This window comes from Anolis carolinensis, chromosome 3 (genome assembly GCF_035594765.1).
Source record: "Anolis carolinensis isolate JA03-04 chromosome 3, rAnoCar3.1.pri, whole genome shotgun sequence".
In the NCBI taxonomy this organism is placed as follows: Eukaryota; Metazoa; Chordata; class Lepidosauria; order Squamata; family Dactyloidae; genus Anolis; species Anolis carolinensis.
The window spans coordinates 159,826,783-159,970,961 of record NC_085843.1 but is presented as its reverse complement, the minus strand read 5'-3'; the positions used below and the strand labels follow the sequence as shown (position 1 = coordinate 159,970,961).

The following is a 144,179-nucleotide window of genomic DNA, read 5'->3' as shown; positions in this document are numbered from 1 at the left end:
CCACAGGCTTATAAGTGGGCTCTATTTTTCTTTTATTCATACATACAACCACCCACATAGAGTTTTAGACATATGACCTAATCACACGGGACTTTTTCCCTGTTTGAAGACGCTGCCAAGATGTGGCCAGGACAGAGCCCATCAGAACCTATCACATGATGAACGGCTCTGTTCCAGCTCTGTCTCAGTAGTATGTTCAGATGTTGCCCTGAATACATGGTTGCCTACCCGTGTTCTCATTCAAGAAGCCCCAGGCTGTGGCGCAGGCTGGTGAGTAGCCTGCTGCAATAAATCACTCTGACCATGAGGTCATGAGTTCGAGGCCAGCCCGTGGCGGGGTGAGCACGCGTCAATTAAAAAATTAAAAAATAGCCCCTGCTCGTTGCTGACCTAGCAACCCGAAAGATAGTTGCATCTATCAAGTAGGAAATAAGGTACCACTTATAAAGTGGGGAGGCAAATTTAACTAATTTACGACGTTGGAATGAGGAAGTGCCGTCAGAGTGGATGATGAAGCAGCTGCTCCCCCCTGTGGCCAGAATCGAACATCCCCTCAGGAGAAGGTTAAATTGCCTCTGCGTCTGTCTGTCTCTGTCTTGGTTCTATGTGTATATGGGCATTGAATGTTTGCCCTATATGTATATAATGTGATCCGCCCTGGGTCCCCTTCGGGGTGAGAAGGGCGGAATATAAATACTGCAAATAAATAAATAAATAAATAAATAAATAAGGGGGCAATGTGGGGCACTGCCCGATGGTTTCTCCTGTGGCCCCCCAACTTATGAACCTCTGTCTGATGAGGTTCATAGCTGCTACTCCTTGAAAAGGACTGCAGACTAACTCAACCATAGAAATCAGCCATAGCAGAGCACTTGATGAACCAAACTGGACACAGTATATTATTTCAGAACACAGAAATGCTTGACCACTCCAACAACTATCATGTCAGACTACACAGAGAAGCCATTGAAATCCACAAGCATGTGGACAACTTCAACAGAAAGGAGGAAACCATGAAAATGAACAAAACCTGGCTACCAGTATTTAAAAAACTAAAAAATCAGAACAGTAAATAAGAAGCAACACTCTGAAAACAGAGGAGTTCCAGACATGAATCAACCAGGGGCAGCTAACGACTCTGAACAAAGGATGCCTCCAGGCAGGAAGAAGCCAGGAGATGAAGCTATTCAATGCTAATTGAGGTGATTAACTACAACATTCACACTGGCCTCCAACTGACAAGGAACACTGGACTTTCCATAGATATATATAAACCTTCCTTGCTTAGTTTCTCCATATACCTCACAACCTCTGAGAATGCCTGCCATAGATGTGGGCGAAAAGTCAGGAAAGAATACTTGGAACATGGCCATACAGCCCGGAAAACATACAACAACCCAATTCTATTTTATTTTTAGTGACCTCTTCACACATACCTTTTTTTTCAGCGGCTTGACTGTATTCTTGGTCTTTAGCCACAGAGACCAATGGCTCCCATCATACTCCAGATAACTACTTCGGGGACGACTTCATGGCTGAAGTGCCATGTTTAGTCACTTGAGAGTAAAAATAGACTTGGATATGTATCTCATGAAGCCTGTGAGTTGGAAGAAATATCACAGAAGAAAGGAAAAAGCTGAAATGGTTAAACTGTTGCAGATATGCAGAATGTGAAAAAGCTTTTATTATGTTGATGCTGTGCTGACCAAAGCTGAGCGGAGATTATATAAAAGGCTGGACTGAACTATCAACTCTTTCATGAAAGAGTTGATAGAGTCTAATCATTTGCATCTTATTTTATTGACATATTTCAGGAAAAGAAGTCTGTTATGACCGACTGGGCTGCTTTACAGATGACATACCATGGGCTGGTACTACAGAACGGCCCATTTCAAAATTGCCCTGGTCACCAGAGAGAATAAACACTCGCTTCCTTCTCTACACTAAAAAGAACCCTGATAACTTCCAGGTAAGATTTGCTTCTACCTGAATATTGCAAATTTCTCCACATTCAGAACATCAGGGGAAATGTGCTCATGTCGGAAAAGAAATATGTGTATGTGAACATGAACATTCATGAGGCACTGATTAATAAAATAGAGTATTTTCATATTCTTAGGTGGGTAGAGAGAAATAATGCTGTTTCTTTTTAAAACTTTTCACAGGAAATCACTGCAATCGATCCAAAGACTATTGGTTACTCAAATTTTGATGCTAACAAGACAACTCGCTTTATTACCCATGGATTTGTAGATCAGGGTGAAGAAAACTGGCTTTCGGACATGTGCAGGGTAGGATATAACGTCATATTCAAGAAATAGTTTTGAAATCAGTTCATATCCATTATCATGTTATTTTTAAAAAAAATTGTAATTAAATTGTCATACGTATATAACATCTGTGAAGTGATTTTCTTCTTGAGGGATGCAGCAGGCAGTTGTGAAAGAATTTGCTAATCTTTACTTGGACCATTTACAAAAAAAAGTATTTGCAAAATATTTCATTACAGTAGAGTCTCACTAATCCAAGCCTCGCTAATCCAAGCCTCTGGATTATCCAAGCCATTTTTGTAGTCAATGTTTTCAATATATCATGATACTTTGGTGCTAAATTCATAAATACAGTAATTACAACATAACATTACTGTGTATTGAACTACTTTTTCTGTCAAATTTGTTGTATAACATGATGTTTTGGTGCTTAATTTGTAAAATCATAACCTAATTTGATGTTTAATAGGCTTTTCCTTAATGCCTCCTTATTATCCAAGATATTTGCTTATCCAAGCTTCTGCCGGCCCATTTAGCTTGGATAAGTGAGACTCTACTGTATCTCTTACTGGTTTAATGATTCCTTCCCCACAAAGACATCTATCATTCCATGGCCAATGGGTATGCTCTTCCCACTGGGATGGTTTAGAAGGGGAGTCCCTTAAGTGTTCAATGTAGAACTTGTTTTCCACCAGTTAAAAAATAAATAAATGTAGGGCTTTGGGGCTTTGAGGTCACAGGTGATCACAGGAAAACAGTTGAAGATTAATGTGTTGTTGAAGGCTTTCATTGCCGGGATCACAGGGTTGTTGTATGTTTTCCAGGCTTTATGGCGATGTTCTACAAGTATTCTCTCCTGACATTTCGCCCACATCTATGGCAGGCATCTTCAGAGGTTGTGCCTGCCATAGATGTGGGCGAAACGTTAGGAGAGAATACTTCTAGAACAGGGGTCCCCAAACCTTTTAAATAGGGGGCCAGTTCATGATCCTTCGGACCATTGGAGGGTCAGACTATAGTTGGCCAGGAAGTAATAATAATAATAATAATAATAATAATAATAATAATGATTCATTGGAACTTATGCCTCAAGTACCACCTCCCAGCAGTAAAGAACCAGTGGGATCACAAACCTGCAAAAGTATTGGAAAATGAGCACGCAAAGATACTGTGGGACTTCCGAATCCAGACTGACAAAGTTCTGGAACACAACACACCAGACATCACAGTTGTGGAAAAGAAAAAGGTTTGGATCATTGATGTCACCATCCCAGGTGACAGTCGCATTGCCGAAAAACAACAGGAAAAACTCAGCCGCTATCAGGACCTCAAGATTGAACTTCAAAGACTCTGGCAGAAACCAGTGCAAGTGGTCCTGGTGGTGATGGGCACATTGGGTGCCGTGCCAAAAGATCTCAGCCGGCATTTGGAAACAATAGACATTGACAAGATCACGATCTGCCAACTGCAAAAGGCCACCCTACTGGGATCTGGGCGCATCATCTGAATAATACATCACACAGTCCTAAATGCTTGGGAAGTGTTCGACTTTTGATTTTGTGATACGAAATCCAGCATGTCTATCTTGTTTGCTGTGTCATACAATAATAATAATAATAATAATAATAATAATAATAATAATAATAATAATAATAATAGGGTTGAAAGAGACCCTTTGGGCCATTGACTCCAATTCCCTTTCTGCCTTTGGGCACCAAAAGCACAAGCAAAGCACCCCTGACAGATGGCCTCTCAGCCTCAATGTTAATAATAATAATAATAATAATAATAATAATAATAATAATAATAATAAAAAGAGGGTTGGAAGAGACCCCTTGGGTCATTTAGCCTATATAAGGTTTGGTGCTCATCCTCAAAGACAGTTAAGATATAGCACATATGCAATGAATGCATGAAACGTGTCCTGGTGGAAAGGTATGAAGACAACATTTCTGCACACAATTATCTTTCAGTCAACAAAACGAATATGTTCCTGTGCATTAATCTTTTAGCAGAATGTTTGGCATTAGAGGCAGAAATTGCATGGAATGAATAGGGATAGGTTCCTACAGCATAAAAAAGAAGAGCAATTCAACATGTATCAGAAAACCTTTTACTCAGAGCTAATGATAGGCCCAAATGAAATGAAACAACTTTGTCTGGTAAGACTTGCAAAAATATTTTCAGTGTTCTAGAAACCACTTAAAAGTTTCTTCAAAAGTGCATATAGGGATATTTCATTTCCTTCCACCAGCTTTTGATTTTTTTGTTGTATTTTCATTTTGATGGCCAAACTTGTAGGTGTGTGTTTTTAGAAATGCTATGGGTAGGTGGTGTTTTTAGAAATGCTATGAAGCCCCCGATAGTGCAGAGGGTTAAACCACTGAGCTGCTGAATTTGCTGACTGAAAGGTCGGCAGTTCAAATCCGGGGAGCAAAGTGAGCTCTCGCTGTTAGCCCCAGCTTCTGCCAACTTAGCAGTTCGAAAACATGCAAGTGTGAGTAGATCAATAGGTACCACTCCGGCGGGAAGGTAATGGCACTCCATGCAGTCATGCAGGCCACATGACCTTGGAGGTGTCTACAGACAACGCCGGCACTTCTGCTTAGAAATGGAGATGAGCACCAACCCCCAGAGTTGGATACAACTAGATTTAATGTCAGGGGAAAACCTTTACCTTACAGATAGCTGATAAGATAGATTTATCTCTGGTCTGCCTTTCTCTCTGTTTTGTCATTCATACATGCTCAGCAAGGGATCACCTTGCTTGTTATAAGCAGCTACACACAGATCAGCAAGAATAGAATCCCATTCTTTTACAGCACAAACTTTACTCCATCATTTATTTATTTTATTATTTTATTTATTTACAGTATTTGTATTCCGCTCTTCTCACCCTGAAGGGGACTCAGGGTGGATCACAATACACATATACATGGCAAACATTCAATGCCATTAGACATACGACATACAGACACAGACACAGAGGCAATTTAACATTTTCCAGCTTTTGGATTCATGAGGGTTTGCTCAATTTCGGCCACATGGGGAGCTGCCACTTCATTGTCCAGTTGTGACACCGAGTCCTTGATGGAGAACTTCCCCGTTCTTCCTCACACTGCTAGAAGTTTTTATGGTGCCGTAAATTAGTTAAATTAGCCTCCCCGCATAAAGCGGTAACTACATTTTCTACTTGACAGATGCAACTGTCTTTCGAGCTGCTTAGGTCAACAATGAGCTAGGCTATTAATGGTCAGGAGCTCAATCCAACCTGAGCTGGCAGAGATATTTATTGCAGAGATACTGCTGAAATCCACCTCCAAAATCCACAGCCAGCTGCAACAAATCACTCTGACCAAGAGGTCATGAGTTTGAGGCCAGCCCGTGCCTGTGTTTGTCTCTGTCTCTCAGATCCTGGATCATTTTTCCCCCATTTACTGCAGCCATAGCTTACTCATAGCTAATAGCACAGCTGGGCTGTGGTGCAGGCTGTTGAGCAACCAGCTGCAGCCAGCTGCAACAAATCACTCTGACCAAGAGGTCATGAGTTCGAGGCCAGCTCGGAGCCGCGCGGTTGTCTTGTCTTTGTTCTATGTTAAGGCATTGAATGTTTGCCTTATATGTGTAATGTGAGCCGCCCTGAGTCCCTTTCGGGGTGAGAAGGGCGGAATATAAATGCTGTAAATAAATAAATATGTTATGGCATTGAATGTTTGCCTTATATGTGTGCAATGTGTTCCGCTCTGAGTCCCCTTCAGGGTGAGAAGGGCATAATATAAATACTGTAAATAAATATAAATAAATAAATACATAAAATTCTGTATTTCTCCAGTCCATCTTCACCATTCTCCCAATGCTGATACTGCAAAAAATGTTTAGGTAGACAGAGAACAAAAAGGGAAATGGGATCTGGATGAGTGTAAAAAGAATTTCTAGAAAGGACGTGCTTTGTCTGAGACTTTGTCAACTGGTGTATAACCAAAGAGATGGAAACTTCAACACATATAGACAGTTCAGGAATTGTGGTGACAGGAACTTTTATCTCACGTCTGTTTTCATTCTCTTTGCATCAGAGAATGTTTCAGGTGGAAGACGTGAACTGCATCTGCATTGACTGGAGCAAAGGTTCTCGGTGTCCCTACACCCAAGCAGCAAACAATATCCGTGTGGTCGGAGCAGAAGTGGCTTATTTTATAAATGTCCTTGTGGTAAGGGAGGATCCAGTCATTACATCACAGTTACTGTAAGTCTATCAGTTACTGGAAAGCTTCCAGGATAACAAAAGGTTACTAATTTGACAAAGTCTCCAAAAAACCCCCTAAAAATATTAATCTCCCCTCTCCCCAAGTACCATTTGATATGGGAAATGCTGACAGAGCAACTTTGGTGTCAGAAATAGTTAGTAGGGATGACATTTGTTGGAGAAAAAAAAAGCCATATATCTGTAGCTGAATCATTACTGAACATTAAGTTTAGCCAAAAGTTAATCTTCAGCTTTAATCAGCACAGTCTTGAAATCCATATTTTAGATTCTAGATTTCAGGTATTAATTTGCTATACAGGTATGGATATGCAAGAATAAGGCAAATAAATTGAGGGCTAAGGAAGTATATTTACAGATATTTAACATAGAAAAGACAAGAGTGTTTTGACATTAGGGTAAATTATAAAAATGTCTTCATGGGAATAATATTTCAAAAGAACATTATTTTAAATACTCAATTTTATACCATGTTGTGTTAGGAGAAAGGAAAATAACACTTTTTGACTGATAATGTAAATTAGGACCTTGGTGTCTGCTGGGGTTTGATTTCATAACCACCTGTGGATATCGAAGTTTATGGATGTTTGTTCCATGATATAAAATGGAAAAAAAAATCAAGATTTGCTTTTTAAAAACAAATGTTTTCAAGCAGGAAGCAGCCAGGCTTTAAATCTGCAAGGCCATTAAATGCTAATCAAGCTGGCCAATTGCAATATTCACACTTGTCCCAAACAGACAAGAGTTCTTTCTCCCAACCTGGACTTTCCACAGATATATAAACCCCACTTGCCTAGTTTCCAACAGACCTCATAACCTCTGAGGATGCCTGCCATAGATGTGTGCAAAACGTAAGGAGAGAATGCTTCTGGAACATAGCCATACAGCCTGGAAAACTCACAGCAACCCAATGTTTTCAAGTCAGGCATGGTTGAATTTGTGGGTGCATAATCTGTTGATACAGAAGGCCAACTGCAACTTAAATCGCTATTATAGTTTAGTGCCAGTAAAGAATTTGAGAAGTAACCAGATGTTCCAAGAATCCTCATGGATACTTCATACCATAGATAATACCGAGCTCTATTTTTTCAAATACTTGTTCTAGAAGCATACCATAGAACTACATTGAAGGACCTAGAAAGGTCCAAAAATACTTCCAGAGAGGGATTTCCTTTGAAGCGTGAATAAGTGAAAGCATGAATATTGAATAAGGGGTTATGCTGGATAGACACTTGGTGTTTGTCTAGGCTTGAGATCTTTTTGAAAGTCTAGATTCACACTCACCTGTAGGATGCAGGAAGCATCACAATAGGTTCTGAGTTTACACTCTTCCAAAGCACAACACAATATAGTTAACATTGAAGGAGAGTTTACAAATAACATTGAAGGGAAAGAAAACTGTCCAAAGCAATTAACCTGAACGTAAGTAATCATTCTGCTGGTCTTATGAAACAATAAAAACATTCCACCCATGCCCCGTCATATACAATTTGGCCATGATGGCATTAGTTGCAAGCTAAATAAACAGTAAAGCAGATGCTTAGCTGCCAATGTATATGTTGCTTTATTTACAATTGCTCTTCCTATCAGGCAGATTATGGATACTCTCCATCCAAGGTTCATTTCATTGGTCACAGCCTTGGGGCACATGCAGCTGCCGAAATGGGGCAAAGGATACCAGGAATCAAAAGAATAACTGGTAGGTGAATATAATGGAACACAACTTTGATATTATAATAATAATAAAATAAACTTTATTTTTATATCTCAGCCCATCTCCCCGAAGGGACTCGGGGCGGCTCACAACAGGGACAAGCCCGAAACAACAAGACAACATATTTGACAAAAACTTAAAACATTCCAACAATACACAAAATAAAATAATGGACAATACATTAAAATCCAAGCAGATAAAATCAGAGTAATTAAAAGCCCTGCTGCAATTGAATTTTATCTAGTATGCTCTATTGATAAATATTTGTTTTGCTCAAAGTAAAAGTGGAATGAAGATAAAAATTGTGAATACATTTTTGTGTGAGAAGTTGTGTGGTTTCAGGGCTGTATGGCCATGTTCTAGCAGCATTTTCTCCTGACGTTTCACCTGCAGATCCTCTGAAGATACTAGCCACAGATGCAGGTGAAATGTCAGGAGAAAATGCTGCTTGAACACAGCCATACAGCTCGGAAACCACACAACACTCCAGTGATTCTGGCTGTGAAAGCCTTTGAAAATACATTGCAATCTATTTGTTAATATCAAGTAGAATAAGCCCACTAAATCAACACATCATAAATGTGTTGTCGAAGGCTTTCATGGCCGGGATCACAGGGTTGTTGTATGTCTTTCGGGCTGTGTGGCCATGTTCCAGAAGTATTCTCTCCTGACATTTTGCCTACATCTATGGCCATGCCACACAGCCTCTGAGGATGCCTGCCATAGATGTGGGTGAAACGTCAGGAGAGAATACTTCTGGAACATGGCCACACAGCCCGAAAGACATACAACAACCCACATCATAAATGTTTACTTGCCAATTTTCCATTTGATTCCATCAATCTGCTCCAACTGGGGCTAATAGTTATGTATTATTTATTTTATTTACAGCACTTATATTCCGCCCTTCTCACCCCAAAGGGGACTCAGGGAGGATCACAGAAGAAATACACCACAAACATACATGCTATTAGACATACAGGACAAACAAACAAAAAATAGAGGTATATGTCGGCATTTTTCCAACTTCGGCATCCTGGAGGTTGTGCTCGATTCTGGCCACAGGGGGGTGCTGTTGCTCCTCTATGACTACGAGTCCTTGATCACAGACTTTTCCTCCTGTTCTTTGATTGCTGGCATTTTTAATGGTGCCTAATTTATCTACTCACAGCTCACAGCTGTTTTCCAACTGCTTAGGTGGACAGTGAGCTGAGCTGAAGGTTGGGTGCTCACCCCAACCCAGGCTTCGAACTGCTAACCTTTCGGTTGGTAGAGATCTATTGCTGCTGGTGATTAGCCAGCTGTGCAAAAGCCCAGCCCTTATAAGGCACTCTAGATATAAAACACTCTATATCCAAGGCTCTACACTGTAGAATTAATGTAGTTTGATACTATTTTAATGGCAGTGGCTCCATGCTGTAGAATAATGGGAGTTGTAGTTTGGTGAAGCACCAGCACCTTTTTGTAAATTTTTAACTCCTGGGATTCCATAGCATTAAGCCAAGGCAGTTGAAGTGGTATCAAACTACATTACGCCTAAAGTGTAGACACACCCCTAGTCATTTACAGTATGGTCTTCGCGAACCCAGCAATGTAACTCAGAGTGCAGCTATATTGCAGAATTAATGCAGTTTGAGACCAGTGTAATGACCATGGTTGAATTCTATGGAATCATGGGAGGTGTCGTTTTACATCTTTAGCCTTCTCTGAAAAAGAAAACTGGACTCTCACCAAACTACTAACTCTGAGATCCCATAGTATTGAGATATGGCAGTTAACATGATTTCAAACCAAATTAATTCCACAGTGAAGAGATTCAGCTTATTGAATTTTTAAGAATGAGGCAGATTTGGCCATTTTTTGCCAGGGATAAACATATAAATTATGAACAGTCCACCTTATACTCTGGCACCATCATTGGTAGGAGCCGCCGTGGCACAATGGGTTAAACCTTTGCGCTGTCTGAACTGCTGACCTGAAGGTTGGGTTGTTGACCTGAAGGTTGGCGGTTCGAATCCACGAGACAGGATGAGCTCCCATCTGTCAGCTCTAGTTTGCAGAAAACTGAGAGAAGCCTCCCAGCAGGATGGTAACACATCCGGGTGTCCCCTGGGAAATGTCTCTGTAGATAACCAATTCTCTCACACCAAAAGTGAATTGCAGTATGTTCTCAAGTCACTTCTGCCATGATAAAAAAGTGATAATAATAGCTTATGATCCTGTTGAATAGAAAGAATTATTTATGTAACACATAATCATCGAAACGGAAAAGGAATTCTTTAAGCAAGACAATTTGCTTGAAAAGCCCAAATAGAAACACTATAGCATGAATGCTACTAGTTAGTTTTGATTGCAGTAGACCCATTGCCTCAACAGTGAGTCAACACTTATGTAAGGCTTGTTGATTCAATGAGTTTATTCTAGTTGGGAATAATAATGAGTCAGGTCTACACATTTCTATAGGTTTAATGTTTGGTTGTGAGATTTACTTTCATGTGATAAAGAATGTTTGAATGGGGTTTCTTGTGGTTTTAGGCCATGGCTCTATTAACAACATTTCATTGGCACCCATGTACCTGGTTTCCATTAGCTGGCTTGCACCCTTGTGTAGCCTCCTCCATATCTTTTCTTCTCCACACAACATTAATAGCAAATCTTTCCCCTTGCACAGATGGCACAGTTCACATATAGGAAGTCAACACAGCATTGGAGTGGTGGAAAATTTCTTATCTCTGTGTACTCTTTTAATGTCCTTGCATTGGAAACTCTCATCTGGATGGCCTGTTATGGGATTTCATATACTATCTGCTAGAGGCTGAGGGCCAGTTAGCATTTGTTTGCTTCTTTTTCCTCTGGATTTGATATCTTTTATTTGTTAACACAAAAACCAAAGGTCACTGACAAATCAATACATTCCATTTTTTTCTAGTGGAATAATGGATATTTTCCCCCAAGATTTGATCTGTCCTGGCCTTAAAAATAAATGCAATGTGGTTGCAGTACCATCATGTCAAATATGCAAAAGCATACCACTGTCTATAACCAATGGTTTACTGTTTTCTGATTCCATCCTGGCTTTGCTTCCTAGGGCCATTCCACACAGTCATAGAATATCAAGGCAGATAATCCACAATATCTGCTCTGAACTGGATTATCCGAATCCACGTCACCATATAATTCAGTTCAATGTGGATTTTATACAGCTGTGTGGAAGTTGCCCTAGTGAGGCAGAAATAAATAGCATACCAATAAATAGTCTGCTTGACAATCATTCCTTAAGTTTCAGCTTTTGCTTATGGAGCCAGGGAAAGACTGAAGGAAGTAACAAGTAAATATTATGGGAAGGTGTTTGGGAGGAGGAGAAGATTTGCATAAGTAGCAGAGAATGGGTCTCTCAGAATCACTTGAGTTATGTGTGGTCATATCATCATGCAGGGGCCCCTGGTGGTGGCGGCACAGTGTGTTATAGCACTGAGCTGCTGAACTTGCAGACCGAAAGGTCCCAGGTTCAAATCCTGGGAGCGGAATGAGCACCTGCTGTTAGCTCCAGCTCCTGCCAAATTAGCAGTTCGAAAACATGCAAATGTGGGTAGATCAATAGGTACCGCTCCGGTGGGAAGGTAACGGCGCTCCAGGCAGTCATGCCGGCCACATGACCTTGGAGGTATCTACGGAGCTCTTCGGCTTAGAAATGGAGATGAGCACCAACCCCCAGAGTCGGTCACGACTGGACTTAACGTCAAGGGAAAACCTTTACCTTACCTATAATTATGCACTGGTGGTCTCAATATTTCTGATATGATTCCTTTCCATGTACCTTGATAAAAATCTTCTAGTAGTTACTCCGGCATAGTAGCAAGTTATTGTACGGGCATGAGTTATGTGCACAAGGAGGCAATAAATATTTTCCTGTGCAAAATCCTTTTGTTATGTCCATACAATGCAATTTGGAGTGGGTTGGGGCACTGTGTACCCTCTGACAATTGCTGTGCAGCCAGTGGGTAAGGCTCAGCTTTATCCTCTCAGACCTCCAACAAGTATGTTGGGTGCCCAAAAGGTCAAAAGCTGTTCCTTCCCTCAGTGGTGCAACACAAGCTAATCTTTTCTTACTGGTTTCACAGATATGGTTCCTGGGCTCTGGCCCTAAGTTGAGATTGGTTGTTATGGTGCAGCATTGTATTGTCCAACAAGTAAAAGAACATTGTGCAAGGAGGTTCTCGCACCTCTTTACCCAATGTCTTTGAAATAACTTATTCTGCCATGAATAGAGATAGTAAAGGTAAAGGTTTTTCCTTGACATGAAGTCTAGTCGTGTCCGACTCTGGGAGTTGGTGCTCATATCCATTTCTAAGCCAAAGAGCCGTTGTCTGTAGACACCTCCAAGGTCATGTGGCTGGCATGACTGCATGGAGTGCTTTTACCTTCCCGCCCGAGTGGTACCTATTGATCTACTCACATTTGCAAGTTTTCAAACTGCTAGGTTGGCAGAAGCTGGGCCTAACAGCGGGAGCTCACCCTGCTTCCCGGATTTGAACCTCCAACCTTTCAGTCAGCAAGTTCAGCAGCTCAGCGGTTTAACTCACTGCTCCTTTGAATAGAGATACTGGCATACATTTTGCACTTCCATGTCAGTCCTATACACTCCATCAGCACATCAGTAGTAGCGTGACCAGAAATTGCATGTTTTGTCAAGACTATATTACTATTAGTAAAAATTGTTAGCGTGTATTTTTTCATTAGCTTCTCCTTTCACATACCCATTTTTTTAAAAAGTGTGCCTTTACAGGAATAGACCCAGCTCAACCTTATTTCGAAGGCACACCAGTTGAGATCAGACTGGATAAAAGCGATGCTGAATTTGTTGATGTCATTCATACAGATTCCGCTCCTACCATCCCGTATTTGGGTAAGTTGACTATAGTACATAACATGGAATAATAAACATGAGATCTTTCAAATTCAATCCATGCTTATCCAGTCCAAATATTCCAGGCTTTGGAATGAGAGCAGCTGTGGGACACCTTGATTTTTATCCAAATGGAGGAGAACAAATGCCAGGATGCAAGAAGAATGCATTGTCACAAATAGTGGACATTGATGGGATCTGGGAAGGTACGTGTCACAAAGACTTCTGCTAAGAATGAAAAGAGTATTGATATGGAGTACACAGAGTTGTAACAAAGATGTACATGATTCAGGCCAGTCACTACTAAAACTCTTTATTTGGAGAAGTTCTCCTGAAAACAACAGTACAGGCAGTCCCTGACTTACACATAACTCATAGTTAAGAATGGGGGGCGAGACAATAGGAAGTGAGAGAAATCTACCCCTAGGAAGGGAAATTCACTCCTGAAAGAGTTATCATGGGGAAAAGGGTGTTTCCAATGAAGCTTTCTCATCAATCCTTGTTTCCACAATGAGCCAATTTTTTCAAAATCTAATTATCACAAGAATGGAAAGTGAGGTGAAGTTTTCTGAACAGGGGCACAGAAAGCAAAACAAATGCCACAGGGGTGTTAACCTTCCCTATGTGATCTAAAGTCTATATATATCTATATATATAAAAGGAGAATGGCATCGCTCCACCGGGCAAAACAACAAAACTAAAGGCCCCCCAACCTAGAAAATTGACAACACAACCCCTCATCCACGTCTCTACGTTCTTACAAACAAACTACACATCCCTAACCCAAAAACCGGAATGCACCCCTTTGTGACCTACCTTGATTGACACTAAACAGCCTTGCACCTTCAAAGCCAGACTGCCTCCTAGGCCACAGCAAAAAAACAAAAACAAACAAACAAACAAAAACACTTCATTGTGAATTTTAAACCATTGTGTAGAAGGGGCCTCATATAATCCTGTTCTAGAAAAATCATATAACATTATCAATATAATGTATAATAATTACTGTGCTCTAATAACAATACACAACAATATACACGACCTTCTGGCAAACAAACTAGTAAAATGTGGGCTAGACAAAACTACGGTTAGGTGGATCTGTAATTGGCTAAGCGAACGAACCCAAAGGGTGCTCACCAATACGTCGTCTTCATCATGGAAAGAAGTGACAAGTGGAGTGCCGCAGGGCTCCGTCCTGGGCCCGGTTCTGTTCAACATCTTTATTAACGACTTAGACGAAGGGTTAGAAGGCACGATCATCAAGTTTGCAGACGACACAAAACTGGGAGGGATAGCTAACACTCCAGAAGACAGGAGCAGAATTCAAAACGATCTTGACAGACTAGAGAGATGGGCCAAAACTAACAAAATGAAGTTCAACAGGGACAAATGCAAGATACTTCACTTTGGCAGAAAAAATGGAAATCAAAGATACAGAATGGGGGACGCCTGGCTTGACAGCAGTGTGTGCGAAAAAGACCTTGGAGTTGTCGTGGACAACAAGTTAAACATGAGCCAACAATGTGATGCGGCTGCTAAAAAAGGCAACGGGATTCTGGCCTGCATCAATAGGGGAATAGCGTCTAGATCCAGGGAAGTTATGCTCCCCCTCTATTCTGCCTTGGTCAGACCACACCTGGAATACTGTGTCCAATTTTGGGCACCACAGTTGAAGGGAGATGTTGACAAGCTGGAAAGCGTCCAGAGGAGGGCGACTAAAATGATTAAGGGTCTGGAGAACAAGCCCTATGAGGAGCGGCTTAAAGAGCTGGGCATGTTTAGCCTGCAGAAGAGAAGGCTGAGAGGAGACATGATAGCCATGTACAAATACGTGAGGGGAAGTCATAGGGAGGAGGGAGCAAGCTTGTTTTCTGCTGCCCTGCAGACTAGGACACGGAAAAATGGCTTCAAACTACAGGAAAGGAGATTCCACCTGAACATCAGGAAGAACTTCCTCACTGTGAGAGCTGTTCGACAGTGGAACTCTCTCCCCGGGGCCGTGGTGGAGGCTCCTTCCTTGGAGGCTTTTAAGCAGAGGCTGGATGGCCATCTGTCGGGGGTGCTTTGAATGCGATTTCCTGCTTCTTAGCAGGGGGTTGGACTAGATGGCCCATGTGATCTCTTCCAACTCTACTATTCTATGATTCTATGATTCTATGATTCTAATCTCCAAAATCACAACACTAAATAAACAACAACACTCAGAACACAGGGGAATTCCACACAGGAAACAACCAGGCCCAGCTAACACCTCCCAACAAAGGATTCCCTCATGCAGGAAGCAGCCAAGCTTGGAAGCTACAAGACCATTCAATGCTAAACAACTTAAATAATCACACCCAGCTAACACGTCCCAGTAAAGGATTCTTCCAAGTACTAACCAGACAGACCTTGAAGCTGCAGGCATATTCAATGCTAATCAAGGAGATCCATGGCAACACCTGCCTCAACCAGACAACAGTTCTTTCTACCACAATGCACGTTATTCCACACATATATCAACCCCTTTGTGGCCCACCTTGATTAACACTGAACAGCCTTGCAGCTTCAAAGCCAGACTTTGGGAACCACGAGGCTACTCCATCTCATTCAACCTGGCCTAGCAAGGATACCCTATGTAGAAAACGGCCAGGCTTTGAAGCAGCGAGGCTGTTCACTGTAATTCCAATTGGCCACAGCAACGCGTGGCAGGGCACAGCTAGTATATATATATATAGGATGTGTGATCCATTAAAATGGTTCTAAAGTCATTAAAAACTGGGGGGGGGGGACTGGAGCTTCGTTTCTAAAGTGTTTCTAAAGTATTCTTAGTGAAAATTTCATTACTATAATGAGAGTAATGAAATTCTGTTACCATTTTGTTACGGTAATTGCGCACACATATAATTTCTATAATTGGGGAAAATTCAGGGGCTCCCATCTCCCTCATTTTTAAAGCTAATGGGGTGAAACTTGCTACAATGGTAGAACACAGTTATCACTGTTAGCCCATCAAATTTCAGAACTTTTCACATGTCCATGGATTTTTGGCAAATTTTTAGTTTTAGGGAGGGACAGACCTCTCTCTCTCTGCTATCGTGATTGTTGCTTACTGATGCTGTTGCAGTCTGGGAAATGTGGTTTAGGGCAGGGCCTTTTGAATTCTTTGGCATAGTGATCCTCCATTCTCAAACTACATTTCCCAGAGTTTTGTGCTGTTCCCAAAATGCACTGCTCCCCCTTTTGCCCACTCCTAATGTCGAGACTCCATTAATTTCATAGAGAAATGGCAAGGTACTAAAGGCAGCTTTTCGCTTTGCTTCCTTGGCTTGCATTGAATATGAAACTGACTTTGGGGGCCTTCCAAGATTTACAAAACTAAAACTAAAATGTATGGGGTATATTTTAATTCTAAAATATTTGATTTGGGCCACGCAAATGCTTCAGATATGCCTTCCGACTTTCAAAACTTCGGATTTTCTTATGATTTCCGACTCTTCCCATTTTTTTGCACATGCCTAATATATATATGACTGGAGTTATACTTAAGAAATGTCCCTGTTCTGACTTACATACAAATTCAACTTCAGAACAAGCCTATCTTGTTCCTAACTTGAGGACTGTCTGTACTTACTTCCATGCTCTCTCTTTCAAGTGCTGATATGCGCCTAATTTTTTTAAAGAGCCAGAAATAATTTCATGGAGTATCTTCAACCATAAGCACAACATCTAATGTGGTTCATATAGCATTTATAAACCCGGGGTGACCAGCTGTGGAAGTCTAGGGGACACAGTAGTCTTTCTGGAGATCTGTTCTCTCACACACACATTTTTTCCCCCCCAAACACCATGTTTATGGGCTTCCCTGGCTCCCTAGGAGGCATTTTGAGATATTTTAGGATGAGAAAGACAATTGGCTGAAACTTGAAAGAAATATTGTATCAGAGCCAACAATATTGAGCCCAATGGACCAATGCTAATAGTCCATATAGGGCGGGTTCTCATGTTCTTATGTATGTTATTAGTTCAGAAACAAAGAGTAAGTATAAATGTGTGCCTTTGCTTTGAAGAAGAGATTTTTTAATGGAATGTATAACAATTTTAATTGATATAACAGCTATTTTTTCTCTGCAGGAACCCGTGACTTTGTGGCCTGCAACCATCTGAGGGGTTACAAGTACTATTCAGACAGCATTCTCTATCCAGATGGGTTTTTAGGTTACCCCTGTGCTGCATACAATCTATTTGAAACAGTACGTTATTTGTTTGTGCTGATAATAAAATTTCATTATATTTTCTTAATAAACAAACAGTTGAATGTAATCTTCCAGATAGCTGGTGTTATATGCATGTGAGAAAGAAATACTGTGAACCAGTCCATGAAAATAGCCCTCATGTTCAGATAATTTCTTTCCTTATTTATCCTATCACTGTATGCACCATTTAATAGGTGATTTGCTCATTTGCAGCAACTGCAGATTAAACTGAAGTTACAGCTGAAATAGCAAACCATGGTCTGTACTTGTTGTCCAAACCATCATTGCACACATGGTTTGTACCTGCTCACCAACCCAGAATTGGACATATGATTGGGAAAAATTCCAATTGTGGTTTGGATGGAAGTACAACTTAATGTTAGCCATTTACGATATGACTGTAAATTATTGTTCCTACAAACCAGACTGTAATTATGAAACAGACTATAGGAGAGGAAAAATAAACATGTGAATGTGAAGCTCTATTATGTCATGGCAAGCCATAGGAACCATCCACTAAGAAAAAAAAGGGAAGTATACATTTGAACAAACAGAAACTGGAAACTTGTGGCTAGGATTATTGAGATAGCAGCTTGATGCTAGGCAGATCCAGTGAGAACTGAAGACAGATTTTGGAGAATTCTGTTCTGAAAAGTGACTGTCTACTAGTTCACACTTAAAAGTTCTAAGATGATCTGCCATGATAGCTTTCCAGGACAAGGTAAAAGACATGTATAATGTAGTTTTCATCACCCTGATGAAATTAATTTCATCACACAAGACAGACAAATCACAATTAAAGCAGGATAACAACATAATTTAGCACATGGGTTGTTTGTTTTCTGCCATTCACCCAGTGGGAGACTATTGGAAGGTGTTTCATTTACAAGAAGATGTCATTAACAGATTATTTGTGTCTGTAAATGAAACGCTTTTCAAGCTGTTCCTATCAAGGGAGCAATAACATTGTGTCATAAGTCCTGGCAAAAGATTCCGCTGTCCTTCTGTAATTGTGATTCCCCTGCTTCATGAGATAAACTCCGTAATGTCTTCTGAAGTAACTGGGAACATTATTTTCCGAATGCTGTTGAGTGAATAAGTGAATTCCAGTCCAAAAATATCACTTTTCATAGCTCTGAACCACTGTTTGAACATGTAAAATATTCACATAATGTAGATTATTAGATGGGGTTATATTGAATCCAAGGGACACAAAATCACTCCATGAAAGCTAGGAGCATTGTATGATCCTGGTTTAGATAGCAAAGGCTCTATGATGATGGTATATTTTTACTGTCAAAAAAATTGTTGATGACTCTACGGCTTTCAAAGGAAAGAGATTCTCAACTGATCATCATTTTCTAAGCATGGTGACATGTGGTCTTGAACATGTGGTCCAGACTGGTCCTGAACAAAGAAAATATCATTGGTCTAGGTTAGGGAAGGGAGAATAAGGAGCTATTTCATGTTATTATGTACTTTAGCTTTTTCTTACTGCAATAAGGACCTCTTCATACGTGCCGCCAGAATCGTCATGGATAGTGGCAATTCTGGCAGTGCCCATCCAGGGGTATGAGGAATCCATCGCCCCATGCCCCGCATCGTTCAACTCACCCACTTCCCCATCCTACAGTGAGAAGTGTCCACCGCCTAGCTTTCCTTCATTGATTCAAGGCAATATGGAAAGCCTCCCATGTTTCTGCCATGGCAGCATGCACTGATTCAAATTCTCCATTATGACGGAATCCCACCAAAAGTTGCAGTGCACCGTGGGATGGGAGCCAGCATGCTCCATTGTAAAGGAGAAGGTGAACTGGCACATAGCGGCAATTTTCCCCTGACTGATGAGGTTGTATGATAGAAATTCCTGCAATAATCAGAAGAGTTTTTTCTCTGTTTGCTTTCATCAGAGCTGCTTCCCCTGTCCTGCACGTGGATGCCCTAAAATGGGCCACTATGCTGATCAATATAAAGACCAAATTAGCTCCACTTCTGGATTTACAAAGCTTTATTTGAATACTGGAGATGCAAAGATTTTTGCCCGTAAGTCTCCCTGTGTATGTTTTCACTTCTGTAGTAGAGTTTCTCATTTGACCTGCTTCTTATCTTAGTCTATGAAATGTGTTGCTTAAGATAAATATTAATGATGAAATTACAAACTAGTTTTCTGTATCATTATTAACTTTTGTCAATATAAAAGTTTTTAAAAAAATATTATTGCTAGTATAATCAATCAGGAAGAATATATTGTGTTTACTGAAATGCCATTTGCAGAACAATTAGAATTTGTATATTTAGGGTGGTGGTGCAGTGTGTTAAAGTGTTGAGCTGCTGAACTTGCAGACCGAAAGGTCCCAGGTTCAAATCCCGGGAGCGGAATGAGCACCTGCTGTTAGCCCCAGCTCCTGCCAACCTAACAGTTCAAAAACATGCAAATGTGAGTAGATCAATAGGTACCGCTCCGGCGGGAAGGTACGGCGCTCCATGCAGTCATGCCGGCCACATGACCTTGGAGATGTCTACGGACAACGCCGGCTCTTCGGCTTAGAAATGGAGATGAGCACCAACCCCCAGAGTCGGTCACAACTGGACTTAACGTCAGGGGGAAACCTTTACCTTAAACCTAGATATGATAGAATAATGATAGGATATTTATCAATATAAGATGGCTGGATATTTTATTAGGCTGCCTCGAGGCATTAACTGAAATTAATTCAGCCATCCAGATTGAGTAGAAATCATTCAGCACAGATCTTGGTCACTCTATGTAACCACAAAAAATGGGTTGTAATCTTGCACTCACTTGACTGGAAGAATTAACCACTGAATGAAATTTAATGTATTTTTGTGAAAACATATATAGGACCAAAAGGTCCCAAGTTCAAATCCCAGGAGTGGAGTGAGCGCCCGCCGTTAGCTCCAGCTTCTGCCAACCTAGCAGTTAGAAAACATGCCAATGTGGGTAGATCAATAGGTACTGCTCTGGTGGGAAGGTAACAGCACTCCATGCAGTCATGCTGGCCACATGACCTTGGAGGTGTCTACGGACAACGCCTGCTCTTCGGCTTAGAAATGGAGATGAGCACCAACCCCCAGTCAGACATGACTGGACTTAACGTCAGGGGAAACCTTTACCTTTACGATATAGGACTGCACATTTAATAAGGGTTTAATATTGACCAGACATAGTGTAGGATTCATGCAGTGTAGAAGATTTTGGAAGACTGGGATTCTGGACCTTATTATCAAACAACAAAACCCTTAAAATAGATATTAATCTAGGGTTTTTCTATTGCCAATGTAAATAATGTTATATTACAAAGATAAGACATATTTTCTTAATATCAGACACGAGAAGGTTGGATGATACTGGATACATGCCATCTTTGGAGCCTCAAGGGATCAAACATATATATCTTTTTCACTAAAAGCAAACTCTTCCTATTTGTGTTGTACAGGATGGAGATATAAATTGTCAGTCACGCTGTCCGGAAAGAGCAGTGTCCGTGGATATGTAAATATTGCTCTGTATGGAACGGGTGGGAATACAAAGCAACACCAAATTTTCCAGTACGTTCAGTGTTCTTTGGGAAATTATAAATGTTAAAATATATGCTGTTTTTCTGCTTGAGATTTCTACTTCTCTAATTCTGAGATTTTTTCAATACTAAGTGAACAGAAATGCTATTACATATTGTAAGCATGATTGAACAACAGGCTTATATGGTATCACATTGTATCCTATGTGATTTTCCCAAAGAATTCTCTAGCACAGTGTTTCTCAACCTGGAGGTCGAGACCCCTGGGGGGGGGGGGTTAGGAGGGGAGTTCAGAGGGGTCACCAAAGACCAGTATTTTCTGTGTGGGGTTTTTCATGGGGGTTCTGTGTGAGAAGTTTGGCCCCGTTCGATTGTTGGTGGAGTTCAAGGGGCTCTTTGATTGTAGGTGAACTATAAATCCCAGCAACTACAACTCCCAAATATCAAGCTCTATTTTCCCCAAACTTCCCCAGTGTTCAAATTTGGGCATATTTAGTACTCTTACCAAATTTGGTCCAGATCCATCATTGTTTGGAGTCCACAGTGCTCTCTGGATGTAGGTGAACTACAATTCCCAAACTCAAGATCAATGCCCACCAAACCCTTCCAGTATTTTCTGTTGGTCATGGTAGTTTTGCATGCCAAGTCTGATTCAATTCCACCATTGGTGGAGTTCCGAATCCTCTTTGATTGTATGTGAACTATAAATCCAAGCAACTACAACTCCCAAATGACAAAAATTAATCCTCCCAACCCCACCAGTATTCAAATTTGGTTGTATTGGGTATTTGTGCCAAAGTTGGTCCAGTGAATGAAAATGCATCCTGCCTATCAGATATTTACATTTCGGTTCATAACAGTAGCAAAATGACAGTTATGAAGTAGCAACGAAAATAATTTTATGGTTGCAGGTCACAACAACATAAGGAATTAACTGTATTACGGGGTCACTGTATTAGGAAGTTTGAGAACACTGCTCTATCACTGAAACAGTGCAGTGGCCTTATCCTTTTCACCACACTCTGATGTTGCTTTGGGACACATGTCCCAGATTTCCTATGCCAAATGTTGGAGGATATGCAGTACCAATGAATATCACTTATCTATTTTTTCCCCAAGGGGCTATCTTCAGCCAGGTTCTACACATACCGTTTTCATTGATTCCGAAATCAAAGTTGGAACAGTAACTACAGTTAAATTTCTTTGGAACAATAATGTTATAAACCCAACCTTCCCCAAAATGGGAGCTGAAAAAATCATGGTGGAAGACGGAGAAAATGGACATATGTATGTATAGCTTCTTTTTTCAAAAAAGAACCCCTTCATGTATATCATATTCTTTCTTTCCAAGGGGGAAGCTCAAACCCGATGAGATTTATACCAAACTAATTGATGCAGAACTTGATGTTGGAACAGTTACTAAAGTTAAGTTCCTTTGGAACAACAATATCATAAATCCAACTTTGCCTAGACTGGGAGCAGCAAAGGTGACAGTGCAAGATGGAGAAAATGGGACTGTGTATGTATGCTTTTGCCTTTTTAAAAGAAGGAATACCCATCTATTATCTATTAAACACTAGCTTGGGTACCCAGCTGTGCCCGGTTTATTTGAAAAAGGCATTGTTTGTTTAGGGGTGTTAGGTAATATCATTTAGTTAATTAGTTACACTATTTATTAGAAAAACCCAGTCTTTGATTTTGTTTTTATGAATGCTCCCATTAGAAAATACATAACAATGTGGGTGAACTACAAGTCTCAGAATTGTAGGTCAATCCTCCCCAAACCAGGCCTATATGCACAGTTGGCCATGTTGGGTCTGTGTGCCAAGTTTGGTCCAGATCCATCATCAGCTGGGTTCAGGGCTCTCTGGATAAGTGTGAACGACAACTCCCAGATTCCCAGGGGCAATCATCCCCAAATCCGACCAGTATTCACAGTTGGCCATGTTGGGTCTGTGTACCAAGTTTGGTCTGGATCCATCATCAGCTGGGTTCAAGGCTCTCTGGATAAGTATGAATGACAACTCCTAGCTTCCCAGGAGCAATCATCCCCAAATCCCACCAGTATTCACAGTTGTCCATGTTGGGTCTGTATGCCAAGTTTGGTCCAGATCCATCATCAGTTGGGTTCAGGGCTCTCTGGATAAGTGTGAACGACAACTCCCAGATTCCCAGGGGCAATCATCCCCAAATCCGACCAGTATTCACAGTTGGCCATGTTGGGTCTGTGTGCCAAATTTGGTCCAGATCCATCATCAGCTGGGTTCAGGGCTCTCTGGATAAGTGTGAACGACAACTCCCAGATTCCCAGGGGCAATCATCCCCAAATCCCACCAGTATTCACAGTTGGCCATGTTGGGTCTGTGTGCCAAGTTTGGTCCAGATCCATCATCAGTTGGGTTCAGGGCTCTCTGGATAAGTGTGAACGACAACTCCCAGATTCCCAGGGGCAATCACCCCCATATCCCACCAGTATTCACAGTTGGCCATGTTGGGTCTGTGTGCCAAGTTTGGTCCAGATCCATCATCAGTTGGGTTCAGGGCTCTCTGGATAAGTGTGAACGACAACTCCCAGATTCCCAGGGGCAATCACCCCCATATCCCACCAGTATTCACAGTTGGCCATGTTGGGTCTGTGTGCCATGTTTGGTCCGGATCCGTTATCAGCTGGGTTCAGGGCTCTCTGGATAAGGTTCCAAATCCATCATTGGTGGGGGTCGGAATGCTCTTAGATTGCAGGTGAACTATATATTCCAGTCCCTATAATTCCTATAAATCATGGTGAATTCTTCCCAAAGCTCTCTCTAGTATGTTCAATTGCTATATGCCATAGAAATGAATAAGAAAGGGTTAAGGGAGAGGTTGTGGGTGGGCTCATGCAAAGGGTTAAGATAGAGGATGCATCCATTGGAGCCTATCCTAAAGGTAGTGGAGGATTAGTGATATAGAATTGTAACCAGTATGAGGAACCTATTTGTCTGGGTTTTTTTTCCCTACTCTTTGGTTACATTGTTAACAGTATTCAAAACTAATAAGTTTGCTCTATAACAGTGGTTCTCAACCTGGGGTCCCCAGATGTTTTTGGCCTTCAACTCCCAGAAATCCTAACAGCTAGTAAACACTGGCTGGGATTTCTGGGAGTTGTAGGCCAAAACACCTGGGGACCCACAGGTTGGGAACCACTGATCTATAATATCACTCATGTTATCTTTGAAGCTGGAAGATGCACCATGCCCAGCAGGCTTTGTATAGAACACAGTAGACTGCATCTTCCAGAATTCCTCACTACTGGCTAGGGCTGATGGAAGTTGGCCCACTCTTGGCTTATTCTCTAAGCATAACTAAAATTTCTGACCCTAATGATGTGATCTTAAGGAGGGTCTATTCAGAAGTAGCTCAATTAGGTTCTATGATGTTTATTCCCTCTTAATTACATTTAGCAATAGAGCCTTTGGTTGCAATTCTAGATCCAGCTGAGTGTAATCCTAGGCATGTCTTCTCACCAGTAAGTCCTGCTGAGTTCAGTAGGGCACATCACAAATAAGTCAGTGTTACGTAAGTTGGCAGCTCAAGAGATTTCTTTTGGGGGTCATTTTTCATAGTGTAGGAGGCAGCCAATGAATGCAATTAATCAAGAAATTATAGAAATAAAATAGTGGATAAAATAGCCAAAATACGAAGAAATGTCAGAACCATGTTGACTCACTACATGCATACAACTGTACCACCATAGGCAGTAGCAGCAGGAGGGAAAAAAGACTATCAGCAGTGTGGTTAGGAAGATACTAAGACACAGGAGCACTAGGTTGTCTGCAGTGATCAGACTTTATCTGACTTCTTTTACTCAAGTCTGGAAGAAAATACAACTGCTAGTGTAAGGCAGCTAGTAAATGTACAAGGTGTATTATTTTCTGGGCATCTATAACACACAAATTAAATGTCTCTTTAAAACAGATTGCAGCCAAAAAAAGATGTTAATATTTACATATAAATTAACACTATGATCTTTTTAATTCCTCAGGTACAATTTTTGTGGCAGTGACACTGTGAGAGAAGATGTTCTGCAAACATTGACACCATGCTGATATGTCTAAAATACAAAAATCTTTATTCAGATCTTAATTAAAAAGAGAGTCCCTGGCACCTGTGGTCAGTATCTGATCTGTCATTACTTTCTGTGGTCATTTTTCTAAGAAGTAAAGGAACACGCAATTTGTTGTTGCTTTCATGGCCGGTATCACTGGGTTGCTGTGAGTTTTCTGGGTTGCATGGCCATGTTCCAGAAGCATTCTCTCCTGACATTTTGCCCACATATATTGCAAGCATCCCCAGAGGTTGTGAGGTATACTGGAAACTAGGCAAGGGAGGTATATATATCTGTGGAACAAGAAGAGAGGGAGGGAGGGAGAAAGGAAGGAAAGGAAAGGAAGAAAAGGAAAAGAGGCAGGCAGACAGGCAGGGTTAGGGTTAAGGAAATAAAAGAAAAAGAAAGAAGCAACAATAGATAGAACATGAAGGACTGAAATGTTTACCTATTAGCAACATTGCTCAATAAGAGAAAAATAAGAGAGAAAAAAGAGGATACCAGAAAGTAAAGATCCATTCCATTCTCATGGGAACATGCTTGTAACAAATTCATTGGAACAACACAAATTCATGTGCGCAAAATACAATGGCTGGTATGTTGTTTCCCCTTAAGTACCTGGTGGTGTTGTATTTCTGGTCACATGGCTGAATATCCTGATGAAACATCACTAAACGTGATGCAACCTGCAAGCCTCTGACAAGGAACTTCTTGGTAATGATGCAATGGATCCATCAGAAGTGTGGACAAGGGGTGCGCTCGAAGTGGGGAGAGCGAAATGGGTCATATCCAGCCTCGTCCACCTCCAAAACTCTGGGATCCCATGTCAACTTGGCCTGCATTTATGGCTAAGCAGCGAGTCCACATTAATTTGGCTATACTGACATGACCTTGGGCTGGTGTTGAACTACAGTATTCCCTCACTTATCACGGGGGTTACGTTCCAGGACCACCCGCAATAAGTGAAAATCTGCAAAGTAGGGACACTATATTAATTTTAATATTTATACATTATTTCAGTAGTTATACACTATATTAAGTCTTTATCAACCAATTGTGTGTTGATAAATCGCCTCCTTCTCTTCCTGATGCTACTTGGGCTCCTTTTCTCTTCCTTTGGCTTCTCCTTCCTCCCTTCCTTAGGCTGTAAATTGTAATTTTTTATGATTTATAATAGTCTTTTAGAGTTTATTGAAAAACCACAAAACAGTGAATCTGCAATAAGTGAACCGCAAAGTAGCGAGAGAACACTGTACAGCATAAATAATTTTTTCAGGTATTGTGAAAGGAGGTATTCAGTACTTTCTTGTAAAACATTGTTTTGTGGCTCTGCAACAGCAACTGGACAGCATGCAATACATTTCTTTCCTCTGACTCCAAGATCTCAGGGGTGCACCTTATTTCTGTTCAGATGCTATTGCACCTCTGGGGGGAAAGTAATAGGCACTCACTCGTGGCTTTGGTTGCCTTCTAAGGGCCCATAAGTGGCTGTGGATATACCTACTTTGGATCTGCATGGTCTTTCACATTGAGGACATAGATTTCCTGATGGAAGATGGACCTGACAAGAGTTTGATTGACATGCCTTTCTTTTGGAATGTTTCTCCCTTTCTCCACCATGAAATAAAGAGACCAGACACAAGAGGTGTACAAATAAATGGAACATTTATTGACCTAATTAGAAACTGGTAATTGAGCTAATTGACTAGTTGTGGGGGAGAGCACTGCGACATGGGTAATGGTGTGAGACCAGGTATCTTTTGGGACCACCTACAAAGCCAACCACTGGGAGAAACACCTGACCCCAAGGGCATCCACATTGAGGGTTTGCTGTCCTGGCCAGTCATTACTGGAAGGCTGTCTCTGGGAACCTCCCCTCCGGACCATAAAGTCCCATAGTAGAGAGGCAAACCCCCCAAGGGAAGTCCTAAGGGAGAAATTTAGGGGAACCTCCTAAGCCAAAGGTCCCCGAACTAAGGCCCGGGGGCCATATGCGGCCCATTGAAGCCATTTATCTGGCCCTCATGGCAGCGGCTCCCTCCTCCTCCACTGAGGAAGGCGCATGCAGCATGAGGGAGGAGGGAAAGGCCTTTACCACCTCTTCCCTTGCCTGGTGTGCACCTTCCAAAGCTTTGTTTGTTTATAATGATATTTTAATTATTATTTAATTAGTTATTAATTATTAGGGGTGCTTTGCTAGTGTTTTTGGTGCACAAAGGCAGAAGGCGGTTGGACTAAATGGCCCAAGGGGTCTCTTCCAACCCACTTTACTGTTATTATTATCATTATTATTGACATAAGGACACAGTATAACACAGCAAACAATATATATATGCTGGATTTTGTATCACAAAATCACAAGTCGAACACTTCCCAAGTGTCTAGGACTGTGTGATGTATTTTCGGATGATGCGTGCAGATCCCAGTAGGGTGGCCTTTTGCAGTTGGCAGATCGTGATTTTGTTAATGTCTATTGTTTCCAAATGCCGGCTGAGATCTTTTGGCACAGCACCCAATGTGTCGATCACCACCGGGACCACCTGCACTGGTTTCTGCCAGAGTCTTTGAAGTTCAATCTTGAGGTCCTGATAGCGGCTGAGTTTTTCCTGTTGGTTTTCATCAATGCAACTGTCACCTGGGATGGCAACTTCAATGATCCAAACCTTTTTCTTTTCCACAACTGTGATGTCTGGTGTGTTGTGTTCCAGAACTTTGTCAGTCTGGATTCGGAAGTATCTTTGCTTGCTCATTTTCCAATACTTTTGCAGGTTTGTGATCCCACCAGTTCTTTGCTGCTGGCAGGTGGTATTTGAGGCATATTATTATTATTATTATTATTATTATTATTATTATTATTATTATTATTATTATTATTATCAACATTGAGGCTGAGTGGTCATCTGTCAGGGGTGCTTTGCTTGTGCTTCTGGTGCACAAAGGTAGAAGGGGGTTGGACTAAATGGCCCAAGGGGTCTCTTCCAACCCTCTTTATTATTTTATTATGACGATGATTATTATTAACATTGAGGCTGTATTTGTTCCCGTTTTGTTTTTTTACTTCAAAATAAGATATGTGCAGTGTGCATGGGAATTTGTTCATAGTTTTTTTAAAAAAAAATCTATAGTCTGGCCCTCCAACGGTCTGAGGGACCGTGAACTGGCCCCAGTTAAAAAAATTTGGGGAACCCTGTCCTAAGCCATAGAGCCTACAGAGATAAACCCAAAATCCCAGTACGGAAGGGTGGCAAGGTGTACGCCGATCCAAGCTCTCCCCCCACTTCCTGCCAGTGACACCTATTTATACAGCTCTCACCCGTTTAAATTCCTTACTCTCAGCAGCTTCAATATGGGGTAGGTGAAAAAACCTCCTCTCTGAGGGAGACAGGAAAGCTTGGAAAAGATCACGATGCTGGGGAAAATGGAAGGAAAAAGGAAGAGAGGCCGACCAAGGGCAAGATGGATGGATGGTATCCTTGAAGTGACTGGGTTGACCTTGAAGGAACTGGGGGCGGCGACAGCCGACAGAGAGCTCTGGCGTGACTGGTCCATGAGGTCACGAAGAGTCGGAAACGACTATACGACTGAGTAGCAGCAGCTAAGGGAAAAGATTTCTCCTTCTATTCGTGCCTCTGTTGGTAAGCACTGTTGGTAATAGTTGATCTCTGGTTAGAATGCTCCAGTGTCAGGGCCTCCCAGTTGTCTGTGCTTATTCCACATTTTTTATCGTTAGCTTTAAGCCCAACTTTAAATCTCTTTTGCTGTCTGTCGACATTCTGCATTACGCAGACTCTTGCCCTTGTCCACTTTTATGCCCAGTGAGTTCAATAATGGATCCAGCTTCATCCACCAATAGATTGTCATGGAGAAATGTGGACCGGATAGAACCCTCCCATCCTTTATGATTTCGCAAATAGGTTTGGACCATAGATCTTAGAATCAGAGTATTGTGGAAAAGCCATGTTCTTTTCTGCTCTCCCCTCTTAGGTCTGCCATAGCAAACAACCTCTCCCCACTTCATATTCTAAGTCCTTGTGGTGCTATTGCTCTCAACATCAATGCATTCGTTGTTAAATACGGGTTACCACACATCCTCTTTTAATAACGAAGTAGCGCAGCAATTACTTTGTCGAGTAGTTTTTAAACAAATAACACTTTGCAAAGCTATCACATCAAATGCAAAGTAAAATGAACCAAATTACTGTCCATTTTCAGGGCTTTCAGTGCTAATGGAGATATTTTTTGTTACCTTTCAAAATGCTTTCATTTTTTTTTAAAAGCAACATAAAAAGACATGTTGTTTGGAAATGCGAGTGGCTATAAGCCACATATTATTTGTAAATACAGCATGTGCAAGCATCATTCATCTAAGTGTCTTACTGAGCCCTAATTGGCATATATTTCAGTTGACATATATTGTTCTCTTGTAAAGGTGTCAAATTCTTCAGTTATGTCTATGACAAAAGGCCCCACTGGTTGTGATATATAAATTATGCTCCTTACTGTGTAATCAGCCATATCTATTAGAATGCTATTTGCAATAAAACATGTGCAGAATTGATTGGTCTTTTTTCGGGGGAAATTATGCTATTCACTGCATTTTTATTTGAACATTAGATGAGGAAATGTTCAAGTTTTGATAAATTGGAGTCTGCAAGGCTAGAGGTGTACTGGTATCAGATTTCACTTTCGAATGAAGTTTAGAACTGTAATCTAATGGCATATCCTATGGCTACAACATCTAGACAGGAGGGTTTGGGGTCTTCTCTTAGCAAGTGATACACTAGCTGTCGCTGATGTCTTCAGGAAGACTCGAACACCTGCCTGTTTAACGACATTTCAGTGTCCAATGAAGCTGTTACCATACCAATCCTGTAACTATTTCTTGTTGTTCAGTTTCTACCGTGTTTCCCCGAAAATAAGGCGGTGTCTTATATTAACTTTTGCTCCCAAAGATGCGCTAGGTCTTATTTTCAGGGGATGTCTTATTTTTCCATGAAGAAGAATTCACATTTATTGTTGAACAAAAAAAAAGAACATTTATTATATACTGTACAGTAGTTGTCATCACAAACCAGCATAACCAGACAAACTGTGAATCCTATCAAGAATTTCTTGTTACTACCATTATTTCCATGTACAACATTCTATGGTACGTACATTTATCAATCCTGCATGCTCTGGTGTTCTGTTCGATGGGCATGCTTCCAAACAAAAACTTTGCTAGGTCTTACTTTCGGGGGAGGCCTTATATTTAGCAATTCAGCAAAACCTCTACTAGGTCTTATTTTTAGGGGATGTCTTATTTTAGGGGAAACAGGGTATGTGTAAATGGAACACATGAAGCGGGCAATACTTCATGGGACACATATACACTGACCACTTAGGTTGGTGCGACCTAGGTTCTGTAATGCCCCATGGGCCTTGTAGTCCTGCTCCCAGTGCCACCGTGGCTGATGAAGATGAAAACATGGGGTTTTCGCCGGCTCAGCAGGAGTCGGAATTTTTCCAGATGCCTGATGTTGATGTTTTTGCCCAAGAACCCATTAAAACAGACCTTGAGCAGTTCTCACCCCCTTTTGTTAGGAGACAGTCCTATACTGCGGGCAGGGGAGAGAAGGAGCAGGTTCGGAGGAGTTTGAGACTTGCAGCTAAACAAGACACTGATTAGCCATGTTCCCCTGGGAAAATCTAGGGAGTCTCACATCTGGAGAGAGCTGGGTTTCGTTTCCTGTTCCCTAGGGAAAGAGAACGCTGGACACCTGCTTTGCAGGAAAACGAGACCCAGTTAAATGTGCCTGGCACGGTAGGTTCCGTGCGGAGTCAACAGAGCAGCTTCAGGAGTGATTTCGTGTTTCCAGCCTAGTGTGGACTTCGCAAAGTCCGCAACTCCAGTTCCTTGCCTTGCCTTGTCTAGCCAAGTATTCAAGAAATATCTTGCCTTGTTTCCAGCCTTGGACCCTGCATCTAGTATCAAGCTTTGTTTCTACCTTTGCTGTGGACTTACTTTGAACCTTGGAAAGAATTTGGACGTTTCCCCACTCTATTGCTTGCAAATAGAGTGTGTTTCGGTTTGGATCTTCAACTTTGGACTCTAATATAAAATATTGGACAATATAATTTTGGACTATTTCTGACCTTTCCTGAAAGGTCTTTTATTGGACTATATTTCCTACTTGTTTTTATTATTCTTACATATTTCCTTAATAAAGATATTAGATAGTTATTGGCCTCTGTGTTCGGTTCTTAGTGCTCCGTTGCCCAGGGCGTGACAGGTTCAGACTTGTTAAACATCACATGCAGGCCAGGGCCGGCCCTAGGTAATTTTCAGGTGTACGCAAGGAGTATTTTTGGTGCCCCCCTCAAACCAAGTGCTCCTTCACTCTTCTCCCCCTCCCAGCTTGGAAGGGGCACTAGGAGGGCGAGGGAGCCACAGTTGCTTCTGTTGTCCCCCCCCCCCTTCCCAGCTTTGGAGGTGGGAGGGCGAGGAAGCCCGACAGAGAGAGAAGTGGAGGCAAGCAGGCCAGTTTGGAGGCAGGCTAATCACACTCTCGGAGGCACCTCAACTGTGCCCCCTAGAGGATTGCGCCTTCTGCAATTGCGTAGTTCGCGTATAGCTTGAACTGCCCCTGCATGCAGCTTAAGCTAAGATTTGGGTTGGCCCCTGAGTTAGGACCTTTCAAGACACATAGTCTGGTTCCTAACTGGAACCAGCTGCAGATGTCTTTACAGGTTTCCCATATTCCCTGGCCTCAGGTGGTCTGGGGATGTGAGGAGGGATAGCCAACACTCCAGAAGACAGGAGCAGAATTCAAAACCATCTTAACAGATGAGAAAGATGGGCCAAAACTAACAAAATGAAGTTCAACAGGGACAAATGCAAGATACTTCACTTCGGCAGAAAAAATGAAATGCAAAGATACAGAATGGGGGACAATGCCTGGCTCGACAGCAGTACGTTTGAAAAAGATCTTGGAGTCCTTCTGGACAACAAGTTAAACATGAGCCAGCAATGTGATGCGGCTGCTAAGAAAGCCAACGGGATTTTGGCCTGCATCAATAGGAGTATAGTGTCTAGATCCAGGGAAGTCATGCTCCCCCTCTATCCTGCTTTGGTCAGACCACACCTGGAATACTGTGTCCAATTCTGGGCACCGCAGCTGAAGGGAGATGTTGACAAGCTGGAATGTGTCCAGAGGAGGGCAACTAAAATGATCAAAAGTCTGGAGAACAAGCCCTATGAGGAGTGGCTTAAAGAACTGGGCATGTTTAGCCTGCAGAAGAGAAGGCTGAGAGGAGACATGATAGCCATGTACAAATATGTGAGAGGAAGTCATAGGGAGGAGGGAGCAAGCTTATTTTCTGCTGCCCTGCAGACTAGGACGTGGAACAATGGCTTCAAACTACAGGAAAGCAGATTCCACCTGAACATCAGGAAGAACTTCCTCACTGTGAGGGCTGTTCGGCAGTGGAACTCTCTGCCCCGGGCTGTGGTGGAGGCTCCTTCTTTGGTGGCTTTTAAGCAGAGGCTGGATGGCCATATGTCGGGGGTGCTTTGAATGAGATTTCCTGCTTCTTGGCAGGGGGTTGGACTGGATGGCTCATGAGTTCTCTTCAAACTCTACTATTCTATGATTCTATGATTCTATAATACCCTCCCTTTGTGCTGTGGCTATCCCCGGCAACAATAAACTAGACTGCGACTTTGCTAAGGTATTTCCCCCTTAGCAAACAGCACACTGGATAATGTTTGCCAGTGTTTTCCCAAGACTGGTAGGTGGGGGTGTTTTGGCTGTCATCGGTCACATCAAGAATGGGAGGGCATTTCAGGTGTTTACCCAGACACACTGAAGACGTTTGGTGCAGCTGGGCAGTGAGGAATCTGTGCCACCTCTTAGGTGAATCAGGGAGTCTTTATCGAGCCTACTTCATGAGTCAGTGTAGTACTTAGCCCATGGAAAGCTGATGTGTTCATGTCTTGAAATCACCTGATGATTTATGGGGACTTTATTGATTTCATAGGGCTTTCTTCAGGAAGGAATATTCAAAGGTGTCTTTGCCAGTTCCTTCCTTTGAAATATAGCGTACAGCATCTGGTATTTATCGGTGACCTCCTGTCCAAGTACTAACCAGGGCTGGGCCTATTGAGTTTTTTTTTTTTTTTACCATTCAACAATAGGTTCAGTGAGTCTACTTTAGATAACCAATAGGATTTAGGCCTATACACACAAACACACACACACACACGGGTGTGTGTGTATATACGTATAATCTCCATAGTACCATACATTGTTTTCTGTTCAAAGCAAAGTTCACAAAATTGCAACTCCTATTGTTCTTTAAAATGGTGCTTTGAAAAAGAGTGCAAAAACAGAGCTGGGGAAAATATATGCTTTCCAATATATAACTGGAAAACACTTTTCAACCATTTGTCAGATTTGGTGTTTATTGTCTGAATGACATGTTCTGAGCAACTGCAGTTGATCCTTAATGATTCATGCTTGATTACAACCCCAGAACTTGTCTCCTGTGACATCTCCTTATATCTCACGTTTCAGCTGTAAAGCCCTTAAATGCTGTTAATATGAAACCTGAAACTTGTTACATCAGCTTAGGCAGAAGTAAGGGCCCTTCTACAAATACTGTAAAACCAGAAGTAACCAGGTTAAAAGTGGAGGTGGCTAAATGATGTTTAGCCAAAGTGAGTGAGGGATCGGGTTAAGAGGTAAAAAAAAATGTGTTTAAATGGTGCACGTATAACCCGATTCAGCCTGAAAAAAGCACACCTTTGCATGACTGTATATCCCTGAGGTCATGCAAAATATGTGCTTTCCTTTGCTCACGACTGAGTAAACTACTCCAGCGCATGTGTGCCTTTAAAAAACCCGAAACAGCAGATCAGCTGTCAATTGAACACAGAGGTGGTTCAAGGGAAGTACAAATGGAGAGCAATTAGAACTCTCTGAAACTCTTTATTTTATACTTTATAATCTTAAACAGAGGTTGAATTAAGAATTTGGGGGCGGGGGAAGAAAGAGATCTGATGAAATTTTAAAATCATCCCTTCGTTATGCGCTGGAGCATATATGTACACATGCAAATCTGTACATATATTACGATATATGTACATATATGTACACATGCAAATCTGTACATATATTACGATATTCACATGTGCACATATATGCTCCAGTGCATAACAAAGGAAAGTTTTTTTAAAAAAAATAACTTCATCCGGATGTCCCCCGTCTGCCCTCCATTTTAATCGGCTACAGAGGAAGACTGTGAGGCTGATCTCTGTGTGGACCTGCTGTCAGGCCCCAGCATTTCTGTCTTAGATTTAAAACATGGATTTTGCCACTGTCTGGAAGCGCCCTAAGTGTTTTCTCCGTGAGTTGTATATGTCAGCGTGGGTGTCAGGGTGCGTGCTCGGTGGGTTTCTTCAAACTCCATCGATCATCTTCTCCAGCACCCTGATGAATTGGTTGCAATCGTCTGCCACACCAATTCCTCTGTTCAATGTCAGACTCAAACACATCCGTAGTCTGAAGCCCAAACATTTATTTCAATATCTATAATACATATTTACGAAGCATAGCAAAAGCCATCGCTCTGAGCTGGCATTTCTCCTACAGCCTCTTTGCACGGCAAGCACCGGCTCAACTCACAGAGATAAGAAAGCACATTCCTCAGTCCGAAGGAAGTTCCCGGTCTCCAAGGCCGGAAATCATGCCTGATAGGTCATAGCAGGCTGTCAGTCGAAACTAGCCTGCTGTTAATTGTTTCATTACTGAAACACACATTCTTACCTAACAGCAGAAAAACACTTGATTTATATTTCATACACATACAACCATAATCCAACAGTATATAGTTGCACAGAGATTAAGATTCCAGGCATATTATGTAGGGATCTGAAGACCTCATCTGATACAGGTTCTTTCGTATATTTATCAGTTAATCACCAGTCAACTTCTGGTAACCTGGGCTTCCAGCTTGTGAACACTACAATTGTCAGGGCAAGTAAATTAACACAAAAATATTTTAATAGACTTAAGGACTAGAATTTCAGGAAATTTATAGTGGGACAATAAACAGGAAATTTATGTCTTTCCTACATTTCCTGGAAAGATCAGTTGTATCACAAAGATCAAGGCTGGTCAACTGGTGAAGGGGTAGATGTCCTCCCATTGCCGCCACCACCACCCAGAGTCTGTTTCCCAGACCACACTGAAGTACTTTGGGCACACTGGAACTGAAAACATGACCTTATCACACGGAGAGCCCCCCCAAATGTTGTTTTGCCAGCAAGTGTGGCGAAATGGCAAGTGCAAGGGATGACTTACACAGGGGGAGTGTCACTCAAATAGAAGCATGTTGGCTCCATTGTAGCCAGCACAACATGGGAAGGCTCCTGTGTTTGAGGGGAAGAGTCCAAGGATGCTTCCACCCCAATTGGAGGCAGGGCTAGTGTGGGGCTCCATTCCCAATGAAGACTCAAAGATTCCTAGGACACTTGAATTAGATAGTATAAACTATCATATTTGGAGATATGGTGAGGATGACTTTGACTTTAACTAAGAGAAACATTTCAAACAAAGGGAGGGTGGGGAAGAGGTGTAAAGAATCAAATCCGGAATCAAATAAAGGTATCAATGAAAATGAAGTGGAGGAACAGGGAGAGGGAAAAACACATGAACCACCTATGACCTCATCACATCGACCTTGAGAAACGTGAGGGACCCTCTGTCTTGCAAAGGAAATAGTACCTTTCAATCCCCATTCAAGTTTTGTCTTCCCATCACACATGTTTCTCTCTTCAGCACCCGCCCCCCATTTCCCCCCTCATTCAAACCATCACACTGAGAATCCTCTGGGAAAACTTTAATATAGAAAGCCAAGATTTTTATGGACCTCATCCCATTTTATTACAATTTTATTTATTACAATACTTATTTCCCGCCCTTCTCACCCGTAGGGGACTCAGGGCGGCTTACAATAAAACACAATATAAAAATATTACAATTCAATCAATTAAAATTAAATACATTAAACATTGATAAAAACATTTTGGGGGGTGCAGGGGAATTTAAAACCCCCTTTGGCATGATAAGTCTTTCCCATGCAGTCCTTCCCTTCATTAGACCAGTGTAAATTTAAAACCCTTTGGCTTGATAAGTCTTTCCCATGCCTTCCCTTCCTTCATTACACCAGTGTTAAGTTAAAAAGATAGCAAGAGCATAATTTCAAGCCTAGATTGCTATTAAGGCGACAATGCAGTGGAAGCAAAGTGGTGAGGAATGGCTATTCCTCCACATCACTGAAACGATTCAACACGGGCAAATCTGTCAGATCCCATCACATGCATTTTTTGGTGTTAACAAGAGTTCTGGCGCATGCCGGGGGCTCAAAACACCATTACTCGTCCTTGTTCAGAGCTGCCTCCTTTCAGCACGCTTCTTCTCTATTTCAAGGACAAAAAGCAACAGATGGCAGCCAGAAGTAGACAAATGTCATGGGCTCTGTACCTCTTTGTGCTTGAAATGGAGATGAAGTGTCCTATGATGGGAAATGCACTCTATGTGATGAGGTCCGTAGTCTCAGAATCTGTGGTTCCTACTTTTGCTTTACATGGGAAGCCGGTATATAAGGAAGGAAGGCATTTTTGTTTACATTGGCCTTCCATCTTGACAATTTTCAAAGTACTTTAGGTTTTTAATGTGAGATTTGCAATTCCAGGCTTCTTACACGAAGAACTGCAGGCTAGGAAGGATTATCCTGTTGCTACTTTTGCACATTTTGAATTGTCTCCTACCCCCTCCCACACTTTCTGTGCATGAAAGTTTTAAAGCAAATGGTTTATACATTTTTATTACCGAGGCACCACTGAAATAGTACTCCCTCACTAAGGAGAAATTGGAAGAGTGAATTAATCATGCAAATAATGTTAATAATTATAGTTTCCAACATAGCAGATGCCACCTAATCTTCCTCCCTCTCCTGATGGCAGACTTCACAAATTATAGGCTGAGGGGGAAAAGTCTAAAGGTTAATTGATTTTGTAGGGAAAAAATCAATTTAAAATGTGCAAGGTATCATACAGACAGATGCAAAAGATTCTCACTGAATTGTGCATTTGTTTTCTTTTTTAACAAAAACCCACCCAAACCACCCCTTTGTCAACCCAAAACACCTGTGTCGCACCTACATACATATCCTCAATGGATAATGAAATTGATTGAAAATGTTTATTTTGGATGTGGACAAAATTAAAGACAGGAAAAACATGCACATTAATTACTAATGTGTGGACTAAATTAGCATGTTTGTGTTGGTCCCCCATATCCACAGATTCTGTATCCAATGGACCCAAACCCCAGAGGATACCATAGTTCTGGGATCTACCTCACCCTGATTGAATCTGACACTATTTGCACTTTTTTGGCTCAGTTCTTTTTTGGAGCCGACCCAGGATTTTATCATAGTATATTTATTGTATGTTGACCCATGACTTGTTTTATTGTTGATTGATTGTTTTATGTTATGTTTTATATCGTTTGTGACCTGGGCTTGGCCCCATGTAAGCCACCCCGAGTCCCTTTGGGGAGATGGAGTGAGGTATAAAAATAAAATTATTATTATTATTATTATTATTATTATTATTATTATTATTATTACCATGAACCCACTGTACCTACTAACAGAGATGCTAATGGAAAGTTTGGTATTATATGTTTGTACATTAGTGTCTCTATTTGCATACCTACAGTTTTTACTCCAATGATTTGGCTAAGTCCTCTTGGAAATTAATCCTCAACTGTTAATCCTTTAATACAGTGGTTCCCAACCTTTTTTTGACCAGGGACTACTTTGACCAGGGACCAATCTCCAACATTAGTACCAAAAGGGTTATGAATCAGTATTTGGTCAACTTTAGATTCACTTTTGTTATTTGGGGTACTATTCAGAAAATTGCATTGGACAGACCACATCAGCTCTAGTTTCTGATACAGAACATATGCCATCCAGTATTCACCATCTGCTTGCCCACAGAAAACCATATTTAATAATCTAGAGCTCTTGTGGTCTACCCAATGTATTTTTCTGAATTGGCACCCCAAATAACCCTGGGAACAGATCTAACAATGAAGACACCAAGAACAAAGTATTTTTGGTTGGGCTGTGTTGTTATGCATAGTAGTAAGGGTGAGGCCACAGATCATATTTTAGTTCTTGTGGATCACTGATTGGGAACCACTGCTTTAATACAAAAAGTGCTGAATATTAATTTTCAAAGTTTAGAAAATATTACTGTTTTTGATGAAAACTGACAGAATACCCAAGTCACCATGGCTACTGGTTTCTGAATGTGTTGCTGAGGAATTTTGGGAGTTGCAGTCCAGAAAAGGTAGTTTAGAACCTGATCCCTTCTCTGAGAACATCATTATAATATTATTTCACATCAAATAGCCTAGACCACTGCCTCTTAAATTTGGAGTTCTGAATGGGGACCCCTAGCTCAATGTTGGGGTCATGAATAACTTGGCATTTTTACCCCCAAAAGTAGTTTTCTGTACATCACCTACTTGCTGTTTTAGACATTGACACAAATCTCTTGTACAGTGTTTACAGTGGATTCTGCTAAAGTTGCTTCAGCCTGTTTAACAAGCCTTGTAAATGCTGATTTCTTATCAGTAAATGTTTGATTTTTATACCTATTTTATATACCTATATATCTGGAGTCACATAAACATTTCTTAGACCAAAAGGGGTCCCAAGTGAAAAAGTTTCAAAAGCTCTGGTCTAGATGACTTCACAGCTTATAAAGCTTATAAAGTATCACGTACTTCATGGCACCTAACTTTACAAGCAAAAATAGCAAGAAAGGCAGTATGGTCGAAATACTTACAACTGAACATATGAAGATGAACAAATATGGAAGGCTTGTAAATGTGCTCATATTCAATATTACTGTGTGTTTTTATTGTCTACTGTCATTTTCCAAACAACAAGCAATTGCAGCTTTCTCATCTTCTTCTATAGGCTCTTGCACTGTTTCAGCCTTGCGTTTCTTCTTAAGATAAGCCCCATAACTCACATCAGAGTGATTACAAACAGAACAGCTTCTGCACACATTCCCAAAGGTTTTTCCAATGCCAGAACGTTCATCTACAAGACACAAGCATTTGTTTTAATATTGGAAGCCAAATGTCAAGTGCAATCACCTATGAAGGCTGAAACTCCTGTCTTCTGGGATCCAACTGGGTGAGGTGGGGAGGGAAAGAAATTAAAACTGAAAAGTTACTGTATGGGGTAAGAATCAGATGCTATATGGTAGCAATTCTGAGCCATCATCTCGTGGTAGAAGCCATGGTCTTCTAGCTCTGAAACATCTTGGTTAGAGGTTGTAATAGCTACAGTTTGGAAAAATTTGTTCCAATTCAGAATGTCTGATTTTAGGGAGGGGTATAATTTCAACATTAACATCTAAATCTAAGGAGGAGTGCTGAATTAACAGAATATAGAGTCTGCTAATTGATTTTTGGACAGAGAACTATGGAAATAACAACAACAACAACAACAACAACAACAACAACAACAACAACAACAACATAATGCTATATTTATATCCTGTCTTACAGCAAGTAAAACAATATAAATAGTAAACACAAGGCAAATCAGGGAAAAAATTAAATCAAAACAGAAAATAAAATAAAATTTATAATACATAGGGAAGAGTATAGCATATGTCCATGTTCTGTTCACAAGATTCCTGTTTCCAAACTATCTACATGTAAAGCCCTTTCCAAAGGGCTACAATTTGAAGTGGGATCAAACAGCAATAATGTTGTAGTGTTGATGTAACAACTTGATGTGTGTAATTAGTATTATGCCTCAAATCTGTAGGTCAGGGATTTGAAACCTTTGGCCCTTCAGGTGTGTTGAACTACCTTCCCCCTGATGGGAGTTATAGACTGAAATTTTCATTGGGTTCAAAGTTCTCCATATCAATTATAATTCTTTGAAAACCTAAGCTGCTGAACAGTTTGGAAAATGGGAACCTCCATGTTGGAAGAATTACTACCACTCATTTCTTGCAAATTTGAAATTCCCATTCTTCCCTTTGAGAATGACTTGCAACTCTCATCATCTCTCACTCTTGGATATGGCTGCTTATGAATTGCAGTCCAACAACATCTGGAAGGCTTCATGATTCCCATCCATGGCATATCCTTATTAATATGTATGTTGAAATCCTTTCATGACTGCAGGCTGTACAAGAACTGAACAGGTATGCGATCTAGGAAAGTATTTTGGTGTAGAAGGCCACATGCTGAAGCCACTGGAGGAAAAAGCTATAAATGGACACATTATCTCCTTTTTGGCTCATCCATTGCCCACTCTTCCTCCCCACCAAGCAATTTACTGAGAAAAAGAAAGATTCCTCGTGCTAGAAATTTGAATGACTTGCAATGAATTTTTGAAATGATGCCAATGCCCCCAATAATCGCAATAAAGAGATTAGTTTTATATTGGGGTTTCTCAGACACCCAAGGACTTGAGTACATTCAAAGCACGGTCAGGCGCAATCATCCTGCCTGTCTTCCTAGCATTTTGGCATTAACTGTTTCATCTCAATGTCATGTATTTATATTTATACACTTAAACTATTTTCACGTTGCCCTACAGCTGAACAATGCCCTTGGCGGAGAAAATCATTAAAATGCAACAATGGCACAACACTTAAAATCAGCAGAAAGAAAAGGGAAGTGTGACACTGAGAGATTATCTTTGACATGCATGCTCAATTAATGCCATTTCTATTATCAGGCTTACACTCATAGGAATACTCACGCACTTAGATATTTTGTCAAATATGTATCCCAGAGTTTAACTCAAGCTGATTCTTGAAATATGTAATTTACTATGTGATCACCAATCTAATTTATTTTTAAACAAAGGCCTGCCTCAGAAGGCAAATAATTTTAATGTGCCCATTCTTGTACATATAAGGCTCATTCACATGGCAGTTATAGCATATTATTCCACTTTAACTAATGCTAGTTGATCTTATGGAAATCTGGAATTTATTATTGCTCTGGGGAAGAATTTTAAAGCTCCTTTTTTAAGCTGCTAATCTGCAAAAGAGAATGACCTCTGACACTAGTGTGGCAATGCAGACCGTTGGAGAGTATATCTCTTAGAAGTTGGAGCAGCCTTAGAGCAATTGGATCAATGCTGCTAAAGTTCAAGGCAATGGCAGGGATGCCATGAAGGAAAAGAATTTAGGAAAAATTGAGAAGCAACTGCCTGTACCTATTTTAATTCATTTTTTTACCCTCAAAAGAGAACCACATACATTGTACCAGCAGAGACTTCGGTAAACAGTTTATTATTCAAATAATAAAATCCTGTACACTTACGTGGAATATGTCCCGTATACTTGGGTAGCATTCCTTCTGGTCTATAGAATCGCTGGTGTGGATGGGATTCTTTGTGTTTGGTTATTATTATTTCTTTACTAAAAGGGAAAGAAAAAGACATGATTCATGTCTTAGTATTTCATATTTTCCAACATAGTTGACTATATGATGCTTTACATAGGATTTGGTTAAGATATATCCTCCATTACATGGGAAAGTCTTGCCCTATTTTTTTTAAAGAACTAGTTGCTTACCTGTAACTCTTTTTTGTCAAATGGTGATCTGTGAAATTTGCACATATGGGTTATCCGTGCATGTGTGATGCAGTTCAGAACCTTCTAGATCTCTAACTTGAAACATTTCGGTGGTAGCCTCACCCATTCTCCCCATACTGTAAAAATGTCTGTGGGCAAAGACAGATCCTCAGTTCCTTTTTTCTGTTGGTAATAGCAGCAGCTTGGAACCTCTCTTGTATCTCTTTCTAATAGCCTTAGAAATAGCATTCTTTTTCTAACGGCTTGACTTGGACTGTTTCTGACTATCATTTTGCTTCTTCTGCTATCCTCTCAGCTTGACTTGGACTGGTTTTGACTACTCTACCTCGGTCTCCCACCAGTCCTGACTCGGACCTATGTGATGATGATTACTGAACCACACTAAGGCTAGTTCTTACTGTTAAGATGTCATCCACTTCCTTTTTAAAGAAATGTGCAGCCTGCGGGGGAAAACAATTATGACGGCCACATTATGTGTTTATTGTGCCTAGGTGAAGGCCATATCCCGCAGTCCTGTCAGATCTGTCAGGTCTTCACTCCCCAAGCACAGCGTAATAGGGAGTCTCACCTTAAGGCCTTGTTGTCCGAGCAGGCCCTGGCTCCCCCAGCACACAAAAAAAAATCAAAGAAAGGAAGGCAACATGATGTCAGAATGCCCTCGGGTCCTTTTCGCTCAATGCAGCCCTCTTCTTCAGCCCAAGCTGGTGAAAAGGCTCAGGAAGCATCACCTGTCTCAGTGGTATCAGAAGCATTGTCCCAGTTCATGCTGGTTGTGCCTCTTAAGCCACCGGCTGCTGAAAGTGTGGCCCTGGCCTCTTTGCCTTTAGCATTGCCGGCTTCATCAGACCTCAGGCTGCGAGCACTGCTCCCCTCAGGACCAGGTATCTCATACCCTGACTGTGCAATATAGGAGCGGTCAGGCTTGGAGTCCAGATCATGTGGACACTCACACTTACGTGCTGCCACCAGGGCCGGTCCAATGTTGAAGTGGCTAAAGCTGCCGCTTGGGGCGCACGTCAAAGGGGGGCGCTGTCGATGCCTCGACAGCGCCCCTGAGTAATTATAGTGTCACCAGTGTGAGGTGCCACCATGCCGCACCGTTGGCGTGTGGCTTTGATCGCTTGCATGGACACACCAGCCACACGTCTGCGTGAGCGATCTAAGCCCCGCGCCAACGTGCACAGCACCATCGCCCAAAATGGCCAATGGTCCTGTGTGCGTGCACACTCTCCAGACTCAACCCGCTTCAATTGGCACTTCCTTCCGCCGATTGAAGTGGTGGAGAGTGTGCATGCCGGCACGCAGGGTGGGCCCACGCCAGCATGGGCCCGCCCTGCATGCTGGCGTGCCAGAAGGAAGTGCCAGTGGCGTGTGTTCTCTCCAGGAGGCTGCTGCCGTCGCCACCACTGCCGCTGCCTCTGCCTCCTCCTCCTTCTCCACTGAAGTCTGCAGGAAGGAAGGCAAGTGGGTTTTTTTTATTTATGTGAATTGGTTTGGGGGGGAGCAGAAATTGGGGTGGGCACAAAAATTCTGTTTGCCTACTATTCAAAATCACCTAGGGACGGCTCTGGCTGCCACTCTTATTCTCACCGATCTGCCCACTATAGATATCACTCCCCACCAGCAGATTCATGGAGCTCTCATTCTAGGACATCTGACAACAACTACCAAAACAGCAAACTAGAGTTTAAAACACTTGGGCACTTTGGGAAATATACTACAAAGCATTAATTGTCTCTAGCTTCCACTTAAAATATGGATGGATGCCACCCTATAAGATATTGCTGGATGAAAACTTGCACTCTCCCACTCCACTGGTTAGACTGGCTAGTGCTTCACTTCAGCAACATCTGGGGTCCACACATTCCTGACTCCTGATCTAAATCAACATTTGGAATTTTTAATGTAGGCTTTCTATGTTTCATCTCCCCTCCTTCCAAGTCAAAGGCCTCTCACACAACATGATCAAAGGATCTTAAGAACTCCATAGAAGAACAGGCTACACAAACAACCTAACATATTTTAACATATATGAAAAGATAACATTCTATGAGGAAAAAAGGGAAATTGAAAGGATTAACAATCAAGTTGAGATATCTAATATCAACAAAGTAAAAAAAGGTCACAAATTCATAGACCACACATTTTACAGGGACAAAATTAGAAGCAGCTTGAAACGTGAATGCGATAGTACTTAATAAATATTGAGCAACTTTTGTTGAGTTTCCTTGTTGTTTGTCTTCATTTCATTTCTGATTTATGGCAAAACTCTCACAGGGTTTACATGGCATTAATTTGTGCATACAGGGGTTGCCTTTGCATTTCTCTGGGGCTGGGAAAGTGTGGATTGGCAAGGTAATCCACGACCTTGCCAATCTATGGGCCTTGGGTATCCATGACTGAGTAGCGATTCCAACCCTGGTGTAGAAAGTATTGTCTAGTAGTCAAACCACTCTGCCATGCTGTCTCTCACGCCACATCTACACTGCCATATAATCCAGTTTCTGAATGCAGATTAACTGCATTGAAGTGGATTATAGGGCAATGTAGACTCATATAATCCAGTTCAAGCCAGTTAATCTGTATTCTAAAACTATATGTATTCTAAAATTATATGGCAGTGTAGATCCAGCCTCTGTTTCTTTAGTTGGTTCAAGACACCTCTGAAGCAAGATGGCAAATATTACATTTTCCAGTGTTGTGTTATGTTAGTTATTTTGGCATTTCTTAGGATTTTTATTATATAGATAGATAGATAGATAGATAGATAGATAGATAGATAGATAGATAGATAGATAGATAGACAGATAGAGCAATAACAAATTACATAACTAAGTATTTATAACCCTTGTGTGGAAGTCTAGCTCTACTTCATGATAGGGGTCAGCCCTTAGAATCAAATCAAAGTTGATATTGTTTTCGGTTTGACTGTTACTATTAATGATAGGGATCATTCAGTACCTTAGGCCCCTTCTACACAGCTGTATAAAATCCACATTGAACTAGATTATAAGGCAGTGTGGACTCAGATAATCCAGTTCAAAGCAGATATTGTTAATTATCTGTCTTGATATTCTGGGTTATATGGCTGTGTGGAAGGACCCTCTGTTTCAGCATATCATCTTCAAGTCAGCATACTCTGCTATATACCATTTTGGATCCCATTCTGGAGAAAAGCAGGATATAAATAAAATAAATAAAGGAGGAGAAGGAGGAGGAGGAGGAGGAATTATAAGAGCTCAGGATCAACATACATGGGTTCCTGAATAGTATAATCATGCGAAACTCTATCCAAAGAATTCTTAAAATCTTGGTAGCAATTTTCTGCCATGGTATGATAACGCACTCCATGACCGAACTCTGTGACCCTTGACCTGGGCACAAAGCCAGTCCATCCTGGTATGGGTGGCTCCATCAGATCCCTTTTTGTTTCTACAGGTCCTGAAAGATAAAAAAGAGATATTACCTGGCAGGTGACTGAGCAACTTGGTGTGGGAGAAATGATTAATTACATCCATTGAATTAGCAATGGATCTAACTCAGGAAGGAAAGTTGAACCATATTCAGCTTTCCCTAAAATAATTTGTGACTAGCCCTGTGCACAAATTTTATTAGGGCTCTTATAGCTGTTAGAAAATAGTAATATTTTTCCTCCTCAGTGACATATGGAAGGCTCAGGATTGAAACTACCCAATATGTGAAATGCACCCAGAAGTAGTTGAATACAGAAGAAAGCAATGACAGATTCATTCTCATATGTCAGACCTTATCCCAGAGGCATAAAGTGACTGGAAATAAAATACATTCTGCCTTTCATTTGCCAGGAAGGTTTGAAGCATGATAATAACAACACATATGTTAGACTGTGTAATTATATATTCAGCTATGTTGAATATTGAAAAGAGAGAGGGCAGTTCCACACAGCCCTTTATCCCAGGAGCAATTGGGTTTGTTTAATGCAATTGTGCACTGGTTAAGGTCCACACATGCCCCAGAAAGCGTGTGCTTTTTGGGGGGGGGGGGCTGTCCACATGCCCTGTGAGGTTTCAGGCAGGGTACCGGAACAAAACAAAAAACCCCAGAAAAACCGTTAAAAAGAATATAACTTACCCGGCCGCCATTCCCCCTTGTCCTGAGAGATCCTGCCGCATAGAAAATCACTCCTACTCCCCCTCCCCTTTCTCCTAGTGCATAGAAATGCCACTCTGGATAAGGGGGAATGGCGCCCAGGTAAGTTATTTTCTGTTTTAAAGGCTTTTCTGGGGTTTTTTGGGAGAGAGTAAAGGCTATCACAGATTTCTTGCGCTCCAGGTGCCTAAGAATCCCAAGGCAGATGTGTAGATGGACGCCGGAAGTCATGCGGCATGATCCCCAGTCCCATCTACACAGTGCCCACAGGTTGAAAGACACGGGTCTTCTGAAAGACCCTGGTCTTTCTGGCTGACAAATTACCTTGGGACAAAACAGGTTTTTCCTGCTTTGTCCCGAATGAATTCATTTTTACATGAGGCGTCGTTTGGACACTCCACGTGAAAATGTAGGAGCCCACGCTTTTCAGGAGATGTCTGGATGCACCCAGAGAAAGAGAAGAGTTCCAAGGGAAAGTGTTCAAGAGAAAGCATTATTTTACAAGAGAAATCAACAGATGAATATAGCTCATCCCTCACTGCACAGCATATGCCTTTTTTTCAAGGACAGAGAGAGCGAGAAAGGGAAGCACATAGTTAGCCAAAGTTGAACTTTGATTTTTTTCTTTGTGACACTGTTAAAACTTCCCCTTTTTTCTCTCTTTTCCTCAACCCTCCCCATCTGAGCTAAGAGGAAGGGGCGAGGGGATGATTTCAAAATGGCTCTTTTCTGTTCCTGTTTTTGAGAAGCATGGCAGGGCAAGGGCACTCCCATTACTGATGCAGGATCAGGATTGGGTGACTATCTGGGATACCTGCCCGTCCACGGAAGAGGCTCTCGGGTGGGCTTAACCCAGAGGCGGTCCAACGTGGAGGCAAATTAGTCGGTCACCAGTGGTGCAGACCATGTGGGGGTGCTGTCGAGGTAGCGGTGGCGGCAGAAGGTCCACATTAGCTATTGTCAAAAGGCCCCCAACCCTGGAGGAGGCCTCTCTAGGGACATACAATTCCTAGCTTAACAAAATGAAACATATTCTTATGATGCTACAATGCATCTCTCCTTCCGTGAACTTCTTAGCACTTTCTACCCCTTTAATGCATGCCTGGCATACTGACATGCTGAGACCTCTAGGTCCTTGTTGTCCTCTTCCACTCTCTTTAACCACATATTCAATTTTGTTCAGTCTGTGTCTGTAAACTGGAGCTCAAAAGCCATAGATGACTGTCCCACTGTGGCTGGCCCAGACCCCCTGTCGCCCGGGAAAGACAGCCAATGCCTGGGGTTGATCTGAGACTTCTTACCAACAGGAGCAGCCTCATCTGTTGGGACAGAGAGATGGGCATTTGAAACTCTTTGGAAGGCAGGGGATCTGGCATGCATTGGCAAACCAGTCCCAAAAGGCAGAGCTGGTTGACACACCAGAACATTATTTGGCAAAGTAGGCACAAGATCTTGTAAAACTAAAAGTCACAGGATTCTACAGCATTGAGATATGGCAGTTTATGGTGTCAAACTGCATTAACTCTATGGTATAGATGCATTCAAGGTTATCCTGAAAAGAATATGGAATGAACAGGATCACTTTGGACGGGATCACTTTGCACTAGAATAATGGTTCTCAACCTGTGGGTCCCCAGGTGTTTTGGCCTACAACTCCCAGAAATCCCAGCCAGTTTAGCAGCTGTTAGACTTTCTGAAAGTTGAAGGCCAAAACATCTGGAGACACACAGGTTGAGAACCACTACACTATAATATTTTGTTTCAGGCCCTACTTGTGCATCAGTAACCTCCCTTTTGGAAAGTTAACTTTGAAACTGCATAGCTTCTTTTCTTTTCATTCAGTACATTTCTATTGCTCCCTGTTTGCAACAGAAAAGCTATAAGAGACCTTTGTATGGCATTGCCATATAATCTAGTTTATCAAATCAGATAATCCAGATTTTTTATGGAAGTGTAGAAGGGGCCTCAGAGGTGTTCTGCAACCTGTGTCTTTTTAAAAACAAAAGATCTTGGGGAAAAAGTTCCTAGCATTTTTCCAAAGTAGGAACTGCCATTACTTCTTTAACCACTACAATTCATCAAAACAGATGTGCTATCTCCTCCACTTTCACATGTGGCATTCAGGCCACACACAGGCTGCTACCATTTATTCTTCCTACAGTAAATGAAAAACAGGGGTTTGTCCTGGAATGTGACATTTCCACACAACATCACAGGAACAAAGGTCAATGTTTTACTTGAAAAGAAAATCAAAGCAGCCTTAAAGTCTCCACATTTTCTTCTGAAAATAAAGAGCAGCTAGTTTGTTTTGTTTGATTTTTGTATAAGAAGGGCTCAGGCAAATAATAATTCATTCTCCTATGCCGTCCAATAAAATCACTCACAAATAAAGTTAATAATAATAAAGTTAATAATTAATTGCGCCGGTAGACAATGTGTGGCCCTGATATATCCCAAAAGGCACTTTTTTATGTTTTATGTTTTTACGTTTAATGATTTTGTTGATTTTAATGCATAGTTATATGTTTCTTGTTTAGATTTTATGATTTGGTTTTATATGTATGTTAGGTATTTTGCCGTTATTATGTTATGTTATGTTTGAGTCCCTCCTGGGGTGAGAAAAGCCAGCATATACTGTCAAAAAGTGTCCTTTGTGATGAGGTCACAAATGAGCTTTTTGGAAATGAATAAGCAATTATCAGACACCCAGCAATCTCTGATGTGACTTACCTCCACAACAACATGGCAACATGAATACTGCAACAAAGCAGCAGTCAAAGCAACAATTAGAACAATGCTGTCTGGCTCAACAAAAGTGAAGTCTATTTTGCTAAGCCCCAAATTCATTAGAAGTGATGCATACCATACCCAGCACATTGGGATGATGTTTGTAATTATAGTCATCGAGTACATTTAATGTATCTTCATTGGAGCAAATGGGTGGTAGCTGTGGCACTGTAGCTGCTGTACATCTCAGTTCGTTCATTTGGTCATTCCTTCGCTGTGTTGCATCACGAAATGTGTTCACACACCAGACAGAATCATCCCCATATCTGGTTCCAATTCGGTAAAATCTAAGAGGAATGTAGCCTAGAAAGAAAAAAAACAACGATAAAAGGAGATAGCGTGTTTCCCCGAAAATAAGACACTGCCTTATATTTATTTTCCTCAAGAAGACACACTATGGTTTATATTCAGGGGATGTCTTATTTTTATTAAGTACTAGCTTGGGGATCCGGCGGTACCCGGGTCATTTGAGAATGGTATTATTTGTCTTTCAATGTTATATATTCTGTTTGGAGTGGGTGAACTACAATTCCCAGAATCGTGGCTTAATCCTCCCCAAACCCTACCAGTATGAAAAGTAGGCCATTTTGGGGCCTATGTAGCAAGTGTGGTCCAGATCTGTCGTTGACTGGTCATCGCCTGGGTGCAGTACTCTCTGGATGGGGGTGAATGACTACAATTCCTAGAGTCCCAGGACAATTGCCCAAAAACATCTGTCAGTATCCACAGCAGACAATGTTCAGTCTGTGTGCCAAGTTTGGTCCAGATCCGTCATTGGCTGGGTTCAGTAGTCTTTGGATGCAGGTGAACTACAACTCCCAAAATAAAGGCCCATTTCCAAAAACACCTGCAGTATGTTCAGTTGGTCATGAGGATTCTCTGTGCGAAGTGTGGTCCTGGTGCATTGTTGGTGGGGGTCACTATTTCTCTGGATGCAGGTGAACTATAACTCCCTTTTCCCCAAACTTGTCCAATATGTTCTATTGGTTATGGGGCCTCTGTGTGGCAAGTTTGGTCCTGGTCCACCATCAGTGGGGTTCAGAGTGGTTATTGATTGCAGGTGAACTATAAATCCCAGTACCTACGACTTCCAAATGTCCAGGCCAATTCCCCTCCAAACCCCCCAGTATTGAAATCTGGGCATATCAGGTATGCATGGCAAGTTTGGTTCAGACCCATCATTGTTTGGGTTCATAGTGTTCTGGGTGTAGGTGAACTACAACTTCTCTACATTCCCCAGTAGGAGTCACAGTGGTCTGACTTGGTGCAGGGTGAACTACAACTTCTACCATGTGGCATCAATCCCCCAAACTCCTCCTGCAAATGTAGTTGCAGCTCAGTTGTGCTCTGTTTGTTATGCAGACAGATTTGAAAGGAAAGGGCAGTAGGCGGGGTCATGGAAACTCAACAGAAATGGAGAACCCTGGGATGCCTGCCTGTGGTGCAAGGGCAGTAGGCGGGGTCATGCAAATTTCCCAGCAATGGAGAACCCTGGGGCGCCTGGCTGTGGTGGAAGAAAAAGCAAAATGTAGGATGAAATGGTCCCCAAATGAAAACATTCCTTCGGTGGTGGACCGTAGTGCTTGGGGAGGACATTGGCAGGGTTTGGGCTACATGTTCATGGTGCTCGCTGTAACTGCAATGTCAGTGCAAAAGAGTGACCTGCTGGTTTCTCCGGAGTGAGAACTGTAGCCTGTTTGTGGAGGCCGGAGGCTGTCGGTGTGAGCGGACACCCGTGCCACATACACGCATACAGGTTTTCACTTTTATTATGGATTTAGAATAGAATTTAGAATTTAGATTAGATTAGATTCAGATTAGATTAGATTTAGATGGTACAATTATTTACATCTCTTCAAATATAGTTAAGTCGCCTTCTTCTGGAACATCGTCATAACTCTCCAAACCCAGAATTCCATCCTGAATTTCTTGCAACTCCATTTCCTTTAGAACCATTGGCCCTAATCTTTGATGTCGAGCAATAGAGCTCTCATTAAATGAGCAGCTTTTATCCATGTAACCTGCTCGGAGTGCATTGGCAACAACATTGTCAGTGATTTTATCTCTTGTTGATGGAGTTCCTACACCTCTCCAGTCACTTCCAAGGTAACAGCTGTCACGATGGGGCAGATGAGATAGGCTGCCCATCTGCTTTACCATTCCAGCTGGTACACTGCAGAGCCATGCCTATCGCTATGTCTTATTTTCGGGACATGGCTTATATTGCGCAAATGCTTAGAAATCCTGCTACAGCTTATTTTATGGGTATGTCTTATTTTTGGGGAAACAGGGTAGTTGCTCGGCAAAATAAAGATGCAACTATAGATAGTCTAACTGACTTGAAAGTACATAACAGCAGTTATATGCTGATAAATTAGTTCAACACTATGGCCAGGACTATCCGTAATTACCTGTGTATCCAGGTAGCAAAGGGTGGCTTTCATCTACTTGTCTCCGGTATGCATTCATGCTTTTACAAACTATGCTGAAAGAAAGTAGACATCATAATGGAATCTATCCAGTAACATTAATAAGACTATTCAATAAATATCCCTTGTAAACAATAGAAGGGGTCTGAGAAGCTGAAAAGCATAGTAATTGAAAGCTATAACTGTACTCTTTAGGGATCCATCTACATTGTCATATGAAATCCAGATTATCTGCTTTGAACTGGATTATATTAATATGCACGGTCATATATTCCTGTTCAAAGCAGATAATCTAGATTTTATAGGGCAGTGTAAATGGAGCCTAAGTTTGTCCCTATTATTTAGTATTGTAATGCATTGTCTCTCAACATGGAAATTCAATTTAGCTACCATAACAAATAGTTGGAGACACAGAGGGTGTAGCTGTATGAAAGTTAGACTAAGGGCTTTTCTACACTGCCATATAATCTAATTTCTGAATTCAGATTATCTGATTTATTAATTTATTTCCAGTATTTCTACCCAGCCCTTTTCCCCGAGAGGACTCAGGGCGGCTTACACAACTGGTAGGATCACTACCAGTACATCATAATACAATAAAATAAGAATAAAACAGTTAAAATAGTTAAATAACATCGTAAAATACAATATAGAAAAGATTTAACACAGTGCAACACCGAATATATATGCCAATCATCCATCAGACTTGTGCAAAAGCCTTAATCCAATCCATTGAATTGGATAATGTGGCAGTGTAGAGTAGACTCAATATACTCCAGTTCAACACAGATAATCTGGATTCAGAAACAGGATTATATGGCAGTGTAGACCCAGTTTACAGTTCGACTCCCTGTGTTTAGTCTCTTGGCAGACAGAATATCAGAACAAGGAAGAGGAGACATGAGAGAACAACAAGGCAGAGATCAACTCTCAAGTCTCTTCTACACTGCTATATAACATCCAGATTATCTGATTTGAACTGGATTATATGACAATGTAGACATATAATCCAAAGTAGATAATATGGATTATCTGCTTTGATAATCTGGATTATATGGCAGAGTAGAAGGGCCTAACATGGCTATTTTAGAAACATGACTTCCTGAGGAGAAAAAGAAAAGTGAAAAGGGGAGTGTAATTGATAGCCCTTTCTCTCCCTGTGCACCCCCTTCCACTTGAGAAATGGGAAAACGTGGCAATTCTGTGGAGTAGATTTTGCTGGGAGGATCACAAGGGATAGTTTTGCCCAAGGAATCGTGGGGGAGGCTTTTACCAGGGAAGTCTCTACGATCAATAGGATCTCCTGTTGGTCTTCCCTTCCAAGGGACCTGCAGTCATCCTGCACTCACCCAGTCCCATTGCATTGTGACCTCAGCCTTGGCGATGTTGGCTACATGGAGACAGAAAGAAAATTCCAGGAGTGTGGCTCTCTGTCTTACTCTGTCTTACATCCATGCTGTAAAATTATTGCATTGTGACACTACTTGAACTGCCACAGCCCAATGCCATGAAAGCATGGGAGTTGAAGTTTTACAAGGTCTTGTTGAAGAGGTTGCGAGGTTTGAGGATGCCTGCCATAGATGTGGGCAAAATGTCAGGAGAGAATGCTTCTGGAACATGGCCATATAACCTGGAAAACTCACAGCAACCCAGTTTTTCAACGTTATTCGATCTCTCTCAAAGAGTGCTGGTACCACACCAAACTACAAATTGTAGGACTCTGTGCCATTGAGCCACCACAGTTACAGTCGTGTCAAATTGCATTGATTCCACAGTGTAGACCAGGCATGGGCAAACTTCGGTAGGCTAGAGGGAATTGTGGGAGTTGAAGTCCAAAACACCTGGAGGGCCGAAGTTTGCCCATGCCTGGTGTAGACACACCCTACCTCTTGTAACAGTGGCTGGCTGTGATGCTTGCTAGGGTGAGAAGATAGCCTGAAAAATGGAAGATCATAAAAACTAGGCATGTGCATTCGGGGGAAACCTTGTCCTTGCTGTGACTCAGCTGGAGTCTCAGAGTGACTCTGATGGGGATTGTGGGATTCAGGTTCAAGATGACTCGGATGGGAATTATGGGATTCAGGTTCAAGATTACTCTGATGGGAATTATGGGATTCAGGTTCAGAGTGTCCCTATTGTGAGAGATGAGGAGCAGGGAGGCATTCCCACGGCAGGGAATGGTGGAGACGATACTGAAGCTAGCCAGGTGCAAGGGAGGATAGCTTCCAGCTAGATAGCATGCAGACAGAGGCCTTGACCAAACAGCATCTCTAGATGGGGCTAGCCGTTTGGAATTTCTGGTTTGCAGGAGTGTCAGATTAGCAAACAAAAGAGAAAGAGGTCAGAGGGCAAAGAAATGCATTCTTGCTGTGCAGAGAATATTAAAGGGTGTTCTGAGAGAGAAACCTTCGTCATAAGCAACATCTCGTTTGAGTTAGAAGTAGCTCTTGCTTTCTTGGATTATCCTGTAATCAAGCTCATTGGACTATGTCATGTATTACTGGAACCTTGTTTCATGCCTAAGATTCTCTTGGATTATTCTGTATAGCCTTGGTTTTGCAACTATCTTTTGGATCTTTACTTTTGCTTTCAAGAACTATTTATTTCCTATTTCCTAATAAGCTACAAAAAGGAGCCCCGGTGGCGAAGTGTGTTAAAGCACTGAGCTGCGGAACTTGCAGACCGAAAGGTCCCAGGTTCAAACCCCAGGAGCAGTGTGAGCGGCCGCTGTTAGCTCCAGCTCCTGCCAACCTAGCAGTTCGAAAACATTCCAATGTGAGTAGATCAATAGGTACTGCTCCAGCGGGAAGGTAACGGTGCTCCATGCAGGCATGCCGGCCACGTGACCTTGGAGGTGTCTACAGACAACGCCGGCTCTTTGGCTTAGAAATGGAGATGAGCACCAACCCCCAGAGTCAGACATGACTGGACTTAACGTCAGGGGAAACCTTTGCCTTTTACTAATAAACTACAAAAGACTTCAAGCTGTGTGCAGCTTGGTGTGTTCAGCAAGGTGAAGCTATCCTGACGTGTGACAGTCCCATTTTGTGTCACAGCTTTTGTTGGGTTCCCCGATCCATTTTTTGGTAAGCCTCCCAAAATTGGGAGGGTTGCTTTCAGTTCTTTTGTTTCAGGGCCTGAAAATCAGACCATTATGAGTGGCTTCCCACCCATTGGCTTCCCTTCTTGGCATGTGTTCTTCTTACCTGCCACCTGCTGTTTCTACTCTAGAGGGAGGCTCCTGGCCTGCCTGCCTGTATGCCCTGCCACACATGCCATGCCACACTCTCTGAGAGTGCATGTGTGGCGAGATGTGAAGGCAGGCCTGGAATGCATCTACAGCTGAGCTCCAGGCCTGCCTGCCTGACGCCACACATGCTCTCGTTCCAAGGCAAGGATGCAATTTCGGATGCACACAAAAGCAGGTTTTCATGTCATGCAGATTTTTGTATGTAGAGGGGGCTTCCCATTTTGTGTTTCCAAGGAAAAGGAAGACACTGAAGAAATGGTAAAAACAGTAGGAACGAATTTTGCGCACATGTCTAATAAAAACATGCTAGTTTTATAGGAATTTGGGCTCTAAATATGTAACTTTAAAATATCTGTTCCTGGTTTGAAAGTGTTATTTTTTGTTTAATTGTATGGTCCTTACTTTGAAAGTAGTTGTTATACTCTTTTTGTGGCTGCCACCAACTATGTTGAATTGGTTGAGACTTGATGAGACATTCATTGAAAACTATAGCAAAATGTGCTGCAGGATGTCCCAAAAAACAAAATTTTGCAGTTTAATAAACGTTTTCCATGTTTTTATGATATCACCAATTAGGAAATAACATTTATAACCCAGGAAAAAATCATGTTACATAATGTAATCTCTGATTTGTTCAATCCCCCCCAACTTGTTTCGATAAGCGTTGTAGTCATCTGGAAGGCTCCAAGTTGCCCACCTTGGGGGCATTTTGTAAAGTCTTCCATGAAAGGGTTGTTGTATGTTTTCTGGGCTGTATGGCCATGTTCTAGAAGTATTCTCTCCTGACGTTTCGCCCACATCTATGGCAGGCATCCTCATTTCTTCCATGAAACTTTCCAATGGTGGAAGATGGAGAGCTAAACTAAAAGGTTTCCGGCTTATATAATGGGAAGGACATTATGCCAGTTTGGTAAGAAGAGGAATATAAAGGAGTATTGTTGGCCCTTCATACTCATGGATTCTGTATCGTTAGATTCAACCATTCATTGTTTAAATCCACCTCCCCCCCGCCCCCCAAAATCCAAAAGGTGAACCTGATTTTACTATTTTATGTAAGGGATATCATTTTACTATACGATTGTATATAATGGGACTTGAGCATCCACAGATTTAAGGAGTGAACAGACCAATGGCTTGGTGAAAGATATTAAGCTTTATTACAGAAACTCCATTCTAGATAAGAAAGGGTACTGATCAAACCTATCTTCATCTTGGGAGGTCCAAAGAGCATGAGAAGAAGAAAAGATGGAGGAAGATACCTAAGAGTATTACCATCGTTTACATCACACAGGGAATCAGAATAAAGACATAGGGTGCACATCAGTAGCTTTCAACCTGAGGGTCTCCAGGTGTTTTGGCCTACAACTCCCAGAAATCCCAGCCAGTTTACCAGCTGTTAGGATTTCTGGGAGTTGAAGACCAAAACATCTGTGGACCCACAGGTTGAGAACCACTGCTCTACAATGTAAATTTAATACAATTTGACAGCACTATAACTGCCTTGCTATGGAATCATGGGAGTTGTGGTTTCATTAGTTCTTTAGTCTTCTCTGACAGAGTGATGATCTCTAACTAGACTACAAATTCCATAATTCCATAGCATTCATCCATGTCAGTCAAAGTGGTATCAAAATGCATTCATTTTACAGTGTATGTATCCATATACTTGTCCAGTGGGATACCTTTGGCAAGAGTATAGGCTGAAATCCCTATTACTGCTGCCTGCTGGGATGCCTTCTTCACTCTTCCGTACTAAGCATTTTTGCACTTACAACAGTTATGCCACAGTCTTAATATATCGTAGTTCTGGAGACAATGTATTATTTGTAACTAGTTACTTCATAGCTCTGGGAAAAAAGAAGGATTGTAGTGTTTGTTTTGCAGTGTCTGCAGAGCGATTTTCAATGTTTATCAACCAGTTCCAAATTCTCAGTGATGATCACCGAACATTTGGGTCAAGGCACAACTCCGAGGCTCTGCTGAACTAATTTTAGCAGCAGATTTGACAAAAAAAAAAACCTTGCTGCTGGCTACTTAGAAACAACTTCTACACACATTTCACAAATAAGCATAAGACAACTTCCTGCAGTTTACTGTGTTTTATTTGACACTTTGGAAAAAGCACAATGTATTCAGAGAATGCAAACGTGACAAGCTGTGATCATCAGCCCCAGAATTCAGTGAAGTTTGTACTCCTTTACAGAGAGCAAATGAGATTATAATGACAGTTTTTGTTTTGTCTTTAAACAATATATCTGAAGAATTGCCTGAGCGGATAGGAATAATGTAGCATTATGCCCAACAAACTGTACACAATGCGTTTGGGTGTGTTTTTGTGTGTAAATATAGCACTATATTATTATAGCAAATACATCACTGCGGGTTTATGTTCAAATGCCCTTTTGAAAGTGCTGTGCAGAGTATTAGCTGAGATGTCTTTTCACATCACTGTATCCTATCACATTCTTGCTTTGATTCTTAACTGTATGTTAAGTCACTTGTTTTTCTTTCACGGTTTTATGCAGGCAGAAGACTTCACTGAAACCAAAGGGAATTTTTCTGAAACAGTCTAAAGTTGATATCAGTTTAACAAGGCATTGAAACAAAACCCTTCCCTTAAGCGTCTCTTGACCGAAACCTGCAGACAATAAAACCGAAACGTCTATTCCATGAAAACCTCAGTTTCCTGGTCTGAATTATTTCTACCAGCTTAAACAACACAGGAGTAAATTCTATATATAAGTGAGCATTAATTGGCCACTTATTTTTAAATATAACATAGGGCTCCATACTAAAGCATGTAGTCACAGTATCACATCCTATTTCTAAAAAAAGTTCAATTAGACACATAACCTAGATCTGCTATGATTCATGAGGAGGGCTGAGGATAGTGGAAAGCACATCCATTGGAGAATATTCTCAATTTTAGGGCTGTTTTTTTTTTAAAAAAATGCATCTCACAATAATAGCAACACAGTACAGCAGTATTTAAAAAAAAACAGTTTCTGAAGTTGGGTTATATTTAAATGCTTACTACACAAAACAAAGAATCAGCCTGTGTTTAGCAGGTATAGCCCACAGTTCTTGAGCTAACATATTTGCAATTTCCCTGGTTTCATATACATGTCCAGTGGGATTCCTTTGGCAAGAGTATAGGCTGAAATGCTTGAAAGCTGCATTGTGTATTTGTGAAGAGCTGCAGCAATCCAGGAGTAATCTCCCTTCATTGGCTACAGGCACCGCAAATGAATTACACAGAGAAGAATGGATCAGATCAAAAACTTAGATCAAAAACTCACATGCCTCCATCCAGCAGGGAGTTTTATCTTTCCCATATAAATTACTGCACTGTGGGCCAAAATACCCGTTTTCAGCTAGCTTCAAATCATTATATTCCTATCAAAATGGACTGTAAACCTTAGCATTAATTAAAGATTTTCTTTTTGTGATAGTTAGGAAATAAACTTTAACTCAATGTTTTTAAAAACAATTTAGACAATTTAACCCAGTACTGCAAAATTGTGTTTCCAGCCTGGAATTATACCTATTTTTATTAGTCATTCAAAGAATATAGGATTTATGAATACAGGATCGTAGAACCATATAGTTGGAATAGATCACAACCCCCTTTAGATTACATATAAAATGTTTACATATATGTTTGCTTAGAGAAGATAAATATTAAAGGGTGTAATATTTACTTTATAGTGTTCTTTCTGATTAATAGTGGGATCATGCTTTGAATAACCAGGGAAAACATCCCAACCTTTTTATAGGAATACATTAATACCAGTGAGTGTATAAACATTCTCATGTGAAAAAACACATAACTCTTTTATGTGAGGAATATTCCACATCCCATATTAAATGTACTATATCTTCTTTTGTGAACAAAGGCTTTTCTTAATGCTAAGGGTTTGAACATATGACCTAAATCAGTGGTTCTTAACCTGGGGTCCCCAGATGTTTTTGGTCTACAACTCCCAGAAATCCCAGCCACTTTACCAGCTGTTAGGATTTCTGGGAGTTGAAGGCCAAAAACATCTGGGGACCCCAGGCTGAGAAGCACTGACCTAAATGGAAATATGGTGATTTCAATCTACCTTTTTGTATAATGGGAGTAGAACCAGCTGAGGCAGCTTTTATTCCAGATACAAAGTGAAGGAATGTTTTCAAATCTATATTTGCCATGCCGCATTTGCAGAACCTTGTTGGGAGGATTTCCAAATACTTTCCACCATTTGGAACCCTCCTGTATGTTCTCACGGCTGCTTCTGTTTTTCTTCTCACCAGAAAGTGAAAAACAGTTAAGAAAGACAGGATGACAGCACAAAATCTATTCATTGGTGCCAGGAGGCCAGTAGTCTGGTTTGCCCAAGGAGGGAATGGGCAAGCAAGGAAAAGATGGTGGTTAACTGCCCACTCTAAAAGGTAATAAATGTCTGTCCAACTTTAAAAGATAATAAATAAAGGCCAACATCTAAATGTTATTCTACTGAATTTTGCTGTTTCCACCAGAAATGGTAGCGGACATCACCGTCCATAAAGAGTCAGTGCTCCCTAATACAAATAAATTGCTCAATTGCCTTTGTAGTGGACAGGTTTGTGTGTCAATTTTTTAAGAAGCAATTTCACCACCTCTGGTTGCAATTGCTTAGGAATTCCTACAATAGGAAACCTATTCTCAATCATCTGGAAAATGGTAGCTTTACAGACCCACTTGGATTGCAAAACCAATCAAGGCTACTATGTCTACTTAGCCGGGAGTAAGCCCTACTAAACTCAGCAGCATGTATAGATATGTATAGGATTTTACTGTAATTTGACCCTACACAAATTCTGAAGGACCTCCTGTCAAAAGCATGTTGCAGTTACTGCTAGAAGATGAGGTTCAATTGTATGGCGTATGATTCCTGGGCTAGTCAGGAATCATACACCTATTGCAATCCTGATTTACCATATGTCCTTATGACTTCTGAATAGCAGCAATCATATTTCTAAGATTTGGAAAGAAGATTCTATAGCATATGCCAGTCTAAAAGTTTCCTATTGAAACAAGAAACCTTCATTCATGTGATTTCACACCAAGACATTTGTGTTGATGTCTTTTTAGGTTGTCACGAGTCTTGTAGTTTGAGGGAATATACACATGTACATCCTGCCACTTACTAATCACACATAGTGACTATCTCTATTTCTGCATTAATGATCAGACAACAAAAGGCAACATGTTTGTAGGCAGTCTCTGGTGAGTGACCTATGTGTGTCTGGTGCCCTATAGTCTCATGAAGCAAAAAGAGATACAGAGTCAGCCTCCACTTTCATGGGGGTTGGACTGGAGGACTACAGCAAAAGTGGAAAACGGCATATAAAAATACTATTAATGTCTCTTTAGAAATACCTAGGGTCTCCAATGCAATTCTATGTTCAACTTCTTCCAGATGATGATGATGGAATCAAACCGGAGAGCCTACACATGGCTAGAGGAATGTTTTTTCTAGGTCAGTGGTTCCCAACCTTTGGGCCTCCAGGTAGTTTGGACTTCAGTTCCTCACAGCTGGTAAACAGGCTGGGTTTTCTGGGAGTTAAGTCCAAAACACCTGGAGGCCCAAAGGTTGGTAACTACTGCTCTAGGTCCTTCAATCAACTTTGTGGTGGATGTTGACCAGAGTCATGCTTAAGGACCTAGGGATTTCTACAGATAACATATTAATCAAACCTATGAGTAATCAGATCCATAAAAGTGAACCCCACAAATGTGAAGACCTGACTGAAGTAGAAATAAAACATGTGTCTTGAAACTAGAGCTCACTTGGTGTAAAAAAATGTGGAAATGATCACCTAGTTTCCAAACAGGATGAGGGACGATCTAAAGTGACCTACTCCAAAGCATTCCTTCAAATAGTATAGTGCATTTAACAGTAAAAGAGAAAAAAGAGAAAAGAATTAAATCCCAACAGCGTGTCTACATGCTATTATTTGCATAGCAAGAAGAAGAATGTGGTATTGTCTGGCATTCTGACACTCCCCTCCCCTTATTATCATAAGATCAGCTTTGTGCATTACATATCTTGCCAACTTCAAAAGCCTATAATTAATGAAGCGGATGGAGAAACTATGTTATTTAAAATTAACCACTGAATGCAAATCAACAGAGATAAAGACCATTCTGTACAAGAAAATAGCACTTCTGAAAGAAAGCATCTGTACATTATTTAAATATTATATATATACATCAAATGAGTTTGTTCATAGCCCATCCTACAGAGTAGCTGATTTGTAAACTACGGAAGGCCACGTACTAACTGAGCTAGGAAACCAAACTAAATATTTGCCTGGAAGGATGCAATGGGCAGGATCAAAAAAAGGAGAGAGAACCAGCATGCACTTTTTAATCATTCCAGTAGAATAATTATGCAAGGAACAGCAAGTGAGATACTGTCTTTCTAATGATCCAGTCCATCCTTTTGAAAGTTAATCCGGCAAAGCATTTTCACATTCTATCAGGGAACTATATAATGGATATAATGCAAGGGACCTCCCTTCTTAAATTCTCGATTGAGAATTGACAATGTTTACACAATGTGTACCTGACTCTTAAAATATGATTTGCGTAATAAAGGATTGGGATTTTGCTTTTTTAAATAAAGGGAGTCTATGGCTTTTCACTCATGCATAGCTAATAGGAAAAGCGTTCAACTAAATAATTACTCTTCTGGGCTCTTGAAAGAACAATTAATTTTAGTGGGTGACAATGGGTTTTCCCCAAGTATTTTGAAAAGTGGCAGCTTTTTCCAGCCAGTAATAGCAGATATTTGGGCCAGACTATGGTGCAGCTAGTTAGTAGTCAGCTGCAAAAATCACTACTGACCAGAGGTCATGAGTTCGAAGCCAGGCCACATCGGATTGAGTGCCCGGCCATTAAAATAGCCCAGTTTGTTGTTGACGTAAGCAACCCAAACAATAGTTGCATCTATCAAATAGGAAATTTAGGTACCGCTTATGCAGGGAGCCTAATTTAACTAATTTACAACACCATAAAAATCGTCCAGCAGTGTGTGGAAAGGAATGAGGAAGTAATTCATCAAGGACTCGGTGTCACAGTGGATGACGAAGCAGCAGCTCCCCCTGTGGCCGGAATCAAGCATAACCTCATGAAGCAGGAAATGGTAAATTGCCTCTATGTCTCTGTTTGTATGTTGTATGGCATTTAATGTTTGCCATGTATATGTACATTGTGATCTGCCCTGAGTTCCCTTTGGGGTGAGAAGGGCGGAATATAAATACTTTAAATAAATAAGTAATATTTCTGGTGCTAATGTGTGTGTGTGTGTTGGATATGCACCGGCAGCCTTATGTGGCTTCAAAGGACACAGTATTGGACTATCTATTATGAATCCAGAATGACTTTCCAAGAGAAGAATTGAGCTGTTATCAAGCCATCCCAAATTTGCCTGGGGTGCATCATACAAGTGAATTGTGAATAGTATATCACTCGAGGCAAACCAGGAGCTTCATCCTGATATAGTCGAAATAGCTTGCATATACGTACACTCACACACACTTGTCTATATGCTTGTATAATTGGGTATCCAGCTATTCTAATTCAACCCTGGAAGAGATCAGATTTGTTACCTAATAAACCTTTTGATAATTCTGAAGCTCGCAGTGCTCAAACACAGCTTTCTTGTTCTCTTGATGTATGGAATTGCCTATCTGGCCTCCTGGAAGCCATTCAAACAGTACCCAGAGCTGATGTCTTTGCTCCCTCTTCTGGTCAGATTAATTTTGGTCTGCTGTTCTTCCCTTTTCAGTTGGCGATGTCTATAGGCATCCAGATTAAAATTCTTCCTGACATAACTTGTCACAGAGATGAGAAGGCACACAAGAGGAGAAAGCTATCAGAAGAATACTCATGTCTGCAACACTAGATATGCAGTTACATCAAAGGGACACAAAGGGAAGGAGAACATTGTGAATGTAAATTCAAGACAAGCAATTGTTTCGATATATTGTTGTGGATTTAATAACCACTGTGTATTTGCACATGCACCTGTTGAAAAAGTCTAAATAATGTGAGATTTTGTATAGCTTTCCCCCCGCCGTCAAGAAATCAACAAAGTTGATCCAATGAAAGATGTTACTTTCCTTACATTAAATTTCAGTACAGTAATATTTCCCCTAAACATGTCATATGTAGGGAAAACAATGAAAATGTCCCTTTTCTTTCTCCAACCGGAGAACAGAAATTGATATACTTTTTAGAGTATTTATATCCCATTCTTCAGAGATGTCCTCTGGCTGATTTCTACTACTATACCAGTTTGTTTGTTCTTCAAAGGACTGAATATTATTTGTTAGTTATCTGGAAGCAGGCAATAATAAACAATAATAAACAAACCCTGGATGTTGCAGGCGGTCCAAATGTAAACAATAAATGCTATTGAGACTTTTGCAAAATGCCTCTTTCCAATGATAAATAAACCAGGAGCAAATGCAAATACAAGGGCTGCAGCACGTAATTAATCTGTGCTCAATCAGACAGCATATTTAATTAGCAGTAAATGGTAAACACTATGTTCAAAAGCAGTGCCTCTTTTCTTCCAGATTGCAGTGGGGAAGATGCCTTTCCTCTGATGTTGACTACTATGACACATGAGCCCCTGGTGGCACAATGGGTTGAACCCTTGTGCCGGCAGGACTGCTGACCAACAGGTTGGTCAGCAGTTCAAATCTGGGGACAGCGGGTGAGCTCCCTTTGTCAGCTCCAGCTCCCCATGCGGGGACATGAGAGAAGTTTCCAAAAAGGATGGTAAAACACCAAACATCTAAGCATCCCCTGGGCAATATCCTTACAGACAGCCAATTCTCTCACACCAGAAGCGACTTGCAGTTTTTCAAGTTGCTCCTGACACAGAAAAAAAAAACTATGATACATGTGCATGGTATCTACAAATTAAATAAAGGATGTTGTTTATCAAATGTTCTGGGTAGTTTCATTGATTAAACTGACCTTAGACAGGTAGAATCTCTGGCAAATATCTGTTATGGTTTGAAATAGTGCTAAAAAGAATGGTTTCTTTCATGTTTATATTCAGTAAGCAAGTTTCCTTTGTTAATACATAAGGGCAAATTCTAAAACTGTGACTGTAACTTCCATTTCACTACTACTGTGAATAATGAAATGTTCTGTTTTAAAATCTAGGTTGTATTTAAACATACAAATAGGGGAGGTCTGGTTTAAAAAGGCTTATAATTTGCCACTTCTAGCAATAGCAGCAGTAAATAAAGTACAAATCTATAAACGAGCGCTGCAGTGTTGCGCTAGTGGCATTATGCTCTTTTAAGCAATCTCAGTGGTTTAAATCTGGAGGAAATCAAATTAATCAATGGCAGTTAGACTAGTGTTGGCCCTACATGAGCCACAAAATCTGAGGCTGGTCTGGAGCATTGCAACTCCGGACCAGCCTCAGATTCTGAGGAGCTGTTTACATGTTCTGCCCCCAAACTGTGGGAGAGGAGTCCAGACCAACCAAGCTGAAGCTAGTTCAGCCTCACTGGGTGGTCATCTTCACTTTAGCTGTTTTTTGTTACTGTGGCAGCCAGTTATAAAGCTTCAGAGCACCTTTGCTGATGGCAGGATCCAGAGCTCCAGGCCATTGCTGGCTATTTGCTGACATCAGCAAAGATGCCCGGCAACAGCCTGGAGCTCTGTGCCTGGCTACCACTGTGACAAAGGACAACAAAGATATGTTTCATCTCATTTTCCTGCATCACAGACAGGGAAAATGGGTGGTGACAATAACCTCTGTGGACAGTGGATTAATTTGGATTAGAACCAATCCAGCTGACTCCACGAATCCTGAAATGTGGGACTTCTCCAAAGTTTTGGGGAAACTTCAACTCATTCTCAGACTTCAACCAATGCAGGATATAACTGGATTAACCATTGTGATCCTGCATTATGGGTTGGAAATCCCTGGATGTTGTATGGGTCTTCAGAAGTGACTTTTGTCCCAATTTGGTGTTTCTGTCCAGTATAAGCAAGCCACAAGCTTATATGATCCAATTTGTTTTTAATTTTTTAAAAATATTTGTTCCTTGTCTCTTAACCTGCTAGGGCAGCTGAAATGATGCACCAATAAAGAAAGGATCTATTATATTTAGGATTATTACTTTGATGTAGCCCATTTAGCTTGAATTGTAGATATAGGACCAGAGATACCAGCTTTTGCTAATTTGGGCCCTAAATTCAGAATATATGAAAAACATTGAGTAGGGCATTTTATTTTCCTAATCAAGAACGCAGTGACATTACATGACCAATTCTCATTAGGTAAGTAGCCTTTTGGGGTTATCAGTTTCCACATTTAGCACCTTATAAGCATATATTTGGAATCTTAAATAGATAATTTTAAGAACAACAACAACAACAAAAATGTATGACACTTCCTCCCAACGGCTATTCTTACCATCCAGCTAAAACTCTAGTCCACTTGGCGACACATGAAAAATGAGGAAACAGCATTGAAATGACAAGGGGTGAGGAAGGGAGGAATACCAATTAGTAGTTTAGGAAATCAATACCAGCTTTGACACTTTTCGAGGTGGCAACGTCGATTGCCATGGCTTTAATCTCAGTGTCCCCAAACTGCATGAGTGTTTTGATTTCTCTCCGGCTTGGCACGCTGATATCAGTCCCTGTGAGATCCAGGCGGAGCGTGCCACACTTTTTCACTCCTGGCTCGGTGATGAAACTGACATGATCATGTTCTGAGCTGTAGATGTTGATCACGATGACCAGCTGTGAAGGCTTAGCGGGAGTATAACTGCGTGACACAGCCTCACCGAGCGCCACCGATTGGTCAGCAGAGATAAATTTGTCAAAGACGTCAGTGCACCAGCGAGTGCCGTCTTTAACTAGCAGCTTTTCTGGAGGGTGCTTCCCTTCCACGTAACGATTCAGGACCCCCACCCCATAGGTCAGGGGGGAACGGCGCACTTTGATGACTGCAGGATCCAGTCCAAAAAGCACTGCTCCCTTCAGGATAGTGAGACCCACGTCTTGCGGAATGATGATTCGACACTTGGAGCCAAAGACATTCTGGACAGCTTGTTGAAGAAGTGGAGCTTCAGCAAATCCACCCACCAGGAACAGGAATTTCACATTAGTTACTTCAGGCTTTTCGAATAGATCATCTTAATAGAGGGGGAAAATCCATAGGTTAGAAAAGCAACACATTGTAGGAAGACCAACCAGTTAAGATCTTAATGACAACAATCTTCAAACATAATCTGATGATACCGAATCAGAACTAGGGCTGCACAAAATATATACTTGGTGTCAAAAATGCAAATACATGTGCTTATATACACAAGTTAGAGATGTGCACAAAAAGTTTCCTTCATTTCCTTTGTGCTATCGTTTCGTTTGGACCATTTGTCTACACAAAACGAATGATGACATTTTCATAGGAAATGAGAGGCGAGACGAAAATGAAAGCTGCACAGTCATTGTGCTTGCTTTCGTTTTCCTTTCGTTTTGGGCCCGTAATAATAAGCAGGTACTGACAGAGGGCTGCTTTCCCATTACAGCTGATTGTGTACCAATGGGTGTTAATATTAATATAAATAACGATAGTTATTCTGGGACTTTAAGCTGAGTCTGGGGGAGGAGTGCTTTCCCATGACATCTGATGTGACCCAATGGGTCTTACTAATAATATTAATATATATTAATAACGATAGTTATTCTGGGACTTTAAGCTGAGTCTTAGAGAGAAGTGCCTCTCCATGACAGCTGATGTGTGCCAATTTGTGTTAATAATAATAATAATAATATTAATAACAATTGCATTCCGGGGAAGACCCAAATGTTCTAAAAGTTGGTGGGCTAAAAGGGGTCGAAATGCCCTCTGTGTGTGGTGATTCTCACCCCTCTGCCCAAAAACTGAGAGGGGAGGGGTGAGCCTTGGAAGCCCTCCCATTGCCTCCAATGGCATGAAAATGTTCTTGTTTTTCATTAGCCAGATGAAAATTCATGTCGTATAGATGGCCCATTTTCGTTAGGGGGGACCAAATACGAAAATGAGATGATATGAATAAAACTACACAAAACAAACAGCAATTCCATACAAAAGCACAACACTAACACATATGCACACGATAGCTAAGGAAATGAATCAGAAAAAGCCAGATGATTCCTCATATATAGGAAAATGACATTGTTATAAATCTTTTGGCTTAAAACAACCTTCACCAACCTGAGGCCATTTGGACTATAATGCCTACCATCCCTGAGCACTGACCTTGCTGCCTACAGCTGACAAAAACTGCAGTTCAAAGCATCTACAGTAGAGTCTCACTTATCCAAGGTAAAAGGGCCGGGAGAAGTTTGGATAAGCGAATATCTTGGATAATAAGGAGGGATTAAGGAAAAGCCTATTAAACATCAAATTAGGTTATGATTTTACAAATTAAGCACCAAAACTTCATGTTATACAACAAATTTGACAGAAAAAGTAGTTCAATACGCAGTAATGTTATGTTGCAATTACTGTATTTACAAATTTAGCACCAAAATATCACGATATATTGAAAACATTGACTACAAAAATGGCTTGGATTATACAGAGGCTTGGATAAGTGAGACTCTACTGTACATTGCACTACATTGGGTTTGAAGTCTGACCTCAAAACTCATTTGGCACCTCAAGCTTTTCTTTCAACCTCAAATAGTGTTTCTATTTCAAGAAGCTACAGTAATTACAAAATGAGAAGTAGGACTGCAAACGTTAATCCTTTTTATTGGCAGCATGAACCATCTGATTTTTTTTGTAGACAGGCATCTGTTGTGGGATTTTAAAGCCTATTGTGGTTATGCCTCTTAATTAAGTAAGGAAAGGAAAAGACCAAATATGGCTTTTCTTTCTCCGCCACTAATGATAACTTAAAAGAGTTTAGCAAACAGATGTCATTGGCATTATGAAGAATACTCACAATTTTTCTCATCTTCAGAAAGAAAGGGTGTCTTTACATGTTGAAGTACTTTGTTGGGAAATATTGCCAATTTTTCTCAGATAGTGAAAAGTCTGCTTTTTAAGAACTTTTGGTGTTTTCCCTCCACAAGAAAACTTACTTTGCACAAAATATATATTTGTACAAAACACAATGGGGTCTTAACACAAAACACTACTCAAAATAATTTTTGATGTGGAATTCCGTTAGTTTTGCTTTCTCCAGCAAACACATTTTCGCAGATACTGGTATTATTCTGCTTAAAAAATGAACTGATATGGAATTTTCACTGATCTCTACTTGATACTTACTGAGATGATTTATGATTTCATCAATAGTGGGTTTGAAGAGGGCATTCATGGCATCTGGACTCATCCTCAGCATTCCTTGTGATGACCATTTCACAAAATCCACACTGCAACAAGTCACGGGAAGAAGTCCACTTTAAAAGTAGTATTATCTGAAGTTAAAACCTTCCTATTTCAGAAAGCTTTTAACTAAAGATGGAATGTGTCAGGGCTAGGTTGAGTTTTAATGTGTTTTAGCAGGTCAATCATCTGTACATTGTTACGGGGACCAGAAAGGGGAGGCGGTAAGGGGTCGATGTAATTGTGATTTTAACTATGTTTTTAACCTTTGCATTGTATGGTTTTATCTGTTGTAAGCCGCCTTGAGTCTGCTTGATGGAGAAAAGCAGGGTAAAAGTATCTTAAATAAATAAAATAAAAGGTCAGGTATTCTATGGGATTTTTTTTTTCATTTCAGGAGAGACTTGAGAAACTGCAAGTCGCTTCTGGTGTGAGAGAACTGGCTGTCTGCAAGAACGTTGCCCAGGGGACGCCCAGATGTTTGATGTTTTACCATCATTTCTCTCATGTCCCCACATTGGGAGCTGGAGCTGATAAGAGGGAGTTCATCCGCGCTCTTCCCGAATTTGAACCGGCAACCTTCAGGTCAGCAACCCAACCTTCAAGTCAGCAGTCCTATTGGCACAAGGATTTAACCCACTGCGCCACTGGGGGCTCCGTGGGATGGTTAAAGCCATGGAGTTAAAATGCTGTCGAACTAGTAGTACTCCAGTGTACAGCCACTGTTTAGTGTTATATCTATGACTTATTAATGGAAGATGTTCTTTCAAAAAGCTTGATGGAAAAGGAATCTTTAGTCCCATCTTTTTAGTATGACCTTGAAGCTGCTTACATTAGCAAAAACTGAGATAAATAGTGCATAATTCATTATAGATGGAGCATTTTCATACAGTAAGAGAATAAGGGATAGGAGAAGAGAACCATCCACGCAGAAGGAATGTCTGGTGAATATAATAAAAACTTATAGTGTATTATATATCTTCCCCATATAGTGGGGAATTTATTTTGATTTCAAAAGATAGGAATCTTTGTATTATTTTATATACCATACAACGTCTGTATTCTTTTATAGGGCAATCTTACACATATGTACTCAAAAGTAAGTCCCACTTGGTCTAGTTGTGCTTACATTCAGGTAAATGGATGACTCGGTTAAATTACTACTTACTTGCTTTTCCTTAAGGCGTGTTCCACACTGTGACCTCGAAATTTCTTGTAGTAGTCAATGAATGAGAAAGGCAGAGTGATGTTCAATGGATTTGTCCGATCTGGGGCAGCTGCTCTCTTGCGGGATTCAAAGGCTATCATCAGGTCAACCCAGGCAGCAGGTCGCTTAATTTTAAATTGCTCAATGAAATCTTCTCCAAATATTTTACACAGGAGTTTTTCAAATTCGTAATCTACCCCTAAGGAACCATGTGGCCCACCTGCATCAGAAGCAGAAATTCTCATTAGTATCACTTAAGGATTTTTATATACAACCTAAATATTAGAATTGCAATGAGCACTCTAAATAAACATTCAAACCTATTCAGTTGGATTCAGATGTAATTATACTTTTGATAGATCTACTGAAACCAGCAATAAATTCTACTTTTCTGGTTCCCAATGATGACATGTTTAAAGCACATTCATTCAAATCCAGCAGGTTTCATTTAGTCATGACAAATTTATCCCCTTTGATTTCAGAGATACTTGTTTGACAAAGTTTGACTCAGACCCCTTCTACACCGCCATATAAAATCAAGATTATCTGTTTTGAACTGGAATATATGGCAGTGTAGAAGGGGTCTCTACTTCAGAGAAAGGTGAAAGTAAACCCTCTCTGAACAAATCTTGTTAAGAAAACCTTATGATAGATTAACCTTGGGGTTGCCATAAGTTGGAAACAACTTGAAGACACATAACAACAACAACAACAACAACAACAGGCCATGTACACAATAGTAGTCTCAAGGCTAGATTTCTGCAATGAGCTGTACATTGGGTTAACTATAGAATGTTTGGAAACTTTAATTAGTTCGAAACACAGCAACAAGGTTAGTTACTGGTACATTTATGAATGACCATATCCCACCAATATTAAAAACACCCCACTAGTTGCCAATTAGTTTCTGGGCAAACTACCTTTAAAATACTGCATGATTTGGACCACGTTACCTAATGGATCACTTAATTCCATATACAGTAGAGTCTCACTAATCCAAGCTAAAAGGGCCGGCAGAAGCTTGGATAAGCGAATATCTTGGATAATAAGGAGGGATTAAGGAAAAGCCTATTAAACATCAAATTAGGTTATGATTTCACAAATTAAGCACCAAAACTTCATGTTATACAACAAATTTGACAGAAAAAGTAGTTCAATACGCAGTAATGTTATGTTGTAGTTACTGTATTTACGAATTTAGCACCAAAATATCACGATATATTGAAAACATTGACTACAAAAATGGCTTGGATTATCCAGAGGCTTGGATAAGCGAGGCTTGGATTAGTGAGACTCTACTGTAATCCACTCCGTAACTAAGGTGCTACTGGAAACATCTACGTCGGTTAGTCAAAACTAGGCTATTACCTAGAAGGAATTTTCTTCACCCGCTCCCAGACTGTGGAATTATCTGCTGGAAAGGATTCTTCCATCAGGCCAATCCAAATTATTTTAAAATTGCGATTTCAAGTATTTATTGGTGAATTTTAAAATGCATTGGTTTTATATGCATTTTATGTGTTTTATAGTTGTAATCCACATCTATGGTTTCATTTGTGCTGAATTATTTAGTGTTGTTCCCCATCTCATTCCACAGGGAGAGGCAGGAAAAAATAACAATAACAACTATAACAATCTGGAAAATAAAGACAGATAGATAGATAGATAGATAGATAGAGTGACTTGAGAAACTGCAAGTCGCTTCTGATGTGAGAGAATTAGCTGTCTGCAAGGACGTTGCCCAGGGGATGCCCGGATGTTTGATATTTTACCATCCTTTGGGAGGATTCTCTCATGTACCCTTATGGGGAGCTAGAGCTGACAGATGGGAGCTCAACCCACGCCCCAGATTCGAACTGCTGACCTTTCGGTCCTGCAGTCCTGCTTGCCCCACTGGGGGCTCCCTGGAATATAATGATAATAGACAACAAGATACCCAGAATAGAGTTCAGTTGTCCCTCCACATGTGCAGTTTTGACATTTATGGATCTGAATATTAATCTGAATCTGATTAAAATGTTCTCTCTAGGAATATTTAGGTCCTTCAATGTGACCCTATGGTTAATTTCTTCCAGACACGCTGGAAAACCTAGAGATTTTTGAGATTACCTCACTCGAAGAATTGCAAGGTCCTCTAGTACAATTCTATAAATCAACCACAGAGTCTTGCTGGAAGACTGAAAACCTAGTTCTCTCGGGCAAACAAAAGGAATTTCTTTATGTTTTTTCACTTTCACAGGGGTCCTATGCTCCTAATTCCAGCAAATGGGGATGGCTGACTTTATTCAAGATTGCTTGTGTTATTCCACTATTAAAATAGTCTGCAGTTGGCAGGCAGAGAGGAATGGCATTCTACCTGTTGCCTTGTAGAGTTCCTTCAGGTGCCCTTCAGGTAATCTGATCTGATGGACAGTCACATCAACTGTTCCTCCTCCACTGTCAACAACTATGTAACGGTCTCCTGTTAGGACAAGAGTAATAGGAAAGTACAGCTTGTATTAGTATGAAATCAAATATTGTGTTTCTTCAGAGATAATGTTGTTCCAGCATTTCTACTTGCAGGCTCTGAAAACCTTTAATTATGTGTGTTAGGTTACTGTCTAACAAAGAATGAGAAGAGGCTAACAAAAGAAGGAATATTCATAATGCTAACACATCAACAGGGATAGATGTAGACATATAAAGATGTCAACTTTGTGACAGAGACTCCTTCTACACTGCCATATAATCCAGATTATCAAATCAAATTGTCCACATTATCTGTTTTGAACTAGATTATATGAGTCTACACTGTCACCATTAGGTAAAGGTAAAGGTTTTCCCCTGACATTAATTCTAGTCGTGTCCGACTCTGGGGGTTGGTGCTCATTTCCATTTCTAAGATGAAGAGTCAGCGTTGTCCATAGATAGATAGATAGTCATTTGGCCGGCATGACTTCATGGAGCGCCGTTACCTTTCCACTGGAGTGGTACCTATTGATCTACTCACATGTGCATGGTTTCGAACTGCTAGGCTGACAGAAGCTGGGGCTAACAACGGGAGCTCACCCCACTCCCTGGATTCGAATCACTGACCTTTCGGTCAGCAAGTTCAGCAGCTCAGCAGTTTAACCCACTGCGACACCGGGGGCTACACTGTCATCATAATCCAGTTCAAATCAGATAATCTGGATTTTTTAAAATATGGCAGTGTAAATGGGGCCAGAGTGAGTTGTTACCTACATTAAAACAAAGAAAAACAAGTGTGCGACATTATAATGCTATGTACATGTCAGCTGAATAAAGACAAGTGGATTTATGAGCATTTCACTATCTTTTTCAGAAAGATGCTATACTTGTATTCATACTTTACAACAGTCCCATCAGAAGTTGTTCCCGGATGAAAGAAAAAATAGCAAATGGCCTTTGACCATCTTTCAGAATGTTTCTTATCCAAAGATAGAGCCACATCTGATTCTTTACATTTTCAAAGCTGGTAGGAATGTTGATGTAATTTCCAGCACGTGGAACAAAATTTAGCAATGACGTCCCTCCATACCTTTTTCTCTCTTCTACATTTGAAAGGACTGTTGCTTGATTGTTTATGATTGTTTATACTTTTTCTATACCATCCCAAAGAACCCTCTTCTTCAAGATCAACCATAAAACCCATCACAGAGCAGCATAAACTCAATTCTGAAACTCAGGGTGCATCTACATTGCAGAATTAAAGCAGTCTGAACATTTTAACATGGTTCAATGTTATGGAGTGCTGGGATCGGTAGTGTACACAGTTTTAAGCTTTCTGTGTCAAACAACACTGATGCCTCACCAAACCACCAATCTCAGGATTTCATAGCATTGAACCATGGAAGTTAAACCATGTCAAACTACATGAATTCGACAATGCAGAGCTAAGCTCAGTGAGGGAAAAAAAAATCAATTTGCTCCAAGATACAAATTGTATTATTTATAATGTTAGGAAAGTAAAAACATAGAATAATAAAACCAGAGAGTTGGAAGAGACCTCATGGGCCATCCAGTTCAACCCCCTTCCAAGAAGCAGGGAAATCACATTCAAAGCACCCCCGACAGATGGCCATCCAGCCTCTGTTTAAAAGTCTCCAAAGAAGGAACCTCCACCACACTCCTGGGCAGAGAGTCCCACTGCTGAACAACTCTTACAGTTAGGAAGTTCTTCCTCATGTTCTGGAGGAAACTCCTTATAGTTTGAAGCAACTGTTCCACGTCCTAGTCTCCAGGGCAGCAGAAAAAAAAGTTTCCTCCCTCCTCCCTATGACTTCCTCTCACATGTTTATACTTGGACAATAGGAGATCCTATTGTCCATGCTGTTGAGCCTGGACAGTCGTTTCATAATTAGGCTGCTGTACCCCAAAAGTCTCTCCAAACCCAGGGGCTTCCATGTCAGCATTGTCATTGTCATTAATCCACCCCCGAGTTTTAGTCCAAACATTAACAGTATCAAAACCTAGGTAATAACATATGGCAGAACATTATGTGTTGCCAAAGCTCCTTAGAGAATCAGAACTTACTACCAGTATTTTGAACGGGCCCTGGAAGTGGACTGGAAGCAAATAGTAGTGTGCATTCGGGTAAAAGCTTGCCCTGTTTCATTTCCAGCTTTTGTTGTGGAAAGCCCCCCAAAATTGGGGTTGTTGTTTTCGATTGCTTTGTTTTGGGGGCCTGAAAATTGGCCCATTGTGTGTGTGTGTGTGTGGGGGGGGGGGCGTCTCAAACAGAAGACACGGAAGATATGGTAAGAACGAATTTTGCACATATGTCTAGAAGCCAATGCAAAACATAACGTGGCTGTTTCAGTGCCTATTAACAATCTCACTGCCCCATTCCAGATCAGCACACATGTCTGGCACACTTTCCAACATTGATGCATTGCTGCCTATAATGCATCACAAGAATGCAAACAAAAGGGGTCAGGGTGTGGGGCTGACAACAGACAAGGGGCAAGGAGGAAGAAGATTTTGGCAAGTAGAGCAGAGATTCTGTTTGTACATGCATTTCCAAGGCTGCTTTAAATTATTTCTCTTCATTTCTTGGAAGCAAATTGCTTAATCATGCTTTCTAGTTTTGTCTTGCAGTGAGATTTTGTTTTGTTTCAGCTTGGCATGTTGACAGGGGGTGACCTTCCAAAAGCTAAGGCCACCAAAACAGCGGGACCAAAATGTTCCTTTAGGCTACAGCTGCTCTGACAGAGCTGTCTAGCAGAAAAAGGCCCTAGTTCTCACAAAGTGGAAACCAGCTGGAGCAAAGGAAAGGGCATTACCTTCTTCCAACTCTGACCAGATCTCTCCTATGACATTTTCAACCAAAAATGTGCGGCTCTGCCGGTTACGTCGAATGTGTTCTTTAGCTATTGGGCAAAGGAGAAAAAGTGGCTATCAGAAGGCATGAGCAAACAGAATATATACACAGCAGGAAGCAAATGCAAGAAAATGGAAAGTTGGCTAGTTGTAGTTTCGTTAAATTGTAGCTTCAATACAACTCCCAATCATAATTTGTAAATATTCTATTAATTCTTTTGATAAGAATAGATTTCCAAAAGGGGTCTGGTAGTGGCTGACAGCTGTTAATATTACATGAAAGCGAGATCTTTACCAGAAACATATAATATGCCTGTTTTGCCAGCAGAGGGCATAGTTGGCAGAGAATCTAAAAAGTAAAATAAAATTGCATTAAGAAGGGATGGCACTGGATTTGTGGTACTGAAATAAATATTCTAGGTTGACATGGAAGGTTATTTATTTCACAAAGAATTAGGAATATAGGGAGCTGACTGGATCAGATTATATCTTCTCCTAACTCTAGCAGAGGATCTCTGGGAACATAAGAGCTGAGGATTTTTCTCCCTCTCCATCACTTGCAATTTGATCCTTCTAACTATAGATGCCAGAGAGTGAAGCTGGGAACTTCTGCAGGGAAAACAAACAAACACATAATCTACTGCTGGGCTACAGTATCCCCTCTCCCACCAAAGATTAATGTTGACAAGGAAAAGACTTGGAGAATTCCTGAAAATTAGTCTCATACTGAATATCTCCATGACAAATCTTTGAGAATGGATTCAAATAAGTCTTCACCTTCAGATACTTCATTTAATTTCATTGCTACCCTACAGAGCTGTACATATGGAATCTGTTAACAGACATTTCTTTGAAGGAAAGGGCTGCCTTATCCTGCATACGCAAACAAACATGTATAAGTCAAGAAAAACATTAACCATACCAGTAACAAAATATGTTTGAACAGCAACTAGATCTTGAAGCATTTCATACAGATACAAAATTGATTTGCCCAAAAGATGTTGTGTAAGAGATGACACATACAATCCATTATTATTCTAAGGCTGCAATCCTTTACCCACTGAAGTCAAGGAGAATTATTTATGTAAGTGTATAAATGTATTTCATAAGAAAAATAATACAGATTCATGCCACACATTAGATAGAGTGGCTGCATCTAAATTATAGAAATAATGCAGTTTGACAACATTTTAACTGCTATGGTTTGTAGTTTTTTGAGTTTTTAAGCCTTTTTATCAAATGTAGTTGGTGCCTCACAAAACTACAACTCCCACAATTCCATAGCCTTGAGCCATGGCAGTTAAAGTGGTGTCAAACTGCATTAATTCTGCATTGTAAAGCACTCTAGAAGTAATATGGCAATGGGGTATTGGGAACAAGTCAGGACTGGATATGAAATGGACAAAATCCATGAAAATAGTTTTCGCCAAACCCCCATTTATCTGAATGGGAGTAAATTGTGTCCAGTATGTTTTACTTGGGGAGGGGGGGCAAAGTCTGGAGAGCTAGAAATTAGGAAAATATAATATATTTGTAATGCTGGCTACATTTGATTAATTTAATGCAGTTTATAACTCATAGAAGGAAAACTGCATAATATGTATTTTGCAGTCATAGAGCATTTGTCACTTAAAAACAGATTAAATTTTATTTTATTTACATGCTGCAGAGCCAGCCTTAAGAAATGGGGCTACAAAGTGGAGTCCACGACACGCAAGTGTGGAGAAGAGCAAACCACAGACCACGCATTACAATGCAGTCTGAGCCCTGCCACATGCACAATGGAGGACCTTCTTATAGCAACACCAGAGGCACTCCAAGTGCCTCATCACACTAGAGCATGAATCCACTTTAAATCCAGTTTCTGCCTCCTGAGGAATTCTGGGCTTTGTAGTTTGGTAAGGCCCAGGACCTGTTTGGCTGAGTTGTTTAAAGCTCCCTCTCTAAAGTGGATTTAAAGTGGATCCAAGCTCTAGTGTGATGAGGTCCCAAGTGGCCACTACTGGTCAAAGGACATTTAGTATAATGCCAAGTTTTTAACTTTGTGTTTTTAAATACATTACAACTGTACCCTAGGTTCGCTTCTGATGTGATAAATAATAATAATAATTTTATTTTATAGTTTCTCCTATATTGTGTATTATTCTTACTTCACAGACAGGAAATTGAGACTTTCGAATAATTTTTTTGGCCTGAGACCACACACTTAGCTAAAATGTGGGATTTGGTCCCAGTTTGAATCTTTATCCATTTGATAACTTTCCCCAAACATTTAATTTGAACAGCAAAAGGGGACATTAATAACATTTGCATTAATAGATTTCATCAGGATTCTTGGACACTTCACTACAAGTGAGTTCACAGCACTCTCATGAAATATCTTGAGATATCTTGAAATATCTTTAGCAGCCTCCTACTTGCTAAGAGATGATGACTGAAATTGAAAAACATTTGCAGAGAGCTGTGTGTAACTCAAGGTTTGGGGTGCTATCAAAGCATCTGCTAAGCCTCTATGAGTGCCACCAGGTGACAATGATACAAGAGACATTTATTGATTGCCTTTTTACTTAAACTGGTGTCCATCTGTTCAAGACATCTTGCTGAAAATGATTTTGACATGAAAGGGAGAGGACACATACAGAAACAGTCTGAACACGGAGTGAAAGAATGATGAGATGCCTTGTACCTGGTGTAAAGCCAGTGCCAATGGTCTCACTTGGGTTATAACCATTGACGGGTCCTCTGTTGCCCAAATCTATCATCTGATGAAGGCGTAGTTTCCTGCAGTAGATTGACGCCGCTTCTGGTTCTAAAGCAATAATCAATTGTTCAGAATTTTCGGGGGAAGCCATCCCAGCCTGCGGAAGGAAGATCATAAACAGAGTTGCAGCCAGGGAGAAGAAAAAGGAATGATCCATTGAACAAAGAGCTTTGATTTCTGACTGCCTTCCTAGGTTTGTTAACGCTGAGTAATATATATTTATTTTGGTTTTTACTACCCTTATTATTAATCTGCTAAGTATAGTGGTTGACACTGGGAGATTTAGTTTGCTCTACTGATTCAAAAACGGGAGAGATGCATGCACTTTCCCTACTGAATATATTGATGAAGGTGCCATGATACATCAAGATTAAAGACGCCCTGGCTGTGGCGCAAGCTGGTGAGCAGCCAGCTGCAGCCAGCTGAGACCAATCACTCTGACCAAGAGGTCATGAGTTCGAGGCCAGCTTGGAGCCTGCGTTTGTCTTTGTCTTTGTTCTATGTCAAGGCATTGAATGTTTGCCTTATATGTGTAATGTGATCCAGGGTGGAATATAAATACTGTAAATAAATAAATAAATGTGCTAAAAGTAAATTATATGCAATCAGCCCTCCATTTCCATGGCCTTTGTATCCACAGATTCAACCACACACAGCTTGAAATATTATCAAATAATTTCCAAAAGGCAAGCCTTCATTGTGCCATTTTATATAAGGGACACCAATTCAATATGCCATTGTATATAACGGAACTTGAGTATCCACAGATTTTGGTATCCACAGGGGGTCTTGGAATCAAACCCTAGTAGATATCATGGGCCCATCATATTTTCTAAACTTCAAAAGACATAACTTCCCCCAAAGACATAAACCAATTGGCCCTAGCTTTTCTGAATTATCAGCATTAAATACGCAGTTGTTACTATCAGTATTATCAGCATTAAATACACTCTTGGAGCCTCCGGTGGCTCAGTGTGTTAAAGCGCTGAGCTGCTGAACTTGCAGACCGAAAGGTCTCAGGTTCAAACCTGGGGAGTGGAGTGAGAGCCCGCTGTTAGCTCCAGCTTCTGCCAACCTAGCAGTTCGAAAACATGCAAATGTGAGTAGATCAATAGGTACCCCTCTGGCGGGAAGGTAATGGCATTCCATGCGGTCATGCTGGCCACATGACCTTGGAGGTGTCTACGGACAACGCCGGCTCTTCGGCTTAGAAATGGAGATGAGCACCAACCCCTAGAGTCAGACACGACTGGACGTAACGTCAGGGGAAACCCTTTACCGTTACCTTACTAAACTTCATCTTTTTCATGTGTTAATTTTTATTTATTTTGGTTCTTTACCAACTGTGCTGACCAGAATATTCTTTATGCTGACTTTTATTATTGAAGAGGGCCTATGGGTAGCATGCAATGACAAATCATGTTATTCAGATGTATTCTCCTGGTTGTCCAGTTGAATTATGAGATATAAAAAGGTTGGTGGCTTTGTTTTTAATTGGTGCCAGGTCAATGTAGATAAATACACTGAAGACTATAAGTAATACTAATAATAATAACTTTACTTTTATATCCTGCCTCCATCTCCCTGAAGGAACTTGGGGCGGCTTAAAATAAAGGGTTTCCCCTAACATTAACTCTAGTCGTGACTGACTCTGGGGGTTGGTGCTCATCTCCATTTCTAAGCCAATGAGCAGGCATTGTCCGTAGACACCTCCAAGGTCATGTGGCCAGCATGACTACCTGGGGTACTATTACTTTCCTGCCAGAGTACTACCTATTGATCTACTCACATTTGCATGTTTTCAAACTGCTAGGTTGGCAAAATCTGGGGCTAACAGCGGGAGCTCACCCCGCTCCCCAGATTCTAACTGCTGACCTTTTGGTCAGCAAGTTCAGCAGCTCAATGGTTTAACTCAATGCACCATCAGGACCTCCCTGATTTTGTATATAAATAATTACAAAAAGGCTGTATGTTTTTGTAAATAAATAATTATTATCCAGTGCACCCTGGCTTTTAATTTGAGTAAATGTGGTGCTTGCATTGGATTTTATGAAACATTTTGCAAAGCTAGGGTTTACAGAAGCAGATGCCTTGGAAGACAAATCACTGAAGAGAATTAAAAATAAAATCTCTAAAATAAAAGGATATCCTTCAAATAAAACAATATTGGTGAACTGTGAAAGTGCTCATCACACGAGTTGCTTCTGACAAAATGGATCTCGTTATAGATTAAAATTGTCTAGTGCCAATGTGAACAAGTTCTATGTATATGCCTAGGCTTCTGAGGACCTCATCACATGAGCAGAGAGAAGTGTGTGTGTGTGGGGGGGGGGGGGGGGATTGTCTCCACAGCACAGCAAATCATAACGTTTCATCTCGAAATGGATCATTTCATTTTAACAGCTCCCATCACACACATAGGTTCCCCAGCCTTTCCCCTGTACTTCTCTGTGTTTGGAACCATCACATGGGCAAAATAGTTCCTTGCTCCCTCCGTATTCATTTTAAAGAGTTTTTTGGTGCTACATTTGCAAATATAGTAATTACTACATAACATTACCGTGTATTGAACTGCTTTTTCTGTCAATTTGTTGTAAAACATAATGTTTTGGTGATTAATTTGTAAAATCATAATGTAATTTGGCGTTTAATAGGCTTTTTCCTTATTATGCAACATTTTTGCAACCTGTTTATGTTGGACAAGTGAGACTCTACTGTACTTTCTCCTGTTTTTGAGTGCATCGGAGGCTCAGAAGACAATTTCTCCCCATCTCCTCTTCTCTCCCCTTTCAATACACTTCAAGACCATTTCAAAGACAGAAGTCAACGGATGACTCCTGAAAGTCACAAAATATCATTTGATAGGACACGGAACAATGGCTTTAAACCACAGGAAAGGAGATTCCACCTGAACATGAGGAAGAACTTCCTCATTGTGAGAGCCGTTCAGCAGTGGAACTCTCTGCCCCAGAGTGTGGTGGAGGCTCCTTCTTTGAGGCTTTTAAGCAGAGGCCGGATGGCCATCTGATGGCACTGCTTTGAATGTGATTTCCTGCTTCTTGGCAGGGGGTTCGAATTGATAGCCCATGAAGTCTTTTCCAACTCGATAATTCTATGGGCTCAGTGGCAGGTTGTCCTTGAAATGGATCACAAATGTGTGGAAATGGGGAGGCACCAGCTTCTGATGAGGTCCTTAGTATCCCCCCACTTTATAGCAGTTGCCAATTTTGGTCTTCAGTGTTGCAGTGTTTCTTAACCTTAGGTTCCCAAGTCTTATTGGCCTTTAACTACACGAAACCCCAGCTTGCAGGATCAATACTCAGATATTTGAGAAAACGTAGTCTCAGAAGGACTGCGTTTCCGAAAACTAACAAAGAAAAATACTTGGCTTATTCCTTCTTTCCTCTGACGAGTTGCTTACTTTACCTTATCAATGGAAATTACATCCAACAGAATGGGATTTTTCATGTTTAAAAGCCTGCAGTTATTTGAGCTTGCATATTATATGATAGCAGAGTTCAATCACATCTATTTAAATTTTAAGGAATCAAAGAAGTAGCAAAAAGGCACATGCTGGCTAATGAACTCACAGAAGAACCTCTCCCCCCTTTTCTGCATACTTTGTCATTGTCAAATTGTGGAGGTATGGATGTACAATGGGGCAGGAAGAACTGCACTAACTGGATCAATTTCCCTTTTAGTGCCACCCACAGGTACCATCCAGTCCAACCTCCTGCCATGCAGGAACAAACAACCAAAACATTCCTGACAGATGGCCATCCAGCCTCTGCTTTAAAATCTCCAGAGAAGGAGACTCCACCATACTCTAAGGCAGCATATTCTACTCCCAGACAACTCTTACCATCAGGACGTTCTTCTTAATGTTTAGGACAATTATGAGTAGATAGGCAGGTGTTGTGACAACTGAGGAGGGCCAAGATGTGTAGCATCACCTTCCCCCAATAGACTCATTCTCCCATAAGGATAAAGTCATTTAATGGGGATTATTGAAAAAGAAAGATTTTGGTTTTTCACAGCCATCATGTTTGTAAAGCAACGATTTCAGGCAGAATCAAATAATGTTCACTGAATTATTCCTAATGTGTGATGACGTTGACATTTAGCCCTTATGTTAGCAATTATTTCCATACCAACATGGATATTGTTTTGACAGCTCATCAGATCCAGGCAGAAAACAAATTATTCTTATGCAGAAATATTCATCTGTTCTTCTGATATTAATTTCTCTGCATTTCTTCAACAGTGGATTCTGAGATTACATTTCTGGTCCGTTTATGTTGATGAAGAACTAGAAACAACCGGGAACTACCAGCTCCTAGAATATCTCAGAAGGTATGACCATTGACTGCAACCTCCTCTTACTTTGATTCCCATCTGACAACATGGGTTGAGGGTTGACAGTTAAAATAATGGATAAGGCTGATGTATCTTCAGTGAGTGAATAGAAGAGGGTATGCAAGCAACACCTGTTAAAATTCCTTCTTTTGCACAAACAATACATGTGCAGGTGCTCAGTCCCTTATTCCACTGGCAGTCCTGTATGGAACACATATCCAAAAGTACATGGGGACAAAATCTAAAGGGGTAAAGTCATATACCAAAACAAAGACAAGATCCAATGGCAAGCTCTTCCCTACTCCTACTGTTTCAGTGCCACATTATCAAACATCCATGTTTCTTTTTTTTTTCATTTTTGAGAAACTGCAAGTCGCTTCTGTGACAGAATTTGCTGTCTGCAAGGACGTCGCCCAGGGGGTGCCCATATGTTTGATGTTTTCCCATCCTGTGGGAGGCTTCTCTCATGTCCCCGCATGGGGAGCAGGAGGTGACAGAAGGAACTCAACCCGCTCTCCCTAGATTTGAACTGCCGACCTATCAGTCAGCAGTCCTGCCAGCACAAAGGTTCAACCCATTGCATCACCGGGGGCTTCTCCATGTTTCATTACAATAATCTGAACTAACCAATGTCAGCTGTACACAGTCTAGACTCTTGTTGTGTTGAGAGAAAAGAAGTGCATACATCACAATATTAATGGACCGAATAATAGTGAGCATTTTGCATGACATTAATTTACTGGGGGGGGGGTGATAATGGAGGGTGCGCTATTATCAAACAGGGTAATGCATTACTAACGTAACTGATTAATTAAACATTTTGTTTTTAAAAAACTGATGTCAATAAATTAATTCTCAGTTTAAAGCTATTAATGTTAACGTTCCCAAGTGTGAGCATTTTCTCCCTGAAAATCAACCCGCACTCTGCCAGAGCTGCTACTTACCCTACATTTGATAACTAATGGGTTTACAGATTGCTTTCAAAAACAAACCTGTGTATAATTACAAAGGAAGTTTTGGATGTCAAGATAGTATTAAAATGTAATGGAATATACATATATCTAAAAATGTTGGGACCCTTTACATTCAATATGGGGATCACTTCATGGAGATATATTTCTGATAAAAATGGAAGCAAATTCATCATATAATAATTGCTTAACCATGAGTCTTAAAATGCTGCCCACCATATGAACTTGGCCACTTTTTTAACTGATCAAAAACCATAGAAAACTGCATGTTTTTAATTCTGATGAAGGGAAAGGCTCTGCCAAGCAAACTAGATGGAAAAGATAGATAAAAGGAAAATCTGAACACGGACAACGGCATTTACAGTTATAGTATTTTGGTTGACAAAATAAATCATTTGAAGAAGTTTCTCATTAATAATATCAGTGGATTTAGATTTGGAATGTTTTAATAAAGTGATTGAGACATTTCTCATATCAACACAAATTCTCTTTTCCACTGAAACATGTGACTTTAGTTAAATGTGACTGTAAAAGATAAAGGTTTTCCCCTGACATTAAGTCTAGTCATGTCAGATTCCGGAGGTTGGTGCTCATCTCCATTTCTAAGCTGAAGAGCTGACATTGTCCATAGACATCTCCTAGGTCATGTGGCCAGCATGACTGCATGGAGCGCTGTTACCTTTCTGCAGAAGCGGTACCTATTGATCTACTCACATTTGCATATTTTCGAACTGCTGGGTTGTCAGAAGCTGGGGCTAATAGCAGGAGCTCACTCCGCTCCCCTTACGGTCAACAAGTTCAGCAGCTCAGCAGTTCAATCCGCTGCGCCACCAAGGGCTGCAAAATGTGACTGTAGTTTCTTGCGAACCCTAATTGCTGTAAACATGCACACAGGTTGGCCCATAGTACAATTACATGTTTTATTTTATTCTGCAAAGTTCAGGTTTGTCAATCAAACAAATAGAGCTTTCATAGGGAGTATCAATATTTGATTTTTATAAGCCATTCTCTTTCTGAGGTCATATTTTCACAAGAATGCTCTAAAATATTTATGGGTATTTACTAGGCACAATAGTGCCTCCATCTCTGCTTAAATACCTAAGCTGTTATCTTTTAGCTGTGCCACACACACAAATGTGAGAGCGGAGTCAGTATTCCATTAGCCTGGCAGATTTGTCTATTTGTGCAAACCGAACTGCAGCAATTAGTAGGTGTAAATTGAAATTTGTTAGCACATATTTCTAGTGCCATGCATTTTAACACCATGAGCAATTAAGCTCCCTTAATTAATTATGCCTCCAAAATGTTGCAATCCTGTACTACATTATAGCTTCATAAGAGACATTAGTGCTTCACAGAAAGAAACCCCAGAAGTGAAAGTGTCACTCATGAGAGCTACATCCAGAAAAACTGGCAGTAATTACACCGATCATTTGCTGACAACAACCTATCACTACTAACAAGTGACAATTAAGTGGATTTCCCCATTTCCCCTAATGCTGCTAATGTGGTCTAATTCCCACTGCTTTTGATATTCTGCTGGCATTTTTTTTTAAAAGAGGTACTGCAGTGAGGGACTATAGCTTTAAAATATGCCTTGCCTTTGTTTCAGTCTTTCTATGGCAGGAATTAGCAACAAACTAAAAGCAACCATATAGGGCCCTCATAGTTGAAAAGGCAAAATAAACTGTCTTTCTCCTCTGGGTCTCTTACAATTGGTCTTGTGACTGAGTTCCTTGTTCTGATTTCAGTAGGTGCTTAATAGGAAAGACGGCAGGATGCTTTGGCATCCACAAGACAGAGACATGGTTTACTTTGCCTTTAACAATGGTGAAAATCCTGATCTACACATTTGATTTTTTTTATATATTTGCCATCCACTAGTGTTGTGCTTTTGAATGGAATTGCTGTTTGTTTTGTGTAGTTTCATTCATGTCATCTCATTTTTGTATTTGGTTTCTGCTAACGAAAATGGGCTGCTTATACGACACAAATTTTCATCTGGTTAATGAAAAACACGAAATTTTTCATGCCATTGGCTATGATAAGGTCATTAATTGGTGCTCATGTTATTTGCTGCAGTATTCTAATCTGTTGTTCCTTGCCTCAACCCATAAGGATAGGCAGGTAAGAAGTCCCTCCTTCTTCCTATGAATGCCACCAGAAAGACTGCATGAAAACAGTGCCGATTTGAAAATGAGAGCTAAATCTGCAAATTAAAAAAGTATGTATTTATACTGATGCAAGAAATTGGAAACACGGGCCATAATTTAACATTGTACTTCTGGATTCCACTACTTTTGCTAGCAGAATCAGTATTTCTCCATGCCTCCCTCTGCAGTTCTCTTTGGCACTAAAACTGCTCTGCAGGATTCCTCAGACTTTCAGAACAGCTTTTTAGGGTGTACAAGATGGGAGGTGCAAAAAGAAAGAATGATTATCCTCACACCTTAATTCAGTAACTGGAAAAAGCAGTTTCCATCAGAGGCATACTGCTGTATGCTGAACTCAGAATACCTACTCTGTTTTCCCCAAAAGAAGACCTATCCCGAAGATAAGACCTATCATGATTTTTCAGCATTTCTGACGATGCTTGAAATCTAAGCCCTATTTCAAAAATAAACCCTAGATATACAAGGGTTATCCAGAAAGTAGATTACGTTTTGGAGTTAAAAATGAACAAAGTATAGGAGAAAGCATTTACCATATGCATGAGCTTGGCAACTCCTTCCCCACAAAACTCTGTCGCTTGGTCACCCCTTCTCACAGCTGCGATCCAGGATGAGCATGGGGGAAAGTTGAGTGCAGGGATTTTGCACAGTGGATGAGGAAACAACTCCCACCCAGAAGACTCCAGAACTTCACGTGTACAACCCACCGTGTGGGGCCAGGCATCCCCATGAAACAGCAAAATCCCCGTGCCCAACTTTCCCCCAAGCTCATCCTGGATCGCAGCTGCAGGAAGGGGTGACCGGCTGATTGAGGATGCAAGTGGCAGAGTTTTGTGGGGAAAGAGTTGCCAAGCTCATTCATCGTTATGATAAGTGCCTAGATTTGAATGGCAACTATGTTGAGAAGTCGTATTTGGGTGTGGCTTTCAACTGTATATGGTATTTTTTTTCTCCTATACTTTGTTCATTTTCAATTCCAAAACATAATCTACTTTCTGGATAACCCTCGTAGTTCATTTAAAAAGTCAATGTGGAAAAATAAGACTGCTCCTGAAAACAAGCCCTAATGAATCTTTTGGAGCAAAAATTAATATAAGACCCTGTCTTATTTTGGAGAAAACAGGGTAGTAGAAGAGGTACAGAATTCCCCTTGCTCTTGTCATGGAATGTGCAGTGCTTTTATTGAAGCAGCAAGATATTATGGATGAGGGTAGCTGGACAGAAGAAATTTAAGAAAAGGCAAATCTAAAGAACCATCTTATTTAGTAGGGCTGTCCCACCACAAGGTTTCAGGCAGCAGAATGGCAGAAAGCGGTTAGATATTCAGATTTGTTATACAGTAATTGTGCTTTTACTGTCACGACTATGAAATCTGATGCTTTATGTACCACAATACTTTGACTGGCTTTGGATATTCTATAGCTTGCCTTGGGCAATAATATCATGCCATCTGCTGCTCTGTCTCAGGCAGTAAAATGTCTTCAGCCAGGCCCTGCTATTTACTGAAACAATAGAGTCTAAGAATAAAAGAAATGTAACCATAAAGAAGATTGGAAAAACAACTAACACATTTAAAAGCATTTCTAAACAAATAAACACTAAATTCATACTAAAACAACAACCCAGACTAATGGCTAAAGGCCTGGCAATGATATACATACAGAGTGGTTCTCACTAAATATAGCTTCAGTTATACAAATAGAACTTCAGTTATTTTAGGAAATGACATCCTCTATGCTGTCTCTTATTGTTTTGCATTTCCTGTCCTATATACGCTAAAGGGTACAAGCAACATCAAACAAGAGAATGAAAGGAGAAAAACAAACGTTTCAGCATTTTTCCTTTTCAACAGTAACACTCAAATGACGGGCTTGTGAAAATGCAACAAATGTTCAGATTTAAGCGATATTTTTATAATTTTTGCGATTTTGTTGACAAGGCCCCCACCTTGGCCACTTTCCGGAAAGACCTGACAACTTGGTTATTTCAATGTGCCTTTGACTAATCTGGTCACATCTTGACTGAGTCCTTCTACCTTCACTTTATACCCAGCCTCTGCACTTTATTACTGACCCATCTTACCAGTGGTCTTGCAATATATTGCACATATATCACTATTACCTTGCCTCCAATTCTGAACACACCCATTGCACTCGGCTATTTGTTATTGGATGTTGTTGAGTTTATGTTTTTATGATATTTTATGTTTTAATGTATTAATTCATTGCAATTGAAATGCATTTTGTGTTGATGTATTCTGCCACTTGGGGGTGCCCAGCCCCACACAGCGGATCACACACTGTTGGGGCGCAAGTGGCAGAATTTGGTGGGAAAGGATTTGCAAAGCTCATTCATTGCTATGATAAGTGCCTAGATTTGAATGGCAACTATGTTGAGAAGTGGTATTTGGGTGTGGCTTTCAACTGCATATGGTAAATGTTTTCTCCTATACTTTGTTCATTTTTAATTCCAAAACGTAACCTACTTTGTGGATAACCCTCGTAGAATCAATGGGGAGGGGGGGAGCTGCACGTTCTATGTGCGCACCACGCTTCCCCCCATGTGATTGCACTCACCTGGATCCAGGAGATGCAAGGCATGGGGTGCAGGATTCCCTATGCCCCACTTTGAAGCAGAGTGACACCAGCGGTCATGTGACGAAGTCGTAATAGAAACACAGCCATCTTAATATGCTTCTTCCAGTCAATAAAGGACTCTCTGTCCTTTGGAAAAGAACTGTCTTAACATGCTTCTCTCTGGCCCCTTCTAGACTGCCCTATAAAATCCATCTTATCTGCATTGAACTGGATTATATGGCAGTGTAGACTCATATAATTCAGTTAAAAGTAGATAATGTGGAGTATCTGATTTGATAATCTGGATTACATGGCAATGTAGAAGGGGCCTCTGCCCAGGAAGGGCTCACTGTCCCACAGCTGAGAGGGGTGCAACTAACTTAGCATGCTTCTCTCCTTCAAGAAAGGAATAATAGGGTATATTCACTGGTTGTTGTTAATTGCTGATTTGACTCATGGCAAACCCATTAAACCCTATCTTCAACAGATCTGGCAGGAGTGTCCCTGCCTGAGTGTATCCATCTGAAAAGTGATCTTTCTTTTCCTACAGCTTTCCACTTTATCAAGCATGTTCATCTTTTCTAGTGATAATCTTTTTCTAGAGTATGTCCAATGTACGACAGCCTCAGCCTAGACATCTTGGATTCTAGGAAGAGTTTAGGCCAAAGCTGCTTTAGGATCCATTTATTTGCCTTTTTAGCAGTCCATGGTATCTGCAGATCCCTTTTCCAGTATCACTTCTCAAATGAGTTTACTTTCTTCCCAGAGGCGGTCCACCGGCAAGGCCACTTAAGCAGCCGCTGGTGGCGCAATCATTCCGGGGGTGCAGTGAGGCCCCCGGGAAGATGGCGTCACCCCCGCCTCTTTCTTTGGGTCTTGCGGGCCTTCTTCAGGCCTTGCGGGCCTTCTTCGGGCTGCCTGGCCCACCGGAGGGGCCGACGCGGGCTCTAGAAGACCTGCCTGGCCCACTGGAAGGGCCAACGCGGGCTCCGGAGTGCCCGACGCAGGCTCCGGAAGGCCCAGTGCAGGTTCCGGAAGCCCGCGTCGGCCCTTCCGGTGGGCGGGGTGGGCCTTCTAGAAGCCATCGTTGGAAGCAAGGCAAGTGGGGTTTATTTGTCTGTGGAATAATGTCCAGGGTGGGAGAAAGAGCTCTTGTCTGTTGGGAGGCAGATGTGGATGTTGTAATTAATCACCTTGATTAGCATTTAATGGCCCTGTTGCTTCAAGGCCTGGCTTCCTCTTGCCTGGGAGAATCTTTTTTTGGGAGGTGTTAACTGTCCCTGATTGATTCCTGTCTGGATTTCCGCTGAGTGTTGTTCTTTATTTAGGCTTTTCCTTAATCCCTCCTTATTATCCAACATTTTCACTTATCCAATGCTTTTATTTTTGGTCTTCGGGGGGGGGGGGCAACATTTCTGTTCACCTATACTTGAAAATTACCTTGGACCTGCTCTGTTTCTTCCAATCAGCATTTTTCACTACCCAGCTGTCATGACCATATATAGAAAAAGGGAATATACTAGCATGCACCATTATAACCATTTTCCTACTTTGAGTCCTTCTTGTGAAATTCTGGGATTTGCTGAGTTAGAATGCTCTGCAGTGCACCCCTGAAATTTGGTAGATAATTTCCTCGCCAAACTATAAATCCCAGGATTCCACAATACAGGGCCACAGGAGTTAAAGTGGTATAAAGAGGCTATAACAGCCTAATTACATACACCCATAGTTACATCTGAATAGGGCCTGAATATGAAGGTGAGACAGAAAAAGCAAGCTAAATATAATTCAAGAGCTGATCAGCCAGCTAATATCTGTAAAAGATTTTCATCGGATTTATGATCCTGACTATACCTAACTAGCCCAATGAACCTCACCCTAGCATTGCTTCAGAAAATACGCATTTGACGCCCCAGCCCCCTCTATAATATTATGATTTTCAATTACATGTGGCTGAAATTCCAGTCAGTGCACATGCTGTGGTTGAAGAATTTGCAGTGAAATGTGAGCTGAAAGAATGTCTTTTAAAGAAGAGAATGCTTTCCAAAGAAGTGAAGCCCTCCAAGCTAGAATCCAGTGTTATGGCTATAATCATATATGATCATATATGCAATTTACATCCCTCTCAACACAATGGCACTTATTTCTAAGTAAATATACAGAAGATTGCAGTGTTATTCCTTTTGTACCACATCTGGATATTAGTTTAAGAAAGAGGCAAGTTCAGAGATACCAAAGCAACTCCTAGCAGAATTCTTTCAAAAACCTGGTTCTTTTAAAAAGAAAAAAAACCTGACACACAACAAGTGATTAGTACAGAATTCAGCAATAATGAGACCAATTGCTATATATTTGCAGTGTTTTAATTACAACAATTCCTTGAGGGTTTTGAGAATGCCAAAAGTCAAATGAAAAGAATCATAATAGGATTCCCTCCACACAGAATGGAACATCTTTTCTTGAGAAATGTTCTGGATATCCCTCATAGCAAATAAATATATCTAGTTACAAACTATCACAATATTTCTACTAAATGTACAGAAGGAAATATAATCTGCCTTATTTTAAGAAAGATTATTATTGTTGACATGTCAAATCGTTGTCTTCAGATATTGTGAAAGACTCTTCGCCTGCTTCCATTCCAACTTCTTTCACTGCCGCTAAAGACATTTCTTTTGCTAATAAAGAGCCTCAGATTAAGTGTGCTTAATCTAACAAATGTTATGAGTAGAATTCATAGCATTATAATTATATTTTTATGGGTCCATTGGAGCTCAAGTGTATACTTGCCAGCAAGGAACTGATATTACTGGAATTCTATTTAATAACCCACCTTTTTTCTTGTTTTGATGCTATCGCCTGACCATTTTGTCTCTAGTTTTCTTTCCTCTTCAAGAGGTATAGAAGGTAATTTATAAGTAAACACAATGAAACTATCCCAAGTAACAACTACTAGAATTGGGTACTATTACTTCCCTAAGATTTCTTTGGGCTGATTAGAGGTTCTCAACTAAAAGCTTCACTTTTCCATCACTAATTAACTATCAGGTCAAGAAACACACAATCACAAACCAAAAAAACTAACGAACAAAAACCACAAATACAAGCAGTATTCAACAATACTCCATTGTGTCACAGATGAAAAAAAATGTTTGAATATCATTTCTCTAATTGTTCTTGAGACTATTCTTTTCCATTCCACAGGAACACATGCACACGAACAGCAAGCAAGCGACAACAAAGATAACACACAAGTCTCTAATGTTTCAGCTTTACCTACAACTGTGTCCTTCCATGAGAAGCTTTAAGTGATTTGCTTCAGTCACTAGCATTAGTAATCCCACAATACAGACTGTTGAGAAAAATGTTGCTCAACATTAGAGACAAGTACAAAATATTGGAAGGGATCTAAACAACATGTTAAGGGTTTATGAACATTTAGAAGACATGCACTGCATAGTCCCTGCCAGAGGATAAGACATCTAAACATGGCAAACATACCAACAAATCAACAACAGTCTTCATTAGTCATTTCAGTAAAAAGAACACTAGGTCCAAGAACAGATTGTCATTTGAAATCGCTAAATACTAAGGAAGTTGGGATCAACAGGTGAGAGGGTTCACAAGTGCTTCTCCAAACTGAAGCAGAGTCTACCATATTGTCCTTGTTTCACACCACGTTTGTGTTACTTATACATCCTGAACAAGAATCCACATGGGGTGATGAGGCAATAAAATATGGTCCCATAATGAAAAACAAATGGGCTCAGACAATGATTTTTGTGCATGCAAAGCTTCCTAGTCTTTTCTAAAAAGTGAAAACACATTCAGCTCTGCACATTTGTGGGTTTTCCTTTTGCAGATCTGATTATTATAGATGTTATTAAAAGGTCCTCTCTAGAAATTTCTAGGTCCTCCAGTGAGATTTTTATGTTCAACTTTGGGGGAAGTTGATCATCCAGTTGTGCTGGATGAACTAGGAAGTGGTTCTCAACCTGGGGTCCCCAGATGTTTTTGGCCTACAACTCCCAGAAATCCCAGCCAGTTTACCAGTTGTTGTGTGTTTTCCGGGCTGTATGGCCATGTTCCGGAAGTATTCTCTCCTGATGCACACTCTGAGGATGCCTGCCATAGTTGTGGGTGAAACGTCAGGAGAGAATACTTCTGGAACATGGCCATACTGCCCAGAAAACACACAACAACCCTGTGATCCTGGCCATGAAAGCCTTCGACAACACAGTTTACCAGTTAGGATTTCTAGGAATTCAAGGTCAAAATGGACCCCAGGTTGAGAACTACTAACCTAGAGATTCCTAGAGATTTTTTTAAGTGACCTTTTTATTTATTGTTTTTCACTTTCTTGGGGGTTATATGTAAGCAGTGGGCTGACTATATACATGAAGCAAATATTCTCCTGTCATAGAAAATTATAGGTACATGAAATATTTTGTGCATAAACTGTCAAGTTTACTTCCTGGTCTCTATTTGGATTGCCTGGAACAAATAATTTTCTTATTCTCCAAAAACAAATACATTATTTTCAAGTAGGAGCTACAATTACACATCATTAACTATGGAATTTTCATGTGAACAGGGCTCAACCTATTCACACACATACTGGTTCAGTGCAATTGACTCATGTTGCTAATCATATGCCTAAAAAGACAATATGGGAGATTTTTTTTTCATATCAGGAGCAACTTGAGAAACTGCAAGTCACTTCTGGTGTGAGATAATTGGCCATCTGCGAGGAGGTTGCTCAGGAGACGCCCAGATGTTTGATGTGTTACCATCTGTGGGAGGCTTCTCTCATGTCCCTGCATGGGGAGCTAGAGTTGATAAAGAAGGGAGCTCACCCTGCTCCCCGGATTCGAACCACTGACCTTTCAGTCTACAGTCCTGCTGGCATAAGGGTTTAACCCATTGCTCCACTGGGAACTCCAATATGGGAGATAACTTACCTGAATAAAGTTTACAGCCTACACAATTCTTCCTTAAATCCTCCTTTCTATATAATAAGTTACATTTTCAGCCAGGTCCAAACTAAAGTTTGCAAGGCAAGGCTGTGACAGCCTTTGGATGGCATGGAGGGGGGGGGGGGTTGTAGTCATATATCTGAATGCTCATTGAATAGGTCATTTCTTAAAAGGTTTTGATAATCTATTAACGAGCCTCAGGCATCCTGCCCTGCTCCCATGGTACCCACATTGACATGGAGGAGTGAAGCAAAGAAGCCAAACACACAGAGCTGGCAAAGGGCATTTTGCTTCTTGAAGTAGAGGACAAACTAGTACCCACTCCTAGGACCTCATCACATTAATCTTCAGCCCCGTTCTACAACGATTACCGGATGGAGCCAGGATGGAGCCCATCACATGACGTGAAGCTCCATCCGGGCTCCATGCTACAAGCATAGTAGGATAGAGCCCTGAGAACATTGGATGCTTCCCTTGTCCTCATCCAGTAAGCTGGGGAAAGTGTGGGAGGAAGCCAGGCAGCAACACTCTCCCCATGGGATGGCGATACAGTAAAACCCCGCTAAATCGAGCCCCACTCGTCCGAGCATCCGTGTAGACTGAACCAAATTCCTCCCCCCTCCCCTCACTCACCCCGCCAGACCCCGTTGCTGCCTCAACCCAGCAGGGTGAGTGAGTGAGCAAGGGACAGAGGGTAGGCTTGCTCTCTTACTCCTTCGCCAGGCCGGGTGCCAGTGCTGCCGGCCCCAGCGTGGCGAAGGAGCCGAGGCATGGGTGGGCGGGTGAAGGAGGAGGGCCCCAAAAGTCCTCCTTGCTCACCCGCTCGCTGGCTGGCTCCTCCGCCATGCTGGGAGCCAGTGTTGCCAGCCCCAGCATGGCGAGGGAGCCGAGGCACGGGCGGCTGGGTGAAGAAGGAGGGCTCCAAAAGTCCTCCTCGCTCACCCACTCTCTGGCTGGCTCCTCCGCCATGCTGGGTGCCAGTGCTGCCAGCCCCAGCATGGCGAGGGAGCTGAGGCATGGGCGGGTGGGTGAAGGAGAAGGGCCCCAAAAGTCCTCCTCACTCACCCACTCTCTGGCTGTCTCCTCCGCCATGCTGGGTGCCGGTGCTGCCAGCCCCAGCATGGTGAGGGAGCCGAGGCATGGGCGGACAGGTGAAGGAGGAGGGCCCCAAAGTTCCTCCTTGCTCACTCGCTGGCTGGCTGGCTAGGTGCCCCGTGCTGGGAGAGTTTTCATCTCCGTTCAGCGGGTGCTTGGACTCAGGGAAGTGCGAAGCCTGACGCTTCCCACTTCCCTGGGTCCAAGTGCCCACCAAAGGGGGAGGAAACTTTCCCCCTGGGCCTGGTAATTCGAGTTATTTGGGTAAACCGAGCTGAGGTCCGCCCATTTAACTCGAATTACAGAGGTTCTACTGTACAGGACACGGGGCGATGGCTTTTCCCTGCTGCCCTACTTTCCCCAGCTTGAAGATCTCTGTCTGACTAAGTCCTTAGTTCCTTTCCAGAAGCTGACTAGTTGGTACTTAAATCTAATTTATCTGAGGAAGCAGCCCAAAAAGATTCTGTGACATATACAGCTCCATGTTCCAACAGAGGAGAATGGCAAGAAAACTCATTAAGAATATTCCCAAGCATCTATCTATGCATAAGGTGGTTGTTTCACTCTGCTTAATGGCAGGACCAGATCTGCCTGCACATATATGTCTCTACATGTAGATAGGCTTTCCTACATTGTGGAAGCCTGACCACAGAGCAGCACAGAAGCCTAATTCATCTATGAAAACTCATGCTGTGAACTTTGCTCTGTTAGTCTCTGATGTGCTACAAGATCCTCTTGCATATTACAGTAGAGTCTCACTTATCCAACACTCTGGATTATCCAACGCATTTTTGTAGTCAATGTTTTCAATACATTGTGATATTTTGGTGCTAAATTCGTAAATACAGTAATTACTACATGGCATTACTGCGTATTGAACTACTTTTTCTGTCAGATTTGTTGTTAATTAAACATGATGTTTTGGTGCTTAATTTGTAAAATCATAACCTAATTTGATGTGTAATAAACTTTTCCTTAATCCCTCCTTATTATCCAACATATTCACTTATCCAACGTTCTGCCGGCCTGTTTATGTTGGATAAGTGAGACTCTACTGTAATATTCCAGAACAACACTGCTATGTCTTTGAATTCTAGGGAGATAGCCTTTGCTACTTGAAAGGTTAACATGAGTAGAACAACTGTGCCATTTGTAGGAGAGGAGGTGCAACACCTTTCTAGATATTTGACTACATAATTTTTGTTTTCGGTTGCAGAATTAATTTTGCTTTCTGCAGAAATATAGCCACCTCTACATATTTTGTTAGTCATTCTGTTCACTAGTCATTGGGTAGGTAGGTTAAAGGTTTTCCCCTGACATGAAGTCTAGTTGTGTCCGACTTTGAGGGTTGGTGCTCATCTCCATTTCTAAGCCGAAAAGCCAGCGTTGTCCATAGACATCTCCAAGGTCATGTGGCCAACATGACTGCATGGAGCACCGTTACTTTTCCACCAGAGCAATACCTATTGATCTACTCACATTTTACATGCTTTCGAAATGCTAGGTTGGTAGAAGCTGGGACTAACAGTGGGGGCTCACCCCACTTCCCAGATTAGAACCACCGACCTTTAAAGCAGATATTGTGGGATTTTCTCCCTTGATATTCTGGGTTATATGATTGCGTGGAAGGACCCTGTGGATTAAGGGCCCTTTCTTAATCCCAGGAAGAGCCCTGGGATTAAGGGCTCTTCCAGGCAGGCCCTTAATCCCAGGATCTGATCCCAGGTTTTCTGTTTATCCCAGTTTATCTGGCAGTGCAGACTCATACAATCCAGTTCAAAGCAGAAAACCTGGGATCAGATCCTAGGATATAAGGCCTGTCTAAAAGGGGCCCAAGATGCTCTGTCATTGATACATTATGCCGTGTTCCAAACAGACTCTTACTAAGTGACCCTTGGTTTATATCCCAATAATTAGGGTAAATAACTTAAGACAGACCCCTAGTTTGGATGCCTTGAAAGGACAGGACCTTAATTAATGCTCAGGGGATTCGGCTTCACTGTGTTTAGAAGTGGTAGCTTCCAGTGTTACCAGGCTGATATTTTCTAGGAGTCAATCAAAATACAGTGTGCAGCCTTTCCGTCTCTTCCTCTTCGTTTTATTTTTCTTGCAGAGAAAAAACAGGGGAGTGACAGGTAAAATAGAGACTACAGAAAAGAGTGTTATTTGTACCCTTCTCCCTCAGAGTATATGGTATGGCCAGGTTAGGATAGAAACATTCACTTTTTAATTCCTGTGTGACTCTGCAACTCAAACAGATATCTGATTTGGTTTGCCAGAACAGAGTGTTTTCAAGAAATAATGTATTGCCTTCCCTAATATGAATTTCTAATGAGCTGCTACTCTAACAATAAAACTATTACATTAATATTCCGGTCAATAGAAAATGACTGCACCTAGCTATTTGCATAGACGATTATGATCTACAACATGCAATGCTTTTTAAGCAACTGAAGTATCTGCAAAATCAAAGGACAGTGGGACAACAATGGCGGATTATAATCTTTGAGTGAATTTAATACTAATGGAGGTTTGCAAAGTTAAGAGTTTGTCAAACCTCCCACTCCTGCCATTTGGCTCCACAATAATGATCTTACCTTATATGCAGCGTGCCTCATAAACTGCTTTGCAGGTTGCTTCCAGATAGCTGGCACCGTGATGACCCATCGTATCTCAGAGTTATCAATTGGTTCTCCTCCCTGATCACTCAGCTCCTGGAGTCAATGAAAGCACAGTTTACAGTGAGGCCTAAAATTGATACCAGCTGTTTTGGGAAACTGGTGTGGCTTTCTTGAGGCTCCTGTGAAAATAATGTACGTATTTCATGCCTTTAATGTTATGTCTAGGTCACACTGTTTAAAGAACTGGCTGCTTGGGAAGAATGCACGAAATGTCAAAAGAAAGGTTCCAATTACACCTTGACATGAAGGACCAAGGAAAATGTGTAGTCAGGAAGGGCATGTTTTTCCCTGAAAGAGTTCAAAAGTTGGCAAACAAAAGGAAATATGTGGTGGATGTTTTCGCAGGAAAGGTGGCTGGACGGTCTAAATGAACTCCTTTAATTATGAATCTTGCTGGCAAATATCTGCTATTTAACTAACAAATATTAATACCACACTATGTTGCATTTTTTTATTTTAAATGACCACTAAATTGCACCTTTAATTTAATTTTAAAAGTATGGGTTCTTGTAATTCCTGTCTTTGCAGAAAACTGGAAATGTTGAAGTTTGCTTTTTGGGGATGGGGAGGCAGGGGATGCAGGGGTGGAGAGATCCTGGAAATGGCTTCATGACTGGATGCCTCCAGGCAGGCTCATAGCCAGGATTTTGATTCCGGAAAGGGGGGGCAGAGTCTGAGTGAGAGAGGATCTACCCTAGCAAACCTTTTGTATCATTATCCCAACACCCCCATGCATATGGGATATATTGAGCATGGTGATCAGATCATGATATGAATAAACATAACAGTTTAAATAATACCAGTAAGGCCTTCTCATGGACCACCCTGAGAATTTCAGGGGGGGGGGGGGGCTGAAGCCCCTCAATCTCCACCCCCCCCCCCCTCCGGCTACATGCCTGCCTCCAAGGCATCCCCTGACTGTCTTATCATAGAGTTTTCATGCTAAAAGACATTAAGAAGTGATTTACTGGTGCAGCCTTCAGCTTAGTATGAGCAAGAGTTAGCTAAAATGCTACTGCAGAGATCCACTGCTAGTGTCCCCTTCCACTACTGCAACTGATCAGAAGTCATTTGGTTGATTTAAATGATTCCTCAGCAACGATCTGTCTGACTTGGGAGAGCCTACCAGCATAGCCTTTTGTTAAGTAGGAGAATGAACCACACAACCATGGAAGATGCTGAACAGACTGTGCTCTGGCACCCCGAGATGCAAGGCCAACCTTAAGAAATGGGGCCACAAAGTGGAGTCCACAACATGTGAGTGTGGAGAAGAGCAAACCACAGAGCACTTAGTACAATGCAGCCTGAGTCCTGCCACATGCACAATGGAGGACTTTCTCACAATGACACCAGGTGCATTCCAAGTGGCCAGCTTCTGGTCAAAGGAAATCTAGTATAATGTCAAGTTTTTAACTTTGTGTTTTTTTAAAAATAAGTTATAACTGTACCCTCAATCTGCTTCTGACACGAGAAATAAATAAAACCAAAATGCTTGGTATTTTGGATTTTGAAACACCTGTAATTTCATTTAATAGATAATGAAATATCTTGGAGATGGGACCCAAGTCTAAACATGAATTCATTTACATTTCACATGCACCTTCTATACATAGCATGAAGGCAATTTTATACAATACTAGCTTGGGGACCCGGCGGTGTCCGGGTCATTTGAGAAACTTGTGTGCCAAGTTTAGTCCAGATCCGAAGTCGGCTGGGCTCAGTGCTGTCTGGATAAGGGTGAACTACAACTCCCAGAGCCAATTACCCCGATACCCTGCCTGTATGCATAGTTGGGTACGATGAGGCAGTGTGCCAAGTTTGGTCCAGATCCGTCATTGGCTGGGCTCAGTGCTGTCTGGATAAGGGTGAACTACAACTCCCAGAGTCAAATGCAGCTGAACTATAACTCCCTTTCCCCCCTGTTGTATTGGTTATGGGGGCTCTGTGTGGCAAGTTTGGTTGTGGTCCATCATCGGTGGGGTTCGAAGTGCTCATTCATTGCAGGTGAACTATAAATCCCAAATGTCCAGGCCAATTCCCCTCAAAACACCCCAGTATACAAATCTGGGCCTATCGGGTCTGCATGGCAAGTTTGGTCCAGAGCCATCGTTGTTTGGGTTCATAGCGTTCTGGGTGTAGGTGAACTACAACTCCTCTACACAGTCAGAGTCACAGGGCTCTGACTGGATGCAGGGTAAACTACAACTTCAATCCCCCAAACTCCTCCAGTACGTTTAGTTGCAGCTCAATTTTGCTGTTTGTTATACAGACAGATTGGAAAGGGAAGGGCAGGAGGCGGGGCCATGCAAATTTCACAGCAATGGAGAACCCTGGGATGCCCCCCTGTGGTGGAAGAAAAAGCAAGATGTAGGATGAAATGGTCCCCAAATGAAAGCATTCCTTGGGTGGTGGTTTGTAGTGTTTTGGGGAGGAGATTGGCAGGGGTTGGGCTACACGTTCATGGTGCTCACTGTAACCTCAATGTCAGTGGAAAAGAGTGACTTGCTGGCTTCTCAAGAGTTGGAAGTGTAGCCTGTTTGTGGAGGCTGGAGGCTGTCTGTGTGAGTGGACAGCTGTGCCACATACACACATATGGGTTTTCACTTTTATTATGGATTTAAATTAGATTAGATTAGATTAGATTAGATTTAGATTAGATTTAGATAGATTAGATTTTAAAGAGTTTGTGTACATTGAGTCATAAGAAGCATAAATGTTATTGTCACATCTACCCACGTGGACAATTTTGGATTTTCAAGTATTTTGGATTTATCTATCCCTACATCAGATTATATAGAAAACAATACTATATAAAGAAAAAAATTAATTTGTGGCGCCTTTAAGACGAACCTGTTTATTTCATCATGCATTTTCATGGACATCACTCTATCAGATGTTACCATGTTTCAGAGTCTATGAAATGTCACGATGAAATAAATGGGTTAGTCTTTAAAATGCTACAAGGTTCCTTTTTTCTGGTGGATCTGTGACTCAGTTTTATATATCTGGAATACTCCAGGACTAAGTAGCTAAAAGGGAAAACAAAAAACAAACAAATAAGCTAACAGGAAGTGATCAGAAGTCCCATTCCGTTTTGAAAAAATGGGAGAGCGTTGTGACCTTTTAAAAGATGAAATACTGCTCCTTAATCCTTCCAGAGAGGCAATTTATCACTTCCTTTTTGTCAGCAAATGGGTAGACTATTAAGTCTGGAGAAAATAGCATAGAGTGAGAGCAAGAATCTCTAGGGATTTCACTAACTAATGGAATGGCCAGCCTCCTCTGTTATATACCATATTACTCTCGTTGTGGTAAAAGCTTCAGGAAAGTTGCTTTCTCCAGCCTGAGACTGAATTGTCGGCAGAGCTGTTTATTATAATGAATCATCATGTTGTTAGAATGAATGGTTTATGTTGCCATGGCAAATGCTGAACAAGAAATTTGGAGTATTTCTATTTGGGTATGCTGGATAATTGTCTTTATTTGTCTGTGTGCTCATAATTGCATACTATGCTGGCTGTTATGGCACAAACAATACAGTCAATTTATTTGCACACAAGATACCATTTTGCAAATGTATCTATGGGGAAATAGATTCGTTTTGCCTGGAAGAGGTTTTTCTTTCTTTCCATATTCTAGTTTCTTTTCTGATCTTTTGCATTTACAAGAAAAATATCTTTTGGAAATATGACCAGGATATATCTATACACATAATAAAAGTGAAAATCTGTATGTGTGTATGTGGCACAGGTGTTAGTTCACAGAGACAACCTCCAGCCTCCACAAACAGGCTATAGTTCCCAGTGCTGAGCAGCCAGCAAGTCACTATCTCCAAGGACATCGCAGGTTACAGTGAGCACATCCCAGTGTTCCTTTCTCTTCCATTTGAATGATCCCACCCATTGCCCCTCTCTTAACCCTTTCCTATTCCTTTCTATGGCACACAGCAAACAGAGGAATTGATCAGCAACTGAACAGATTGGAGAGGTTTGGGGAGAATTCTCCATGATTTATAGGAGTTGTAGTTACTGGGATGTATAATCCACCTGCAATCTAAGCGCACTCTGAACCACACCAACGATGGGCCTGGAACAAATTAGGCACACGGACCCAACATGGCCAAGTGTGCATACTGGCAGGCTTTGTGGGTGATTGACCTTGGCATCAGAGAGTTATAATTTATCCATATTCAGAGAACAGTGAACACAGCAAGTGACGGATCTGGACCAAACTTTGCCCACAGGTCCAAGACGTTCAATTGTGAATACTGGCAGGTGAGTGGCTGACCTTGGCATCAGAGACTTATAGTTTATCCATACTGAGAGAATACTGAATCCAGCAGATGAGAGATCTCAACCAAACTTGGCACACAGACCCAACATGGCCAACTGTGAATACTGGCAGGTGTTTCGGGAAATTGCTCTGGGAATCTGGGAGTTGTAGTTCACCCATATCCAGAGAGCACTGTACCCAGCCAACATTGGATCTGAACCAGACTTGGAACACAGACCCAACATGGCCAACTGTGAATACTGGTGAAGTTGGGGATAGCTGACCCAATTTTTTTGGGAACTGTAGTTCACCCACATCATTATGCATTTTCTAATGGGAGCATTCATAAAAAAGAGGAAAGACTGAGTTTTTTCTAAGACATAGCGTAACATATGACCAAACTGATATTACCTAACATCCAAACACAAACAAGGCCCTTTTCAAATAACCTGGGTACCACCAGGTACCCAAGCTAGTTAATTAATAAATATTAATTAATAAACACTTTCACATACTCCTTTCTTCTTCTTTTTCTATTTGTTGTAACTATACTTTTAAAATCTTTTTTAAAAAACAACAACAACTAGAAATGCCATTTCTGACCTATAGTCAGACGTCATTCGTCAGATTGCTTTCTGGCTACTTATACCTTCTTTTATTTTCTCAGACAAACATTGTTTTTCAGAGAAAAATGGTTTCATACTAAGAATTTCATCACACTCAGAAAATGTTCTATCTGCCTAGAAACAACATTAAAAGCTGAGTTGCTGTGAGTTTTCCAGGATGTATGGTCATGTTCCAGAAGCATTCTCTCCTGATGTTGTGAGGTCTGAGGATCCTTGCCATAGTTGCGGGTGAAATGTCAGGAGAGAATGCTTCTGGAACATGGCCATACAGCCTGGAAAACTCACAGCAACCCAGTGATTCCAGCCATGAAAGCCTTCGATGGCAACATCAAAACCTATTATCACAAATTGTTTAACATCAGCACTTGACAACGTTTCATGGGATTCTGTCAAAATATCTTATTTGGTAAGAAAGAGGCTACTTATAAGTATTGAGGACACTCGTACCACGATCAGGGCTTGTCTATTTCCTGCAGCTGTTCTACTATGTTTGCATGAAAAACCACTGCAGGCTGAAGTCTGGCAAGGCTAAATTTGTAGGACCAGCATTTGTCAAAGTTATAAATATAAGGAACTACAGACAGGTGGCGTCTCTTTACCTTCAATGCTTGTTCCTTGAAGTACTGCAGAGCGTAAGCAAATATATCAAGTGCCTTGACTTTCTTGCCATTCGCAGCTGTCAAGTCTGTTTCCAGGGACAAATTCTTGGGGAAGAAAATGATAAGATAATTATTAAAAGGAAGTAGTAAGTGTCAAATGCTACTGGCGCTTGCCTTGAAAGGACATGATTCGTTGGGCTGCAGAGCCAACATTTTGGCAAATTGCAACTCCAACTACTGCAACGTTTGCCTAATGTTTCTTATAACCCAGGAGTTCAAAATCCATCTATAGCGGGTTAAACCACCTGCTATAGAAGATCCTGTCGACTGGAAGGTCGGCAGTTCAAGCCTGGGTCGAGGTGAGCTCCTGCCGCCAGCCCAGTTTCTGCTCACCTATCCATTTGAAAACAATAATGTAAGTAGATAAACAGGTACCACTTTGGTGGGGAGGTAAAAAGCACCCTGAAAAAACATGCTGAAAATTCAACCAGGAAAGGCGTCCATAGACAACAAACATTTTGGCGTGGAAAATGAAAACAACAGCACCTGCCCATGACTGAGTCGAGCATAGCCAGATGCCAGAAATGAAAAGAGGGAAGCCTTGCCTCTGTTTATGTACTGTCTGTCTGTCTTTGTCAATTTTATAATGTACCTGTAATCTGCTTTGAGCCCCTCGGGAGATAGAGTGGAATATAAATAAAATATATTATTATCTATATATACAAAAGGGTAATGAAATTTCAGCCTAGGACAAAACAATGAAACTACACATCCTAGAAACACTAAACTTGACAGCACATCCATGCCTCTATGTTCATACAACAAAAAGCTCCAGCTACTCCAGAAAACAGCCAGGCTTTGAGACTGCAAGGCTATTCACTGCTATTCCACCTGGCCAACAAAGGATTCCCATAAGCCACAGCAACGCGTGGCCGGGCAAAGCTAGTATTATATATTTTCCAAGCCAATTAGAGCCATTTTTAGATAATGGTTCAAACTAATACATTTCAATACTATGAAGAAAGAAGAGAAGGGGAGCAATGTTAGCAATATGTCGCCTTAATGTTTATGTGCCTGATGGCTATGAACTGCATCTGAGATAAAACTCACTGGAGTGTGGGTATTAAAAGGAACAGGTATATCAAATGATCAAAATCAAGCTGTACATTGAGATAAAATCATTTAGAGCCTATGTATTTTCAACTCTCTATCATGGCATGCCACTGAGTAATATCTTTACTGAACTTACCTGTTTTCTTTTCATGGCAAAACGCTTCCCCAGAGAGGAATTTGCTTATAATCCAACATGACTTCTTTTGGATGAATTAACATGTCAGGATTATCTACTAGAACTTCAGAGTTCATAACACTGATATGATTTACAGTTCAGAGGAGTGAATTTGGAGCAGAGTATCCAAAGTCCAAAACTTTATTTATTATAACTGGAGCAGTTGGCATGGGCACAGATAATTCAAATTGGGCAACCTGACTGTTGGGCAATGGACTGCCTCCCTCCTGGCTTGAGTGCCAGAGGAAACCTTGAGGTTATAGAACTAAACTGAGGTTCCACAAATGGGTGAAAACCACTGAATGGATACACTATCATGTGTGCCATTTTGTTACAACCAGTCCCACCTCAAAGCCCCCCAAAAGAATAATAATAACAAATAATAAAAATGCCTGATCTAATTAATTCGCTTTTACTGGAGGTGTCATTTGGACACCTCCGGTAGTAGCATGACCAGCCATGTATTTTTGGGTCTGTCTGGAGGAGCCTCTATACTGCTATATAAAATCCAGATTATCTGCTTTGAATTGGATTATATGGCAGTGTAGACTCATATAATCCAGTTCAAAGAACATAATGTGGATTATCTGATTCAATAATCTGGATTATATGTCAGGGGGCCTAAATTGTCTTTTCTGGATCTGAATGCAGGACTTACTAGCTCAAAGTGTATGACAATGATAATCTGTCTTGACAATAATGTGTTCATTTTTTTCTGATTCAGTCATAACCCTAACTAACTTTCCACATGTACTTCCTCCTCATATATTTGCTAAATATGGTAGTCTCTGCATCTCTTAGGTTCCTTCTACACTATGTTCCATAGCATTAAACCATGGCAGCTAGGCCTGGAGACTGCCATGATAAGGGGAATGGGAGGGGACAGTAAAAATAGTTTTCTGTAAAACTGAGTTTGATATCTCCACAGTAGCCACAAGGGTGGCTATGTAAACCATCCTATATCAGCCCCAGAATAACGGCTCAGTGCAGATCCACCCCAAGAGAAAGCATTGTAGACATTAGTGCTCACACTGGCTTATAGTGATATAGGCTAGATCTACACTGTAATGTAATCTAGATTATCAAATCAAATAATCCACATTATCTGCTTTGAACTGGGTTATATGAGTCTATACTGCCCTATAATCTAGTTCAAAGCAGATAATCTGGATTTTATATGGAAATGTAGAAGGGGCCTTAAACAGCCCCTGGCCCCTAATCATTTCCCATTTCCTATATTTCCTTTATTATCTTGACTGCTACTATTTTTGCCCTTCCAAATTATGAGATTGTAACTGTGTATTTTATTGATTACTTTTAAACAACCTTGAAGTATATATCCTAAAAAGCAGACCGACAATGTTTGTAATTAGTAAGCAAAAAATAATAGTTTTTGTAGCTCTAGAATGATACTTATTTACATAACCACACTGTGTTTTGTGTAAATGAGCACTAAACTCCACACCATTGCTTACACTGCAAATGTATTAACTATGTACACATCAGTGCTTGCTATAATGAACACTGCACAATATAAAGGAGAGAGTTGTAAAGATATGTGGTATTCGATCAAGATTGGAGCCAGGGATAGCTGTGGCTCTGCAGTGAATTTTAGAAGCAACATTATCTCTTCTTCATGCTTGAGAGTATTCCTTGGCAGATACATTTATTGCATAAAGTCTGAAATGGCCCTCATTTGTCAGAGAAGTCTTCCTGAAATCTGTCTTTACTAAAGTAAATTTACCCCAGGCATGGCATGTATTGAAGACTTATGGTGTAACTAATGGTGTCAAGAATGGCATTAATTTTAAAAGGTTAGACAATCTCAGAGAAAAGGGAGAGAAGAAATGCTCCAAAAAGCATTTGTTGCTGTTATGATTTCCATTGCCTTTCTCTTAGGCAGACAGAGTGGGAATCATCCAAAATCACTAAGGGTGCATCTACACTGTGGAATTAATGCAGTTTGATACCACTTTAACTGCCATGGCTTAATGAATAGAAAGCTGGGATTTGTAGTTTGGTAGGCACCAGCACTCTTTGGCAGAGAAGGCTAAAGACTTTGTAAAACTATAGTTTCCATAATGCCATAACATGGGGCCATGGCAGTGGTATGAAACAGTATTATGTACTTCTACAGCATAAATTCATCTCAAGTAGGCTTTTATGGCTGGATGGAGTCTAAACTTTCAAGTCTTAATCTAAGTTAAACTGCTATAGCATGCTTTCTCTTTGTGTGTGTGTGAATACAATATATTCAAGTAGAAGTGTAAATACATTCATTTCACTTACACTAGTGGTGTGAAGCTTCATCTTAAATTTTTCAAAATACAACCAATGCTTTGATTCATTGGGATCTAAGTCATGGTAGAAATCTCTGGCTGCATAACCAAAACTATGGAATTTCTTTTCTGGTGTTAAGAGGATAGTTGTTGGCGTCTTCTGGTTGGACACACCAGGGTCCCCTCCTTCCCATCGTCTAAAAAAAGAAAAAGAAAGAAACACTATTTAGAACCAGTGAAATTTAGTGTATGTTTCCATGAAGTTCAGAAAACACAATAGGCTAGGGGAATTTTTTTTTTAAAGATGAAAATCAGACTAAATATTTTAAAAATGTAAACAATAATAATTGAGATCAAAGGGAGAAACACCCAAGGGAGGGAGGTTGCCCCAATGTCAGCGAAACTGAATCTTTTGCAGATTTGAATTTGAACTATCCAAAGTGCTGGATTTATCTGGAAAATAAGTTCAGTGCCTTCAATAGCTTCTTTCACATCTGAACTACTGCTAAATCCTAGCATGGATTTCCTACTCTGCTGACACTGGAACCAACATCCTCCATTGGGGACATCTATGAATTATGGAACGTCTACTATGACAATACAAGTTGAATATCCCTTGGGTTGCTTTAGGTTTTTCAGGCTGTATGACCATGTTCCAGAAACATTCTCTCCTGACATTTCGTCCACATCTATGGCATGCACCCTCTGAGGATGCCTGTCATAGATGTGGGAAAAACGTCAGGAGAGAATGCTTCTGGAACATGACCATACGGCCCGAAAAACTTAAAGCAACCCAGTGATTCCAGCCATGAAAGCTGGAATCACTGAATATCCCTTATCTAAAAATCTGAAATGCTCCAAAATTGTCAACAGGGGAGGCTGAGATAGCAACACATTTGCCTTCTCATGGTTCAGTGCACACAAACTTTGTTTTGTAGACAGAATTGTTACAAATATTGTGTATAAAAATACATTCAAGCTATGAAACATAAATTCATGTTTACAGGTGTGTCCTTTCTCCAAGGTGTCTCATTATTCATATGCAAGTATTCCAAAATCCAAAAATAAATAAATTCCAAAACCTAAAAAAAGTTTCTAGTCTCAAGCATTTCAGATAAGGAATACTCAACCTATATTGTGTCTACAGGTGCAAAGAAAATTTTTTCCAAGACATAGAGACAGGTGATCAAGAGCACATGAACATAAGGTATTCACTATCACAAAATGTGGGGATTGCTATTTGCTTAGAGAGCAATAAAAAACATTTGGTAAGTCTTATAACTACCTATGCCCAGTTATAATCCTAAAAGCCAAAGAACAACTCACATATTTTTATATCCCTAACATCAACCATTTTCAGCTAGATTTTAGTGCAGGCATATGCTTCTGTGGGATCCATGGAAGAGCATAAGGAAAGATGTCATCGCTTCTACACAGAATGTTCAGAGATTCAACAAAAACTACTGCTTGTTAAATCCTACGCACCAGCTGCACATTTAAGGCAAGAAGAAAGGTATTGTTTTGATCAGGAAACCTTAATGACTGTAATTTTGACTCATTCAGGGACTGGTATGTTAATAGAAAGTGCACTTAGGAGCTGAATAATTGTGACAGCCATCTATTCTCTCCTAGAGAGAAATTGCATTAGACCTCTCCCTGGGATGAATACTTTGGAGGAGCTTTAACGTCAACAGCATGGCTAAGATTTGTAAAGCAGCATTTAATATCTGGACATACAATTAATTGAAATGTTTCTCTATACATGGGATGACAAAAATTCTTGAGCACACAAGATTCTGTGGTCTAATGAACACCACAAAACTGATATAGAAAATTCACTTAAAAGACAATCTCATCATTCAGTGATTTTAAAAAAACCCTAAGTTTTTAGTCCATAAGGATTTGAAACAAAACTCTACACAAATGGCAGCAACAGGGAAGATTGATTTGTGGCCAATGAAAAGACTTCAGTGCTTTATAGGATGGATAGGATATTTGGAAATATTTGGAAAATGGTGAAATCGTGCTTCTCAAATATTGAGAAATCTTGACAATAGTAAACCCGGACTGGTGGGAATCTTCACAGTTTGGGACTTTTTCTACACAAATTTTGCAAGTAGAATTTTTTGTTCAGAAAACAACATTTTCATAAAACGCAGAATTTTCTGTGCAAAAAACTTCTGTGCCAAAAATATAATATTTTCTACATAGGAAATATATGTCTGTGTAGAAACGTTATTTTCCACAAAAATGAAAGCTGATTTATATATAGAATATGCTATTTTCTGAGCACAAATTTTGCACATTATTAAGAACCCAGCTACTGTGTTTCCTTCACAGAAAATCTTTGTCTCCACTCAAAAATAACACGTGCGAATTTGTCCAAAATTAATCTTGAAATGTGAGTAGTGGTCATAATCTGTTGTTTTTAGACTTCTTCAAATTAGTGGAAAATGTTAAAATTATTCATTTTCGTCTTGGATTTGTGAAGAATTATACGTTTTTTTCATAGCACTTTCTATTTCCTAATGATTTTTTGTTCATGTCAGGAGTGACTTGGGAAACTGCAAGTCACTTCTAGTGTGAGAGAATTGGCCATCTGCAAAGACGTTGCCCAGGGGTCGCCTGGATGTTTTTTTATATGATTTTTCTTAAGTCTTTTATGAACATCATGTAAGATAAAATAAGAAATCTATGGATTGGGGGTGGGATAAGGGAGGGGCTAACGCTATAAAGAGAGAGAAAACAACAACTACTCACAAAAAAGACACACACTCACATCTATACATGACCCTACTGGCTAAGGAGGTTTGGAAGTTAAGGATAGGGTATACAGTAGAAAGTTTAGACTTCCAGTCATCTTCATTGTGGGTTTCTTCATTCTTTTAATTTCTCTTTTTCTACTGTCCTCCTTTCTTCTTTTAGTTACCATATAGATATTTTCCTGTTTCTTATTTTGGTCTTATCATCAACTCCATATTTTCTTGTTTCAGATACAGTACAGTCTCACTTATCCAACATAAATGGGCCGGCAGAACGTTGGATAAGCAAAAATGTTGGATAATAAGGAGGGATTAAGGAAAAGCCTATTAAACATCAAATTATTCTATGTTTTTCCAAATCAAGCACCAAAACATCATGTTTTAGAACAAATGACAGAAAAAGAAGTTCAATACATGTTAACGTAATGTAGTAATTACTGTACAATAGTCTCATTTATCCAACACTCACTTACCCAACATTCTGGATTATCCAACACATTTTTGTAGTCACTGATTTCAAAACATTGCGATATTTTGGTGCTAAATTCGTAAATACAGTAATTACTACATAGCATTACTGCATATTAAACTACTTTTTCTGTCAAATTTGTTGTATACCATGATGTGTTTTTTTGGTGCTTAATTTGTAAAATCATAACCTAATTTGATGTTTAATAGACTTTTCCTTAATCTGCCGGCCCGTTTATGTTGGATAAGTGAGACTCTACTGTATTTACGAATTTAGCACCAAAACATCGCAGTATGTTGAAAGCATTGACTACAAAAACATTGGCTACTAACAAATTGACTGCAAATAAAGATAGAATTGCATAGATTAACTTACAGTAACAACATTTTCGAAAATTAAATCTGTAAAAAGTTCAGTCCTTGCTGCCTAGAGAAACAACCATGGATCCGGGCAGGAGGCAGACTGCGTTGGATAATCCAGAACGTTGGATAAGTGAATGTTGGATAAGTGAGACTCTACTGCAGTTACATAATGGTGACCAGTCCATACTTTTCCTTCCTTGTCCCTTAGAATATTTGGTTAATAGATGGGTTAGTCTATTAATTGGATATCCATTATTCTGAAGTAGGGATTTATTTCATTCTCCATTTCCATTTCACTCGCCCAGATGTTTGATATTTTAGCATCCTGTGGTAGGCTTCTCTCATGTCCCCACATGGGGAGCTGGAGCTGACAGAGGGAGCTCACCTGCTCTCCCCAGATTTGAACTGCCGACCTGTCGGTCAGCAGTCCTGCGAACACAAGGATTTAACCCAATGCACCATCAGGGGCTCCTCCTTATGATTAATAAAATACGATAAACAAACGTGTGTGAATATTCTTAATATGCACAATATCGCAGTATGTAGTTGGACATTTTTTTCTGAGGGTAGGGAGACTTGGGGAGCATTTACACAGTAGTTTCACAGCATTTTAATTGCCATGGCTTAAGATTATATTTTGCTAGGATGTGAAGTTTGTTGAGGCATCATTACTATTTCGCAGTTAAGAATAAGAACCTTGCAAAATGACAACTCCCAGGATTTCATAGCATTGAGCCTTTGCAGTTAAAGTACTGTAAATAATCATCAACTGACTGAGTCTTAAACCATACATTACTATGTTGTATTTTACAGATGTGGCTACGACTAATGTTGTACTAAAGATAAAGATCCTTCAAAGTCAGATTTTGACTAGCTTTTCTTGTAGAATACTACAAGAAACAAAAGAATATTCATGGCAGATCAATCCAAAGGCTCTTCTATTTGACAATTCAATTCCCACAGTGGCAAAACACTGCAAATATTTCAAATCCATGTGATCACAATCTTAAAAAATAAAAACATGTATATGTGAACTCACCCAGAGCGTAATGATACCATAGCACTTCCCCATTTAGATGCTGTGGACTATCCATAATGATCTTATCATATGATTAAATTCTAAGATTTAAAAGAATGGGGAGCCCAGAGGCGAAGATGTTAATTGTATTGCTGATTACTGTAGCAAGGTCAGTCTGTACTAATAGTTTAAGATTTGATTATATCAGGGTAAAAGACAAGAAAAGTAAAAGGACAAGCATGAGGGTGCTTCTTGGAAGAGGACTAGAATCACCAACTTGATGTAAGAATCATTAAACATTATGAAGACCTTCCTGATAGTAAGAGCTTCTTGACAGTGGACTATGCTGCCTTCGAGTACGGTGGAGATTTTTAAACAGAGGCTGGATGGCAATCTGTCAGAAATGCTTTGAATGGATATTCATTTATGGCAGGGGTTGGACTGGATGGCACTTGTGGACTCTTTCAACTCTTTGATTCTATGTTGAAGAACCTGCTACTTGATCTACTTCTTCTTCCTGAAGCATCCTTGCCTTGCCACTTCGATATCGCTTTCTCCTCCGATGGCTCTTTACTCATTCTCACATCATACTTAGCAAACACCAGGCATGACTTCCTCAAGCTTTCTTTGTATCCAAGGTAACAGTGTGAGGTTTGGTAGGGATGTCATAATTTCTCCATAGGAATACAAATGATCACTTAATTAATTCTCACTTTTATCAAAGAAGAATTAAAATGAGGCACCTCCAAATGCATTTTTGCATTACAGGATCATTCTTTATCTTTTCTACAAGAACATGTTTATTTTAAAATTTAAATTCTATTTTATTTTTACAGAGCCCTCTAATGAGGAATCTCTTGTTCTAGCAGACCAATTTCTCAATAGGGCATCTTGAGTGTTCTATACATCCTTATCCTTCCACAGAGAACTTTGCTAGTAACAAATAATTAAACATGGGGAGTAAGGAATTTGCTTCATATTATTGTTCTAGGTAATCTCAAATAAGTCAAAGTCAATATTATTAGTACCGTATATACTTGAGTATAAGCCGACCCAAATATAAGCCAAGGCACCTAATTTTACCACAAAAAAACTGGGAAAACATTGACTCCAGTATAAGCCGAGGGTGATAAATTTCAGCAATAAAAATAGATACCAATAAAATTACATTAATTGAGGCATCAGTAGGTTAAATGTTTTTGAATATTTACATAAAGCTCAAATTTAAGATAAGACTGCCCAACTCTGATCAAATCATTATTCTCATCTTCTTCAATGTAAATGTGCTTATGTATCCTTTTAATAATAATAGAGTAAAATAATACATGTAATAATAATAATAAATACAGGGAAATAATACATGTAATAATAAATAGAGTAAAATAATAAATGCAATAATAATAAGATCAGAGAGAAATAATAAATGTATTATTATTAATAATAAAAATAGAGTAAAATAAATGTAATAGTAGCAACAATAATAGAGAAAAATAATAAATGTACCATATATTCTTGAGTATAAGCTGACCCAAATATAAGCCAACCAGGACCCTCATCCGAGTATAAGCTGAGGGGAGCTTTTTCAGTCTTAAAAAAGGGCTGGAAAACTAGGCTTATACTTGAGTATATACAGTATATAACTATGCTTTAGAGCACAATTGTGTTTCTTCTAAAACCTATCTGCAATGATCCAGTCTATTGTGTTTTTTTTATTTCCCCTTGTTTCAAAGACTATTTATTTATTTCCCATACTTGTACCCTGCCCTTCTCACCCCAAAGGGGATTCAGGGCGGCCTCACAACTGGCAGCAATTCGATGCCAAACATACAACTTCCAAACATAACAATTACACTTAAAACCAAATATTAAAACATAAATTATGAAAATAGCAATTAAAATCACGCAAGTCCAAAATCATAGTCCAGAATCAGTCAGTCACTTTTAAAATTCTCAAGTATTGCACTGCTACAGTTTTGTTTGAATGCTTGGTCCCATAACCATGTCTTAGGTTTTTTCGTGCAATACAGGATGGAAGGGGCTGTTCTGATTTCATTGGGGAGGGAGTTCCACAGACGAGGGGCCACCACTGAGAAGGCCCTGTCTCTTGTCCCCACCAGTCGCAGGACAGAGAGCAGGGCCTCCCACAACGAATTCAACCTCCAAGCTGGGTCATAAAGGGAGATACATTTGGACAAAGTGTTCATCGTGAGTTAAAATCTCTCCACTAAAATAAAGGGCTTAACTTGTGAATGTATGATGGTTTCTCCAAGTCTTATGATTAATTCCAACCCTTTAATGCCTTCTTCACTAGGTACTTTTTCCATCCCATGTCTGATTCCTACATACAGCTATTTGGCTGACTGTATCTCCTTGTAGAAGCCTACCTGGGCTCTGAGATCTTCAGGAGAGGCCCTTCTTTCAGTCCCATCACCATCTCAAGCTTGGTTTGTGGGAACAAGAGAGAGGGCCTTCTCGATGGCTGTTCCCAACTCTGGAACTTCCTGCTGTCCTTCCATTGGCAGGCTAAAACCTTTTTATTCAGCCAGGCTTTTAAATGATATGGTTTTTAAGATCAAGTCAGGGGGTGCTGTTGTTTTAGCTTTGAATTTGTTTTTAATCAGTTTTTATGGATTTTAACTGTGACATTTTAATACCATTTATATTTAATTCTCTTTTTATGTTTGTAGATTTTAAATTGTATTGAAACCCTTTTAATGCAGTGGTTCTCAACCTATGGGTCCCCAGGTGCTTTGGCCTACAACTCCCAGAAACCCCAGCCAGTTTACAAGCTGTTAGGATTTCTGGGAGCTGAGAACCACTGTTTTAATATAAGCCTCCTTGTGGAGAGAAAAAATGGAGTATAAATAATAATAATAATTGTTCTGATGGCAGCTCAGGAGCAAGCCATCAGAACAAATGCAATTAAGACCAAGATTGAAAAATCAACTGATGGCCCAAAATGCAGACTGTGCAAGGAAACCGACGAAACCATTGATCATATCCTCAGCTGCTGTAAGAAATCGCAGACAGACTACAAACAGAGGCACAACTATGTGGCCCAAATGATTCATTGGAACTTATGCCTCAAGTACCACCTCCCTGCAGTAAAGAACTGGTGGGATCACAAACCTGCAAAAGTATTGGAAAATGATACTGTGGGACTTCCGAATCCAGATTGACAATGTTCTGGAACACAACACACCAGACATCACAGTTGTGGAAAAGAAAAAGGTTTGGATCATTGATGTCGCCATCCCAGGTGACCGCCGCATTGACAAAAAACAACAGGAAAAACTCAGCCGCTATCAGGACCTCAAGATTGAACTTCAAAGACTCTGGCAGAAACCAGTGCAGGTGGTCCCGGTGGTGATTGGCACATTGGGTGTCGTGCCAAAAGATCTCAGCCGGCATTTGGAAACAATAGACATTGACAAAATTACGATCTGCCAACTGCAAAAGGCCACCCTACTGGGATCTGCACGCATCATCCGGAAATACATCACACAGTCCTAGACACTTGGGAAGTGTTCGACTTGTGATTTTGTGAAACGAAATCCAGCATATCTATCTTGTTTGCTGTGTCATACAATAAAATAATAATAATAATAATAATAATAATAATAATAATAATAATAATAATAACAATAATAATAATACAGCTTGAAAAAAATTGCACTACTGGCTGAGGGATTCCAGGAATTGTAGTTTGAAAAAGTTGCTTATTAAAACACTGTTTATCCCTATCTCAGATGCCTTTTCCAAACAATTTTTATCCTTCTTTTTTCCCATTCTGATTTAACTCTGTTCCCTTGGTGTCTCCAAACCCTTTGATCTGCAGCTTGCCAACTGTAATGGCATTGAATTCCCAAACCACATGTCCTTGCCCTTACTGGAAAAGGATCAAAAGAAAATCAGGAAAAAAATTACAAAAAGTGAAGTGAGCACTTAATTCCTATAAGCCATCATGCGATATCTTATACAACAATAACTGAAGAGTTGGAAGGGCATATTTCTTCCCCACAAAAAATTAGCAGATGAGATTCTGTTTTGTGGAAACTGGTTCTGATCCCCTGGGGAGCTTGACTGCTGAACAAGAGTATGCTGGGAGATGAACCTCAGCTGCACAGAATCATATTCTTCCCTTTACGCTGTCTGTATACTGCAAGACCAGCTGCAGCTGACAAAATTGGAGGAAGAGAAATTTGAGTGGGTTTTTCGCTTGCTTGGTTGATTGTTTGTTCATTTGCTTAGTTTAGTTCTAGCCAGGTACGTAAAGAATACAAGTCTTTACTCTGTATTCCCTGTTGCTGCTATGGCAGAATGACACGGCAACAAACTGTCCAGGGAAGTTATCCAATCTTCCTTGGAGACTTTTTTCTCTTTTTTTGAGACTGAATGTTCATCTGTCAGGAATTATTTAGGTCTAACAAATCAGATGAATGCAGCGGACTGGATTACTGACCCTTGCAACTCCCTCCAGCTCTATGAGGCTAGGATTTTGGTTGGCCTCACAATTTCTCTTATGCCTATTGTCAGTGCACAGTAAGTTTAACACTTAGTTATCAGTCTGCCAAACTCAGTTCATTGATTTGCTCTGTTAACAATGAAGGCAAAGAAATGATTTTTTTACAATGGTTCTGCAAAAAACAAATACTGGTAAAGGATCAATAGAAGATCAGGAGAAAATAGAAAAAGAAGAGATTGCCATTTAGCTTCTATTATAATGTACCGTATATACAGTAGAGTCTCACTTATCCAAGCAAAACGGGCCGGCAGAAGCTTGGATAAGCGAATTATCTTGGATAATAAGGAGGGATTAAGGAAAAGTCTATTAAACATCAAATTAGGTTATGATTTTACAAATTAAGCACCAAAACATCACATTATACAACAAACTTGAAAGAAAAAGTAGTTCAATACGCAGTAATGTTATGTTGTAATTACTGTATTTACGAATTTAGCACCAAAATATCATGATATTTTGAAAACATTGACTACAAAAATGGCTTGGATTATCCAGAGGCTTGGATAAGCGAGGCTTGGATAAGTGAGACTCTACTGTACTCAAGTATAAGCCGACCCGAATATAAGCCGAGGCACCTAATTTTACCACAAAAAAACTGGGAAAACATTGACTCCAGTATAAACCGAGGGTGGTAAATTTCAGAAATAAAAATAAGATACCAATAAAATTACATTAATTGAGGCATCAGTAGGTTAAATGTTTTTGAATATTTACATAAAACTGTAATTTAAGATAATTCTGTCTAACTCTGATCAAATCATTATTCTCATCTTCTTCAATGTAAAGGTGCTTATGTATCCTTTTAATAATAATAGAGTAAAATAATACATGTAATAATAATAATAATAAATACAGGAAAATAATACAAGTAATAATAGAGTAAAATAATAAATGCAGTAATAATAATAATAATAATATCCGAGTGAAATAATAAATGTAATAATAATAATAATAATAATAATAATAATAATAGAATAAAATAAATGTAATAGTAGCAACAATAATAGAGAAAAATAATAAATGTACCATATATTCTCGAGTATAAGCCGAGGGGGCTTTTTCAGTCTTAAAAAAAGGGCTGAAAAACTAAGCTTATACTCGAGTATATACAGTAAATAGATCAAAAACCAGAACTGATATAAACATAGTTTTTAAAATATTTATTTATCTCATGAAATAATTCAGTTGTGCATTATTGTTTTTATAATCCTTTCTGCACTACCAGTTGTCACACAGCTTGAAACCTACAGTGTTTAAATACTGATGATGAATAATGAGTTTTTGGTATTTGGAAATGAATCATGAGATGATTTCTCAAAATGTTTTAGTTGCATGACTGAAAGACATGTTGTTGCTGTTGTTGGCTTGACTGCAATACTGTTGGCTGGCCAAATCCTATTTGAAATTGGATGACTGAGGAAGCTGAATTTTTGTGAATTCTGATTCAATTCTGCACTTGCTAGACCAGTGGTTCCCAACCTGTGGGCTGCAGCCCAGCAGTTGACCACAAGAACAAAAATCCAGCCTGCGAATCTCCTTCCTCTTTATTTACTGTATATACTCGAGTATAAGCCTAGTTTTTCAGCCCTCTTTTTAAGACTGAAAAAGCCCCCCTCGGCTTATACTCGGGTGAGGGTCCTGGTTGGCTTATATTTCGGTCAGCTTATACTCGAGAATATATAGGACATTTACTATTTTTTTCTATTATTATTGGTATTATTACATTTATTATTTTTCTCTATTATTGTTGCTACTATTACATTTATTTTACTCTATTTTTATTATAATACATTTATTATTTCACTCTGATCTTATTATTATTATTGTTATTACATTTAGTATTTTACTCTATTTATTATTACATGTATTATTTTCCTGTATTTATTATTATTATTATTATTATTATTATTACATGTATTATTTTACTCTATTATTATTAAAAGGATACGTAAGCACATTTACATTGAAGAAGATGAGAATAATGATTTGATCAAAGTTGGACAGTCTTATCTTAAATTAGATCTTTATGTAAATATTCAAAAATATTTAACCTACTGATGCCTCAATTAATGTAATTTTATGGGTATCTGTTTTTATTTCTGAAATTTACCACTCTCAGCTTATACTGGAGTCAATGTTTTCCCAGGTTTTTTTTGTGGTAAAATTAGGTGCCTCGGCTTATATTCGGGTCGGCTTATACTCGAGTATATACGGTATTTTATTTTATTATTTTATTTCCTCACCTTTCCACAGAGCTGACCATTGCATTGGATATACCACATCAGTTCTAGATTATTAAATATGGTTTTCTATGGGCGAGTAGATGGCGACTACTGGATGGCATATGTTCTGCATCAAAAACTGTGGTCTATCTAATGCAATTTTCTGAATCAGCACCCCAAATAACCAAATAGAATCTAAAGTTGACCAAAAATTGATTCATAACCCTTTGGATACTAATGTTGGAGAGTAATCTCTGGTCGAGTGGGCCCTGGTTAAAAAAAAAAGGTTGGGAACCACTGTCCTAGACTAATGTATAAATCTGAGTACAAATTACCAAGGGCCAACTTAGCTGAGGCAACTAGGTCAGCGGCAACTGTAATGACTCCTAGAAGTGTTGGGAAGCATCACTTTGCCATCAGAGCTCTGTAATTAACAAGCAAAAGAGGATTCTATATAATCCTAATCCTAAACACCTGAGGCATTTGAGTGTTAGGATTATACTATTACTGATTGGCTGAATATTCTGATAGCATCTGGGATGTTTTTCCAATTGTTCTAATGAAGTTCTTGACTTGACAAAATGTTGACATCTCTTTGGCAATACCAGTATGCAGTTTAAGAGAAGATTCCGTTGAAAAATGAATATTTAAATACAAAGTTTCCATACAGATTTTTTGAAAAAAAAATTGGGGAGAAATGGATCAGACTAGAAACCTAAACGGGAATTTACCTTCTTCTCCTGTCTTAAATACAAAAGTTTAACATGTTTTGTTTAATTTAAGGTCATAAGATCCTAATCCTTATCCATGGTAATAACAGGCCCTTTCCTCTCATCTCTCTCTTTTTCTTTCCGAGTTGAACTAGCATGTATTCTGTTAATGTGGGATTTGTGTATAGATAGTGTTTAAATGCAATTTGTGTCTTGGTTTGTATTGCATACTGATTGCATCATCCAGAGTGTACTATAGTCTGTAAAGAGTTAATTACTGAGAAGCTGTGATGACCTTGATGTGTGGCTAGAACTGGGGAGTGTCCAGACACAAGTGTTTGTGCATTACTGATTACATCAGTTCAGTTCAGTTCTGTCTGCTGAGAAGTCAAGTCCTGTGTTTGTCTGCAAGTCTGTTTGTCTTGTACAATAAAACTTGTATATAGTTTTACCATCGTCTCTTGATGTCTCTTTGTTCTTCATTCCACGGACTACATCCAACTGTTGCTGCGCTGCGTAAATTACTCTGACATATTCTTCATAGTTTCCCCACCCACTGTGCAAAAATGCAAAACAATACAATATCACCCCCATATCCACTGTTCCAAAAAACCTCTGTGGATACTAAAAACATGGGTTATGATTGCTGTGAAGAGAGGCAAGTAAGAAATAAATTTATTACAGTAGAATCTCACTTATCCAACACTCGTTTATCCAACATTCTGCATTATCCAATGCATTTTTGTAGTCAATGTTTTCAATACATCATGATATTTTGGTGCTAAATTCATAAATACAGTAATTACTATATAGCATTACTGCGTATTGAACTACTTTTTCTGTCAAATGTGTTGTTAAACAAGATGTTTTGGTGCTTAACTTGTAAAATCATAACCTAATTTGATGTGTAATAGGCTTTTCTTTAATCCCTCCTTATTATCCAACATATTTGCTTATCCAACATTCTGCCAGCCCGTTTATGTTGGATAAGTGAGACTCTACTGTATTAGTGTTGTTGTTGTTGTTGTTATTATTATTATTATTATTATTATTATTATTAATAGTGAACCTTATATTTTTACTATATTTGGGTTGGAAGCATACTGTGGAATCATGTTGCAGGATCTAGAATGGCCCACAAATACGATTAAATATTTTTTTGGAGGTTGAGTAAGTGAAACTATAGATACTGAGTCTGCAAATACAGTAGAGTCTCACTTATCCAACATAAACGGGCCGGCAGAATGTTGGATAAGTGAATATGTTGGATAATAAGGAGAGAAAAAGCCTATTAAACATCAAAATAGGTTATGATTTTACAAATTAAGCACCAAAACATCATGTTATACAACAAATTTGACAGAAAAAGTAGTTCATTACACATTAATGCTATGTAGTAATTACTGTATTTATGAATTTAGCACCAAAATATCATGATATATTGAAAATATTGACTACAAAAATGCGTTGGATAATCCAGAACGTTGGATTAGTGAGACTCTACTGTAAGAGGGTTGTACTGTAATTCACAGGTGTTACTTGAACAAATTAGCAAATTCTGTGGCTGAGAAGAGAATAGAATCCAGCTTCCCATTGGAAGCCTTCCTCCAGGTGTATCCCATCAAGAGGTTATGACTATGGGTTAAGTATGCTATAATTATATATTAGAAGTAACAATTGCTTTGATGATTATGAATGACAGATATTATGATTAGAATTTTTGGTTTTGAAAATTCCATATTTATGAGAAAAAATATTCCTCATTTTTGTGGTTTTATAAGGCCAAAAGATTCTGTTCATTTTAAGTGAATACAAATGATGACAGCTTTATTCCACTAGATTGTCCAGTTTACAGTCTGACAGAGGCTGATTGTGTTGAGAGCCACTTAGATTTTTAATGCCTGGATAATGGAGTTCTCAGAGTCAACACCTTAGGACAATGGTTCTCAACCTGTAGGTCCCCAGATGTTTCGCCTTCAATTCCCAGGAATCTTAACAGCTGGTAAACAGGCTGGGATTTCTGGGAGTTGTAGGTCAAAATACCTGGGAACCCAAAGGTTCTCCATGCCCCCCACTGGAACCCCATGGATTCACCATGATGCATGGCGAATCCCAGCGTTAATGTGATAAGGCCCTTTGTGGCTCTTGGTAGGACCTATGTTTTTCTCTGGCCAAATGCAAATACATCATCTAGATATCCCCCCACTACCATACATTGCCATTCACAAAGCAAAAGACCAGATACCTCTCTGTGTTGCCAATCTACTCAGAGAAGGACACATCTAGAGCATGCCGAAGTGGGGACGGATTCAAGAGATACATCTAGAGCATGCCAAGGTGGGGAAGGATTCAAGAGGCCGGGCTGTGGCGCAGGCTGGTTAGCAGCCAGCTGCAACAAATCACTCTGACCAAGAGGTCGTGAGTTTGAGGCCCGCCCGTGCCTACGTCTGTCTCTGTCTCTGTTCTATGTATTGGCATTGAATGTTTGCTTTATATGTGCAATGTGATCCACCCTGAGTCCCCTTCGGGGTGAGGGCGGAATATAAATACTGTAAATAAATAAATATAAACCCTTAGTTTTGCATGAGTGGTCTGACCCTACAGGTTCCCGACTAAAGGTTTTTATTTTATTTTCCTGATTAATTATATTATTTTATCTTATCATCATAACAAAGATAAGTGCTCATAACTCTTTTCATGCCTCTGAACTCATATGTTATTACGAGTGTAGCATATTGCTACTAATGAATGAATGAGCCTTACCTATGGAGTCCCATTTTTGATTGGCACCCTACCCACAATGCTTTGAAGTGGCACCTGCATAAACAGGGGCATGTGACAAAGGAGTTTCTTCAAGAGCTACTGATTAACATTTTGACAAATAATTATTTATTTCTATCTCGTTTTTCTCCCGAAACAGGACTCAAAGCAGTGAACAACACACAGACAAAAATATTACATAACCACAGAAAATAAACATAATAAAAAAACCACAACGTATCTAATGGAAATTATTTTAAAAATTAAAAACCCACACTACGCATAATAAATAGACTATAAAACACAATTTAAACATTCAGTAGATTAAAAGCCCATCTAATCTCCATTACTTTAGGATGTAATCAAGTTCAAATTGCCAGAGCTCCACTCTGCATACATACTGCATACATGAAGCTGATGTTTAAAAAACACTACTCTTCTCCTTCGGGGAAGGCCCGCTTCCACAGGAAGGTCTTAACTTGGTTCCTAAGCGAAAGCAAGCAGGGAGCCATTCTAACTTCTTTGGGAAGGAATTTCCAGAGCAATGGGGCAACAATCAAAAAGGCCCTCTCTCTCATTCCCACCAATTGCACTTGAGATGATGACGGAACTGAGAGAAGGACTTCTCCTAAGGATCTCAGAGCTTCTGTGGCTTCATAGAAGGAGATGTGGTCTACTAAGTAGACTGGGTCCAAATAGTTTAGGGCTTTATAGGCTAAAGGCAGAACTTCTTGAAATTTCTTGAGCTACTGTTCCTGAAACATGCTGCTACCCTCACCATCATAGGGTTTCGGTGCACTTTACAGATAAAATTGGAATCCTTGCCATTACCTCATCACATGGATGCATTCTGGTTCCTTGGTGAAACTGTAGGCATAGCCACTGGAAGTTGTGCCGAAATCAACAGCCACAACAACTTGAAATGACTGCTCCTCTGTGTCATTTGCTTCAGAGTCCTTCTGTGAAAATAACAGAAGTAAAGCATATGGATAACAATTACATAAACATCATGAATAATCTTTAATGTCAAACCATAGCGCTACTAATCTCTACATGAATGAATGAAAAATAGCACACTAAGCCCTCCACATTTGACTTTTGTGGGTTTAAAAGGTTCTCTCTAGGTCAGTGGTTCTCAACCTGGCCTACAATTCCCAGAAATCCCAGCCAGTTTACCAGCTGTTAGGATTTCTGGGAGTTGAAGGCAAAAATATCTGGAGACCCACAGGTTGAGAACCACTGCTCCAGGTCCTCCAGTGTGATTCCAAAGTCAACTTCTGGCTGACGTTGATCACATAGTAATGAGAGAGAACTTAAGAGATTCCTACAAAGGTGCTCCCTCAACTTAAACAAACAGTGGGTTTCTTTTATTCATCATTTTTCTACTCTTGCAGAGTTGTACGTACATAACCCCAGCAAATCACCGTCTCCCAAAGCAGTTACTCTACTCCGAACTCAAGAACAGGAAATGTAATGTTGGTGGGAAAGAAAAGAGATTTAAAGATGGGCTTAAAGCCAACCTTAAAAACTGTGGCATAGACACTTGACAACTGGGAAGCCCTGGCCCTCGAGCGCTCTAATTGGAGGTCAGCTATGACCAGCAGTGTTGCGGAGTTTGAAGAGGCACGAATGGAGGGCTTAAGGGAGAAACGTGCCAAGAGGAAGGCCCGTCAAACCAACCCTGACCGGGACCGCCTTCCACCTGGAAACTGATGTCCTCACTGCGGGAGAACATGCAGACCAAGAATAGGTCTCTTCAGCCATCTATGGATCCATCCCCAAGAAAACAGAAATGGAGGACCATCATCCTCGAACTACGAGGGATCGCCTAAGTAAGTAAAGTAAGTAAGTACTGTAAGTACCAAGGCGAGGTTTCATTTTTATGACATGATTTTCCTTTAAATCAGGGGTCCCCAAACTTTTTAAACAGGGGGCCAGTGCATGATCCTTCGGACCATTGGAGGGCCGGACTATAGTTGGCCACCGAGCAATAAATAATAATAATAACAATAACAACAATAATAAATAAGAGGGTTGGAAGACACCCTTTGGGCCATTGAGTCCAATCCCCCTTTGCCTTTGTGCATCGAAAGCACAAGCAAAGAACCCCTGACAGATAGCCTACCAGCCTCAATGTTAATAATAATAATAATAATAATAATAATAATAATAATAATAATAATAAAGAGGGTTGGAAGAGACCTCTTGGGCCATTGAGTCCAACCCCCTTCTGCCTCTGTGCACCATAAGCACAAGCAAAGCATCCCTGACAGATGGCCACCCAGTCTCAATGTTAATAATAATAATAATAATAATAATAATAATAATAATAAGGGTTGTAAGAGAAGAAGAGACCCCTTGGGCCATTTAGCCCAACCCCCTTCTGCCCTTGTGCCGTGGGGGCCGGATAAATGGCTTTGATGGGCCGCATCCGGCCCCCGGGCCTTAGTTTGGGGACCCCTGCTTTAAATGAATGAAAACCCCATGCACTATCTTTGTTGATTTGGTGAGCGGAACAAAGCAACCACTTCTCATTTAGAAGAGAAATGAGGGAATAGAGTAAGTTAGTATCCTCTTAGTTATGATGCCTACATTGTAATTGTTCCACATTCTCATTTGCAACTGTGACACTATTGCCAAGACTATAAGTGCTCCTAAAACAGCTACTGGGACTGTTGTGGCGGGACCTGATGGGAAATATGTATAGGGCAGATTATAATTAGCACAAACCACACAAGCTGTCAAAGTAGCACTTCCTGTGAGAGACAAAGTCTGACACTGAATTTTTGTGGGCTCAGGCATTTTTTATCATGCTGTGCAGCGCAATCACACTACCACACTAATCTAGTATTGCATTTCAGGCCTTGACAGAATGAAGGTCACTACTGCTGACACAAATGTTTTGATTCTCAGTTCCAGGAAAATATCAAAGGATATTTTTTCCAGACTTTTCTCCTCTGCAGTAAACGCCTCTCTTATTTAAGACTACTGATGTTTGCAGGCATTTTAGAAATCTAGTAAATGATGCAACTGCACTGCCTCCCTCAAGACTTCATATTGCCTACAACTAGAAAATCACCACTCTTCTCCTTCTATGTGGTGGGGAGAACTGTATATAACACATGTTTTAGTAAAGGTAAAGGCTTCCCCTGACATTAAGTCTAGTCATGTCCGACTCTGGGGGTTGGTGCTCATCTCCATTTCTAAGCCGAAGAGCCGGTGTTGTCCATAGACACCTCCAAGGTCATGTGGCTGGCATGACTGCATGGAGCGCCATTACCTTCCTGCCAGAGTGGTACCTATTGATCTACTCATATTTGCATGTTTTCGAACTGCTAGGTTGGCAGGAGCTGGGGCTAACAGCGGGCACTCATTCCGCTCCTGGGATTTGAACCTGGGACCTTTTGGTCCGCAAGTTCAGAAGTTCAGCGCTTTAACACACTGTGCCACCAGGGGCCCCTTTTAACAGGGGTGTTAAAAGACTTCACTGACATACACTGAGTTTACAAATAAATGTTGGACCTGCTTTTGGTACAGCATGAAGTTCAGCTTAGATTGTTAGGCAAAAGAAATAGGTGTTTTTGATAACTGACGGAATTCCCACTGTTGGTCCCATATGCCAGAAACGATTTGAAGATCTTTTCATGGGGATGATTTCATTAAAAATACACATCTTTTGTATCTTTATTATTGTTCTTATATTCTTGGTTTTGAATTATCATTTGTCACTCTATGTGCTGCTCCAAACAGTGTTTTAAAGGTTTTTTGTTTTTTTTAAAATTATATTCCACCCTTCTCATCCTGAAAGGGACTCTGGGTGGAGAGCAACATATATACAGCAAACATTCAATGCCAGAACATAACATAAACTATAAATATACATAAACATTTAAATCAGTTATCTTTACATCAAAACAGTTATTTAAAACCATCACAAGTCAGCCGCACCAGATGTGGTCAGCAGGGTGAAATTTCATTTTGCTGCCATTATTGCACTTTACCAAAGGCTGGGCCCCACAGCCAGGTCTTTACCATCTTTCTGATGGACAGGAAGGAGGGGGCTGATCTAATCTCACCAGGGAGGGGAGAAATCACTGAAAAGGCCCTATCTGTCATCCCGCCAATTGCACCTATGACAGTGACAGGACCGAGAGCAGGGTCTCCCCAGAAGATCTTAATTTCCGTGATGATTCATAGAGGGAGATATGTTCACTGTCTTGTTCTTATTTACTAGGTTTAATAATAATCATAATCATAAACATAATTTTATTTCTTACTCTTCTCTCCTTGTGGCTCAAGGTGGTTCCAACGTAGTTGGAAGCACATAGTACAAAAGGTAAAGGTTTCCCCTGACGTTAAGTCCAGTTGTGACCGACTCTAGGGGTTGGTGCTCATCTCCATTTCTAAGCCGAAGAGCTGGCGTTGTCAGTAGACACCTCCAAGGTCATGTGGCTGGCATGACTGCATGGAGTGCTGTACCTTCCTGCCGGAGCTGTACCTATTCATCTACTCACATTTGCATGTTTTTGAACTGCTGGGTTGGCAGGAGCTGGGGCTAACAGCAGGCGCTCATTCCGCTGCCGGGATTTGAACCTGGGACCTTTTGGCCCACAAGTTCAGCTGCTCAGCGCTTTAACACACTGTGCCATCAGGGGCCCTGCCCCTGAAGCACATAACATTGGGGAAATTCTATAAATGCACACATTAAACACATTTCTATAAAAAGTACATTTTAAAACATATTTCTATAAAATGCATATTAAAATACACAGCACAGAGATTAAAACACAAAACACAGAAAACTGGTGGTATAAAGTTGTTGGATAAAAAACCATCCAACCTCATTGCACAATTACTTGTGTAACTACTTGTGCAATGTTATGATTTAGTGCAGGGGTCCCCAAACTGAGGCCCGTGGGCCGGACGTGGCCCTCTGAGGTCATCAGTTTTAGACTTAGGCTTTCCTAAAGTCTGAAATGACTAGAAGGTACACAACAACAATCCTAATTAACTTGACTACCTCATTGGTCAGAAGCAGGCCCACACTTCCCATTGAAATCCTGATAGGTTTATGTTGGTTAAAATTGTTTTTATTTTTAAATATTGTATTGCTCTTTCATTGTTGTTGTTGTTGTTTTGCACTACAAATAGAACATGTGCGGTGCACATAGGAATTTGTTCATATTTTTTTCAAAAGATAATCTGGCCCCTCAACAGTTTGAGTGATTGTGGACTGGCCCTCTGCTTAAAAAGTTTGAGGACTCCTGATTTAGTGCAACAGAGCTCACAAGGGCTTTCACTCATATTTTCACTTAAAGTTAAGCTTCACTACCTTCATTCATTTGTTTTACAGGATGACAAGGCACTGTGGCTTTTATGCTAAAAGACCAATATGTCTATCCACCTTGGAATTTGTTTCAAATAGTGTTATATTATTAGAATTGTGATTTTATGTTACCATGATTTCTATGCTGCCTTGAGTGGATACTGCTCTACAGAGACTTTAAAAACTAAAGAAATAGGCATAACAATAATCCATTAATAGTCTATAAACTGAAATTCTCCCCATGGAGTGGGAGAAAACAATACAGTGATATACATGATGCATTTCTTACCGCAATGTGGGATGGAGACAGTGGTGTTATTCCTGGGTCTCCCAGGCTTCTTGCTGGAGATGCATAGGCAGTTGATGAAACTGCTTCTGAAACAAAATGAAAAGCCTTTTAGTTCACTTTGTGTTCTCTCTGGTGCCAGGAGAAGGGAACTGCTAAATATGACACAATCATTCGTGATACCAAGTTTTCCCAATATGAGAAAGAAGACACACACACAAGACTTTATATCAATTGCCTCACATTAATAATATAGTGTTTTAAAATTGAAAACCTAATTCCATTCCTCTGATAACGCAACTGAAACAAATCCATTTGGGCTGTTATCAAATGGCACACAGCCTATACTAAAGGTTTACAAATTGCGAGGCAAATCCTAGTAGAGATTAAGCTCTTCCTTGAGTCATCCAGTGTGCATCTTGAAGGAGAGGAGCATCAGAACCCCTTGGAGGACTTACTGATGTGTAAAGTGCTATGCAGTCAATCCCATTTCAATCCCCATATACTGGAAGCAGCTACTGCATTCAGTGATGGTCCATCCACCAGCTGATTTGACAGTCCACCTCCTCCTGTGATCTCCAAAGCAAAAGGCAGAAATAGGGACCCTGTCACAACTCATCAAAGGGGAAATGAGCTGTCAGCCAGTTGTTTCCTGATTGACAGGGGAGGAGACCTCAATCGATTGCAGCAGTTGCTTTCCTGTAATGGAGACTGGGGGGCTTTCATGGTCCCTATGGACACTATTCCCTATTCTAGGAATTATGTAGAGACTATGAATATGAAACAGTCACAAGTGCATAGCTATAGGTTATGTCAGAATAATTGTCCAACAGAATTCTGGTTAGCATGAGGTCATGAGTTTGAGGCCAGCCCGTGGCGGGGTGAGCACCCGTCAATTAAAAAAAATAAAATAAAAATAGCCCCTGCTTGTTGCTGACCTAGCAACCCGAAAGATAGTTGCATCTATCAAGTAGGAAATAAGGTACCACTTATTAAAAAAAAAAGTGGGGAGGCAAGGTTAACTAATTTACGACCTGGAATGAGGAAGTGCCATCAGAGTGGATGATGAAGCAGCTGCTCCCCCCTGTGGCCAGAATCAAACATCCCCTCAGAAGAAGGTTAAATTGCCTCTGCGTCTGTCTGTCTCGGTCTCTGTTTGATGCGTTTATGGGCATTGAATGTTTGCCCTATGTGTGTATAATGTGATCCGCCCTGAGTCCCCTTTGGGGTGAGAAGGGCGGAATATAAATACTGCAAATAAATAAATAAATAAATAAATAAATAAGCATTCATATTCTTTATTTCAAGAGTGCATAAACTCTGATCCTGAAAACAATATGTTCTCACAAAAACTTTAACACAAATATTCAAGATGCTCTCATATTTCTGATTACTTTCTGGCCCCTTATGCCAAAATCATATAGATTACAGATCAATGTCAATATTACTGGATGAGAAAATTGTCCATTCCCTCCTGGTTAATGGTATGCAGGTATCTGTGAATAGCCTCCCACATTAAAGCTAACTTCACATGTAGTCATTAGGGTCAAAATGTAATGCATCTGTTCACAATTAGGTTGGCATCTTGTTAGTGGTAAGGCCACCTTGCCACAATTTCTGTCACTTTTTTCATCGTTGTGGAGGCCAGAGTTACCTTCTTCCTTTCACAACACAGTGCTGCCACACACACACACACACACCCAAATTACTGTTGAGCTGCTGTGGTCCCTTTCCTAATCTTTCTATGCCTGATGGAGAGTGGAAGATGGATGAGAGAAGAATCTGGCTGTTCCCTTATAGTCAAACAAGAAATGCTTGCATTGTCTGTAAATCCCCAGTGGACGTCAGTGAATGACATAATCATTTTGTGGCTGGCTACAGGGACATAGTCTGATTTCCATCTCCACCTTCTCTCTACTAGCCAACTTCTCTCTATAATCCAAATTGGGCAATCTGATCCAACCCCCTCTTGATTTCCCTGTCCACTAAGCTCAAATGGCTTTTTCAGTGAAATAATACCGGTGATAGATAATATTGTGGGGAAGGACAATCCCTTCCCCGCATAACATTTCTGATCTGGATGTGGGGGGAGGCTGTATTTTTAAAAGAGACACAAGCTTTGGATAGATCAGGTGGACTTTTTGGGTACCTTTTATTCTAGACCATATTGCAATGGTTAAAAATTATAGAGGTGGCACAGGCACTGGATATTGTAGGGATTGATACTCTGGTTCTGGTCATTACTTGAATTTACAAACCTTAACGAAATGCATGATGCATTTCATGTGGCTATTACTGCTTTAATGCCTCTTGGGAAGAAAGCGATTTGGGCTTCTCTGAATAGAATGTGTTCCACTTTAACTCAATCTAGCTAATATAGCACCTTTTTCATGGGTTTCCATGGCCACCACAGCAGAGCAACATCCTATAATCAAAACAGTAGGGGTTTACTGCTGAAAGCTGACAATATCAAAGAGGTTGTTACATTCAAGGAGAAAAAAAGAATTCATAGTAGTGGTTTTGCCTGCCTTTTGCATTTTGGTTTCCTCATCCTTAGTCATCCATAAAAGGAGGTGTGAAATTGAGTTCTAAATATTTACTAGCTGTAGCTTATAAAGCAAACTATATACCCAGTCACTGATGCATAAATGAAGCCAAACAAACCTTACTTCTTCCCCACTCCAAGGAAGGAATTGCCCTCATTTTATAGCATTCTTCATTTGTAGTGTAGAATTTTGAAACAAAGCTTTTGCCCTTCACTGATTTAATTGTATTACAACTGGTCCTCCATATTTGCAAATTGAACGTTTGCAGTTTTGACTGTTTGTAGATTTGATCAATATGTTCTGTACAGGAACCATTAAGTCTTCAAGGGTAACTCTGTAGTCAACTTCCACCAGAAGTTGACCAGAATCACTTTGATGAACCTAAAGGTTTTTAAAGAGGTGTTATCTTAGGTTTAAAACATAGCAGGGTTTTTTTTAATTTTTCAATTTTCCTACTTTTGTGTGGGTGCTACACCCTAACCCCCATAAGAGTTAAGGGCTTACTGTAGTGGTAAAGTAAGTCCAATAATAGAGTTTCATAGTATGATCTTGTTTTCTCAAAAGTCAAATCTTGCTTACTTCAGAAGAACTGGCTTCCTGAAAAAATCCACAAGTGAAAGTCAGTGTCCCATCTTTCTCACTGTTTTTTGTTTCTCCACCATTCTGCATCTCCATTAGTTAGTGTCAGCTAGTTCCAACCATGTCAGCACAATGTTGAATCCTGTTTCGGGTTTAGTTCAAATGTTACAGGAGTTATCCGTGGTGCTGAAACTGCTTTGCTGATTGGATTCAGAACCTCAGATAGCTCCTTCAGTCCAAAACATGGGGGGGGGGGGGTTGCCCTTCTGGCAGAAAATCCATCAACTGCCCCTTCCAGTAGTCCTGAGCCAGTCTCGTTTTCCTGCTTCTCACAGATACCACATTTTTGGCTTGTGGTGCTGTAGGTTTATTCCATTCTATGCAGTTGCTGACACCAGCTACATTACTTTACTTCTAGTTGCTGCTGAAGCAGCTTCTTTACTTTGAATTTGTACTGTCCTCGCATTCTTCCAGTTATCAACAGCAATGCTTGTATAATCAGGACTGCTATATCACGGAAATATCTGCTTGTGGGCATTTCATAATAAACAAAAATCCTTTGACATACTGTCAGGGAAAGTGACTGTTATGGGCAAATAGTCCTTGGCCAGGAAAATAGTCTGCATGTTATCAGATTCAGAGTATTGAGTTATAATTACTTATTCTTATTAAAAGGAATTATCCATGGAAAAGCCACACTTTACATCAATATACAAGATAAAGATTCTTATGACAGCTTAAAGACTATTGGATTTATTATTGTACACACTTATAAATGCAATAGGGTGCCAAAAGACTCACTGCAAGAGACCTATATATGTAACATTACTTAAAGATGATTTTAGTTAACATTAATGCACTAAACGGTGTGGAGAACCAACTCAAGCTTTCCAATTCAGATATTACAATTCAGGATCCTTTCCCACTACACAGATATTAGTAGCACGATTATTCTACTTTAACTACTCTGGTTGCATACTATTAAATCCTGGGTTTATAGTTGGAAGACACTAGACTCTCTACCAAAAAAATCTAAATAATCCTTCCAAAACTGGAAAACTCAAAGTTTCACAAGACATTTATTTATTTACTTCTCACATTTATATCCCGCCCCTCTCACTCGAAGGGACTCAGGGAGGCCTACGATAGTGGCAGTTAAAATGGCAGTTAAAGTGAAATACAATGATATATGGTGTACAGTTCTGGGTTTAAGACAAATGAGGCCCTGTGCTAGTAAATTATGAGGTCAGAACACCTTCAAATCTAGAATTGCACCATATAAGCAAAATCCATCTTTAAAAAATTTGGCCCTTCCCTGGGCCAACAGGGATCTGTGTTTAAGCTCACCTAAACACAATGGTAAATCAGGCACTTACTGTGTAGAATGAAATGATTCACATTTCACTGGTGCAAGCAAAAAAAGGAACAAGTGTGACTTTGGAGAAGAGACTGTTCACCAAACCTACTATTTCACAGCACTTATTCCCATGTCTGTGGGGTAAGAAATCCACTTCAGGTTTTAGTCTGAAATTTAAATATGTATTCTTTTTAGGGGGCTTGACCATTAAAGTTTATACTAAGGATCTCATCACACCAATTTAATTGTCTGAGGATGCTTGCCAGACTGCTGATGGACAGATGGGCATGCAGCCCATCACACGACATCCCGCAATTTCCAGTGTAGGCCTCGCAACCAACCAGCATGGAAGCATCCTGATCAACATGGGATAAGGTCCCAAGGTACTAAGAAGAATCTGTCCCAATTGGGCAATGCTTCCTCTGTGTGATGGGGGAAGCGTTGCTGTGCCAGAGCGATATGCAGAGTGATGAAGTCACCCCATGTGCCTGTTTTGCCATGCTTGCTGGCAAAACGGTACAGGGGAGGGGGCTCCCCATGTGATAAGGTCCCAAGGCACTAAGAAGATTCACTTCCAGCTGACTACAGAGTCGAGCTGAAAAACCTAGAGATGTGCTTTCTCAAGAAAAATAAATCTAGTGTGTCCTTTTGATAAACAGCTTAATTTTGCTGGTGTGCTATAAGTAGGAGTATGATTTGGTCAAGGAGGAGTATCCTACTTTTCCAGTGTAAATCGATGTGCAGTGAGTTTGCCCTAAACAATGACTTTATCTTGGGTTCAAAAGTTGGCCTAATAGTTCATGGAACGTTTTGTGTGTCAATGGGATCCTGCTAGTTGGTCTTTGACACCTAAACTAATGTCTGTGGAACTAGTCGGGTACTTAATTGAGATAAAGGTCACTGCATTTGCCAAAATGAATTGTATTACTCCACTCCTGAATGAATCAGTTCTCACTTACCCCCAATATATTGATGTGGAGGTTTTATGATGTAGCTTTTGAGGAGCTCATTGAGGGTTGGTTGGAAGATTGGAGGCCACACCTTTGGCCATTCATGTCCAGCATCTACAATTTCTTCCACTCATATTGTTAGACTCTCCTCTCCCCTCCCCCACTTACTCTGTCATGAATGTCAGCAACACTGAGGGTCATACCGATACTGGGACACTTTTTAGGAGGAGCTCTGGCCTTGGTCACTCAAGAGATTGGTCCCAGAGAAATCCCGCCTGGGCAAAGGATGAACATACATTGTAGAATCATAGAATCACAGAGTTGAAGAGACCACAGTCCAACTCCCTGCCATGTAGGAAAAGTACAATCAAAGCATCCCTGTAGAAATAAATCAGTGAAAGTAACTAATCTGGCAGTGGAAGCAGAAAATCAGCAATAAATTTGACTACCACGGGCTTCATGGGAAACTATACAAAACTCCTTGGGGTACATGCAGCCCAAAGGTTTTGCACCCCTACCTGAAATTAACAAAGTTTCTCTAAGCCATTGATTGTTCTTTATAACTGTATTGGTAGAATTCTATTCTTTATGGATTCTGCTATCTCAGAGGTCTACTGCTACTCTGGTACATAGTTGTCCTTGAATCGCACTTCCTTAAAGACCATGCATAAGCATTACACAGCATTAGAATTGTCAAGCCATTTTCTGGTCTGGGGAGGGCAGAGAGAACAGGTTTTTCCTTTGGATAAATTGTTATAACAAGTTAAGTAAGCAGTATATTTCAGCTCAAAAAAAGTTACCAGTGCACCAAACCCGTCTGCAGCTAAACTGACATCACTCAAAGCAAATAGGAGAAGTAAGGTTAATGCTATCTAACGTTTCTATGTATCCATTTTTCTATCTGCATTAAGAAAGACTGCAGTATTGTAGGGCCAGGATTCATAAAAATAATTAATGGCTGGTGTCTGCTGCAATATGCGACTGCCCTCAGTGTAATTCAGAGCATTTTGGCTTTATAGCAATGCTTACTGCAACAGATTTCATCACGACCATAATCTGCAATGCAATGTCTTCAGAAAGCAACATCATTTTTCACATTTCTTTCCAGACAAGCATTCATGTTTTCACTGTGTCAAAGAGAATGAGCCGCTTATCATCATTTTTCATATGACAAATGGGTACGCTATTGAATCATGTGTTTGAGTACCATAGAAACCTCCCTATGTGCATTTATTTTAACACCAACTTACACAAGTATAAAAAACCATGTAAAAAGAAAATTCATCATCCATTGTATGACAGCTAAGTAAGCTGGCTTTTCCGTTTTCCCCATTACTATAATTTTACGTTTATATTTACGTGAGATTTTGTGGACATAAGCCCACTTCTTATATCATGACTATAAATCTGAAGAAGTAAGGTTTATATCTATGAAAGCCCATGCAAAAATAACAAAACAGGTACAGTAGAGTCTCACTTATCCAAGCTTCTGGATTATCCAAGCCATTTTTGTAGTCAATGTTTTCAATATATCGTGATATTTTGGTGCTAAATTCGTAAATACAGTAATTACAACATAACATTACTGCATATTGAACTACAGTAGAGTCTCACTTATCCAAGCTAAACAGGCTAGCAGAAGCTTGGATAAGCGAATATCTTGGATAATAAGGAGGGATTAAGGAAAAGCCTATTAAACATCAAATTAGGTTATGATTTCACAAATTAAGCACCAAAACATCATGTTAGACAACAAATTTCACAGAAAAAGTAGTTCAATACGCAGTAATGTTATGTTGTAATTACTGTATTTATGACTTTAGCACCAAAATATCATGATATATTGAAAACATTGGCTATAAAAATGGCTCGGATTATCCAGAGGCTTGGATAAGCGAGGCTTGGATAAGTGAGACTCTACTGTACTTATTCTGTCAAATTTGTTGTAAAACATGATGTTTTGGTGCTTAATTTGTAAAATCATAACCTAATTTGATGTTTAATAGGCTTTTCCTTAATCCCTCCTTATTACCCAAGATATTCACTTATCCAAGCTTCTGCCGGTCCGTTTAGCTTGGACAAGTGAGACTCTACTGTAGTATTAATAGCACAGTCACATTTATTTTTTCTTTCCCTGTCAAAAGCTGCCTATGCAAGTCACTGCAATCACCATAAAGAACTGTGCCTGGGTAGTTTTCAAAGCTTCGGGATTTCTTTTTTTCTGCAAAAGTCACAGCAATGAAGAAAATGACATTTGCTATTATTCATTGCTCCATGGCTGCTTTGTATGAGTTTGTACTGTTTTAATGCTCAAAAATGAGCACCAGACATTAGTGTGGGACAGCCACACCCAACAGACTGCTGCTCCGCACAGCAGAGACCAAGAATTGCTGGACTGCTGTGGGAAGTATTTGAAGGTACATGTGCAAACAACAGAATTTTGGAACATCAGAGTCCAGTCTAGAATCATTTTACGAACAATTTCCCACTATATGTTGTCAAAGGCTTTCATGGCCAGAATCACAGGGTTGTTGTGTGTTCTCTGGGCTGTATGGCCATGTTCCAGAAGTATTCTCTCCTGATGCTTCACCCACATCTATGTCAGGCATCTATAGATTTAATTTATTTAATTGTTTATTATTACTCAATTGTAAATAGATGTGGGCGAAACGTCAGTAGAGAATATTTCTGGAACATGGCCATACAGCCCGGAAAACACACAACAACCCCATTTCCCACTATCTTGTCAATCCATTTATCAATGGAAGTCCGGAAAGGGGTTGTGGATAGGAATAACCTTAGAAGAAAATATCATCTCATGTTATAGATCCAGCAGTGATTTCACTCAAGGCAAAATTACAAACTGTTTGTACTAGTCTTGCAAAAAGGGGAAGTTGATGTTTACTAATACGTGAGGCTTTCACCTTTACTATAGGTGCATCTACACTGTAGAATGAATGCAGTTTGGCACCACTTTAACTGCTATGGAATCAGCCAGTAGGCTGTTAGAAATTGTGGGAGTTGAAGTCCAAAATACCTGGAGGGCCCAAGTTTCCCCATGCCTGCTATAGGATAATGGGGTTTGTAGTTTGGCAAGGAGCCTGCTTCACATCTGGTCTCTGAGATGTACAGAGCATGTGCAGAGTGCTTTCAAGATCCTCCATGAATCTAGGATAGTGGTTCTCAACCTGTGGGTCCCCAGGTGTTTTGGCCTACAACTCCCAGAAATCCAAGCCAGTTTACCAGCTGTTGGGATTTCTGGGAGTTGAAGGCCAAAACATCTGGGGACCCACAGGTTGAGAACCACTGATAGGACAAGAGGTGCATTTACCTCATGCATTGGCAAACTTGAGCCCTCCGTGCATTTTGGACTCCAACATCCACAATTCCTAATAGCTGGCTGATAATAATAATAATAATAATAATAATAATAATAATAATAACTACTACTTTATTTTTGTGGGAACTATGGGAGCTGGAGTCCAAAACACCTGGAGGGCCGACGTTTGCCCATGTCTGGTGTAGATGCACTCTGTTACAAAAATGAATTCAGGTTGTGGGTGTCACACAGTCTGGAGGGCACAGTTGTTTGGTTTTAATTAAACATATTGACCATGGCCTACAATATGGTCCTCTCCACATGGTGTTGGACTGCAATTGCCATTATATCTCACCATTGGCTATGGTGGCTAGGATGGATGGGAGTGTGTTATAAAATGTGAAGTGCAGACTTTCAGTCGCTATAGTTACATGCCACAGAGAGTCTTGTAATGCAAGGAATTGTTTTAGCTCATTTCATCTTCACCATGAGCCATTTTTATGTAAAGCTCATCTTTCCCATTCAAGACCAAAGCATACTTCGGATGACAACAGGAAATAACAATACAATCTGCCCTTGTTATCTGGTAGGGTTTGGTTCCAGGATTCTCCCTTTCTGAATTTTATGCCAAAATACTCTAAAGCACATGTGTCAAACTCCAGGCCTGCGGGCCAAATTTGGCCCACCGTGTCATTTTATGTGGCTCTCCAGATGCTGGACTACAACTCTTGTATTTCTCATCATAGACGTCATAGCTATTGCTGACAGAGTTGTGATATAGTAACATCTGGAAGACTACAGTTTGTCCTGTTTAGTCAAGAGAGTAGGGTTTGAATTTAGATACAATGCTTGAGGATATGATGTCTGAGGTTAAAATGTTGTTTAACCTTTCCCCAACCTCAAAGCCACAAATGCTGTTGGGTTGCAATTCCCATTATCCCCAGATTGCATGTAAGATAATCAAAAGTGATAGAAGTTGTCATTCAATAACCTCTCTCTATATATATATGTGTGTGTGTGTGTGTGTATGTGTACACACACACACACACACACACACACACTAGCCTGGGTACCCGGCGATGCCCAGGTAATTTAAAAAGGGCCTTGTTTGTTTTTGGATGTTAGGTAATATCAGTTTGATCATATGTTACACTATTTCTTAGAAAAAAACTCAGTTTTTGCTTTTGTTTTTTATGAATGATCCCATTAGAAAATGCACAAGGATGTGGTTGAACTACAATTCCCAAAAATCTTGAGTCAATACTCCTCAAACTCTGCCAGTATTCACATTTGGCCATGTTGGGTCTGTATACCAAATTTGGTCCAGATCTGTCATCTGCTTGATTTAGTGTTCTCTGAATACAGGTGAACTATAAGTCCCTGATGCCAATGTCAATCACCCCCAAACTCCACCAGTATGCAAAGTTTGCTGCGTTGGATCTGTGTGCCAAGTTTAGTCCAGATCGGTCATCAGCTGGGTTTAGTGCTCTCTGGAGAAGGGTGAACTACAATTCCCAGATTCCCAGGGCAATCACCCCAAAACCCTAGCAGTATTCACAGTTGGCCATGTTGGGTCTGTGTGCCAAGTTTGGTCAAGATCCCTCATCTGCTGGTTTCAGTATTCTCTGAATACAGGTGAACTATAAGTCTCTGATGCCAAGATTAATCACCCGCAAAGCATGCCAGTATTCAGTTGGCCATGTTGGGTCTGTGTGCCAAGTTTAGATTAGAGTATGCAAAATGCAAATATGGTATGTATAAGTTGTATTAAATGTTAAATATATGTATACGTTCTTTCTCAAAATACCATGTATTTTCCCATTATAGTGACACATTTTTGGAAAAATGGTTAATTGTTTCTGATAATAAAAAAAATAAAGATGTTACTACAATGAGAAAGTATATGTCTGTCAATGCCACCGCACAAAACATCATCTTTTCAGTCTGGCAGCACCCCAACTGAGGATTTTCTAAGGTGCTGCAGGCCAGGGAGTCTGCACTATCATTCCAGTCATGGGCTGCATCAAGAATGAGTATCTGAACATGTCTCAGAGACCACTTGGATGCTGCAAGGCGGAGGTCACATCTGGTCCTTAATGACCAGATTGTAAGCCAAACACTTCTGGTAACAAGCATTTCAGACAAGGGACATTTAAGTTGCCCTCAGTGGTGCAGTGGGTTTAACCGCTGTGCAGCTGAACTTGCTGACCAAAAAGTTGGTGGTTCGAATCTGGGGAGCAGAGTGAGCTCTGGCAGTTAGCCCCAGCTTGGGTTATTGATGGAGCTTTTGTCATTAAGTTTTAAATCTTGGTTAACTGATTATATGTCTTATGCATTTATGTTCATCTGGTATTATGTTCTAACTGTTGTATGGTTTTAACTTGTTAAATATTTCCTGTTGTATTGGAAACCACTCTTAGTCCCTTGAGGAGATAGTGTAATTATTATTATTATTATTATTATTATTATTACAGTAGAGTCTTGTTTATCCAACCTTCGCTTATCCAAAGTTCTGGATTATCCAAAGCAGTCGGCCTCCCACCCAGATCCATAGCTGTTTCTCTAGGCAGCAAGGACTGAACTTTTTACTGACTTAACTTCCAACAATGATAATTTCATGCAATTCTATCTTTATTTGTAACCCATTTTTTAGTAGCTAATGTTTTTGCAGTCAGTATTTTCAATACACTGCAATGTTTTGGTGCTAAATTCATAAACACAGTAATGACTACATAATGTTACCATGTATTGAACTGCTTTTCTGTTGATTTGTTGTAAGACATGATGTTTCGGTGCTTAATTTGAAAAATCATAACGTAATTTGATGTTTAATAGGCATTTCCTTAATCCCTCCTTATTATCCAATATTTACACTTATCCAACGTTCTGCCAGCCCGTTTATGTTGGATAAGCGAGACTCTACTGTATTCTGCCACCCTAGCAGTTCAAAAACATGCAAATGTGAGTAGATCAATAGGTACTGCTCCAGTGGGCAGGCAAGGGCGCTCCAAGCATTCATACTGGCTGCATGACCTTGGAGGTGTCTACAGACAACGCCAGCTCTTCTTAGAAATGGAGATGAGCACTAACCCCCAGAGTCGGACATGACTAAACTTAAGGCAAAAAGGTAAAGGTTTCCCCTGACGATAAGTCCAGTCATGTCCGACTCTGGGGGTTGGTGCTCATCTCCATTTCTAAGCCGAAGAGCCAGCTTTGTTCATAGACACCTCCAAGGTCATGTGGCCAGCATGACTGCGTGGAATGCCATTACCTTCCCGCCGGAGCAGTACCTATTGATCTACTCACATTTGCATGTTTTTGAACTGCTAGGTTGGCAGAAGCTGGGGCTAACAGTGGGCGCTCACTCTGCTCCCCGGGTTTGAACCTGGGACCTTTCGGTCTGCAAGTTCAGCAGCTCTGACTAGACTTAAGGTAAAAAGGTAAAGGTTTCCCCTGACGTTAAGTCCAGTCATGTCTGACTCTGGGGGTTGGTGCTCATCTCCATTTCTAAGCCGAAGAGCCGGCATTGTCCATAGACACCTTCAAGGTAATGTGGCCGGCATGACTGCATGGAACGCCATTACCTTCCTGCCGGAGCGGTACCTATTGATCTACTCACATTGGCATGTTTTCGAACTGCTAGGTTGGCAGAAGCTGGAGCTAACAGCAGGCGCTCACTATGCTCCCCGGGTTTGAACCTGGGACCTTTCGGTCTGCAAGTTCAGCAGCTCAGCGCTTTAACACACTGAGCCACCAGAGGCTCCAGACTTAATGTCAGGGGGAAACCTTTACCTAACTAAGCACAGTGTGTTAAAGCGCTGAGCTGCTGAACTTGCAGACCGAAAGGTCCCAGGTTCAAATCCCGGGAGCGGAATGAGCGCCTGCTGTTAGTCCCAGCTCCTGCCAACCTAACAGTTCAAAAACATGCCAATGTGAGTAGATCAATAGGTACCGCTCCGACAGGAAGGCAAGGGCGCTCCATGCATTCGTACTGGCTGCATGACCTTGGAGGAGTCTACGGACAACGCCGGCTCTTCTTAGAAATGGAGATGAGCACCAACCCCCAGAGTCGGACATGACTAGACTTAATGTCAGGGGAAAACCTTTACCTAACTAAGCTGTCCTATACCACTCCTGTCCTTTCCAAAGGTGGGGATCCTGTGCCAAAGTGGGCACAACTCTGCAATGAAATGTGTTTTTCTCCCCATCCTATGCTTCCAAGTGCTGTTTTTCTCCATGATCTCAGGCTACCTGACACACATCCTTCCTCAGTCTGAATGGAAAAGATGAGAGGAAGAGAAAAGAGGGAGAGAGATGGCAAATGTGTGGGGAGGGGGAGGGGGTGAAGCTAGGGAAAAGTGCTGGTTCTGGGAAATCTCTGCATTGCCGGCATCCCGGCTCCCTCTAGCCAGAGCCCCGCCCATCCGCAGAGCATCCTCCTCCTCCTCCTCCCTCCCCCGCCCCAGGCCTAGCCTCGGATTCCTCCGCATTGTTTTTTCACCTGGATCCTATCGCCCGCCGCTTCGCCTCCTCCTCCTCCCGTTCTGGCGCAGCCTCATCTCTCTCAACTCCCCCCGCCCTTTCCACCCGGTTGGAAGAAGAATTGGGGGTGGGGACTTTGGACAGAGCCGGCTCTGAGGCTTTTGCAGGGAGCCCAGGAAAGGGTCTGCTTTCACAGACACACACAAATCCTCAAAACACACACAAAATAAGCAACCTCCTGTCCATGTCCAAGCCAGGCTAGGGAGCCCTGCAAAGCGCAAAGCTCTGGGCTTGGGTCCAGTTTGGGACTCCCGTCCAATTAGTGTCTAAGCTGTCAATCAATGCCGGATGGATGGCTAGGTCAGTTCATTCCATGCGAAAGGAACGGCGAAGCTCGCAGACACGTGTGCGCGGGTCCCGACGTGCCCGCCGCGGGCGACTGCATTGCGTGATGCCTGCAATAAGCTCTAGACCTCATCCCACTAGAGCTTGGATCCACTTTAAATCCACTTTAGGGACAGCTCAGCCAGACAGATCCTGCTGGGCCTCACCAAACTGCAAACCCCAGAATTTTGAAAGAGGCAGAAAGCGGATTTAAAGCGGATTCATACTCGAGTGTGATGATGCTCTGATGGAAGCAAGGCTGCTGCTGGATAGAGACGATGGGGACCAAATCCCCTCCCTTTGCCCACTCTGCAGAGGAGAAAGACTTTCATAGAGGAGCCTACAATACGAAAGAGGCGACTCAACGCTCTCTGTGCCATCCTCCCCTACCTGCCGCCATACCTGCCATGGCTGGGGAGGCGTTGCTGGTCGCCTTTCTCGGGTCCAGGAGATGGGCTCACTCGGAAGCCGCAGCCATGGTCCTCCTCGCCTTTTCTTCCCGACCGGCAGCAAGGCTGGGCTCTGCTCCTCCTGCGCTTTCTTCCCCGCCCACGGCCAAGCAAGGAGGCTTAGCGGCTGACCTTCGCCAGCCTCGCCTCCTTCCTGCTCCTGCTGCTTGCTGCGGCTGCTGCAAAGAGCTGGATGCTCCTAGGTCTGCAGCAGCCCCTCCCCTGCCGGCTTGCCTCCCACCCCCTCCCCTCCACAGCAAGAGAAGAAGAGGAGGAGGCAGCAGCTGACAAAGGCAGCCTCTGGGGAATCATAGACACATGGGCTCCCCTAAACCAGAACACTTGAGGGCTTGTCATTATGTATTTATTTATTTTTCACAAACCCTTGTGGGTTTGGTTCCTCCTTGTGGCGCCCCAATCACTGCAGCCCCATCCATCACCGGCATCAGACCCTCAAGTCACCGCAGTGTGCTGCAAAGGCCCCAAGGATGACAAAATAAGGCCCCTCACATGTGGATTGGAGCCAATGCAATGGCAGCGGGGACAGAGATGGCTCATCTGGCCATCACGGATGAGAAAGGCACTGCAGAATAACTCAACCAGAGAAATCAGCCATAGCAGAGCACTTGATGAACCAGCCTGGACACAATATATTATTTGAGAACACAGAAATGCTCGACCACTCCAACAACTATGATGTCAGACTACACAGAGAAGCCATTGAAATCCACAAGCATGTGGACAACTTCAACAGAAAGGAGGAAACCATGAAAACCATGAAAATGAACAAAATTTGGCTACCAGTATTAAAAAAAAACTCTGATGGCCTAGGGCATAAAAGCCTCATGACTTGAAGGTTGGGTTGCTGACCTGAAGGCTGCCAGGTTCGAATCCCCCCCGGGGAGAGCACGGATGAGCTCCCTCTATCAGCTCCAGCTTCATGCGGGGACATGAGAGAAGCCTCCCACAAGGATGGTAAAACATCAAAACATCCAGGCGTCCCCTGAGCAACATCCTTGCAGACGGCCAATTCTCTCACTCCAGAAGCAACTCCGGTTGCTCCTGACACGATTTAAAAAAAAAAACAACTCAAAAATCAGAACAGTAAATAAGAAGCGCTTGATGGCACAGTGTGTTAAAGCGCTGAACTGCTGAACTTGCGGACCAAAAAGTCCCAGGTTCAAATCCCAGGAGCGGAATGAGCTCCCGCTGTTAGCCCCAGCTCCTGCCAACCTAGCAGTTCGAAAACATGCAAATGTGAGTAGATCAATAAGTACCGCTCCGGCGGGACGTCAATGGTGCTCCATGCAGTCATGCCGGCCACATGACCTGGAGATGTCTATGGACAATGGCGGCTCTTCGGCTTAGAAATGGAGATGAGCACCAACCCCCAGAGTCGGTCACGACTGGACTTAACGTCAGGGGAAACCTTTACCTTTTACTATATTTCTGCCACTTCTGTGACTGTTCATTTGTATTTTGATTCTGTAGCCCCCTTGTCGATGGATGTCAGGAATCGGCAGCATCCACCGTAGTCCTTTTTATCCTGGGTGATAACCGAGCCAGTATAGACTTAGTTTTGGTTTTTTTCTCCATAGTGCTAATGGGTTAGGTGCTCTTCTTAGTTCCACTCCTCAGCTAAGATCTCTCTGGCTTGGTTGGACCTGTTGATAGTTATATTACCACCAGCACAGCTCTCAGCATCCTTGGAACAGTTAAGCTTCCCCACCATCACCACCACCACCACGACAAGGTGGCAAAAGGCCACCTTACTGGGATCTGCACACATCATTGGAAAATACATCACACAGTCCTAAATGCTTGGGAAGTGTTCAACTTGTGATTCTGTGATACGAAATCCAGCATATATATCTTGTTTGCTGTGTCATAAGCTGTCTTTGTGTCAGTAATAAATCTTTATATCCTGCTTTTCTCCCTCAAGGGACCCAAAGTAGCTTACAACATATTAAAACCATGTAAACAACAATCCATAGACATCGATAATAAGTATAAAACATAAACTTTTTAAAACAACAATAATATACATTCACATTCTTATGGCATCATGTTCTAGGTTCATTCTCAATGCTTGTAAGGCCCAATAGTTCTGCAACAAGAGCAATCTTGGGAGGTATGAAAGGTAGACTCGTTTGAGTTTGCCCATAATTAGCAGAGCTCACCTCAAAGCAATTCTTAATTCTCCCTCTCATTCATGTTTTTCTTTTCCATGTTAGGAGTGACTTGAGAAACTGCAAGTCGCTTCAAGTGTGAGAGAATTGGCCTTCTGCAAGGACGTTGCCCAAGGGACGCCCAGATGTTTTTGGATGTTTTTACCATCCTTATGGGAGGCTTCTCTCATGTCCCCGCATGAAGCTGGAGCTGATACAGGGAGCTCATCCGTGCTCTCCCCGGGTTGGATTCGAACTGGCAACCTTCAGGTCAGCAACCCAACCTTCAAGTAACAAAGATTTAATCCACTGCACCACCAGGGGCTCCTCTCATTCATGTTGAGCAATGGGATGACAAACTACTGTCACTGTGGCTGCGATATTGGCTGAGATCTGCTTGCTTGTGAGCCTTCTAACATTGAAGCATAGAATGGTCCACAAGAAATGTGGACATATAGATTTTGTTGCTGTTATTTTTCTTCTTTTCTTGCTTGTATTCTAGTAGACCCAAGGCTCATAGGGTTGAAGCTCTGGGACTTTTTGTTTAGCAGGGATGTTGCTGCTGTCAGCCATCGCTTACATGCACCTTTGTTTTCTTCCAAACTTACCTAAAATCCTCATAGGGACCAAGGTGGGGAAGGGAATGGATTTCCCAAATAACAATATAAGACGAGCAGGCCTTGCTGCAGTACAAAATGTTTGAGGGCATCTTACATGATGTTAAACAGCAAAGAACCATTCTATTTCCGAAAGATAGGAATAGAAACAAACAGGCCTGTAGATAGAATAGATATGGATCAATGTAACTGCCTGCACTGGGGCCCAGTTTGGGGGATTCCATTTCAAAATGTAGCACTACACTACTAATAACAACAGAACTCCTAGAATAACAGCTTCCCACAATCTCATCATCATGTCCCTTGCTGGTAGTTAATTACTGTAATCTGTTGTGGGGACACATATTTTTGAAAATAGCAGCAAATAGTCAGCAGCTGGCAACTTCCATGTCAGTGGGAAATGAATGGAGCTCTGGATGTCAACCCCAAGAAGCCATCTGAGCTGCTGGCCTATATATCCAGATAAGTTTATTACCTTGGATAGTTTTAGTTTGGACTAAAACACAGAACAGATTAATATGAATATCGCACATCCTGATTGCTGAATATGGATAGACGTGCTGCAAAAATGGGACTATTGACAAACTGGCAAGAGGAATGTTCCAGAAGAACCCCAAATTCTGTATAATTCGTGGAAAGATACTCCCACTTTAAAAAAAAAACAGTCCAGTAAGGAGTGTGTGATGCCTCGGGCACCTTTGGCCCCTGACCCTGTGACCATTACTGACCAGGATGAAGAAGACTTTGGTTTTCTCCCACGTCAGCAAGATTCAACTCCTCTCCAGATGCCTTCTATTGACATTTCCGAGCCAGAGCCAATTAAGGATGCCCTTGAAACAGTGCTGGCTCTCCCAGATTCTCCTGAAGGGTTAGTGTTTGATCGTAGGGCTTTTTTGAAAACAGAGAGATCGCAGAGACAAAGCTTGAGGAGAGGCGCCAGATTAGCGGACCGTGGTGACTATGGCTAAACCCAGTTCTCTTGGGAAGAATTTGGGAGTCAGGCACCTGGCGCGGTGACTATGGCAAGCTCAGTTCTCCTGGGAAGTTTTAGGGAGTCAGGCACCTGGTTTGGGGGAGCTTATGAACTTCAATAAAAGTATTGCGCTGGGAACTTTCCTTTGCGGTGTCAACTTTACTTCTTACTGAGAAGCATTATCGTCTCCAGCGGCTTGAAGGTGCGCTTACTCTTGAGTAGACCGGGCGCCGGTCTACCTCCTTGCCCAAGTTTGGACTGTGTTTCAGCTCCTGCACATCCAGTTCATGCCTTGCCCTGAAATCCTGTTTTTGGATATTTACTCTAGAGAACTCTTCTTTGCCACTTTGCTCCTTTTCCCCACTCGATTCTCAAGCCGAGTTTGAGTGTGTTTCGGTTTCTGGACTTTGGACTTTAATTTTGGACATAAGACTTTCACTTATTGGACTAATTTTGATCTTTCCTGAAAGGTCAATTGCTTATTCAACTTTTCTGCTTATTTCCTTTTGGAACTTTATTTGCTTTAATAAAGATATTATATTGTTATTGGCCTCTGTGTTGGTTTTCAGTGTTCTCGCTGCCTAGGGGTGTAACAGAGTGATTGACCTGTAGATTGTTGGCTGTGTAAAATGCTGTTGGAGGATGTAGGATCTGGCAGGGCAATGGTGGCTGGTGACTCTGATGAATCCATTCCAAGTTTTTGCTTTGTGTCCAAGGAGTTATCCAAGGTCCTGAACCTATTGGGAGGATTGAGTTCAGCACCTTGCATAGCTCCTTTGAAGCCTTGGTTAAAATATGGATTTGGTTTGCCACCTCGTTGGTATGAGAGCAACTAGGAACTACTCTGGCAGTGAGGAAGGCTAGTGGTGAGGGGGAGGTGAGAAGAAGGAGAGATACAGAATAGGATTTCCTGAAAGACATCTTAGCTGACTGTCAGGAACAATGAATCACTCTGCATTATTATATTTCTTAATTTGTATGCAACCATGTAACTATTCTATTTTCTGTTATTTTATAGGATTTTGTTGGATAGCCTTGAATTCCATTTGGTAAC

At 40.8% G+C, this 144,179-nt stretch overlaps 3 protein-coding genes across 13 annotated transcripts in view; 1 reads left to right on the top strand and 2 right to left on the bottom strand.

Annotated features, from left to right (window-relative positions):
• The window catches only part of LOC100555866 (inactive pancreatic lipase-related protein 1), a 25,865-nt gene extending 797 nt beyond the window's left edge, over positions 1-25,068 (top strand). The window contains exons 3-13 of one of the 2 annotated variants that reach the window (XM_008114819.2): positions 1,815-1,969; positions 2,166-2,291; positions 6,344-6,478; positions 8,122-8,230; positions 13,032-13,151; positions 13,238-13,357; positions 17,265-17,383; positions 19,297-19,429; positions 20,845-20,956; positions 22,045-22,212; positions 24,947-25,068. In XM_008114819.2, coding sequence (XP_008113026.2) covers positions 1,815-1,969; positions 2,166-2,291; positions 6,344-6,478; positions 8,122-8,230; positions 13,032-13,151; positions 13,238-13,357; positions 17,265-17,383; positions 19,297-19,429; positions 20,845-20,956; positions 22,045-22,212; positions 24,947-25,010 — 1,361 coding nt within the window. In that variant the 3' untranslated portion in view covers positions 25,011-25,068. Of the gene's footprint in view, positions 1-1,814; positions 1,970-2,165; positions 2,292-6,343; positions 6,479-8,121; positions 8,231-13,031; positions 13,152-13,237; positions 13,358-17,264; positions 17,384-19,296; positions 19,430-20,844; positions 20,957-22,044; positions 22,213-22,276; positions 22,445-24,946 lie in introns of both variants that reach the window. The other variant, XM_003223484.3, reaches the window with a different exon arrangement.
• A 13,894-nt stretch (positions 25,069-38,962) lies between these two features.
• Positions 38,963-52,545, bottom strand: spmip5 (sperm microtubule inner protein 5). Of its 2 annotated transcripts, none has more exons than XM_062975669.1 (6): positions 52,399-52,545; positions 51,032-51,105; positions 48,702-48,923; positions 44,960-45,146; positions 41,431-41,528; positions 38,963-39,175 (listed from the first exon to the last, which is right to left on the bottom strand). In XM_062975669.1, exons 2-6 carry the CDS (start codon positions 51,087-51,089, stop codon positions 38,988-38,990), a joined length of 753 nt encoding a protein of 250 aa, XP_062831739.1. In that variant the 5' UTR covers positions 51,090-51,105; positions 52,399-52,545; the 3' UTR covers positions 38,963-38,987. The 2 variants fall into 2 exon arrangements, with proteins under 2 accessions (XP_062831739.1, XP_016850617.2); XM_016995128.2 differs by having other exon boundaries at positions 52,323-52,497.
• Positions 52,546-56,385: 3,840 nt separating this feature from the next.
• On the bottom strand, positions 56,386-139,583 carry hspa12a (heat shock protein family A (Hsp70) member 12A). 9 transcript variants are annotated; one of them, XM_008114816.3, is made up of 12 exons: positions 139,309-139,583; positions 125,305-125,390; positions 120,521-120,645; positions 104,872-105,058; positions 101,295-101,399; positions 95,714-95,830; positions 76,897-77,068; positions 74,174-74,260; positions 71,248-71,352; positions 68,853-69,111; positions 67,628-67,731; positions 56,386-65,498 (listed from the first exon to the last, which is right to left on the bottom strand). In XM_008114816.3, exons 1-12 carry the CDS (start codon positions 139,325-139,327, stop codon positions 64,864-64,866), a joined length of 2,001 nt encoding a protein of 666 aa, XP_008113023.1. In that variant the 5' UTR covers positions 139,328-139,583; the 3' UTR covers positions 56,386-64,863. The 9 variants fall into 9 exon arrangements, with proteins under 9 accessions (XP_008113023.1, XP_062831735.1, XP_062831736.1 ...); XM_062975665.1 differs by having other exon boundaries at positions 125,305-125,387; XM_062975666.1 differs by having other exon boundaries at positions 139,321-139,583.
• Between the last annotated feature and the right edge of the window lie 4,596 nt (positions 139,584-144,179).

What these genes read in the sequence shown, in the direction of transcription:
- spmip5 (XM_062975669.1), bottom strand. Translation starts at nt 51,089, where the DNA reads ATGAATGCATACCGGAGACAAGTAGATGAAAGCCACCCTTTGCTACCT. An exon ending in ACATCATCCCAATGTGCTGG is followed by an intron (nt 45,147 to 48,701) that starts GTATGGTATGCA and finishes TTTATCTTTCAG; the next exon opens with GACCTGTAGAAACAAAAAGG. An exon ending in TATACTATTCAGGAACCCAT is followed by an intron (nt 41,529 to 44,959) that starts GTATGTTGATCC and finishes TTTCCCTTTTAG; the next exon opens with TAAAGAAATAATAATAACCA.
- hspa12a (XM_003223497.4), bottom strand. An exon ending in TCAAGGAACAAGCATTGAAG is followed by an intron (nt 95,831 to 101,294) that starts GTAAAGAGACGC and finishes CATTGACTCCAG; the next exon opens with GAGCTGAGTGATCAGGGAGG. An exon ending in CACGCCTTAAGGAAAAGCAA is followed by an intron (nt 67,732 to 68,852) that starts GTAAGTAGTAAT and finishes GACTTGTTGCAG; the next exon opens with TGTGGATTTTGTGAAATGGT.